The sequence below is a fragment of the Peromyscus californicus genome, unplaced genomic scaffold (genome assembly GCF_007827085.1).
Source record: "Peromyscus californicus insignis strain IS unplaced genomic scaffold, ASM782708v3 Scaffold_17__1_contigs__length_78620276, whole genome shotgun sequence".
Classification (NCBI taxonomy): Eukaryota; Metazoa; Chordata; class Mammalia; order Rodentia; family Cricetidae; genus Peromyscus; species Peromyscus californicus.
This window is the reverse complement of record NW_026294469.1, coordinates 68519646-68655163: the sequence shown is the minus strand read 5'-3', so window position 1 is coordinate 68655163 and position 135518 is coordinate 68519646. Positions and strand designations below refer to the sequence as shown.

The 135518-nt window shown below is 45.9% G+C and overlaps 2 protein-coding genes and 1 pseudogene across 4 annotated transcripts; 2 read left to right on the top strand and 1 right to left on the bottom strand.

Moving 5' to 3' along the window:
* Positions 1-14575: 14575 nt before the first annotated feature.
* Positions 14576-46093, top strand: Adnp2 (ADNP homeobox 2). 3 transcript variants are annotated; one of them, XM_052742639.1, is made up of 4 exons: positions 14576-14686; positions 24172-24292; positions 32174-32263; positions 42240-46093. In XM_052742639.1, the coding sequence occupies exons 2-4, from the start codon at positions 24185-24187 to the stop codon at positions 45543-45545; spliced, it is 3504 nt and encodes a 1167-aa protein (XP_052598599.1). In that variant the 5' UTR covers positions 14576-14686; positions 24172-24184; the 3' UTR covers positions 45546-46093. The 3 variants fall into 3 exon arrangements, with proteins under 3 accessions (XP_052598599.1, XP_052598602.1, XP_052598601.1); XM_052742642.1 differs by having other exon boundaries at positions 14670-14690; XM_052742641.1 differs by lacking the exon at positions 14576-14686 and adding an exon at positions 23350-23560.
* LOC128113150 (uncharacterized) lies at positions 34809-34909 on the top strand (annotated as a pseudogene).
* Positions 46094-52751: 6658 nt separating the features above from the next.
* On the bottom strand, positions 52752-121262 carry Pard6g (par-6 family cell polarity regulator gamma). The gene is made up of 3 exons (XM_052742638.1): positions 121032-121262; positions 91625-91847; positions 52752-55481 (listed from the first exon to the last, which is right to left on the bottom strand). The coding sequence occupies exons 1-3, from the start codon at positions 121101-121103 to the stop codon at positions 54625-54627; spliced, it is 1152 nt and encodes a 383-aa protein (XP_052598598.1). The 5' UTR covers positions 121104-121262; the 3' UTR covers positions 52752-54624.
* Between the last annotated feature and the right edge of the window lie 14256 nt (positions 121263-135518).

The window sequence follows — 135518 nt, the reverse complement described above, 5'->3', positions numbered from 1 at the left end:
TCAAAGTATACCTAAATGTATTATTAATAATAAATTTTATCAACATTCATGCACACAGACTCTAATAGTGGTGTTCACAGCCTACAGAAATGCAATAAATGTAAGGATTCACTATTAATCACAACTACATATGCAGAGTGTAGTGGTGCACACCTTTAACCCCAGCACTCAGGAGGCAGAGCCAGTCGGATATCTATGAATTTCAGGCCAGCCTGGTCTATAGAGTGAGTTCCAGGACAGCTGAGGCTACACAGAGAAACCCTGTCTTGAAAAACAAAAATAAACAAATAATAACAACAAAAACCAACAATAAAAAGCAAAGCAAAACAAAACACAGACAACTACATAAAGTTAATTGTAGTAACAATGTGCTACTCTAATAATTTTGTAGTCCCCGTTGCCATTGTGATGAGTTCATGCTTTGAAAATGTGCCCCCATCATTATTTGTCTTCCAAGTAGTTGCACACCTTGTAAAATATTTCAAGGCTCATTGTATATAACACATATAAGGTATAAAATATATGTTTGTCAGATGTTTGTTATCTCCAAAGTCTCCGGTCGATATTGGATGGTTAGTATTAAGTTTGGGGAAGTTCAAAGTGATACAGAGTTTGATGTGGACTAGGAGCAGAGAGTAGACCACAAGAAATTCTTAGCTCCAACCTTGGTATCTCCATCTATCACCACAGCAGCACCATTTTCTTCATTGCACCCTACTCATCACCACCACATCCCAGGCAGTCACCACCATACACATACACCATCACATTCTGACCATAGTCATCATATATATATATATATATATATATATATATATATATACACACACACACACACACACATATATATTTATATACATACACACATCACACCTTCCATATCATCACACCATTGCATGCCATAGGCTCACCATCATAGACCCCATCACCTTTGTACTCCATTACCATTGAGTGCCTTGGTACTCATCATTGTAACCTGTGTATCACTAGATACTGAGCTCCCATAACCCTTGGTGCTCAGTGCTACCCATTCCTGGACATACAATAGACTATAATACAGGCATTGTGGCCAGGTGGCTTAATATTAGCAGCACCTGCTTCAGAGACAAGATCATAACATGTAATTTTTCTATCTCTGGAGTGAAACAAGCCTGGTCATGGAGAATGATCTTAATGTGTTCTTGAATTTGATTTATAAGTTTTTTTTCCTCTACCATCATCTTCTCCTTCTCCTCCTCTTTCCTTTTTCCTTCCTTCTTTTCTTCTTTCCTTGTCCTTTCTCCTTCTCTTCTTTCTTTCTTCTCTTCTTTTTGAGACTTGGTCTCATACATAGCCTTGGGTGTCCTGGAACTCATTACATAGACCAGGATGGCCTTGAACTCACAGATATGCCTACCTCTGCCTCCCGCGTGCAGGGATTAGAGGTGTGGTAATGTTGCATACCTATGCTTGCATTTTAAAAATAGGTCTTGGTTCAACTTTGGTAGACCAGATGTAACTTGAAATTCATCCACATCTAGATGTTCCAATTAACTGGAATATAGGTTTTAAAAAGTATTTTCCAATGAGCCTATGTATTTTGATGTTTTCTATTATATACTTTTCCCTTTGACTCTAAAATTACTAATTTGAGTCTTCTATTTCTATTTGATTAATTTGGCTAAGGGCTTATCAATCTTGTTTATCTTTAAAGAACCAACTTTTTTGCCTTATTGATCCTTTGTATTATTTCTTCTTTTGTCTCTATGTCATTAATTTGTGCCTTGGTCTTTATTATTTATATCTAATAATTTTGAATTTGGCTACTTTTCCTTTTATTAAACCTTGAGATACATCATCAGGTTTTTTTTTTTTTTTTTGTTTTTTGGTTTTTTTTTTTTTTTGGTTTTTCAAGACAGGGTTTCTCTGTGTAGCTTTGCGCCTTTCCTGGAACTCGCTTTGGAGACCAGGCTGGCCTCGAACTCACAGAGATCCGCCTGGCTCTGCCTCCCGAGTGCTGGGATTAAAGGCGTGCGCCACCACCGCCCGGCATCATCAGGTTTTTTATTTGAGATTTTTCTCATTTTTTTTCTTGGTTGAGACAAGGGTTTCTCTGTGTAGTTTTGGGGCCTGTCTTGGAGCTTGCTCTGTGGATCAGGCTGGCCTCGAACTCAGAAATCCACCTGGCTTTGCCTCGTGAGTGCTGGGATTAAAGGCGTGTGCCACCACCGCCCGGCGATTTTTCTCATTTTTTAATGTAGGTACTCACAGTTGTGAACTTCCTTCTTAGATCTGTCTTCAGTGCATCCCAAAGGTTCTTGTAGATTGTTTTCATTTGTATTTCAGCTTATGAATTAAAATGACCCACTGATCCTTTAGCATACATTAGCCTGGCTAGGGATGTAGCTCAGTGATACAGCACTCGTATAACAAAGACTTGGGTTCAATCCTTAGAACCACACACACAAAATGTATTGTTCAATCCCCATGTATGTGTTTGCTAGTTTTTTGCTTTTTTTTAAGATAAAGATTAAAATTTTTTATTTATGTCTATGTGCATATCTCGCTGTGTTTGTCAGTTGTGTGCAGGTGCCCGCAGAGGTCAAAAAAGGTGTCAGATCCCTTGGAGCTAGCTAGAGTTACAGCCATCTGGTGTAGGTTCTGGGACTTCAAATCTTCTGGAAGAACACAAATGGTGTTCTTAACCATTGATCCATCTTTGTAGCTCCTCTTGATTTTGACTTTTGGTTTAATTGCATAGTGATCAGATAAGACATAACAATTCATTTGAACTTTTTAATTAGTATTTGATAATAATTGCCTTATGGCTATTATGTGATCTATTTTGGAGAAAGTTCTATGGGATAATAAAAAGAATTTGTATTTCACAGCTGGTGGATCAATATTCTGTAGACACGTTTAGTTCTATTTGATCTATTATGTAGCTTAACTGTGAAGTTTCTTAATTTTTTCATTTTTTGTTTTTGTTTAAATGATGTCTCTGTTTATGAGACTAGATAGACCACTGAAGTCAATACTTTGTATTTGGACCCATCTGTCTCTCTTTATCAAGTAATGCTTGTTTTCATACATCAAGTTGATGTATGAAGTTGCACATATGTACAATCATTCTATCTTCTTAGTGGCTTATTCCTTTTAATAATATGTCATGACCTTTATTTTTACTGATTAATTTTGAAAATCTGCTTTGTCAGATAAGCATTTAGTCACCTCTTCTTGCTTTCTGGTTCCTTTGCTTGAACTATCAGTTTTCATTCTGTCAGCCTGTGCATGCCTTTGTCAGTGAGTTGAGTCTCTTGTATTGGATATGATTATAGCTACTGTTCATTGCTTTCTGATTCCTTTGGCTTGGAATGCCATTTTTACATTTTATCATTCTGTATGTATTTTTGTTATTGGGGCCAGTTTCTCTCATACAGCAATTTTTTTTTTTTTTGTATTCTGCCATCCTTTAACTGGAGAGTTAAGGCCATTTAAAATAGAGTTCTTTTTGAAAGATATCTATTCATTTTTCCTTATTCATCTTAGATATTTGCTGGTTTACTGTGTTAATAATGTTTGAAACTTTCCTAATTCTCAATTTTGTATCTATTCTTCCAGGGAGATTTATTCTTTCCTAAGCTCTCACAGTTGTATATCTCTTCCTTTTCTGTTTATAGTATTCATCTAAGTATCTTCAGCAATGCTGAGTTAGTGGTCATGGATTGCTTTAGCTTATTCTTGTCATGGATAATCTTTATTTCTCCTTCAATTTTCTTTTGTTTTTGTTTTTGTTTTTGTTTTTGTTTTTCGAGACAGGGTTTCTCTGTGTAGCTTTGCGCCTTTCCTGGAACTCACTTGGTAGCCCAGACTGGCCTCGAACTCACAGAGATCCGCCTGTCTCTGCCTCCCAAGTGCTGGGATTAAAGGCGTGCACCACCACCGTCCGGCTTCTCCTTCAATTTTAAATGATATCTTTGCTAGGTATAGTAATTCTGCTTGGAAGGTTCTTTTTCAGGCATGAAACCCATCCAACCTTGCTTTCTTGACTGTTGAGATTTCTGTTGAGAGTTCTGTTGTTACCATGTAGGAATCATCTTTTAAGCAACTCGACTCTTCTCTTTTTCAGCTCTTAGTATTCTTTTCTTATTATATAGTGTTGTCATTATGAGTATAACATGAAGTAGACAGGTTCCTTTCTGGACTTATCTATTTGTGGCTATAAATATCTCATATATCTGGATGCTTATTTCTTTTCCTAGATTCGGGAAACTTTCTGCTATAGTATTATTATGTAAGTTTTCTATAACTTTAGTTTATCTCTTTTTATTAGAGTTTATTAGTTTATTTTAGTTATTTAGTTTTATTAGTCTTCCACTGCTAAATTTTTCACCCAGTTACTCATTCTTTCATCCAAGTCTCAATTGACTTTCCCCGCCCCCATTCATCTGTTTATTTGAGTCCTCCCTGGAGCACTTCACAATTTTCTTCTTCTTCCTCTCCTTTCCCCTCTCCTCCTCCTCCTCTTCTTCTTCTCCTTGTCTTCTTTCTCCTCCATATCCTCTAGTGCCTTCTCCTCCTCCACCACCTCTTCCTCCAGTGCCAGAGATTCATTTGAGGGTTTTGTACACGCTAGGCTTGTATCCACAATCCAACCATTGGTGGTTTTTAAAGCTAAACTTTTGACTTCTTCTTTGAATTTGCATTGCAAACATTTCAATCTTCAAGTCATTTAAGAGTTATTAAATTTTGTGAAGAATCATGTTGCTTTGTTTTTTCAAATTTGTTTTTATGTTATAATTTGTGTATCTCTTGGGATGGAAATCTCTTCTGGTTCTATATGTAGGTCTCCTTAGTGAGTAGACATCTCTTCAAGGTCTAATCCATGTATCACTCAGAGAGAAGAAAGAATTCACTGTAAGAGCAACAGCACCAAAGTTAGACAGAGACTAAAAAACTATTTAAGAAACTATTATTCCATCTCTCTCTCTCTCTCTATATATATACATTTAATATATATTATATTATTATATTATATATAATGTATGAGTGCTCTACTGACTTTATGCTAGAAAAGGGCATCAGATCCCATTAGAGATGGTTGTGAGCCACCATATGGTTTCTGAGACTTGAACTCAGGACCTCTAGAAGAGCAGCCATCACTGCTCTTAACCACTGAGCCATCTCTCCAGCCCCCATCAATAACTTACAAAAGAAAGAAATGGGGCTGGGATACAGTTCAAATGGTAGAGTGCTTGTGTAACATGCTCAAAGCACTGGGTAAAAACCCCAGAATCAGATATAGTGGCATGTGCCTATAATTAATTCCAGTGATTGGGAAAGCAGGAGGATTGGAGGCTCAAGGCCGCCATTGGCTACATTGTGAGTTCAAGGCCAGACTGCATGGGATACATGGGATACATGCCTGAAAAAAGACACAAAAATATAGAATAAGCTGTGAAAAAATTAGTAAGGGTAAAAGTATCAATAATGAAATAATTAAATACAGGAGAGGACAGGGATAGAGATTGGTTCCCAGTACTCACATTAGGTGGCCCACTTCTGTCTGTAACTCCAGCTCCAGGGGATCTGATGACTTATTCTGGCCTCTGCAGACACCTTCCCACAAGTGGAAAACATTCGCATGTACACACATGCACATACACACACACACACACACACACACACACACACACACACACACTTTTGAAAAAATGACAAGACTCTCATGGGGTGGTCTACTGCTGGTCTAAACGGACTGAGATTGGCAGACAAAGTGCTTGGTTCTCTCCTCTGTCCTTCTCTAGTATATAAGTCAGTGTGGTTGTTGCCTCCTCCACGCTCAGATACCCTCAGGGAACACCCCTGGGTTTGGACTTGGGGGATGTACACTGTAGCTGCAGTCTGTTGCCATCTCCTGGGTGTTCCCATGGTATCAGTTCATGTTGTCTTATGGGAGCTGAGCACTGGACCAGTGAAGGGCATGTTGTCAGGGACAGGGCTTCATTTACAAGCATCTCTTCTTGAGTTTCAGGAGATGTTGCTGGCTCCAACTAGCTTTGTGGTCTGTGGACTGAAGAGGTTCCCATTTACTCCAGACATAATACAGATTTTAGAAGTAACTGTCAGACTAAACTCTACATTGGTGAGAAGTTAGGTTCTCCTGCATCTGGGGCTGAACTTTCCAGTATTATGGTTGTAGTTTCAAGTTTCCCTGCACCAAGGGAACTAGAGCCAGAGATGTAGAATATTGGATCTTTTTTTCCCCCTGAGATATGGTTTGAATGTGAAACATACCCCATACATTCATGTGTTTGAACACTTGCTCCTCAGCTGGTGCTGACTGTGGAGGTTGTAGAACTTTTAGATGGAGACTTCACTGAAGAAAGTGGGTCACGAGGGGCAGGATACAATGTCTACACTCACTGCTTCCTCTCCAGTCTGTTTTCTGATCTGTCTAGATATGAGCAAGTTCCTGCCATAATTTGTTCTCTACATGACAGACTGTGTTTCCTCAGACTGTGAGTCAAAATAAGCCCTTCTTCCCTTATGTTGCTTTTTAAAAGGTATTTTATCACAGTGACAAGAAAGCAATTAAAACAGAAAACTGGTATCAAAACTGGGGGAATTGCTGCAGTAACGTGACTACGTGGTTATAGGTCTTTGGAATTGGTTTGCTGGAGGAATGTGGAAGAGTTTGGAAATGGGGGCAAAACTTAATGGTCTGTTCTGGTGAGACTGTGGAAAACCAGAACACCAAAAAAAAATTCAGACAATGGAAGTTTCAAAGAAGAATGAAGATTCTACTAGGAATTGATCTAAGGATTCTATTGGGAATTGATCTAGAGGACATTTGTGTTACATCATGGAAATAATCTGGCTGAGTTCTGTGAAAGTCGTGCAAATTTTCAATGAGGCCCAGTCAACAAATAACAGACTAAGTTGTCTGGTGGAGGAAATTTCAACATAGGGTAGTATTGAGGATGTGACATAGTTACTACTCACATCTCTTAGCCAGGTTTATAATGAACAAAATCAGCAAGTGGAGCAGGAATATAAGAAAACTGTGCATTTAGAGAGGAAAAAGGAATGAATAAGCCCGAAGCTGCAGACACAGTGTATGTGGACAGTGCATCTGTAATTGTTAAAGCAATTAGCCCATCAAAGCAAATGACATACCTGGCACTGGGACTCTAGGAAAGGTACCCTGAGTACAACGGGGGTGAGCCTTGAGCCTAGAGCCTGGGTCTGCTTCTTGCTTCATCTCTGGTTCTTGGTATGCTCAGACGTGAGCAAGGCCCTGCCATCGTGCCTTCTACCATACTGGAATGTGTGCTTTACAGTTGCCAGTCAAATTAATCATTGATCACTGTTCTGGTGGAAGGGTGACCTCAGCCCCTGGCACCCTGGCATGCATATACCCAAAGAGTCTGGAATGTTCTGGTGGAAGGTCCACCTCAACTCTCCTCCCCTATATCTTTCCCCAAACCCACCCCCTCAAAGACTGCCAAACACAGCTCCTCCCCCAGAGATGTTCAAGACCACTCCCATAGGGTATTTAAACTGTATTTCAGAAAACAGACAAGTGGTTTTCCGGTCTCTCATCCCTATCTCCTCTCTTGAGGGGCTGGAGGATCACCCAGGAACACTTTACCCATTAAACCGGAGCTTTTTCTAATTCAGTCTGATTTGGATTGCTGCGTTGGGGGAGAGGCTTATCAGGATGTAAAAACCTTTCAATCACCTTAGTAGCTTCTTTCAGATGTTTTATCACAGTAGTGAGGAAAGTACCCTGATGCATTTAACTAATTATTCTTTATCAATAAAAAACTGGGAGTCAGATAAATGGCAGAGAAGCCACCAGTGACCTCCTATCTCTTTCATTCTTCCATCTAAAAAGGCCAAGATACTCTCTAAGCTCTGCCTTACTACTTCCTGTCTCTCTATCTGTCCTCAGTCTTCCAAAACCTCTATGATTAATTTTGGTCAGCTAGTGGTTACCTCTGTCCTCTAGCTCAAATCAAACTTTATTGTCAGAATGCAATAAAAAATATTACACAACAGTACCCACTGTACTCCAAATGACCTTCCTGTTTTCCCTTCTTTTTCTATTTTTCTTTAAATGAAAGTAGTTTTTCATACAATACATTCTGATTGCTGTTTCCCCTTCCCCAATTCCTCCCAAATCCTCCCACCTCCCTCCCTTCTGAATCCACACCATTTCTGTCTCTCATTAGAATCTAACAAACTGACATCTAAAGAACAATAATAAAATCAATTAAGATAAAGCAAAAACAAATGAATGGGAATAGGATAAAACAAACAGAAAAATAAACAGAAGAAAAACAGCCAAAGTGAAAGCATATGTAGATGCTGAGACTTGAAAGAAAGACAGAAAAACAAAACAAAAATCACTACACCTTTCTCCATCCCGGATCCTCGCCCTACTTCTATTCAGAATATAGTCTCCCTTTTCTTATCCAGACTCTTCACATTTTTCAGAACCACAGAGTAACATTCTAACCCTCCACAATACCAATATTCCTGTTCACTTTTTAAAGTGCATTCAGATTTCTTACAGCAGTGGGGCCAGTGCCCTGCCTTTGCTGCCTGAGTGTCAACTGTACATATTTACATGAAGTCTATAACCAGAGCCCCCCTAGAGTCCCCCTCCTCTTCCTCTGAAAGCCTTCCTATCCTAGGATGCCTTGAATGCTCTCCCAAATGCAGGTGACCATGGCTAACTTCCTTGATACATCAAGCTTGAGACAATGTGTGGGAGCAATCCTTAGCCTTTATGGGACATCTGGATCTGGACCCTGCCTCTTCTAAGAAAATTCTTACTCCTTAGACACCCTAATAACAATCTTAATTCTGTGTCCATCTTTCTAAGTGGCGTAACTTGATCAAGGATGATGTATTAGTCAGACTTTTATTGACAAAAACCTGAAACGATTTAAAACAGAAAGATTTGTATTGGCTCGTGTTTTCAAAGGTTTCTGTCTAGAGTATAGGCTGGCTGGATTGTTTCTGGGTAAAGGCAAGTCAGAGGATCATGGCAGAAAATATATAAATACTACCTGCTGAGGCCATTTCCTGTTGCTTGTATGTACATATTTTTAGAGCTGACCATTGGCTCATCCCTGGCAAAGACAGTCTTCCTCTTGCGGCAGTCATTATTTGCCAGCAGCTCTTCCTCATCTACGTTGGTGCCCTTTGAGATTCCCCCATCCACACTGTCATGTCAACTGGTGCTGTCACTGTTTAGGTCTTGTTTAGGTGGCCATATTGCTGAGATCTCAAGAGTACAGATTTCCCACCATATAGAAAACACTATCTTGAAGCAGAAGTTCTGGTTCCCATGTAAGCAAGCCTGTAGGGCATTTTCTTAGAGATTAATATGGGAAGGCCTGGCCCATTGTGGGTAGTGCCATACCTGGCCAGGTGGTCTTGGATGATATAAGAAAGCACACTAAGCAAGCCAGTAAGTGGCACTCCTTCATGGTCTGTGCACCAGTTGCTGCCTCCAAGTCCTGCCCTGGCCTCTCCCAGTTATGAACTTACAAGTTATAAGGTAAAAAAACCCTCTCCTCTTCAAGTTGCTTTTGGTCATGGAGTTTTATCATAGCAACAGAAACCCTAAGACACACTCCTATGTGAGCATACTCAGGAATGTGCTTGCCCTTACTTTTCTATATGAGTATGTTTAGACTCCCCAAATGAAATCCCTGTGCCTCCTTTGTTTGGAGAGGACAATGCTTGCAACATATCTCATTACCTGCTGCAGGTGATATGTCTTCCTCTACTTCTTATGTCTAGGCTGTGCTGGTTTCAGCTTTATACTCAAAAGATGCAAACCATCAGTCTGTTACAAGATCATCTTATCTTAAAGGAAACTACAAGTTTGCTCCCATAAAGGAGGTTCTCATCTTTCTGCTGTACTCTACTCAAGGCAGATTCACTAAATTAACATTACCCAAGGTTACGGTCTGTAGGTGGATGTTTCTGTCCCACCAGCAGCTCCCAAATAAACACACAGAGGCTTAATATTAATTACACTTGTTTGAGGATTGATAGGGAAATATGTGGGGGCACTTGCTCTAGAAGTGTTAGGTATTGTATTTTCACTGGGGACATAGTTGGGGAAAGTGGCAGTGTTTAATACAGGAATAGATGGGGTTGGGCATCATCTTGGGTGATATTGTAAGGCTACTTATTTCTGAATTCTATTTCAGTATGAATCTGCTATGCCTCATTTAAGGTTTGCTAGGATGCATCTCTGCAGACTCAATGCACTCACCAAAGCTGCTCCACTAGTCAGAGCAGAGAGGAATAAGTTCAGGAGGCAGGTGGGCGGTAATCTATGACACTGATAGAGATTTTTCCCAGCACACAACTCCTAAAATACAAGGAATCTCCAAAGTGCCAGGTATCTTTTTGTTATGCTAATAAGTTGACTAACTCTAGAAGTCTCCAGGTAGCTTCAGGGTGGGGACTGCTATAAGTCAGGATTAGAATTGACTTTCAGCGTCAAACCCAGTCCTCAATGAGGAGATGAAGGCTGGAGGTTGAGAAGATCACCAGTGGTCACTGATTTAGTTTATCACACCTACACAATGATGCCTCCATAAGAAGGGGCTATCATCAAGTGTTGGGTCCAGGGAGCATCTTGATAGTGAAACATTTGGAGGTTCTTAGACTCTCACACTCTTCCTGAGGACATAGGGCTCTGCCCTTCCCATATTCCTGGACATCTCTTTCATCTGGTGTTCACCAGCATCCTCTGCAATATCCTTTAAATAAACCAGTAAGCATGTTCCCTAAGTTCTTAGCACCACCATTCCAAATCAACCTAGCCCAAGGAGGAAGAAGTGCAAACAATGATGGGAAGCTGGACCCTCCGAAGTGGGCATGAAGTGACGGAGGGGTATTTTAATTGGAAGTGGACCACCGCGAGACTGCATGATCACCGGGATGACAGAGTCAAAATTAAACTGGATTTGAGGACACTCAGCTGGTATCCACTGCATAACTATTTGTCTAGGGGAAGTTCCCCCACATTTCTTGGTAACCAGAGGTTATAAAACAAAACAGAACAACCATCTGTGAAGATTGCTAAATAGAGAATAGAAAAAAGAAACACTCTGGCTCCTCCTTACACCCATATTGTTAGAACATCACTTTGCAATACTCTAGAAGCAAAGAGTGTTTCTTACTTCTGCCTTTTCCCACTCTTGAGCTACACTCATCTGTCACAAAGGTTGGAGCCTGCCCAAAGAGACTCCAGATAAATTGAAGGAGATGCTCTTTAGAAGGTCATAAATCAGTTTTACAAACATTATGATAACAACTAAACTCCTGAGGCACAAATCTCCTGAGAGATCTCCAGGGGCCAGTATAGGCATCTTTAGCTACAGTTTTGAGTAGGAAGATAGGAAGAGTCTGCCTGGCTCCCACTTAGTCAATCTCTGACACTTCCAGAAGGACACTTGGTGGTTACCAGGTGGTGTCAAATACAGATCATGTAAACCACAATGAAAGTACTTGTCACAGTAAAGAAAAATTGGTTGTACATTAAGTCAGTATTGGTGGGAAAACTTTAAAAACACAGTTGAATTTACATCTAGTTCCACAATATAATCAAACAAAAGTCTACAAAGGTAAGACATGGTAGGGCTAAGCCCTAAGAGTGATTTCAATATCTCCAGGTAGATTTTGTCTAACTTGCTCCTTCCATGGGTTTGAATATGCTTTACTTACAATGCCTATTTTCAGGATGGACTGAAGCACTGACCCCAAGCCACAGCCCTTACACTTGTGAAAAACCTACTTATCTTTGTGTTTCCCCATTGAAATATGCCAATTTTCACACCAAGTGATCAAGGCACACACATGACAGGACTGTCACTGAAGAACTTCTGCTACCTCTCATCAAAAACCACCCTACCTTGACCACCTGCAAATTCTGGAAAATTTTAAGGAACCAAAGATTCCTATAAGTTAAAATTAGGAAAACTGGATGCCAGGTTCCATCCCCCAAATACATCCTACTTTTTTATGACTCAGGGCTTCACACTGTGACTTTCAGAATTCATATAAAAAACTAAGCCCCAACATGCTGGTACTAAGAGTGAGACCCAGCATTTTACTAAGCAAGTAAAACCTGGTATGGGTGTCAGCTTTTTAGGTCAGATCTGTTACCTTTCTTCCCTCTAAGACCAAAAGAGGAGTCACCTCCAATATTTACCTAAGGGTCCTTTGAGACTGTTTTCCTTCTATTGGGAGAAAAATTCCCATTCCCTTGTACTGAGGTGTGACAGAGTGCATTGACTGCACATAGAGACTGAATGTCTCATGTCCAGGGTTCCATTTCTTCTATACCCCTTACTCTCAGAAGGCAACCCTGGCCTTTCTCCTGCTCCCAGGTGGCTTCCTCTAGTCCTTTCCTTTCTTTGAAGATGGGGACAAAAAGGGCATGACACAATCTGACCCATCATACCTGCTTTTTGATATATTACAAAAATGACTGAGCGGGGAAAATCCTGTGTGTTTACCACGCACAGCAGCACTGGGGCTGCAGGTGGGGCAGCAGATGGGAGGACATTTAGGATATGGCATGGATGGAGAACTGAATGCGGAAAGAGCAAAGGAGAGAGCCGTACCCTGCCTGTGGTGAGGGTTTTTTTTTTTTTTGAGACAAGGTTTGCTTTGACTTATAATACCCCTACCTCCTCAGTCTCTCTGCTAGATTATAGGTCTGCCTGATTACACCTGGTAAGATAAGGATTTGAAGTTGAAATAATGAGGTTTATAGTTGAGCTTAACAGGGATATAATATGCCAAAAAAATGAAAGGTATGAATTTCCAATATCTCATACACTACCTGGCACAGGAGGCAGGCAGTGAATATGTATTGAATAATGTAGAAAAACAGGCAGACTCTGTGAACACTGGTATTCATCATGGAGGAAAGCTTGGGAACAGAAGTTGGGGAAGACTGAAAAGCAAGTCTTGTGAGTGTTCAAGCCTTTAGGAAGAGAATTCCCATAGTGGTTACAGATGAGAGACAGGTCCAAGAAGGTGAGACTAAAGTCTATTCTTGGATTCAACAACTATGAAACCAGTGGTGACCAGAAAGTTTCTGAAGTGTGGTGGAGGCCATGCCTGAGGTTGAGGAGTCAAGAGAATGCAAAGAGAAGGGACAGAGACTTGTTTTGAGAAATGGGAAGAAATGAGATGAGACATTTGTGAGCATCTCAGTTTGCATGAGGGAAAGTTGGAAGGCCGTAGCTAACTTTTCATTTCACCCAGTTTCTCAAGGGAGATGGACAGGAACATCCTGCTCACCTGCTGCTATAACTTCACAAATGAAGCTACAACTTATGAACAAACAGGAAGGGCCAACTCTATTTCAGTTGTGGTTCAGTATCATCAGTCCAACGTTGGACACACTTAAACATTGATGTGGTCACTTACCGAGAGCTTACTGTTCTAGTAATTGGACCAAACTGGACAGAAGGCCCCAGAGTTGAGGTGGAGGATAAAGGTTTCAGATAGGGCAGAGCAAACGTGGTGGACACCACCAGCCTGGGTAGAATGTAGGCATGTGATGGCGGTTGATGAAAGCCCAAGTCTTGGTTTGGTTTTATGGACAGATACATGACCTTCTGTGGAAAAGGATGGTGCACGGGGACAGGAGTTGCCAGACAGACATCTCTGGAATCCATAAGGGGCGGAGATAGGAGACAGGCCTGTTGAAAGGACTACAAGGCATTTTAGAAAGTGTTTCTATTAGTCTTCAACAAAACTTTCTCCTGAGCCTCCTGCTGCATCTACAGCGGACAAGGGGCTTGATCTCTCCTTGGATGGAGACTCAGAAAACTTTGAAAACTCCTTCTCCATTTACCACCCAGCTTAAAAATATTCTATTATTATGCAAATACATGCAATTAACCCTCTTATTATACAATGTGGTATGGATGCAACTTTAACATGAAAATTTTCAAAAGGTGTGACACAAATTTTTCTTAAGAAGAATGATGAGTCAGGAGATCCTATCCCGTTGGCTCACCAAAGTATGTCAATCATAGCTATGCACACTGGTCCAAGTTCCTAGAGTTTAAGTCCTATCCTCCAATGGCAAAACAGTATCCTCAGGGCTGGCTTCTGATTGGTCTGTAGGTATGGGCGGGGCCACCCACTTGGCTGCTACTGGCTCCGCCCCCACCCCATGCAAAAGAAGTCAGAGCTCTGGTGAGACCATGTGATCGGTCACGTGGTCGACGACGGACTCGCCCCACCCCTTCAGTGACGTCACCACCCACTCAAACTCTCCCGAGAGCTTGCCTAGGGCTGGGGGAGAGCTGACAGGCAGACCCCAGGACCCTCAGGGTCTAGGGGAGGGGGGCTGCGGCAGGCCCCACCCCCTCCCAGAGCCTCGAGGTCCGCGGGGTCCAGGGGCCTGGAGGGGCCCGGGAAAAGAGCCCAGGGGGTCCCCAGGCACACTCTACACCCATTGGCTGGCCTGGCCGGCATGCAAATGAGGCGACGTCACTTCCTGAGGCAGCTGAGCGCCATCTTCTCTTTCTGGCGCGCGGGAGGAGGGACGGGCGCGGGGCGGGGGTCCCGCCGCGTAGGCGGAGGAGGCGGCGGCGGCGGCGGCGGTGTTGCGACGGCGGCGGGACGCGGCGCCCCCAGCGCCCCCGCGGTAGGTACGGCCAGCCCGGCCCGCGCCGCCCCCGGCCCTCCCCGCGGCCCACCCGCCGTCCACCCCCCCGGGTCCGCCCCGACGTCCCCAGTGCTGTCCGCCGCTGCGCTGTCCGCGCTGTGGCCTGCCGCGCCGTCGCTACCTCAGTGTCTTCGGAATCCCGGACATTCGAGTGCGCGGCTCGGGTCCCCCAGGCGCCGCGCTCGCGGGGTCACGTGGGCGCGGGGCCGGTCTGGGGAGGGGGAGGGGCGGGGACAGGGGACGGGGAGGACGCGGGAGAGGATCGTGCCGGGGAGACCCCGGCCCGGGGGACCGAGGCCGGGGAGGGATGGGGAGAGGGGGCGGGGCAGGGACGGGACGCCGGGCGTGGCGAGCGAGAGTGGTGGGGAGGGGAGGGAGGGTGGGAGACGTCGCGGTGTCGGGCAGGGCGCCCCTCTACGGCGACCCGGGGAGCAGGCTGAAAGCCCGAGGATCCATCGGTTGGCGGGGATGGATGGCGGGATGCAGGGCAAGATCGTGGCCACCTCGGGAAGCGCCGTGTTTTCTTCCCGAAGGAGAGGCGGGTTTAAGGCGCTGCCGAGGGCAAATCGCTGTCTCTTCATCCACGATACGGCCGCGTTCGTGACTTGACAACGCAGATGCTGGATGGAAAATTTAACTTTGCATCTGCCATTTTAGAGTGATCGAAATTAATTTTATTCGCACAATTCCTACAAAGGTTTGGCCCAAGAACATGAAAAAAAGGAAAGTGCAGGTTGAAAGTGCATTGTAAAGCAACGCATACTTTTCATAAGTATGCTTGAATTTGAACCAAAACTCGCTAGAGTGTGCTGCTTAAAGTTCATGCGACTGGGATGGATAAATCACTCCTATACAATTAACCTACAGTGTAGATTGGGACCGATGGAACCTTTTTGCCTGAAGGGTTTTATTAGTTGGTGGTTTTTACCGGTCTAGTCTGATGTGGGAACGGGAGACAGCATGTGTAAAAAGTAGTTATGAAAAGTGCGATGTTCAGCTGTGGTTGGAAGTCCTGCATGTTGACTAGAGAGATCACAGGTGGTGGTGGTGCTGGCCATATACCAGTGTTTTGGGTAGGTGGAGGCCCTGCCTAGAAAATAGCATTGACGCAGTGGTCCTTAGGTAGAGAGAGGTCCTTAAGCACAGATCTGTGCTTAGAAAGGATAAGCAGGAAATGAAGTCATTTCAGGCTATTTTTGGCATCTGGTTGAGAAATGGGAGGAAAGAGAGGTCTGGATCATTGGCTTTAGGCGGTAACAGTGAAGGCAGTTTTTAGCTTGAAGTTGTCTTGGGATTTTGACGGTGCCGTTTTAATTTGAAACCAAGTTTGCAATGTATTGTACAAGTTTGCAGTGTACAATGTGCAGCGTTGATGGTTCGCTATGCTCTGCGAAGGTAAAGCTTACTTACCTTTTCAGCACTGTACCCAAATCCTCTGGCTGTTGCTGACCTGCTATTCAGAGAAAGCAGATTGATGAAGGTCAGGTGATTAGAAAGGCGTTTTCCTCTGTTGAGCCAGACTTTCTGAATTATAATGTTTGGAAATTACTAAAAGACCTGTGTCCTAATAGTTGGGACATTTCACTTAGTGTTTGTTTTATATTATAATAAACTCCTGATGATTTACCAATGTTGTTGTCTTGACAGCTGCTCATAAAATAAATTCCTTGCACGATTTCACAGGTGGAGACAACTGAAGCCCAGAGAGAGGAAGTGATTTGCTGAGTTTACCCAGCCATAAAGTGCTTGAGCTGATTTCCCCTAGGAAAAAGCTCCAGAGCCTGTGCTGGTGACCATTGCTGTGTTCCCACTCAAGATAAATCATTTGGAAAACTAGATTTTATAGGAGATTTTTTTTTGGTCTTAAAAGGATTATCATCTAACCATTTAAAAATATGTTTTTAAACCGTGTGTGTGCCTGTGTGTTGGTGTATGCACATGAGTGCAGGTATTTGGAGAGGGTAGAAGACAGTGTTGGGTCCCCTGGAGATAGTGGTTGTGAGTCAACCAACATGGGTGCTGGGAACCAAACTTGGGTTCTCTGCAAGAGCTGTACATGCACTTAAGCATTGAGCCATCTTTTCAGCCCCCAGAATATTTCTTTCTGACTGCCTAAACATGAGCTGAACAAGGACAGCAATAGACATAACTAAATTGGATGGGGAAAGTGAGGCCTCTACATAAAGAACTACAGGCTACTAAGGAATGCCTAGAGTGGGAGAAATAGTTTTCCTCAGAGAAGAGCATACTTACTAATTGGTTATCAAATACCAAATGGTCAGTCCCGAAAATATAAAGTAACATTATACAGACTGATTGAGTTGTATTTAGGAATACATATGCATATACATATATGTATATAACAACTGAAAAATGCTATGAATTTGGAAGATCAAGGAATGGAATATGGGAGGGTTTGGAGAGAGGAAAGGGAAGGGGGAAACGATGTAATTATATTAAAAAAACTGTTAAGTACACATTTTTCACAGTTATCCTTAAATGGGCATGATACCAAAAACAATAAGAGGATCTCCTTAGGAAATGTTATTTTATACAGGAGTTGGATATTTTGAGGTATTTCAGTTTCTGGAACAAACAGTTTTAAAAATTAAGTTCCTGAAGCTCGGTTGGCTGACCAGCTACTCTTCCCAGTGGTGAAGAAGAGGATATGCAGATGTGAAAACGGTACCATTTCTCCCTAGAAAATCCAGTAGGCATTCTCTATGGAATCTTGTATCTTAGGATGGTTGAAACGTGTGGCTAGAAGTCACCTTGCCCTCCCCAAAGTGACTCTCTACAGTAGACCAGGGGTGTTGGAAGGACTGCTTGCACATTACAAAGCTCCTGTAATCACCTGTTTCATTTCTTGTTTTCCTAAAACAGATAGTTCTAAAGAAGGGAAACTTTTAAAGAATTAGTGTGCTTATTTTTTGGAAACCATAATAACAGTGAAGGAATTGGGAGGGGGCACTTATAGTTGAGAATGAAAAGTTCTTGTTCAAAATGAAAGAAAAAAAAAAACCCTGACAGTTCTTGGCCCTGTTCCCAAGCCATGAGCAAGTATCCACAGAACCTGCTTAAAACTTGCTGGGTCACCCACAGCCTCATTCTGTGATCCCTGGGCTTAGGAGAGCCACCTAGTCTCCAGATGCTTCTGTTGCTCCTGAAAATATTCCAGGACCTGGATCCTTGTTTCTCAGATCCTGAAAGAAGACTACATCTTGCTTTGTGTTTTGACACTGTTCTTTGCAAACTGTAAATTTAGCTTTCTTGTTTGAGATGAGTGGATGGGGCAGAACCACCAGCCTTTGGAATGAAAAGCTTTGGAAGATAATGGTGGATCTTGAAAGGAAGTAGATGCTCATTTGGGAGAGCCAGTGAAGAATTGATCAAGGTTTTTTGTTCTGCCCTACTCTGGCTGATGCATAGTGATATTCTGGCCTGCATAGTGTGGTGTTTGGAAATGCATTGTTGAAATTCCTGATGGCACTTCTGATAGTGTAATTTTTGAAAGTGCATTTTATTTCGTAATTTTATTTTTACTTCATATCTTGTGGGATTTTTTTTTTTAAGGCCCTTGTTTTGCACTGCCAATGGTCCCTAAAGCTGTAAGGCAGCCTTTGCTGGGTAAATGATCTGACAAGAAACTTACTTTAAATTAGCCACTCCAAAACCAGTTTTTCCTCATTCTCTCTAAAAGTGTCCTTCCTGTTGACCCTCTGCCACCCACCCCCTGCCCTAGCTTAGTCCTCTGCCTTTCAGTTTTAGCTTAGTTGTTAAAGGTTGGGGCATTCTCTACTCTACGTCACTGGCATTTAATGTAATCTGTTTGCCTGGAACTTGTTGGACCCCAGTCTGTATCCAGCCACAGCCTTTTCCTCTTTAAAATAAAAGCCTGTGTGGTAATTTGTGTCTGTATGTGGTTCTGACCCTTCTTAAAAATGTTGTTTTTATTTTTATTTTTTTTTTAGCATTTGTGGTGTGTTGTGACACTCCTGCCTTGATGAAGTTCAGTCCATTAGGGAAATAGCCAGTAGGGGGCTGGAGCAGTGAGGGGAGCTAGTGAAGGGTCCCCTGTGGTCCTGAGTACAGGAGACCCATATGCTGTCCTTAGGGCGGCTGTGAGGATCCATGACCCAGAAACACTGGTGGGGTTTGGGAGATGGGACCAAATAGTTTATCACTCTATTATAATTATCAATCTTAAAAATAAGTGAGTAAAAAACTATTTTATATGGCCTTTCTTTAGTTGTGAAGTTAATAACCAAAATGTTTACCACTTGAATTTGACTAATACTTTTAAAATCTTTTATTGTTTATACTATTAAAAATAATCTAAAAATTATGTTTATGTGTGTGTGTGTGTGTGTGTGTGTGTGTGTGTGTGTGTGTGTGTGTGTGTGTGTGTGTGTTGCTTGCATAGTAGAGGTCAGAGGGCAACTTAGAGAAGTCAGTTTTCTCCTTACCATGTGGTTTCTGGATCTCTCTGGCTTGGCAGCAAGCACCTTTACTCACTGAGCCATTTTGCTGGCCTTAGAAATACTTTTTGAAATTGTTACAGATTTACAGAAGAGTCACAAATACAATACAAAGAAGTCCCCCTCACCCAATCATTTGAGATCAGGTTGTCAAGATAGATAATTATCCCCAAAACTGTTCTTACAAACAAGAACATTCTGTATACTTATAACAAAGTTATCAAAACACAGAAATCTCAGACTCTTGAAGATTTGTGAGTCACTTGAGTAATGTCATTTGTAGAAAAAGATTCAGGTTAGAGTTGCATTGTTTAGTTATCTTGAGGTTCCTTTATTCTGGAATAGTTCCTTAGTTTTTTTTTTTTTTTTTTTTTTTGGTTTTTCGAGACAGGGTTTCTCTGTGTAGCTTTGCGCCTTTCCTGGGACTCACTTGGTAGCCCAGGCTGGCCTCGAACTCACAGAGATCCGCCTGCCTCTGCCTCCCCAGTGCTGGGATTAAAGGCGTGCGCCACCACCGCCCGGCAAGTTCCTTAGTTTTTTTCCTTTCATGAAACTAAAATATTTTTAGCTGTAATGATTTTGTGTTTGTGGGTTTTTATATTTACACAAGTATGTGAGTGTGTGTAAAAGTTAGAGGACAATTTTCAGGAGTTGGTTTTCTTCTTCAGGGATTGAAGTCAGGTTGCCTTGTTTGGTGTCAGGTACCTCACTAGCCTTCATGATTATATTTTTATACACACACACACACACACACACACACACACACACACACACACACATATATACACACACACACACACACACAAAGGTCAAATAATAAGCTGCTTTATGTTTGAACAGTACACTTCATATTTCAACCAAAAGACAAAAATTACAGTTTCACTCAAAAGTGCAACCATTAATACAGACAGTGATGACATTTCTCAGGACCTTATTTCTAAGCAGAAATAAAAGAACATACAAGTGGTCACTTTGGCCATATTGTAAGACCTGTGCTACCCTCTCCCCACAAGCCCAAGTTTCAACCTCCTCTCCAGTGCAAGCCAGCCCTACAACACCAGCCAGCCACAGGCTTCTCATGCTCTCGAGTCTCTGGTGGTAATGGTAGACTTACCTCATGATATTTCTTTCTGTCTTTTTTTTTAAAACTTTTATGGATTCTTTGTGGATTTCACATCATGCGTTCTGATCCACTTCTCTCCCTGTCTCCACATCTGTCCTCTGCCCTTGTAACTTCCCCCCAAATCAAAACTGAATTTAAAAGAAAAACCCAAAACCAAACAAACCAAAGAAACAAAAACAAAACAAATGAAGAATCATCATCATCATTATCATCTTGTCCTGGAAGCTGTAGTGTTGCCCATTGAGACACAAGGTTTGTCCTTTAGTCCATTCATCTACTTCAAGTCAGTCTTCATTGCTACGAGTCATTGGTCTGGCCCAAGGCCTCTGGTTTCTGCTCTACTACCGGTAATGGGCCCTCACCAGGGTTCGTCTTGGATATCGTGTTGTCCTGTCGTGGAGATCCTGTAAAATTCATTGATCTTTGAAGAAATTTACACGTGCATCTATCACCACAGTTGAATGCTAGAATATGTCCAGCTCCCTACAAGTCTGTTTACTTACTGACCTCGAACATCCATCTACTGATCTGCTGCACCTCTGGAGACGTGTTTTTCTGGGCATTTCATGCAACTGGAGTCAGATGACAGAAGGACTCTTCCATCCAACAGATGTTTTTGCATCAGCTCCCTTTTATTGTCAAACAGCCTTACTTTCCCTGGACATAGCATATTTGCTTATCCTTGTACCATTTGATGGACACTGACTTGTGTCCATGTTTCCAAAATTAGCTGCTACTCTTGCTTTCTTGCCTCAACCCCAGCTGTCCTGTTCTGTCTTTATTTATTTTTTTGGAGACAGGACCTCACTATATAGTCCAAGTTAGACTTTGAACTATGATCTTCCTGCTTTAGCATCCTGAGTGGTGGGATTGTCCCTGTGCTCTTATTATGCTTATTAACAGACTTATTGTGAAGAGGTATTATGTCCCAGTCTTCATCATGCTTTTAGTTTATATCAGTACGGATGTGACTTTATATTCTGTGGGGCTGCATTCTGTTATTACGGACTACCTCAAGAGCACTTTGTAGAGTGAACATTTTAACAGTTCACTAGTCTGTGAACTAGAAATTTATATGGCATGGGGAGATGGTTCACTGTGATGGTATTGTGTCCCCCTCCCCCCCCAAAAAAAAGCAAAACAAAGGAGATTAGATACAGGGTTCTTGTTTAAAAGAAAAAGAAAAAGAAAAAAGACATAGAAAAGGGCAGATCATTGAATATGCTCTAAAAAAAGGGAAGATGTAGAAATGATAAGATAAAAGGTAGATTTTTTTGGATCTACTAAAAGAATATGGATGTGATAAGATAAAAAGGGAGATTATTGAATCTACTTTTAAAAAGGAACTACTTGTTTTAAATAAGATAAGTAATGAAATTTTTTTGTCTGAATTTATCAAATGTTACTGGACTGGACATTGTTAATATATATAATGGAGTTTTTTTTGTCTGAATCTGTCAAATGTTAATGGACTAGACATTGTTAATGTAGTTCTTGACTGTATATATTGTATATACTTATTGGATATAACTTTTCTTGTATTATAAGCTTTTTTAAATTTTAGACAAAAAAGGGGAAATGTGGTGATATTGTGTTTCCCAAAATATTGTGCACCCTAATAAACTTATCTAGGGTCAGAGAACAGAACAGCCACTAAATACAGAGGCTAGAAAATGGTAGCACTCACACCTTTAATCATAGCATTTCAGAGGCAGAAATCCGTCTGGATCTCTGTGAGTTCAAGGCCACACTGGAAACAGCCAGGCTTGGTGACACACATCTTTAATCCCAGGAAGTGATGGCAGGAAGCAGAAAGGTATATAAGGCATTACAAACCAGGAACTAGGCTGGTTAAGCTTTTAGGCTTTTGAGCAGCAGTTCAGCTGAGGTAAATTCGGATGAAGACACAGAGGCTTCCAGTTTGAGGAAACAGGATCAGCTGAAGAATTGGCGAGGTGAGGTGGCTGTGGCCTGTTCTGTCTCTCTGATCTTTCAGCGTTCACCCTAATACCTGACTCTGGGTTTGTTTTTATTAATAAGCCCTGTTAAGATTCGTGCTACAGTTCACCGTCTGTTGTGTTAGGAGATTGAGAACCTGTGGTGATTTGGTAGTTGGGACCAAAACTTTGCAGCGGTGTCTTCTCTTGGGTTTGTGTGTGCAAATGGGGCTAGATTCCACAAGTGTCCTTAGGAGTGAAATGGGCTGTTCCTACCATCCGGTCTTGGAGTTCATTTGTATAGCATTGTTCTGTCATACTTGATTGGTTTGGGCAAGTGCTAGGATTAAAGGCATGCATCACCACTGCCCGTCTTTTCTTCATTTTTTAAGGCAGTTTTGTTTAGTTTAAATTAGCCTCCCACTTGTGATCCTCCTGCCTCAGCCTCCCAAGTTTTATGGTTACAGGCATGCAACATTACCCTATTCACAGATGATGTTTGAAAGTTGTCACTGCTGCTTCACCAAAACAAAACCCAAATGCTCTTCCCTTAACTGTCACTTAGCAGTTCTCTCTGGCGGAGGGCAGCCATGCTATCTTTCCATAGGTCTGTTCTGTCACGTTATGTATAAATGGAATCCTAACTATGTATATGCTTGGTCCTTTGTGTCTGACTTCTCAGCAGAATGTTTCCAAGGTTACAGCATGTATTGGTACTTCTCTTTATGGTCCAAAATACAAGTGTACACAGCTGTCTTTTTTTCGAGACGGGTTTCTCTGTGTAGCTTTCCTGGAACTCACTTTGTAGACCAGGCTGGCCTCAAACTCACAGAGATCCTCCTGCCTCTGCCTCCTGAGTGCTGGGATTAAAGGCGTGTGCCACCACTGCCCGGCGTTGGAATTGTTTTTGAATAATTCTTTGAATATTCTTGCCCAACTTTTTCTCTTGGGTGGAGCTGTTAGTGCAGGGGGCATCTACATACTTTTCCCTTGAGGAATTTAGATTGCCTTCTGAATTGGCTGTCTGTGTACCTTACCATTGGCAATGCATTTGAATTTTAGTTTCCCTATCCCCTGCCGGTACTTTTGCTTCTTTTTTTTTTTTTTTGGTTTTTTCAAGACAGGGTTTCTCTGTGTAGCTTTTGTGCCTTTCCTGGTACTCACTTTGGAGACCAGGCTGGCCTCAAACTCACAGAGATCCACCTGCCTCTGCCTCCCGAGTGCTGGGATTAAAGGCGTGCACCACCACCGCCCGGCTACTTTTGCTTCTTAACATGGTGAAGATATGCTGCATCCTTTCCTGAACTTTGGAAAAGTATGTTTAGATCCTTTGCTTATTTAAATTGAATTGTTTGTTTGTTTTTAAAGATATATTTACTTTAATGTGTGTGAGTGTCTGAGCACTACATATGTGCAGAATAGACAGCTGCCAGTGAGTTCAGAGAACTGAACCAGGGTCCTCTGCAAGAGTGACAAGTGCTCTTAACCACCGAACCACCTCTTCAACTCTGTTCTGAGTTTTTTATTCTGGATACGCCAGAAATGTAAAATTCCCCTCATTTTTATGGGATTTTTGCTTTTTTGATGGTGCCCTTGGGGACATTAAATTTGTTAAAGTCTGCCTAATATATTTCTTCTTTTGTTGTGGGTGCTTTTTGGTGCTGTATGTGAGACTATGTTGCCAAATCCAAAGCCATCAAAATTTATGTCTGGGTTTTTAATCTAAGAGTCGGTAGTTTAGCTTCTGTTTTTGTGCTAGGGTTATGAGGCTGTAAGGAAGGGTCAGGTGTCATTCTTTTGCATGGTGGTTGTATAGTTTCCTCAGCACCCCTTGCTGCAGATAGTATTGCTGGTGTTTTATTAGCCCTGTTAAAACTGTAGTGTGTGTATACATGTTAGTTACAGTTCTTTCTTTTTCTTTTTAAGGAAAACATCAAAAATGTTTCAGATTCCTGTGCAGAATCTTGACAGCATCAGGAAGGTGCGGAAGAGGGTGAAAGGCATCTTGGTGGATATTGGACTTGAGAGCTGCAAGGAGCTGCTGAAGGTGAGTGCGCACAAGTACCAGATGCCGTCAGTGATGTCCGAGCCGACAGGGCTGGCCTTTGGAGGTGAGATTGGAGAGTTGAGAATGGATACGATTCCTCAAAAATCAGGATTTTTCTAATGCTTCAGATGCCTTCATGAAAGCGTCCTTAGAACTTACCTATCTTTTTAAGTGAGCTATGTAAGCTCTTCAAGCTGTCCTCTGGCTTAGCCTCCTGAGTGCTGGAGTCCAGGAGTGTGCTATCATGCCCGCTTAAGAAAAGGACTTTTAGACTGTTAAAAACATTAAAAGCATTAGTTTTGATGTTTGGGATAATGTGCTGAATTACTTGTTTGAGCAAAAGAAGATGAATTTAATTTCTCCGTATTAGTTATATCAAGTGGATTGCAAACATGTTCCGAGTTTCTTTTGCTTTGATTTTATACAGCTATATGGACTAAGTATGTGTAGTCTTCCAAAAGTTTCAAAATTAAAGTCATAGTCACAAACTTATTGGTCAGTTTGCTTCTCAATGGTTCATTGTCATAACACTGAGACTATGTGGATGGCATAGATAGTTCAGAAATATTAAATAGGAATTGCTGTCTCTTCATAGCCATTGATTATTCTGTGCTTGCTTCATTTTTGACTGGAAATAGAGTGTCTGCTTTACATTTTATAGAAAATATGGTTCAGGGAAACTCTGCATATTAGATAAGTATTTAACCATTGAGCTATATCTTCAGGCCAGTTTCTTAATATTTGAATTTGAGGCTTTGAATCAGGTTTTACTTATAATTGGTAGTCTAGTAGTTGCCAGGATTCCTAACAATAACAGTCTGTTTTGCTGTAAAGTAGGTGAGGAATTATTGAAGAGACCCAGGTAGTTCCTGTTCCTTTGTCAGATTTGTGGGATGGGTGATCCTTTATTCCAGTGTTTTCTTGCTTATCTTACATCTCTCTACTCAGGTTCCATGCTGTTTTTGTTCTCTGTCAAAGAGAGACACTGCATTTCACCCTTGACCTGTTGGCGTGCTTTGTTGGTTTTGACATACATGTGCGTGCTGTGTAAGTCCCTGTCACATCATACAGCAGTCCAGTCATGCCATAAAGTCCCTGTATGCCTTTTTCAATGAATCCCTGCCCTTGCACCACTGGTTACCTCTTCTCAAAGTATTTCACTGCAAATTACATGTGCCTCTTGTATAGTTTTATGAAAAAGAAAGTGGTATGCTGTTCATCTCTATGGAAGATTTTGTTTGTTACATATGTGTTGGGTCCTACCTACTGCTAATATTCCATTATACAAATAAATTGTCTTGGTGGTTAGATACCTAGGCTGCTTCTGCTCTTTTGGCTACTGTGAATGCACTTTTTGTGAGTGTTTTTTGTTTGTTTTGGGAGGGGTTCTGGAGATTGAACAGGGCAGATAAGCAAGGTCTCTACCATCCCCTGCCCTAACTTTTTTTTTTTTTTTTTTTGAGACAGCGTCTTACAATGTAGCCATGGCTGGCCTGAAACTTGCCCTGTAGACTAGAGTGGCCTGGAACTCACAGAGCTCTGCCTGGCTCAGCCTCCATAACACTGGGATTAAGTCATGCACCCACTGTGCCTCACTCAGTCCTAACCACTCTTATAAAACTCTGTGGGTATCTGCTTTGACTTCTTTAAAAAGAAAACTCAGATGTGAAATTATGAGGTTGTTGTATGTTTACTATTACAGAAATGGCTGGATATTTGTTCAAAGTAGTGGTCTGATTCTATATTTGTACATTGCTCCAGTTCTTAGGAACATGTGGTATGGTTTGTAACTATTTGGGGCTCCTTTTTTGATATTGGGGTTCAGCCCAGGGCTTTTTGCATGGACAAGTGTTCTATCCTGGACTATATTGATTCTGTTTTGGAGGGTAGAAGTCAATGTTTAGCCCATTCTGATCTCAGACTAAATCCTCCTGCCTTTGCCTCTCAAGTGGAGTGCTGAGATTATAGTCACGTGTCACAAGCACAGCTTTTGCTGGTCCCTTGTGTAAGGCTTGCTTCTTAGTTTTGTAGATCCTTGTTGTTGGAACAATAGAGCTAGTAACCTGCTCCTATGTAGAAAACGTGTGCTGACCCCTGTTGCTTAATATGATCATTGATTTGATTGGGTTGAAATCTCATTTTAAAGCTCGTTTTTAATTACTTCATCTTTTCACTTTTTTGTGCCGCGCCCCCCCCCCCCCCCCCCCCCCCCCCCCCCCCCCCGCCTTTGGGTGAAGACAGGGTTGCCTACAAGCTCTTCTCAGCCATGTCTAGGAGACTGCCTTGCAGCAGATTTCCTGGTCCTCTTAGCCAGAATTTCTTTGTGAAGCAGCATTTTTATGTCTCCAGCGTTGTGTTGTTAGGCTTACAATGCATAATTATTATTTTTATTTTAAGGAAGGAAAAAGAATTACTTTCTTCTTTTTAAACACATTTGCTGCTTCTACTACTCTCCATTCCTTTAAGTGGATGTAATTACCCTCTTGAGTAATGTCCTTCATGCTGTGGTGTTGGTTGGCTACCTTGGCGAAGTAAGGTTTATCTATGGTAGGGAGACTTTGCGATGGTTTCACTGTGTATCCTGGCTGGTGTGGAACATATTATGTACATGAGGCTGGCCCCCAACTCACAGAAATCTGCCTGTTTCTGCCTCTGGAGTACCAGGATTAAAGGCCTGCACCACCAGTGCCTGGCCTAGGTAGCCTTTCTTGTTATAAAATTCTAGTGTCTGCCGGGCGGTGGTGGCGCACGCCTTTAATCCCAGCATTCGGGAGGCAGAGCCAGGCGGATCTCTGTGAGTTCGAGGCCAGCCTGGTCTACAGCGCAAGATCCAGGAAAGGCGCAAAGCTACACAGAGAAACCCTGTCTCGAAAAACCAAAAAAAAAAAAAAAATTCTAGTGTCCTTTTTCTTAAGATTTTGCTCTGTTCTTTTTCCTAACTGGTGTCTTAGTGTTACCAGCACTGAAATTCTGATGTTTGCTGGTGTGGTCTCACTGTCTGGCTGGGTCTGCTAAGCTTCTTGAACTGGAGCATCTAATGCAGTGTTTTCAATGCTCCTAATGCTGCGACCCTTTAATAAAGCTCCTTGTGTGGTGGCAACCCCAACCATAAAACTATTTTCAATGCTACTTCATAATTGTGATTTTGTTACTGTTATGAATTGTAATGTAAATATCTGAGATGCAGATGGCTTTAGATGACCCCTATGAAAGAATTGTTCAACCCCAAAGGGGTTGGGACCCACAGGTTGAGAACCCCTGCTCTATCTAGTTCACTGGTTTGGAGATATAGTGACCTCATTTCTCTGGTGTTTATTGTTCTCTCCTGTCTGTTCCTGAGACTCCAGTTTTCAGAGTTCTTTGGGTTTCTGCAGTTTCTGTCTTGTTGCATCAAGGTTCCCAGGCCAACCTCAGTGTTATGGCTCATGCCTGTAACCCTAGCACTTGGACTTGGGAGGCTGAGGCATGAGGATTGTTTGTGGCCATCCCAGGCTGCCTAATGAGAGCCAGTCTGTAAATAAATACATCTCCCAGGCATTTCTTCTGCAGTTTCAAATCTGTTCTTAATTCCATACAGTTTATTTTCATGAAGTGTGGTCCATCTTTAATATGTCTTTCATTTCTTTCCTCTATTCGTGTTCTTGGTAGTTCTGGTAATTAATCTCAGGGCCTCACACATGCTAGACAAGCACACTGCCATAGGGCTACAGTCTCAACCCCTGCAGTTCATGTTTTCTGTTTTAAATAAAAATGTTTTAAGAATTATCTGTAACTCCTTATTTTACCTTTTATTTATTAAAAGTTAAAATGATCAGCCTGGTGGTAGTGGTGCACATCTTTAATCCCAGCACTTGAGAGGCAGAGGCAGGCGAATCTCTCGAGTTCGAGGCCAACTTCGTCTACAGATGGAGTTCCAGGACAGCCAGGACTGCACAGAGAAAACTCTGTTTTGAAAAACCAAAAAACCCCAAACCAAACCAAAATAAAACACACACCCCCAGCAAAAAACAGGTTAAAAAGATCATAGATATGAACGTTTTGCCTGCATCTGTATCTGCGTTGCTTGCATGCCTGTAACTGAGGAGGCCAGATAGGCTATCAGAGCCTTTGGAACTGGACTTGGAGGCAGCTGTGAGTCATGTGCATGCTGGGAATTGAACTGGGTCTTCTGGAAGAGCAGCAGTGCTGTTAATCTCTGAGTCGTTTCTCCAGCCCGGTTTTCTTTTTAAAAATTTTATTTTTATTAGTGTATGTATATATGTGGAGATCAGAGAACTTTGTGGAGACAGTTTTCTCCTTCTACTTTTCTCCCTTTTTATTATCCATTTTTTAGACTTTTAAATTATACTGCATGTGTTTGAATCTTTTGCCTATATGTATGTGTGTGTACTGTGTGTGCCTTGGTGCCTGCAGAGCTCAGAAGAGGGCATTGGATCCCCTGGAGCTGAAGCCACTAATGAGTGCTGGGAATTGAACTCTGGCCCTTTGTAAGAGCAACAACTTACCTTAACTGCCCCCCTTTCTCTCTCTCTCTCTCTCTCTCTCTCTCTCTCTCTCTCTCTCTCTCTCACTCACTCACTCAATATTTATTTTTATTATCTGTGTATGACTATTTTGCTTGTATGTCTGTGTCCCATTTGGGTGCCTGGTGTTCATGGAGGCCAGAAGAGTGTGTCAGATTTGCCGGTATTGGTGTAACAGGCAGTTGTAAGCTGCCTTGTGTTGAGAACTGAACCCCGGTCTTCTGGAAGAACAGCAAGTACTTTTCTTCCACCGTTACCTGCTGAGCCATCTCTGGCACATACATCTGTTTCCTAGCATTGCTGTGCTCCTCGTTGGGGCTAATAGTTTGCTGCTGTTTGGAGAGCTGAAAGGTTCTGACTAGATACCGAACATGATGAGTTTTATGATTGCTGGATTCTCTGGTCTCCTTTTATGCTGACTAGTTTTATGTCTACTTGACACAAGCTAGATCATTTGAAAGGTGGGAACCTCAATTGAGAGAATGCCTCCATAACATCCAGCTTTAGGGCATTTTCTTAGTGATTGATGGGGAAGGGCCCAGCCCATTGTGGGTGGTCCCATCCCTGGCCTGGTGGTCCTGGGTTCTATAAGAAAGCAGGCTGAGCAAGCCATGAGGCAAGGGACTAGCACTGGTGTAGGTGAAGGCCGTTGTATTAATTACCATCGGTCTGACTCAGCTAATTCCTTCTTGATTTTTTTTTTTTTTTTTTTTTTTTTTTACTCACTTGGTAGCCCAGGCTGGCCTCGAACTCAAAGAGATCCGCCTGGCTCTGCCTCCCGAGTGCTGGGATTAAAGGTGTGCGCCACCACCGCCCGGCCCTTCTTGATTATTAAAGTAATATCTTTGATAAGTACTGTAAGCTGAAACGTTATGAACTACAGTTGTGTAGGAAGTGAAATTTAAATACCACATTCAGAGAGTTTGGCTTACAGTACTCTGTTGAGACCCTTGTTTCTGTGCATGTGGGCTTGTGTACAGACAGGGTTGGTTCCTCATGTTTGCACTGAGTGGGAACCTTACTGGCTTTGGTTATCTTTGTCTTGCTATGATGTACATGGCCCACACTAAGGGCTTGGGAGTGTTGCTGATGACAGGCTCATCTGGTCCTGTCATTTTCCTAGCCAGTAGCAGGCATTCTTTAGTGACCACAGAGGTCTGCATCCTTTTGAAGTAGCCAGTAACCTTCCAGAGTTCCCAGAAACCTTTCCAGATGGTGAGTCGTGACATGGCTGACTTTGGCCTTCCATTTCTTCCTCTGTGTTTTGATACCAAAAGGTTACAGCATGCAGGTGGTTCTGTTGCTGGGTCCAGGTGTTGTTCTGTGATGATGGCCTGTCCTTGAGCATGTTTCATTTGTGTCCTTAGTGGGCCCTTGTTCTGGGTTCCGTTGGTTGACTTTGAGGGCAGGGCATACCTTGAAGTTCTACCTGCTTCTTGATACACTTTGAAGTTTTTTTTTTTAAATGAGTTATGCTGTCAAGGTAGAAAAGAGTGTCACTTTGCATACACTTTAGGGCATGCCAAGGGCAAAGCAAGAATAGGTTTTTACCTTCTACTTAGAGATGAAAGAGTCATGGGGCCATGTGAACTTTAGAGAGACGTGAAATGCTCTGGTGAATTTCCCTCCGTGACTGCTATTCATTCTGTAACACAGTTCCATTCTGAGTCCTCTGTCACCTGCAGCACTCCGCACAGTTCACCTGCAGCACTCCGCACAGTTCACCTGCAGCACTCCGCACAGTTCACCTGCAGCACTCCGCACAGTTCACCTGCAGCACTCCGCACAGTTCACCTGCAGCACTCCGCACAGTTCACCTGCAGCACTCCGCACAGTTCACCTGCAGCACTCTGCACAGTTCACCTGCAGCACTCTGCTCGGACCCTGCTTGCTTATCCCTTCTTGGCCATGTTAGCTACATGTCTCTCCTGGTGGACTCAGGCCAAGCCAGCTGGATCTGGGCTCCCTGGTTTATGCTCCTCTATGTCCTGAGAGAGCTCATCACAGCACTTGTCAACAGTGTTTGCTCTGAAGAGTTTGCCATTACCTGTCTTTCTCAACTGTGAAGCTGAGCTTAGAGTCTTCTTACCCTGATTGGTCCCAGAGTCTAACAGTGACTGTCTGAGACTGGAATTAGTGTTGATGGCAGGAGTTCTGTCTGCTCACCCATTTTTACCCTGTCAATTGCAAATGGATGCATCCTGCTGTTTCCTTGGTGTGTTGGACCTGGAGCCGCCATTCTTTGCTCTGTCTAGGACTGGCTCTTCACCCGAGTTCAATTCTCAGCATCCATATAGTGACTTAAAATCATCTGTAACTCCAGTTTCAGGGGACCTGATGTCCTCTTCTGGCCTCTGGGCATCAGACATGCATGTGGTATACAGATATGCAGGCAAAACACCTACGTATAAAATAAAATTAAAGAAAAAAGAAAAGAAAAATGATGTCTATCTTAGAAAAAGAAAACACTGGGTATGTACTAGATCCTGGCTAAAAGGTCTGCCCTGAAAGGTGATCTAAGGGAAAGATAAAAACACACTCTTTTTTATGTTCCACAGCCAGATTGAACAGTGCTAATGTGCTACTGGGAAAGGACTGTTGAGGGTAGACGTTGTGCTACTGGGAAAGGACTGTTGAGGGTAGACGTTGGTTTTTCCCTTTGACTTACAGTATATTTATGTGTGTTCACAAAGCTACATTAGTTTTAGAATCTTTATGAACACTTAGGCCTTGCTTACATGTGCAAAATATAGGTAACATTTTTTTTTTTGGGACATCTCCGTTTATTTTTTGAAAAACTGCCGTTTTAATGTGGATCATTTAAACCTTTTTCTTGACACTCATACTTTAAATGTAAAAATTTGTTAATGACTGTACTTCCATTTTTCTTAGCCCATAAAAATTTTCAAAATTATTTTTATTTTATGTACATTGTTGTTTTGCCTGCATGTATGTCTGTATGATCCGGTGTCAGATTCCCTGGAACAGTTGTGAGCTGCCGTGTGGGTGCTGGTAATTGAACCCGTGTCCTCTGGAAGAGCAGCAGTGCTCTTAACCACTGAGCCATCTTTCCAGCCCTATCCCATGAAGATTTTTTAGGCGCCAGATTACTTGCTCATGGATTTAGTTTTGGTAGGAGGGATTTATACTCAGGGCCTTACACACGTGAGGCAAATGCTCTACCACTGAGCTTCTCGGTCCAACGTTTGTACCTTTTTAGTTTGGTGAGTTGCCCAGGCTAGCTTTAAACCTTGGGATCCTTCTGAGTAGCTGGGATTATAGGCATGCACCATCAATTCTAACTGTAAATATTTCTCTAACTCACAAATTGTCACATAATGTTTTCTTTTTTCTTAAGGATCTTAAAGGTTTTGATCCAGGAGAGAAGTACTTTTATAATACATCATGGGGAGATGTTTCTCTTTGGGAACCTTCTGGAAAGAAAGCGGTACGTATTTTTGTAATTCGTTTTCATTAGGGGCAAGTGAATTAAGGCTGAGGCACACTCTGGCTGTTGAGGTTGCAGGCTAATTGGGAGGATCTGTTCGTGAGGTGGGAGAGCTCAAAGGTTGTTCGCTGCAGGACTGTTGATGACGACAGTTTTCCACATGCACAGTGTGGTGACATAGCCGAGCTTTGTGATTAGAAGTGAATGTATAAGAAGATCCCTTGATTTAGTAGTTCTGAATAAATGCTGTAGCATCAAGTACTTTCTCATTAAGGACATTCCAGTTAGTGGGAGACTGGATGTACAAAGGTGAGTATTTGAGATTGTAATGGAACTGAAAATACCTGTTGTTTAGGTCATAGTGTGATGTATTGCATTTTTGTGGTAATGCTGATCTTAACAAGCCTGTGTAGCTGACCATAGGAAAGTCTATACTGCAAAGCCAGGCAGTGGTGGCACATGCCTTTAATCCCAGGCAGAGATAGGCGGATCTCTGAGTTCAAGGCCCACCTGGTCTACAGAATGAGTTTGAGGACAGCTAGGATTGCTATACAGAGAAACCCTGTTTCAGTAATCCAAAAAGAAAAAGAAAAAGTGTACTGCATAGAGTTAAATATAGTAAATAGTACTTGATAATACCATTACTGGTTTAAGGAGGCATGCATTGCTACAGGATGGGGACATACTCTTAGAATTGTGTCCTCAGCTGGTTTCATTGTTGTTGGAATAAGCCACATTCATATAACAAAGTGTGCTTACCCAGATGGACACAGGACCGTGGACACATACCCCAGCTATAGACACGTACAGCAGCATGCTACTGTACTGAACATTGTGACAGATGGTAACACAGTGATGCATTTCTCAATACATTACTCAGAGAAGGGGTACTGTGGAAGCACTAGATAGAATTTTTTATTTATTTTTTTAACTTGCTATCTGTGTAGGAATTGAGCTTGTAGCCCCCCTGGAAGTTGTTTTGGGTGAGGCAGTGGGTGTAGCTGATGACTGCTGCTAGATTTGTGAATGTTGCATATTTAGGCTGCATTACATTTATATTAAAAAAATTCCTTGCTGGGCGGTGGTGGTGCATGCCTTTAATCTTAGCACTAGGGAAGCAGAGGCAGGCGGATCTCTGTGAGTTCGAGGCCAGCCTGGTCTACAGAGTGAGTTCTAGAACAGCCAGGGCTGTTAATCCAGAGAAACCATGTCTCAGAAAACAAAAGCAACAACAAAAATCCTTAATAAATAACCTTAGTTTATAAATTTAACCTTTTAACTTTTTGCCTTTTGTAAAAAAAAAAAAAGATTAAAATACAAGTATTGTACATCTGCATGAAATTATTCTCTCCTTATACTTTTATTTCATATGCTTTACCTACTTTTAATTTTGTGTTTATTTCCAAGTTGTTTTGTTAAAAGCTAAGTTGTTCATGCGCTCTTGGGCTCTCTCTCTCTCTCTCTCTCTCTCTCACACACACACACACACACACACACACACACACACACACACACACACACACACACTTAGACCTGTTCAATTGGAGGTCAGGATTGACACCTCCTACTGTACATTTCATCCCAGTGGCGGGGCTGTGGGGCAGTAGTGTCAGGAGCTGACCCTCCTGATACTCTGTGTCCTCCTCCAGGTCACCCGAGTCACCATCTGGAGTATAGGAAAGCTGCTGCTCTCCCTGGGAACACACTGTTGGCCTGGCCTGCTTCTCTTTCTCAGCACACATGTGCCTGTTGGGTCCTTGTTGTCAGTAGTTCTGAGGAACCTTTGGAGAGCTACAGAAGCTTCAGCTACAGAAGCTTCAACTAAACTCTTCACTGTGTTTTCATGTTTTTTTTTTTTCTCATTCAGTTTTTGTTTCTCTTACCTCTTCTAGCTGTGCTAGAAGACCACACTCTGACCTACATCACTAGACAATAGGAATTTTTAGTTCCATTATAATCTCAGATACTCACCTTTGTACATGCAGTCTCCTACTGGCTGGAATGTCATTAGTGATGCATGACTAGGCATTTGATGTCACAGCATTTACTCAGAAGAGTTCCTAAATCAAGGCTTCGTAGTCACTTCTAATCACAGACAAAGCTTGGCTATGTCACCGTACTAGAAAGAGAAACAATGTGAAAGGGGGCTCTTTAATTCTTATAATTTTATGTATTTGTGGCCCATCACTGACCTAAGCATCCCTAAGTGGCACATGACTGTATTTGGCTATATTTTCTATCCTTCTTTACCAGACTATATTCCGACTTAGAAAAGACAGGTTTACTGTAACACTGTGCTGTTAGGACAGCAGCTTCGTCTGTCTTGTCTCCGAGGGTCACTTGATGCCTTTCAGCTTTTCCCTATGCTTGTTTTGTTCACTCTAGCCCCTAAACATACATAAAGACATTGCTAATATTGCCATTAAGAGGCCTGGAAACAGAATAAAAAGTAATGACGTATTATGAAGATGGTAAATTGGTAATAGTTACAGCTAACCAGTCAGGCATGTTTCATAGCTGGATCTTGAATGAGAACAAAGTGATGGTACTGTCCTCATGAGTACATGCAGTAAAATTGGAAAGATAGAAGACTAGCATGCCTCTATGCAATGATGACACACAAAACATGAAACAGTTCGTATTTATAAGTAAATAACATGAGACTCAGAAACAAAAATCCTGAATGATTTCTTGGATGTATTGAATCTAGATTTCAAAGTATTTAAAAGGATCTGAACTGGAAGGGGGTATATTTGGGTTAAGGGGCAGCAGGTTTTACACGCAAGGTGCATTCACTAGGTTACAGGAGCAGGGAGAAGAGGGCTTAGAGACTGAAGGGGATGAATATGAAGTACATCATATACATGTATGAAGAAACTGATGAAACCAGGTGTTTTCTTTCAGTGTAGGCTAGCTTTTTAAAAGAACAGTGGAAGTTGTTAAGAGGATTGATATTGAAGACAGTGAGATTCCCAAAGATCCAAAAAGGCCTTGGTCAGAAACTTCTCTCTTGGCACCATGACAGAAACAGCTGAAACACGTTTCTTTGTGATGTTTACCAATAGGTTGGGTCAGTCTGGGTGTGATGCTGACACACACCTGTCATTCTAGCATACAGGCAGTAGAAGCAGGGACATCAGGTGGTGCTGCAGCTGGACACATGAGACCCTGTGTAGCTAGAGTTTTCCTGCCTTGCCCACAGTCAGGACAAATCTCTTGTCACTCGACAGTCCCACAGCCGCTCAGACCCAACCAAGTAAACACAGAGACTTATATTGCTTACAAACTGTATGGCCGTGGCAGGCTTCTTGCTAACTGTTCTTATAGCTTAAATTAATCCATTTCTATAAATCTATACCTTGCCACGTGGCTTGTGGCTTACCAGCGTCTTCACATACTGCTTGTCATGGTGGCAGCTGGCAATGTCTCCTCTCACCTTCCTGTTCTCTCAATTCTCCTCTCTGTTAGTCCCGCCTATACTTCCTGCCTGGCCACTGGCCAATCAGTGTTTTATTTATTGACCAATCAGAACATTTGGCATACAGACCATCCCACAGCAACCCTGCTTCAAAAGACAAAAGCAGCAAAACAACCCATCCCCAAAACAACCCATCCCCAAAACAAAGCAAAGGTTTGATTCAGTGTTGAGTTTATTGCAAGCTTTGGGTATTTTAAATGAGCCAAGAGTCTATTTATTATATAAGGTCAGAGTGATAAGTCTATGAGAACTGGTATAAAGGCGGGGGAAGATTTTTTGGGTTCTGTGGATCAGTTGTGGAGGAAAATTGTTTGCCAGAGCAAATCTTCAGCATAGGGAACCTCTCTTGATGGCACTTACGTGTCAGCTGCTGAAGCTCCATGCTGCGGCAGCACAGGGACCCTGGCACTGAGCTTGAACAGTGCCATGCTGTTATGCAGCATCCTGCACCCTGCTTCTATAGGCTGAGAGGCAGATGATGGCTTAATTCAGTTTCCAGCTGACCAGGAGCCCCAGCAGCATAGGCAAACTCAGAAAATGAACCTCTTCCAGCCAGTAAGAACTTCGATGGTTAGCTCATCAGCCAGAGGTCCCACTGTAGTTATATTTGATGAAGATGTTGGCTTTGTTGGAGTCTTGTGATACACTATTTGTTTAGAAGACAAATATGGAAAAGAAAGTGTGTTTAATACCCCATTGTGTGAACAATGAGTTGCTGCAGGTTTGGATGTGGAACTGGAATTGTAGTCACTGTTGTTACTGTATTGATGAAATCTGGTTTGCATATTATATTTTCTCTGCTTTTGATCAGGTTGAATGAAGCTTTCAAGGACCATTTCTAGGGATCTTTGAGCTGTGTGAGCCTTGCTGTCCAGACTCTGGTTCTGTGTTGGCCATGGGGCTCTCTGCCATTCTGAGTTCTGAGGCTTATTTTTTGTGCATTGCCTAGTAATTAATGCAAAACCCAGAATCTTATCCTAGGCTTAGCAATTTCTTTTCTTACACATAGAATGTAGAAATCTGTTTTTTTTTTTTTTTAAGCTAAAATACTAACTTTAGGGCAGCAGCAGAACCAGGTTTTCATAGAACTCTACAAGAGCTCATTGTTATGGACTTAAGTTGCCCAGAATGGGAGCAATGTTACTTTGGTTTTCTGAGGGGCATACAGGTTAATATGATCTGGGAGGTGGCTTCCATGAAGTAAAGCTGGGAGGGTTGTGTAGAAATCACTTATCTGAGTACTCTATTACCTTGGGGTGTGGATTCAGTTTTCCAATCTGATCCAGATGGGGCTTTTGCCGATCAAGCATGAGGCTCCCTTTTCATGGGAGATCCACAGTTCAGAAACAGTATTTGTTGAAACCAGAAAATCATATATCCAGGAGTATGTGAATGTCACACTCCATCTCTATATGTCCTGGACAAACAGAAGCACTGTGGTGTCCTCCAGACCTATTGATCACAAAAACTAGGAAGAGTTTGACTAGATCTAATTATTTAAATTTCTGAATATTTAAAAAATATTCCCTCAGACATCTCTTCCTGAGTTGTGTTCTTGTTTTTAAACTTTGCTTGTATATATGTATGTGGGCATACATGTAATGTGGAGGTCGGGACAGCTTGTGGGGATCACCTCTTTCCTTTGACCACAGGGAATGAACTTGGGTTGTCAGGTTTGGCAGCAAGTCTCTTTACCCACTGAGCCATCTTGCAGGACTAAGGATAGTCTTCATGAAATGACCTCTCTCCATACTGGTTGAAGAGCTAGCTGCAAGTTAATTATTATTATAGTAACAGAAATGGATTGGTTTTCATTGAGTATTTTAAAGTAACTTCTAAATAGTGACCCACTTGGACGTCCTATTGTGAATTGTTTGAGGTCTGTAAATACTGTGTGTGGTTACATTGCCTTAAAGGAAGACTTCTCTTACAGAAACAGATGTCTGAATGGCCTTTCGTTGATAGCTGGCCAGGTTGGTGCCAGGTTCAGAATGTTTGAGGACACGGGCTGGGGGGATGGCTTAGTGGGAAAGAGCGCCACGAAAGCAAGAGGACCCGAGTTTGGATCCTTAGTACTGACGTAGAATCTAGGTGTGCTTTGCACAAGTTTGTAACCCCACTGCTGTGGGGGGACAAGAGGATCTTTGGGCCTTGCTTCAAGTTCACTGAGACAGAGAACGGCAGGACACCCAGCAGCCTCCTGAGGCGGTCTGTGAACACACATGGGTGTATTATGTACCTGTGCGCGCGCACACACACACACACACACACACACACACACAGAGTTTGAGGACAAAGCTGTCTCGGGAGCAACAGTGCAGAGTACAGCTTGTGCACACTGGATCTGGCAGTGAGAAACCCAGGTGTGTTGTAATCACAGTACAGTAAGAAGGAAGGTCCATCCAGCTCCTTTCCTAGGATGCCTTCTTGAATCGCTGAGCCAGCAGTTCAACAGTTGGAGACTGAATATGCTTTCTCCGATTTAGCATATTAAGTGTTTGCTGCCATCCTTATTTTAATAATACTTATCCCAATATTTCTCCATCTCCCTGTCTCTCTGCCCCCGCTTCTCACACACACACACACACACACACACAAATAATGAAAATAAATCTTTTATTGTTTGTTGTTTTGAGACAGGGTTTCTCTGTGTACAAACAGCTTTGGCTGTCCTGGAACTCACTTTGTAGACCAAGCTGGCCTTGAACACACAGAGATCTTCTTGCCTCTGCCTCCTGAGTGGTAGGATTAAAGGAGTGCGTCACCACCGCCCAGCAGAAATGTTTATTTTTTTAAACATTTATTTTCGACAGGCATTGGTGGTGCACGCCTTTAATCCCAGTACTTAAGAGGCAGAGGTAGGCAGATCTCTGAGTTCGAGATATATAGAGCTAGTTCCAGGATAGCCAAGGCTACACAGAGAAACCCTGTCCCGAAAAACCAAAACAAAAAACCCCTAGTATTTCAAAAACTTGCTCTTTATATAGGCAAGACCCCTTGAGACTCTTGTGATTTATCTTGCACAGTCTAGCTTGTAGCTTCCAGTATGTCTTCTTTTTTGGAGGGGGAAGTTTTGACTTTCAGTCCTCACTGAATTTTCTCTCTCAAAAGTTTTGAATGTCCTCTTATGTAATGTGCACTGTATATATAGTTACAGGTGTAAGGGTTTTTAGTTAGATTTATTTGTGTGTGTGCATCATGATACTCTCTTGCAGTCTCTACCATATGAGTCCTGGGGAACACAGGTGATCAAGCTTAGCCATAAGTATCTACTGAGTTATCTTGCTGGCCCGAGTAGGAGGTTTTGAATTAGGAAGCATTGTTTAAATTTCTGGTGCTGAGTGGTTTATAGAGAGCCTGCTCTAGAGATAAAACACCAGATAACAGACTGAAGGGGATAACAAAAGTTAAGGTTTCTTTCGTCATGGAGTTTGTCTTTGTTGGAGTATTTAAGACCACGGCATAATATACATATAAATAACAGGGAGCCAGAGAGATGCTCAGTGATTAAAAGCACTTGTTGCTCTTGCAAAGGACCCAGGTTTGATTCCTAGCACCTGCGTGGTGGCTCACAACTGTCTTTAAATCAAGTTCCAGGAGAGTCAATGCCCCCTTTTGGCCTCTGGACACCAGACACATTATACATGGTACACATACATGCATACACTTGAAATAAGTCTAAAAAATTAACACATAACTTAATAGTAACTTGAGATAGTAGAGATTTTATGTGTTAGACAGATGCTGTGCTCTGGGGACAGAAAGTATGTACCATGTGTAATGCTGGCCTGATGGCCGCATGTTGTCTCCTTTACTCTCTGGGGAAACAGGCTCTAGGAACAGAGACAGCTTGACGTCAGGGATGTCACACAATCATGCTGGCCCATGGGACTTATACTACACAAGGTTGAGGGATCAAAGGTTATGAAGTGCCATCATCAGGTTGATGATGCCTCCCAAGTTCTGATGTCTTTGCTTTTTGTCAGCTGTGGTTTTTGCCCTGCACATGTAGGATTTATGGATAGACACCTTTCTTATCCGTGGTGTCTCTGCTCGGCATTGCCCGCTTGGGAGCAAACCCTATCCTTCCCAGGAGCTGTCTGTCCAGGCTGTTGTCCAGAGGCCGCCTCATTTTGTTCTTCGCTGGGAACATGAGTGCGATGAACAGTCTTTGATTTAATTTCCATCTTGTGGTGATGGATGATGTGAGCTTCTCCATTGTTGACTCGGGATTCAGAGACATTCTTTAATAAGCTTTTAAAATCTGTTGTCCTTTTAAAGAAGCCAGGTTAGTTATTTTTGTATTGAGATTTGAACCTGTTCCCGGTGTCCTGGACATCTGACCTCTATCAGGTGTTTATAGGGCTTGTTCAGCTTTCAACATGTCTGCTTTAGAACCGAAAGCTTTAGTGGAGTCTTCAAGGAGTTGAAGCTTCTTGCTCCCATGTTGTCTAGTTTGTTGTCTTTTCCTTTTGTTGATAATGCTTATGGGCTTTTCAGAAACTCTGTACTCTTAAAGATGTATTCAGCATAGGTTCCCATAGGTTCCCTTGGCTCCTTGCTTGACTGCCAGAAGGTATACCCTTTTATTGAAACTACACCTGTATTTCACCTTAATCAGTATTGCCTTCAGTTCTTAAAGGAAGTTTGGACTTCAGAGATGTTAAATATGAAAAGTGTATCTCTTAGAAACATTGTTAGTTCTCTTCTCTTTGCCCTTCAGTAATCTGAGGTTGTGACAGTCGCCTGAGGTTGTTGTAGGTCCTCACAAATCCTGGAGCCTAGTCTTACTGACTGTTGGAAGTCGTTAGTATCATGTTGAATGTGTGTGTCTACTTTATCTGACCCCAGTTAAAGAACTGTATCAGTAAGGAGTGGAGTGGTTGTATGTTTCCTAGAGCGATTATGAGACCACAGCTTTAGTGAGGACTGGGGCCAGCCCTGGGTTGCTGGTGCCACAGTCCACTGTGGGCCTCCATAGTGGATCTAGTCTGCTTCCATCTTGGCACAAGGGGAGGAGTTGTGTGGTTTATATGCTCTGGGTCTCTGGATTTTCATGAGACTGGAGGCACCACATACTCTCCAGCTATTCTAGAGAACAGGTGTCACCATTGTAAAAGTGACGGCTCTCCGTACTGCAAGTTGTTCTTCATATCCACTCCCTGCTCCCCCTTCCTGCTTCTCCCGGACCCTTCTACCATGTCTCCCTCTGTGCTGACTAGTTCTGTGTCAGCTTGACATAAGCTAGAGTCATCTGAAAGAAGGGAACCTCAACTGAGAAAATGCCTCCGTAAGTTCTGGTTGAAGCTAACTATTGCCACATGGCCTCTGCTTCAGTCCCTGCCTCTAGGTTCCTGCTCTAACTTCCCTCAGTGATGGACTGTTACTTGGAAGTGTAAGCTGAAATAAACGCTTTCCTTTCCAGCTTGCTTTTGGTCATGGTGTTTTTTATCCTAGTAGTAGTAACCCTAACTAGGACACCCTCCCAGATTTGTGTCCTTTCTTTTTGGGGGTGAGGGTGTCATCTGTTTGTCTGTCCTGTCTTAGGTCGCACTAAAGATCGAATTTAAGGCTTTGTATATGTTTAGTAGCCCTCCACTCCGGATCTTTAGCTCTTGTGTGTGTGTGTGTGTGTGTGTGTGTGTGTGTGTGTGTGTGTGTGTGTGTGTACACCAGACAGGGTTTACCAGGTTGCCCAGGCTGGCCTTGCACATTCTACCCCCTGGCTTCTTCTTGAGTAGTTGGAATAACAGGCCTGTCTTCCTAGTGCATCCATGTAGCCCGGCTCTTTACTGTCTTGGGAATGGGGAAATAAAGACAATTAAAAGGTCTAACAAGTTGAATTCCAAGTTTTATAATTTGGAGTGAAAAACTAAGGGGAATGTGAAAGGAAGGAGGTGGAGAATTACTACAGAAAAATGAACGGAGCTTATTTTTGTCTGTATCTTATTAAATGAAGTGCTGAGATTTGTGGTTTAGGTGATAGTTCAGAGGTCAGCAAGCCAGGAGTTTAGACTAAATCCGTAAGTTAATAATAGTTGATAGTTTTCCAAATGTTTAAGAAAAAAGTACTACCATGAGGTGGTGGGGCACACCTTAATCCCAGCATTCAGAAGCAGAGACAGGCGGGTCTCTGAGTTCGAGGCCAGCCTGGTCTACAGCGGGAATTTCAGGACAGCCAGGGCTGTCACAGAGAGAAATCCTGTTTTGAAGAACCCAAAAAAATAAAAAATAAAAATAAAGAAAAAAAGTGCCCAAAAGAATACTCTTTGGGACATGGGAAAATTATATAGAATTGCAGTAAGTGCCCATAAATCTAGTTTTCTTGGGGGCACAGCTCTGTCTAGAAACTGCTTTTTACTCAGAACCTTCTGGTGGCAGCAAAACCAAGGCTAGGGTAGAGCACGCTGCTCCTCGGAGTTACACAGACGAGGGAGAGCGTGGAAGGGGGACCGAGGCACTTGTTACCCTGCCTAAGACTCTCCTCTCTCTTGACAGAGATACCGAACAAAGCCGTACTGCTGTAGTCTGTGTAGGTACTCAACAAAGGTGCTCACTTCCCTGAAAAATCACCTGCATCGTTACCACGAAGACGAGGCCGACCAGGAGCTGATGATCCCCTGCCCCAACTGCCCGTTTGCTTCGCAGCCCAGGGTGGTGGGCAAGCACTTCAGGATGTTCCATGCGCCTGCTCGCAAAGTCCAGAGCTACACGGTGAACATTCTGGGTGAGGCGAAGACATCAAGGAGTGACGTGATAAGCTTCACATGTTTAAAATGTAACTTTTCCAACACCTTGTACTATAGCATGAAGAAGCATGTGCTGGTGGCCCATTTCCATTACTTAATTAACTCCTACTTCGGTTTGAGAACCGAGGAAGCAGAGCAGCCAAAAGCAAGTGACCCTGTTTCTGTGGATAAGATCCTGCCATTTGACAAATACTACTGTAAAAAATGCAGCGCTATTGCCAGCAGTCAGGATGCCCTGATGTATCACATTTTGACATCAGATGCACATAGGGACTTGGAGAATAAGCTGAGGTCTGTGATTTCAGAACACATCAAGAGGACCGGGTTTCTGAAACAAATGCATATCGCTCCAAAGCCAGTGACCCACTTGGCCTTACCGCCCAACAGCAGTGCTCGGAGCATTGCATCCCCTCCACCTTGCTTCCAGCTTGCTCTGCCACCGAACAGTCAGAGCCCTGGCACTGTGCAGCCAGCCACTGGGGCCCCTGGCACTTCTGGAAACCTTACAAACTCCCCGCCCACCACTGCTCAGTCTCATGTAGCTCTGGTCTCCAGCCCTTTGCCTGTGTGCCAGAGTAGCCTCACGCTGCAGCCCTCAGCTCCCCCACCCGTCTTTCTCCCTCACAGCGTTCCACTTAATCAGCCTGTGAGTACTTCTGTGCTGCCTCTGACTCAGCCAGTTGGGCCTGTGAATAAGTCTGTTGGAGCAAGCATCCTTCCCATGAATCAAGGTGTCCGCCCTGGAGTTTTACCCCTCCCTCAGCCTGTGGGGCCCATAAACAGACCTCTGGGGCCCATAAACAGACCTGTGGGACCTGGGGTCTTGCCTGTGAGTCCCTCTGTCAATTCAGGGGCTCTGCAGTCTGCCTCTCCAGGAGTAATTTCTGTAGGTCGGGCAGTTCCGTCAGGAGTCCTTCCTGTAGGCCAGGGAACCCCTGCTGGAGTGATTCCGGGGCAGACGGCCACTTCTGGTGTCCTCCCCACTGGCCAAGTGGTCCAGTCATCAGTTCTTCCTGTTGGCCAGACAGCTCCATCTCGAGTTCTCCCTCCTGGCCAGACAGTGCCCTTGAGGGTTCTCCCTACAGGCCAGGTGGTATCACCTGGGCTGCTTCCCTCAAACCAGACTGTCTCCTCAGCTGTTGTCCCTGTGAGTCAGGGTGTGAGCTCTGGTGTTCTTCAGCTCAGTCAACCAGTAACACCAGGAGTCCTTCCTGTGGGCCCGCCTGTGAGGCCTGGTGTACTGCAGCTCAGTCCGTCTGTCAGCACCAGCATCTTGCCTGTGAACCAGCCAGTGAGAGCTGGCACCTCACAAAACACTACTTTCCTTACTTCAGGCTCTATTCTCAGACAGCTCATTCCGACTGGGAAGCAGGTGAATGGAATCCCCACCTACACACTGGCCCCGGTGTCTGTCACTCTGCCTGTGTCCTCCGCTGGAGGCCTTGCAGCTGTTGCACCGCCTTCCCAGGTGCCAGTGCAGTTCTTGCCCTCAAGCTCGGGCACACAGTTGGCTAGCTCTTTGCCCAGCCTGCCCTCCCCACAGGTGCTAGTGAGCCCTGCCCCTAGTGTGTTTGTTCAGGCTACTTCGCCGGTGGCAGATGCAAGTCAGGCACTCAAACAGGCCAAGCAGTGGAAAACATGCCCAGTGTGCAATGAGCTCTTCCCTTCCAACGTCTACCAGGTTCACATGGAAGTGGCCCACAAGCAGAGTGAGTCTCAGCTCTGCCGGGTCTGCAATGAGCTCTTTCCTGCTAACGTCTACCAGGTTCACATGGAAGTGGCTCACAAGCAGGCTGAGTCCAAGTCCGGTGAGAAACTGGAACCCGAAAAGCTTGCCGCATGTGCCCCATTTCTGAAGTGGATGAGGGAGAAGACAGTGCGCTGCCTCTCTTGTAAGTGCCTGGTCTCACAGGAGGAGCTGATGCACCATTTGCTCATGCATGGCTTGGGGTGCCTGTTTTGTCCGTGCACTTTTCATGATGTCCGGGGCCTCGTGGAGCACAGCAGGACTAAGCACCTGGGCAAGAAGAGACTGTCTATGGATTATAGTAACAGAGGTTTCCAGCTGGACCTGGATGCTAATGGGAACCTGCTGTTCCCCCATCTCGATTTCATCACCATACTGCCACGAGAGAAGCTTGGAGAGCGAGAGGTGTACCTGGCTATCCTTGCTGGAATACACTCCAAGTCACTGGTACCTGTGTATGTTAAGGTGAGGCCTCAGCCCGAGGTTTCACCAAAGATGCCTAGCAAACAGAAGTTGACCTGCCCCTTTTGTTTCGGCACATTTATGACTGCTGATGCCTATGAGCTACATCTGAAGGAGAGGCACCATGTCATGCCCACAGTCCATACAATGCTCAGGTCTCCAGCCTTCAAGTGCATCCACTGCTGTGGGGTCTACACTGGAAACATGACCGTAGGAGCCATCGCTGTCCATTTGCTCCGTTGTAGAAGTGCTCCCAAGGACAGCAGCTCAGACCTGCAGGCCCAGCCAGGCTTCATTGAGAGCAGTGAACTGCTATTGGTTAATGGGGAGGTAATCCCTGACTCCACCTTTGCTGTAAAGAGAAAGCTGCCAGAAGGCCACCTGGGGGCGGAAGACCAGAGGGATGGGGACAAGCCCCAGCTCACTCTAGACACCGTTGCAGTCCCAGGTCCAGAGAGAGGGCTGAATGCTGTGCCTTTGAAGAGACAAAAGAATGAAAGCAGGACAGAGGGGTCAGGGGCCAGTGATGACTCTCTGCAGGTGTTAGCATTGGATCCCACTAAGTATGGAAGTCGCTCCTATGAGGAAAAAAAACAGTTTCTTAGAGAGTATTTCCATAAGAGACCATATCCTAGTAGAAAAGAAGTGGAACTACTGTCTTCACTCTTGTGGGTGTGGAAAATCGATGTGGCTTCATTTTTTGGGAAAAGAAGGTATATTTGCATGAAAGCAATAAAAACTCACAAGCCCTCTGTACTTCTAGGTTTTGATATGTCTGAACTAAAAAATGTCAAACATAGACTGAACTTTGAGTGTGAATCACAAAGTCTAGAAGACTCGGTCTGAAGTCTGGCTGACTTGGATGCCCCCCTGGCCTTGTTCTAAGTGTCTGAGGCCCTTCAAGGTGTTCCAGATGCTCAGAAAGCCTACTGAGGAAGCACACAGTTCCCAGAAAGTACTGTTAGCTGCAGTTCGGTTTGCAACTGTTTGCGTTTTTCCCTCTGTCATGTCAATGAAATCTTGGGTATTCCATGCACGCCTTGTTTTCCCAGGAGTGTCAGTGTCAGTAGTGACTACCTGGAATCTACAAATACTTGTTTTTTTCATTTAGCAAATTTCTGCTTGTTTAAGAGTACTTGATTAATAGAAAATAAAAGCATTGCTCAGCCTCAGTTTACAGACAGCAGCTAATGTCCATGTTTAGGGAAGTGAGTACTCTGATGTATATGGTCATACTTTTAAGCATTAACTTCTGCTGATTCTGTGAATGCTGTTTGCTAAGAGTACAAATTTGATTTCCATCCTTTAGGTTTTTCCCTGACAGCTATTTTTTAAATGTCATAACTCATAAAAAACCAAATGTTTCCATTTATTAAAAATATCCTGAGCCCGAGGTCTGGTGTGTAGTGAATAATCAAGTGTTGCTTCATAAATAAAGTCTCTGTAGGAACAAAAATGCTTTATGGTGCAAACTGTCTTTTGCTGTGATGGCAAGTCATTCTGCCATTCAAAGGTAAGACAAGTCTTTAGTGCCTTTAGAATCAGCTGATCAGACTGAGAATGCGTCCTTCCTGGAACTGCTGGTCAACTAGTGGGAAGGAAGGGCCATGGTACACATGGGGTTCCTGCTCTTGCATATAGACACAGCGTGAGGTGGAGTGCAGGGTTCAGGCCTAAGGTGATGGGCAGACAGGAGCTCTCGTCTGCTTAGAATAGCTGGGGGTAGATGTGTTAGAGTTGGAGAAACAGGCTTTCCTCTGGCCCAGGTGTTCAGATGAATGGGATGTGGACTGATGAATTTTCACAGTCCTGTGGATGCCAAATCTTGTTTTTTTTCACAATATGAAATAATGTAAAGCACCAGAACTGGTAACGAGGACCAGCCAGCTCTGGTCAAAATCATCCCTCTGAGTGATGCGCAGCAAGCAGAAGGGATGATGGCCTCTGGGAAGCACTGCAGTGTTGCTATATAGAGTTTTAAAAATATAATACTTGCATGTAATTGCTCTACTGTGCATTCTGAGGCAGTTGTCTGTGATTATTGGTGTACTCTGTTGTAAATTCAGAGCTTGTTGGACTTTATTTTTTTCTTTTTTTATTATTTCCAGAGTGTCTATTTTGAATTAAAATTTGTTAAACCACTGAAAATAGAGCTGTTTAATTCTTGTAACATTAAACATTACTCTTAAGTCAGGCAGGGTGGTGCATATTTGTAGTCCTAGCTACTCCAACAGGGACTAACTGATGTGTTCTGCACACGTGTTACCCTTTAAGCCTTACCGAATCCTTTCATGTAGATGTTACTCTGCGACTTGTCTTACAGAGGCAGAAGCTAAGGCTCATGTAAATAACCAGTGGTCCAGTCTGCTCAGGATTTGAGGTATTTCCCTGGATTTGTGCTAAAACCAGAACATCAAATGGGACAAGTTGTCATTCTCTTAAACTTGAGTTTACTTGCCCAAGGTTGGACATGATGCCATGCTGTCTCTAGGCTTCCATATAGCTCTTTAAATGTCAAGATATATAGAACATCTTGATGGGAGACATTTCTGCGGATACAAGCTATCTGGAGATAGTTCTAGTGGTGCTAGGCACTACTTTCAGTCTGGGTATCTGTAGTTAGTGGAGAATGAAAGGGATGCCTGGTTAGTTAGGATAGCAAGACAGAAAAGGCAGCCCCAGCTGAACATTGCTACTTAAAATGAAAGCTCCCACCAGTGCAATGCTGCTAGAAGGTCTCACTTTCACCCCATTTTCCCCTTTCATTACTGGTCATTGTACTTGCCATTCTCTGCCTTTTGCCGAGGACATCACTGTTGGCCCACCTCCAAGCCTCAGCTTCTCAGGAGGTATGCAAGCAGAAGCTCCAGCTCCGTTACTGTCCAACTCCCGATAACTGTCCTGATTAGTAGTCTTTAATATTACCTATTTTTAACTACAGGTTTAAACATCCACAAATGCTGAAGGATCTAGTTTGAAAGCAAAGTTTATTTTTATTTATTTATTTATTTATTTATTTATTTATTTATTTTTTTTTTTTTTTTTTGGTTTTTCGAGACAGGGTTTCTCTGTGTAGCTTTGCGCCTTTCCTGGAACTCGCTTTGGAGACCAGGCTGGCCTCGAACTCACAGAGATCCGCCTGGCTCTGCCTCCCGAGTGCTGGGATTAAAGGCGTGCGCCACCACCGCCCGGCCTTATTTATTTTTTTAAAAACAAGGTCTTATTGAGTAGCCCAGGCTGGTCTTAAACTCATGGAGATCCTGGCCCTGCAACTTGACTGCTAGAATGATGACTTGTGTGACCACAACAGCTTATAAATGATCATTTTTAAAAGAAGGCATTTTTGCCCTGAAGATAATTTTGACTTATTTTTAAGAGCTAAGTTTGTCTAGTTGTTACATGTGCGTTCAAATGACTGGAGTAAATACATTTGTCATATGACAACATACATGACCAGAACAGATGGCCAGGGTTTTCAAGTGTACTTAGGAAACATCAAGTCAGCCACTGCTGATGCCCTTACTCTAGGTCCGAGCTAGAAAAGCATGGGTGGGTAGAAAGGCAGCTGAGGCTTGCATTACAGTAATTCTAAGGCTAGTCTTCTGGCTAAGCGGAGGTTTACCTGCTAGGAAATTGACAGCTTTATCCTGAATTCCATGCTGCAGGGATGGCAATTTCTCGTGTAATCCACTTTACTGCTGATATCCTGATTCTGTTCTTAGGGATGGTGGCAAGCAGTGTGATTTGAAAAGCTATACCTTCAGAACTGAACACCTTTGTCAGCACTCAGTACTGGACATTTCCTAGCTATGTCCTTGCTGTTCATTCACGTCCATTCTTGAGAGTCTACATAATATTCCATATCCGGTTGTCCTGATCATAAAAGAAAAGTTGAGACAGATGCCATCATAGTGGTAGCATATATTTTTGGCATTATTGCCAAATATCAGATGCATGTACTTATGTTTGGGCCTTCTATTTTATTCCATTGGTGTACATGTTTGTGCCATTACCACACTGTTTTTATTAATACAGCTCTATAATATATCTTGAAGTCTGGGATGGTAGTCCTTCCAGTATGTTTTTTTGCTCAGGATTGCTTTGTTTATCTAGGGACTTTTCTGGTTCCATAAGAATTTTGGGATTCTTTTTCTATTTCTGTGAAGAACGTTGTGGGTATTTTTGATTGGGATTGCATTGAACCTGTAAATCTAACATAGACCTCAAAACAAACCTTATCAAATTCAGATAATTTAATGCATCCTATCTGACTGTCATGAAATAAAATTGATAGCAGAAAAATCTCTAGTAAGTACATAAACTCATGGAGATTAAGCAGCTCATTACTGAAAGATGAATGAGTCGAAGAAATCAAGAAAAGAATTTCTGGTACTAAATAAAAATGGAAACACAATAGAATAAATTAACATTTGGGACATAGTAAAAGATCTAAGAGGGAAAGTTGTAGCCTAGGTTAAAAGACCAGAAAGCACAAATAAATAGCTTAATGTTGCAACTAAAGGATTTGGAAAAAACAATGGGGTGTGTGTGGTGCTACGTGGCTTGAATCCCAGCACTTGAGAGGCAGAAGTAGGTGAATCTGTTAGAGACCAGCCTATTCTACATAGAGTTCCTGGAGAGACAGGGCTACATAGACCGTATCTCCAGACGGACAGACAGAACAGGGTAAAAACTAGAACAAACAAAGCCCAAATCAAGTAGATGGCAAGAAATATAAGTCAAAGTAGAGATTAATGAAATAGAAGCAAAGGAAAAAAGAATCTTTGAATGTAAGAGCTGGCTCTTTGAGAAGATAAACAAAATTGACAGACTCTTGGCCCAACTAACCAAATAAAGACATGATCCAAATGAACTGAATCAGGAAGGAACAAGGAACCATTACAACACCAACAAAGAAATTCACAATATTGTAAGATAATACTTAAAAAAGCCTCTACTTGTAGCTAGTTTTCCTGCCTGGCCCACAGTCAGGACAAATATCTGTCACCCGCCAGTCCCACAGCCACTCAGACCCAGCCAAGTAAACACAGAGACTTATATTGCTTACAAACTGGCCATTGCAGGCTTTTGCTAACTGTTCTTACATCTTAAATTAATCCATTTCTATAAATCTATACCTTGCCACAAGGCTCGTGGCTTACCAGTATCTTACATGTTGGTACTCAAGGCAGCGGCTGGCAACCTCTCCTGACTTAGCCTTCCTGTTCCCAGAATTCTCTTTTCTGCTTGTCCCACCTATACTTCCTGCTTGGCTACTGGCCAATCAGCATTTTATTCATACAGAGTAAATCTAATTGAAATGAATGAATTTCTTGATTCAAACAAATTTAAGCCTAGAAGAGAGAAAAAACCTAAACAGATCCATAACAAATGAAGATATTGACAAGAGTAATAAGCATTCCAACTAAAACAAGCTCGGGACCAGTTGGAGTTACAGCAGAATCCTACTATCCTTTCAAAGATGTATATCTAATTCTTACATCATTAAAAAGAAAAAACACTCCCAAACTCAATGTATAAAGCCAGTATTTAATATCAAAACCAGGTAAAACAACAAAAGAACAAAAACTACAGACTGATACCCTTGATGAATACAGATGCAAAAATCGTCAATAAAATGCTAGCAAACTGAAAACAGGCATATGTCAGGAAATCCACTGTGACCAAGTTGGCTTTATTATCCCAAAAATGCAGGGATTATATATATATAAAATAAATGGACTTAAAAGATAAAAAATCATATGATTATGTCAATAGCTAAAGAAAAAAAAAACCTTTGGGAAACTCCAACATGCTTTTATGATAAAAGTCCTAGAAAGAGTAGGACTGGAGGGAATGTACCTCAACATAATAAAAGCTATATAAGACAGACCCACAGCCAACACTATCCTAAGCAGAGAAAATCCTGAAGCAATCCCATTAAAGTCAGGGATAAAGTGGGCTGTCCATCATTCCCAGCCCTTTTCAATATCGTGCTCAAAAACCTAGCTAGAGCAGTAAGGCAAAGGGGTACAAATAAGAAAAGTCATTTCAGTTTACAGATGTTATGTTACACATAAGGGATCTTAAAAGTTCTTCCAGAAAAATTCTAGAAACGATTTCAGCAAAGTGGCAAGAAACAAAATCAACTTAGAAAAATGAATAGCCTTTCTATACACCAAACATTGAGGAAGATCTTGGGCGCACTCCCATTTACATAACCTTCAACCACAAAAAAATATCTTGGAATAAAACTAAGGGGGAAAAGACCTCTACAGTGAAAAATTTTAAATTTCTGAAGAGATTGAGAAAAACTAAAAATTAGAAGACATCCCATATTCTTGGAACAGTAGAATTAATATTGTGAAAATGACCATCCCACCAGATCTTAAAAAACACACACTAGTGGTTTCTCTGAATGGAGTGGAGATAATTTGTAAGTAGTCAGGAATATAATAATCTTCACTAGTGGGTACCAGTGATACATTAAACAGTTCCTACCCATGTTGATAACTGAAGTTCTAGACACTGCAGGCATCAGTCAGATCTGCAGGGCCAACCCTTCATTCCTCAGTTGTGTAGATGCCCTAGCATCGTTTACTGTAAAACTGAAAATGCTAAATAACCTACTTCATTGGGTGGAAAGTCAGCTCCCAGGGCATCGATGCTCTGGGTTAGTTACATGGATGCTGTGGTGGTTTGAATGAGAATGGCCCCTGTTGGCTTATATGTTTGAGTGCTTGGTCCACAGTTAGTAGAACTGTTTGGGAAGGGTTAGAAGGTGTGGCCTTGTTGAAGTAGTGTCAATGGGAATGAGCTTTGAGGTTTCAAAAGCCCATGCCAGGCCCAGTCTCTCTGCTTGCTGTCTGCAGATCAGGATTATTAATCTCAGCTACTGTTCCAATGCCATGCCTGTCTGCTTTCTGCCGTGATGATCATGGAGTAACCCTTTCAAACTGTCAGCAAGCTCCCAGTTAAATGCTTTCTTTTGCCTAGACCATGGTGTCTCTTCACAGCAATAGAACAGTACCTAAGGATGCTTCGATCAGTGTGTGGCCTTGGTTCCCATCCAAGCACCTGTACTTTACACTGCGTCGTGTGAGTGGTTGTGAAACTCAACAGTCTCAGAGAGTGTATGGCAGACACCTGTCCACCAACTGCATCAGACCGCTAGGTTCAGCTGTGCAGGCGCTTGAGTTTCCTCAGCTCTGAGTTGGACAGGTTGTAGTCCAGGGTCACAATGAAGACAAAAACTGAAAAACACTGGCACCATTCCCATCAGGGCATATGTGTGCTTCCTCTGGGATACAGAGTATTGAGACTTGAGTGAACCCTGAGCACAGCATTACAGTTTTAGTAGTGTTAGCATGATGATGTAAGTGGAAAAAACTCGGCAAATGGGAGTAAACATTGCGGGGAGCTGTGTAAAGACTCAAAATTTTTCCCCAAATGACTTCAAAGGAATATTTTGAATTATCTATCAATCTACCTGAGTGTGGGTCCATTTTTTTCCTCTTCTTTAAAATAGTAATAGCAACACTTAAGAGAATGTGCAAGGGTTAAGTGAAAAAAATATATGGTACACGATAAGCTCTGAAAAATGCCCATCAGTCCTTTCTGTGTGGCCAGGTCACCTTGCCACTGGCATCCAAACTCTCTCCTTATTCTAAACACAACTAAAGTATATGTGGAAGTCTGAATGTGGCCCAAAGGCTCACACATTTGAATGCCCAGTCCTGGTGGAAAGGTTTGGGAAGTACTAGAAGGTGTCACTGGAGGTGGGCTTTGAGGTTTCAAAAGCCTATATGACATTCCCAGTTAGCTCTCTCTCCGTCTTCTGCTTGCGAATCAGATGTAATTTCTCAACTACTGCTCCAGCGCCATGCCTGCCTGCCTGCCTGCTGGCGTGCTCCTTGCCATGAGGGTCATGGACTTTACCCTCTGAAACTAAGCAAGTGCCCAGTTAAATGCTTTTATAAGTTACTTTGGTCATGGTGTCTCTTTACAGAAATAGACAGTAACTGAGAGGTATATCAGTAACACACTGTAAACTCAAAAGCAAAACAGTTTTTATTTTCTGATATATAAAACCAAACAAAATTAATATATAATGATGTAGATTTTTTCAAAAGAAATAAAATGTAGGAGTAGAGTTCTATTTAGAAAAATACACTCAGGCATCCGCTAAACACATGTAATTCCTCATATGCAACAGCTCACAACCTCTTTCTTTCTTTTTTTAGTTCCCTTGAATAAACTGATTCACATTTGCCAAACAACTTAAGCATGGTAAGAAACAACTTTCCATCTTGGTAGTAAACTCAGTGTATTCAACACACTATACCAAGTGATAGCTTAGCTGAGCACAAATCTTGTAGTAACTGATCATCAGCTTTTTGGTTCTGTAATACTTGTTGTAAAACACATTCCAAACTACTGGAGCAACACACGGTATGCTCTTTTAGCACTGAGACTCAGGGAGAATCTTACCCTTGTGCTCAGAAATAAGTGGTGGGCGATCCTCAGCACACAACTGAGAAACAGGCCAAGGAAACAGTTCCTCAGCAAAAGCTACTTCTGCCCAATAAACAGAAAAGGAAAAGAACTCACTTCTTCACAATAAACCCCGGACAAAGGAGACCGCTGGGAAGCAGAACTCTTCTGACAGTCATGAAGTCAGGACAGTTCTGCCTCTGACCAGCAGGTGGGGCTCTCCACCTGGAAGGCTGGGAAGATGCTTTAAACCTGTATTTACATGTAAGATCCACTCGGGTCAGTTTGTTCTCAGTTAATAAATGAGCCATTCTCTTGCCAACACTGTATCCAAACAGAAAACACAATTCATATAAAATTTAATTGGGTCAGACAATAATACACCTCTAAGAAGGTCTAAGAAGAGTGATCTGTCAAAACTATTAAGTTCCACGTGATTTGTTGTAGTTGAGAGAATTTCTGCCACTGACCACTGCTAGGAACACGCACTGACATGCTCTGCTCGTCTCTTAGAAAAACAACCAGCTGTTTTAAAGCAAAGCTAACAAGTATGTCCACCCCACTGCTGTGGGGCTTCAGAGGTGTGGTTCTCGTCTCTCATTTCTACTGCAGACATCTTAAAACTGCCCTAGTCTGTCAACCCAAAGAAAACACTGACGGAAACATTGGCTTTTAATCCCATGTGACATCACTGGGTCTCACCTTCCAGCCAGCAGAGTTGCTGACTTCTTAAACTCAATGTAGGAGGCTGAAGGCAGTAACTGCCTGCCTGTGGAGGCTGGGGCAGATCGGCAAATGTACAGCCCCCCCTGGGACCCCAGTGGCTCCTGGGTATAGGCCAGTGGGCTTTTTGAGCTGGCTGTAAACAATGTGAAAACAGATTCTTCTGTGAGGAAAGCCGTCCGTAGACAGTTCCCGTTTTCCTGTCACAGCCACACTGGGTCGGTAGCGCGCTCAGGCAGCACACGATATTTTTACATGAACTAGTTAAAAACAGGAATTTTACTAGTTTAAAAAAGTTATCTATAAAGCTTCATTTTAAAAACAAGTATTTTAAAAAATTTAAAAAATACCCTCTGTACTTTAGTATTTTGTTTTACTCTGCAAAGGTTCTGGACATGCACTGAGGCCTGGCTCAGAATATGTGCAGGTATGTATATTTTTAAGCTCTGTGGAAAAATCCTATAAAAATAGACAGTATTCTTGTCCAAAAGCTTAAATAAAGAATAGGGTTGTAGGAATGATGAAAAAACAAAAAGATGAAGTACACAATTATTTTTCTTATTTTAAAACTGACATAAAAGTTTAAAGTATTTCCCTTTGGAGTCACTATACATCTAATAGTACTACATGCTACTCGACACTTGCCACCCATGGGTCTTGCTGCCACACAGTCTGTCTGGGACCTCAGCCTGCCCAAGTGGCTCAGTCCCTAGAGTGTGATGGCCGGTCCATGCTCCTCTACACCTCCTTGAGGGAGGACCAGGCTGTGTCGGGGGTCTGGTTTCAGGGAGCTGAGAAACCTGTGGATGCTGCCGTTGCTCTCTCGCCCAGAGCTGTGCAGGACCATGTCCCTGTGCAGCCTGTGGGCCAGGCTGGTGCCATTGGCCCTCGAGAGGCTGCCTGGGGGTCCAGCCTGTGTCTTGGGAATGTGTTGAGGTTCCAGAGCCCCCTCAATGACAATGTCGGCTTCCTCATCGCTCTCCATTTCTTCGGTGTGGAAATTCTGCAGGACATGGGCGGCTGGCAGGCTGTGGTGACTAGTGGTGCTGTCTGTGGACTGGACAGAGCTCCCGGATGTGCGGCTGCTGCGGACCACGTTGTTCCTTTGGTTGGCAGGCTTGACAGTGACAATGAGGTTGTGGCTGTTGGCAATCATCATGTCTGTGACTTGATCCAATGTCTTTCCAGCTACCTCAATCCCATTCACCTCCAAGACTTCATCATTCACAGCCAGTAGCCCAGTGCTCTCTGCAAGGCCCCCAGGCACCATCCGGGAAATGAAGATGCCCGGTACTTTCTCTAGCCCATGGGGGGTCACACGCACGCTGGTGCCATCTCGAATGTAGAAGCCCAGTGGCTTTTCACAGCCATGTCTGTAGAGCCTCACTCGGCGGTGTGTCTCAGGGAGGATGTCCACATCAATGATGGACGACACTGGGCGGAAGTCATGGGGCATGCTGATGTTGAGGTGTGTACGCCGGCGCAGACCCTCATCCCTCAGGGTCACCAGCACCTTCTTCTTCCTTGATAGGGTGCCTGTTCCAAAGCTGTAGTGGTCTGCCTCTTCTGAAACAGAGAGAGTAAAGTGAGAGGTACATCACACACAAGCAGAAAGAAAAGAGCACTAATATCTTCACAGTGTCAGGGAGCCTGTGTCTGCTGTCCTCACACTCCAGGTCTCTCTGCTACACGCCTTGCAACTACCTCCCCAAGTTCGAATCCCAGAAGTGCTCTCTCTGGGACTTGATGTGCAGAGACACTGGGGTGCCTGGGAATTACCTCACTTCCCAGTAGATATCTCCAAACTGGCCCCAGGTAATGAAACCAAAGTACTTAGAGGGGAAGAGGTGAAATGAAGAGCCTGCAATGAAGAGAATTAGCAAGAGAAAGAAGGGCTAAACATCTGGAAAGCTGGCAAAATCGAAAACGGGTCAAACCACAGCGGGAGCTGGCTGCAGGAGATTTCTGCAAACATGGGTTAAACCACAGCGGGAGCTGGCTGCAGGAGATTTCTGCAAACATGGGTTAAACCACAGTGGGGCCTGCCTACAGGGAACGTCCACAGACAGACGGCTGGACTGGGGGGCTCAGACATATCCAACCTGGATCATCCCTAGATGATCCCCTGTTGCATCGCCTTCCAGCTGTTCCCTGCCCTAAGACAGACCCTCTCCTCTCTAGAAGCACCATGGTGTCGGCAGCACTCAAGTCCCGGCAGAAGGTGTTTCTTGGGGAATTGTTTTTGCCTGTTTTTGATCAGTTGCTGCAAGATAAGACGCGTTTGGATGAATGAGTTGGCCAGGGATATGCTGAGTAGCCTGGTCTAAAGCACAGTTCGTAAAAGATGAAAAGCAGTAGACTGGTGTTTGGAAACACTGAGGAGAACATTTTCTTGGGTTAGACAAACATAGTACATTTATTTTCATATTAAGTCTTTCATATTTGACACGTGAGGCTATACAAGAAAGCACACTGGAACTCAGATCAAAGGCCCCGGTCCCCATGGCTCGCCTCCCTGGATACACAAGTGTCTGTTCTACACACTGCTCCCGTGGAGCCTGCGCCTCATGGTGGCCGCCTCTGCATGGACTTGGGGTGGCGTGGTGCCTGTCTTTGCCAACAAAAACCTGGCTAGGAAACTGTTTCTCTTCCCAGCACCCCTTTCTTCAAAGGCTGACCATTTCTCAGACCTATGCCCTTACAAGCAGGACCCTGAGAGGTGGCCCGCTCCTGCCCTGTCTCCCAACAGCCTTTCTACTATTTCTCACTACGTATCTGTAAAAGACGTAAGACTGATGGAATAAAAAGAACGGGAATGCAGGCAGGGAAGACTGGATACGAGGAAAGAAAAGAAGAGCAGAGTGGAGACAGCCTGCGGTTGACAAGACAATAACACCACCCAGGGAAATGTCTTGTCCTTCATCCTGGAAGAAGGGTAGTGGAAAAGTCCAGAAGCTTGACATGGAAAGGAAACTTGAAGCCAAGAGGGCTAGTGTCAAAGAGGACAGTATCTAGGTTACAAAGCCCAAGAAAGCAAAGCCCCACCGCAGCTGAGACCCTTCTCAGGCAGATATCCCTATCTGGTAGTGTGCTGAAGGCCACATGCAAGAGGAAGCCTGCTCAGTTCAGGGCTGGAAGAAAAGGCTCCCGCTATGGTCACATACCAGTTGGTAACAAGAATGGTGGCACCTAGCCTGGCGGTGGTGGCGCACGCCTTTAATCCCAGCACTCGGGAGGCAGAGGCAGGCGGATCTCTGTGAGTTCGAGGCCAGCCTGGGCTACAGAGTGAGTTCCAGGAAAGGTGCAAAGCTACACAGAGAAACTCTGTCTCGAAAAAACAAACAATGGTGGCACCTTCATGGCTAAGCTTCAAGAACTGCCATCACTACTTGTGGAAGGTAATGCCTGAAGCTAGAGCCATGGCCAGCCCTGCAGTCGGCACACGGGATCACTGTGAGCATGCTCCTCCAGGGAGATCCTCACACATTCACTGAGCCAGAGCTTGGAGTGGGTTTCTGGAAGCAGCCAAGCAATGGTTTGTGGTGTGTGACTCAACTCCTTCCCTCAGCTGAGCTCGTCTGCACAGTAAACCCCAGAAGCCTATCGCTGGCACCCCACAACCACCAGCATCTGTGATGTGAAGATCCTCAGATACCCTGCCGAGGCAGTATCGAGGAGGGGCAGCTACGGAAGTCCAGCAAAGCGAGACCTGAGACCTGGAAAAAGAAGCATGAGCTTACCGCACAGTGCAGGGTGAGTGGAAGGCTGCGGACTTGCAAATTTTACCAAACCTAAAGCTGCTCCTCAGCCCCGCAGCTCCACGTGGCCAGGTTTTGCTCTAACACATGGAAAGTGCTCATGAACTTGTGCTCTAAATTCCTTACCAAGAACCCAATTAAATGGATACATTTTATCTGTTTTTTTTTTTTTTAAATTATTATCTGCTTGAAGGTGGGGCTTTTGCCTCTCCTGTAAAGTGGGGGCTGGGGCACCAATGCATTGTGCCTCCTACGTTAGAGACCCTGAAATTCTAAGCAGTAAGATTCAACAAACCAGGTTCCCTAACTTTTGGCTTCTATGGTGTTGGCTAGACCCAAGTGTCCAGCCTTTGCTTCTCTGGCTTGACCCTGTATTTCTAGCTCCTGTGCTCATTTAACTACGCATCAGGAGAAGTTTCAGGAGATCTAAGGTTCTGCCAGGGCAGCTGTTCCCTTTAGAATATTCCCATCATGCTGACCAACAGAACATTCTCACTTTTCGGCATAAGATACTGGTCCGCAGAAACAGTGAAAAAGAACAAGAGGAACCTTGGGGATTTATGGGGCTGTACGCCACTGCAGGTCCTCTGTTGCAGCTCCCAAGATGGCGATGTCATGGGTGAGATGTATGTGCCGAATGCATATGAAGGGCTGGGGACAGGGCACAGCTCTGGACACAGCATCCGGCGAGGTTAGCTACATGCAGAGTGGTACGGCTGGAGGTCACACATTCCGGGGCAGCAAGCCTGGCGCTGGTGCTCCTGACAATGTCTACAGAGTGTGCAGATCCTGTGTGGAGGCCCGGGAAAGACAAGGTTGGCTGGGTAGCAGAGTGCCGCGCGGCATCTCTGATATCCAGGAGCCCTTGGAAGAGGCTCTCCCAAGGATGGAGCAGGGGCCATTACTGCTCCCTGGCTTCTCCGCACTGACTTCCCTCGGGGCAGTTCTGGAAACAAGTCCCACTGTGGATGGTGGCTTGTCTTGGATGCTCTCATGATGCTGCCTGTGTGGAATGTGACTGCAGAGGATATGTGTCCCAGCAGAGTGATCAGGGGGTCCCCGAGCAGGACTTGTGCTGGCTGACCATGTTCGTGCACCAGCTCAGCCAGTCCAGTGCAGGTCTAGTACCAATACCCCGAGGAGGGGCTATGCTCCAGGTTATAGCTTCATCCTGAGAACCATGAGTTGGAAAGTTGGAGACCATGTCTACCACTGGCAAATGGCTGTGGGAAGGAAGGGCATGCTGGCTTCCAGACAGGAAGCAAACGAGTGAAGTGTTCTAGGGGGAAACAGGCAGATGTCACATGAGATGAAATAGTGTGTGTGTGACTCTGGTACTTTCTGAACTCTTGGGGAAATGGGTCCACTGCAGACTTAACCTGGACTGTCTTTCCCAGTAACTAGGGTGGAGAGCACACATCCCTGCCTGCTCTAGGACATGCAGTGAAGGAGAGAGGTGAGCTGCAGCCCACAGACTGGCATGCAGGATTTTCAGACAGCAATGTGTTTCTATCTCTTTGAATATAAACCATCACACATGGACTTTATTTGTAAAAAATCCCAAACTCTAAAAATAAAAATGTTCTAAAGAATGCCCCATTCCTAAAATTCCGACCTTGGTCTCTGAAATAAATACCTTTTAAAAGAGCAAAATTGTCACAGCTTCTTCACCAAACAATATGCTAAACTTTCTAATTTCTACAAGTAAACAACGAAAAGAATTTCATGTTTTTGAGCTGAATATATCTTGTTTTCCCTCCTATTTTCTTTTTTTAACTTCTGTTTCAAGATGTCCTCAGTAAGAGGACATGGAAGGAAGTGGAAGTTTGACCCTGTAGAACTCTGGTGGATACAGGTCTTCACAAAGATTTTTAAGGAGGTATTTTCTTAGAGACAAGCCCTTATATCATCCATGTCTTTGGCATGGTTAAACTGTCCTTAATGCTGAGCCAAGCCTTTTCTTGGTGAGAAGGAACCTGCCTCCTTCAGGACTCTGGGGCCGTCCTCCTGGACAGCACCTGTTTACTGGACTTTGGCAAAGGACAAGGACAGGAAGATGCTCCTCCTCACGTGCTGGTCTCCTCCAGGAGTGCAAGTCGGCACAAAGACCCTCTTCATTCTCCATTAGGCAGTTTGGATGAGGATCAGAATGGGCGTCAAAGGCTACTTCAAATTACTGCTGTGTATCATGGCTGTGGACAGAAAACTCAAGAGAAGCTGACTCACTGGTACCACATCTAACAACGGATGGCGGTGAGGTCCTGGTTCTGGCAGTGAGCCACCCACAACCTGTACCGGGAAACCCAGCTAGCCAGCCTGTGGCAGCATGGCAGCCCCAGGCAGCGTGGCAGCCCCAGGCAGCGTGGTTCTTGTGTGTGTGTGCAGCTGCTGAGGATTACACAGCCTCCTGACCGCTTCAGCCTCCACTGCCCTGGGACTCTCGGCTGCATCAGACAGAGAAATGTCTGAAATCGCCAATCATCCTGTTCTAGGCCCTGGAGCACCTGCATGTTTGAACAGGCTGTTTCTAAGCAATGGGAAGCTTCGGGCCAGGACACAGGCTCTGGAGCTGCTGCTTGGCCTCACCATGGGTGAAGCAAGACCATCTGCTCCATGACCTCTGCTCTCAGCAGAGCTCCATGCTCATGGGGTCACGTACTTCTGGGATGCTTTCCAATGCTTTCTTGCTGTGGGCAATTGTTTCCCTAGTATTCTCATTGCCAGAAAAAAACAGAAATACAAGAAAGCAGTTTCTCATCATCCATCATGAGCAACAGGCAGGCCAGACAGGTACACTGTGATCTCTACACTCTTCCTGGGGACCTTCCCTCTGAACAGTGGATGACATCAGTCCTGCCCTTTGTTTATTCTGTTAAGTCTCCCAGAGAGCAGCAGCCTGAACATGTGTCTGCATGTCCCCTAGACTGGGAATACCAACAATCCACACCGAAGAACAGGCGCAGAAGGGGCTTTGTGTCCCCTGGTAATGAGCTCTGAGCCCAGATACGTGCTCAAGATGATCTTGCAGGTGGGGCAGAGCTACTGCGACGGCATGGCCTACACATGACGGGTAACTGTGAGCAGGCTGGTGGATGCACAGCTCCACGCGGACTGTGACTGAGCTTTTGTCGCATGTGGCACAGCACACGGAACGGTCTCATTGTCACTTCAACCACGAGGCACCAAGGAGCAGGTATGGGGACAGCTTGGGGAAGAGGGTGAGGAAATCTGTCTCACCTGTCCTGCCTCATGCTCCTGGCCATGCTCCTGGGCCCGGCAGACATTCAGAACAGCCCTTGCTTGGAAGAGCATGTATCTTCCCACAACTGCCTGTCCCAGTGATAGGTGTTTTAGATGACATAACTAACTTTAAATGACAAACTTCTGAGACAGGGTCTCAGCTATGTAGCCCTGGCTGACCTGGAACTCACGGAGATTCGCCCATCTCTGCCTCCAAGTGCTAAGATTAAAGGTGTGTGCCACCAAGCACGCTCACCACTGTCTTTTCTAAGTGATGCCCACGCAGAGGCGCATTACATCACCTCGTTCCTCACAATTTGGGATGAACGCACTGATCTGTATTGGTGTGTCTGTGTGTGTGGCTCACATAGTGTGATGCTTTCTCATTAAAGCTTAGATTGGGAATATCTGCTCAGTAAATACTCCACTTTGAAATACTTGTAATGACTGAGATTCCAATGCACGGGATTTCCTGAATTTCTTTAACTCGTCCCTATTGTCAGACATTGAGTTAAATTTCAGTTTTGATGACAGTTAAATTTGTTAACACAGTTAAATTTGACAGCGATGATGAAGCAGGCAGCTGGAGCTGTGTACGTCACTAAGCGTGTCCTAAAGGTGAGTCCCTGTCACAAGCTGTCTGTGAATAGTATAAAATAAATGCCTGAGCTACTTGAAAAGTTATACTGGGCCCTATATGTCCTGATCCAACCACAGCCACCAATTCAAGAAAACGCCATCCATGCTAGCGTCAGTCTGTAATTATGAGTCAACTTGGTGTGTGCTTGGAGCCCAGCGAGTGGCCTCAACATAGCTGTGGCAGTAGCCATCCCCGCTCGGGAGCAAGAGGCTGCTAGCTGGGGAGGAAACAGAAAGACAAAACATGCTTTTGGTTTCCCTAAGGACATCAGAACGATGGGCCCCTTGCAAGACTTGGCCAGCGTGCCTACACAAGTGCATCCCCCAGCCTCGACTTGTCTGTGGGCAGCCAGAGACCAGCCAGATTCTCTCCCCACATAACTCAAACGCAGACGTATGGGAAACATCCAGAAGCGCCACACCACTGCACACAAAACAAGCTGGTGCAAGATTCTACTTCTCACAACAAGAGAGACATCAATACTTTTAAAGCCTGTCAGAGAAGTTGAAAAGCAAAATGTGCCACGTGTTAAGATAGGATCCCCAGATTCTCCAGCAGCTGCGTCTCCCCACAGCTTTGTCTTGAGGGCTTAAGACTCACTTCCCTCCTCTACTTTCCCTTCAGCCTCTAGCCTCTAGGGCACCCCAAGTGCGGCCAGTGCAGAAAAGCGCATTACAGAATCCCCTTGTGTGGGGAGCTTGAACACCAGCCATGGGGCAGGGCTAGGGAGCACAGCACACAGACCCTGCAATTTCAGAGCTGCACGCAGTGTCGCGCTCAGGTCAAGGGGTGTTTAACTCACCCGCGCTCTCCAGGACGAAGAAGGAACAGTGACGGAGGTTTACTGTTGTTGGTCAGGTTTCTGCTATCTTTACTATGACCAACAACCACCTTCAGCTCTGACGGACTCTGCCATCACGCTCAGGGCTTCTGGGAAGACACGAGGGCTCCATGTCTAACAACATGTCCTATGAGCTGAGCCTTCTACCACTGTGGCTGCTTTTTCTGGGCTATTTCTAGTCAAACAGCAAGGTTTTCAAGGGGGCAGCCTGCTGTATACAGTGTTGTCCACCTGTAATCCTAGCCATGGGGAGGCTGAGACAGAGGATCAAGAATCTGAGGCCAGCATGAGCTACACAGAGGAACCCTGTCTTTAAGATAAAAACAAAACAACGCACACAAAAAAGTGACCCAAAGCCAGAGCAGAACAGAAGGTAATGGCAGCTCCTGAGCACTTTCCGATAGAATGCTGGTGAATCGAACAGCTGGAAACGCTGGACCAGCTGACCCTGCTGTACCTTAGGTGCCTGTTCATCCCGAGAACTGCTCATCTGAGGAGCCTCTGGAGTGGGGCTGTCTCTCCGGGAGTCTGGCCTGCTTTGATTAGGCACCTGGGCTGCTGGACTCTCCTGAAGCTGGTCAGTTGTTGCCCAGCACTCCTCCACGGGCTAGTGAAAACAGGAGGACATGCCCAGAGCACATGTGTTTCAATCCTCCTGTCTCCTTGGAAAGGAGCCTCAATCATGCTATACAATGTGTGCTGCCAAGTACCAGAAGACAGGCTATGGCAAGGAAGGTCTAGCCTGCCTCATGCTATGTGTCACGGCAGTATGTGTGACCCCACCGCAGGTATCAGCTCTATACCACTGATCTGCTGGAGCCAGGATTAGAACCTGCTAGTTAATGGGTGAAGTGACTGGTGCATTCCACTGAGCGAGGCTGGACAGCACCTGCCGTGAGACGGTGTGCATAGGTGTGTGAGGATCGGGTGCCCTTGTGGTATGGGTTCCTAGTCGTGGCTCTTCTGTGACATAGCTGTTTGGGCCACAACTGGCTCTCCACGAGGAGGAGGTGGTCCTCCTAAGCTGTGTTGTCCCAGAGTAAGAGGGTTTTCCTAGCATTCAGGGGCTGGATTCAGCCTCTGCTTCTCAGATGACAAGATCAGTTGTTATCACAGAGGTAACTTTTATGACACTGTCTGTGGTCACCTCTTCCTTTTTTCTGTCCCCTATAAGTACATGGGAAACCCTCAGGTGAGCAAGGAATACAAGAGACTGAGAGACACACCCACCTGCTCCCTGTTACGCAGCACAGGGAATATGGAAATAAGTGTGTGCTCCTCAGAGGCAGCCCTTAGTTGTGGGGGGAGGGGCCGTCAGCAGAGAGGGAAGAGACAAGCACACAGCACCAGGAGCCATCCTGAGAGAAAAACTCACTAACAAGGTCACCAACATGCCACTTTAACCTTTCGACAGGTAGTCCCCAAATCAGCCTGCATGAGATCTCAGGAGGCTGAGAGCAGCATGTATGTAAGGAAGGCACTTCCCTCAGCCCGGCCCCAGACTACTAGTTCCCACTGAAGTCGTGTTTTCTGTCTCTTGAAAGGATTTTTTTTCCACGGAGAGAAAGTATCTGGACGTCACTCAGTGCTCTCTCCCCTCTGGACAGCAGGTCTGTTTGTGCCAACTGCTGCCTCCTCGGGATGGAGCAAAGGCAAGAAGAGGGCTCAGCCCTGTCTGGACGCGAGAGGAGATGGGACCGGAGCCTGCTACCACAACACGAGTGTTCCTAGCAAGCACTGGCTCAGGACTTTCGTTATATCCCTCCATTAAAAATTATTCTCTTTCAGGAAGGGGAATGTGGTGGTGGTGGGCACTTGCCTAGAATATATGAGGCCCTGTGCACCCCAGTCCATGCAGGGGGCAGATCATCTATAGGAAAAAAGTGGGTGCAAACCTAATGATTAAAACACTCCAGTACTGTCTGCACCCAACCGGCTGGCGCCCTGGTGCTTCTCCTCTGACAACTCAAGAGTCCTCCATGAAGAACTTCTAGTAGCTTCTATTTCTCACACACTCTTGGCCTCTAGAAAGGCCAGCATAGCTAATATTTCTATTCTTTTTTTTTTTTTTTTTTTTTTTTTTTTTTGGTTTTTCGAGACAGGGTTTCTCTGTGTAGCTTTGCGCCTTTCCTGGAACTCACTTGGTAGCCCAGGCTGGCCTCGAACTCACAGCGATCCGCCTGGCTCTGCCTCCCGAGTGCTGGGATTAAAGGCGTGCGCCACCACCACCCGGCCTAATATTTCTATTCTTTACAGATTTAGTTTCCATGATCAAAATCAAGAGGGGACAGAAGAGCATCCATAGGGGTTGGCAAGGCATCAAGACCCTTAACCTACTGCCCGAGAGACACACCCATTTCCTCTTTGTCCATTTGGTTTAGTTTTTTTTTTTTAAGTTAAAACCACTTTTAGAGTATACAATAGTGATTTTTAGTATGTTGAACCATTGCCACTACCTAATTACAGGATGTTTTTATCATCTCACAAGAAGCTTGGATAACTAATGTCCCCGTCTTCCTGCCCCTGATAACCTCTCGTGGTTCTTTTAGGGATTTGCCTGCTTGGGACACTTCATATGAACACAATTAGGTAACACAGCTCTTTGGGTCTGGCTTCTTTTGTGCCACGTAATGTTTCTACTTCCCAGTGTTTCCTTAAGGTTCATCCACGTTGCACAAGTTATTTCCTTTGATGGTTGAATTCTGTTCTTTCTGCAGATGCCCGACACCCATGTACTCACTCAGCTAACCACAGTTACTTGCTTATTTCTGCTGTTGCCTATTGTGAACCATGCTGCTGCAAACACATGCCAACAAGCTTTACAGGCATTGGTAATCCTGGTGTGTGTGTGTGTGTGTGTGTGTGTGTGTGTGTGTGTGTGTGTGTGTGTGTAGTGATGAGGACCAAACCTAGGGTCTTTCATGCACATTAAACATGTACTCTGCCCCTGAGCTGTCGGTTAATGTTTTAAGGAACTGGTAGTGGCTGTAACATTTACATTCTACAAATGGAGGGAGGGTATGTGGTTCTTCTCTATCTTCTTGATAGCATTGGCTTTTGTCTGCTTGCTGATATCATAGTGGGTGTGGAGTGGTTCTGATTTGCATTTCTCTTGTGACCAGTGATGCTGAACATCTGTCAGGAGCTTGGCGGCAGCTGTGTATGTTCTGTGGATAGATACCTATTCAGATCTTCTGTTCACTTTCCATTGTTCGTTCTTCTTATCACTGATCTGAATAGTCTTTACATATGGTAGATACAAGTCCCTTAGAAGGTGGAGGCTTTGCAAATATTTTCTTCCATCTTTTAAGATGTCTTTTCATTTTCTCAATAATGTCCTTTTGTATAAACCATAGGTAAAACCATAGTTTAACATTTTGATGTTCAATTTATATTTCTTTTGTTTGTTTTTCGCGCGTGCGTGCGTGCGTGCGTGCGTGCGTGCGTGTGTGTGTGTGTGTGTGTGTGTGTGTGTGTGGTATTAAAGAAATAATCTCCAGTGAAATAGCATTCATCTCTCTGCTCCCTGCCTATGGATAAAACATGACCAGCCACCTCATACTCCTGCTACCACAATTAAAGCAACTGCTGCCACCATGCTTTGCCCAACAAAAGTAACTGTACCCTCAAACCATGAGCTAAAACAAAATCCTCCCTTAAAAATCCAAGGCATCATCTCCAGATCCAAAGCTACGCCCAACACAACAATTACTGCACGGGTTTACGGAAGCAGAGATGCAGGCGTCACTCTTTGCTTCCCCCTCTGCCTTAGAGGACTGATTCCACTCTGCCAAGTGCTAAGAGAAGCGGCATGATGGAAAAGTGAAGGGATCAATTTTAGAGACCAAGTGCTACCATGGGGAGCCACCAGTGCCTCCAACTCCACACAGCCACACTGCCCATCAGGAACGGTGCTGCTCTGGGCTGCCGAGGAACATCTACCAGGCAGGTAGAAAGATGGAAATCCGCAGAACTACTGGGGCAGAGAGCATGGTTATGGCTGGCACTGTAATGTGCCTGCAGGACCACGCTTCTCTGACTCTCACATGGGGGGATACGATGACAAACAGACTAGATTAAGCAAAAATCCAGGAAAGGTCCAATACCCTACCCTGTGCCGACAGTGTGGCACTAACGTTTTCCATTAGACCTTGGAGCAGGGCTCTACCCTTTGCAACTCATTTAGCCTTTAGTCCTGAAGACCCCACGGCTGGCTGGGCTGCAGCATTGGATTGGAGGGACACAGTGAGTTAAAAGCGCCGCGTGTACTTGTAACTGCTCCTGTACGCTTTGTCTTCATGGCTCCCTTGGTCAGTGCAGAGCCCTACCACCAATCCCCTCCGTGTCTGGGTGGACACTGGGTGCCTAACAAACATCCTCGTCATACTGGCTGTAGAGAACATCCATGATCACCCAGCCCACGCCTCAGGGTGACTTCTTCTTCGTGAAAGCAGCATTGCTCCATGCTAACTGACCCTGGCTGTGGGTCTCCCACATCTGTTTGTCGGGAGACCCTACAGGCAGCGTCTTTAAACCCACCGATCCCCGCTGTGTATCAGCCACAGCATCATGGGCATGACTCTCTTGATGTAATCTAATCAAAGGTTAGCAGGTCTAAGAGATGCTTTCAAAGGGGAGAAGCTCACTGGCTCCACACTGAGGATCCGCGGTTAGGAACAACCCCCAATGTGGAAGAGGAAAGAGCTGTAAGAGCCAGAGTCAAGTGGGATGGACAGATGGCACTCCACAGACTAGGAGTATCAGTAAAAGAGAGGCAGGCCAAGAGAACAGAACAGCCATGGAAGGACGGGGACCAGGAACCGGAAGCCACCTTCTCTGTTGAGAGCACATGATATTTGTTTGCCATTCAGGCTTCCTCTCTTCACCTGAACACTGAAGGAGATGTCTGGTGTCTTGTTCAAACTTAGAACAAAAGCATACTTTGTCATCTCAACTCAACTCAATTCTCAAGTGAGTAACAACCTATAATGTACCTTTCCTATTCTTTTTAAAATGAAAACTGAACAATAAATGTCCAGACAAGCACCTGATCTTGACTCTTGCCTCACCTGGTCTTGGTCTCCATGGAGAGCACAGGGGCAGCTCACTTGGCCAAAAGTAAATGGATAGGGATATCTATAGGGTTGGACAGAATAAACCACAACCGGTCCCAGAAGGGGCCTCCCCCACTGCCTGCCCAGACTCACGTTCTCACACGGACAGCAGAGAACAGCTGCTGAGGAAGGCGGGGCCTCACCTGGGACCAGCAGCTCTGCCGGGTGGACATGCCGGATGAATTGAACCCTGGGCCATGAGCGCACCATGAGTCATAGGCAAAACATTATTCACTTATATAACCCCTCACTAGCCCCGGGAAATAGGGCAAGCCCAGACAAACATGTATACGCACACACAAAATAAACAGCTGTTGATAGGAAAAAGTGGTTTTCTTTTTTGTTCAGTTTGACCAGACAGTTACGATTTGTCTCTTTAAAAAAAAAATCAACCACAGGCAAGTGAGTGAGTCTGGTCATTCTTGAAGACAGGGCTTGTCTGCTCAGTGATAATTTGGTTTGCCTTTGCAAATTTGGTGCCTTTTACCTGAATCCAATGGGCCCGTGTTCATGGGCGTCTCACATGACTGTGTGTCACTGCTACTGAGGGGAGCCCCCAGCTGCTGGCTGCTCCTGCTCAGTGCTTGCTTTCTCTGCCATGCAGGAATGGCTGACAGACAACAAGGGGTCCTCTGAAGAAAGGAAAAGTTCTCCACAACCTTCTGTCCTATGGGATCCCGAAATGCCACAAGGAAGGGGTGAGAGGTGTGTCTGGGAGAGCTGCCGTTGCAATCCCAAACACAAACAATGCCTAGCCCGACCTCGTGGTTGTCTTTACCATGGCAGTTTGTGAGGACATCCTCTCTAGCCCCGGGCCTCCCTAAATGGCCTGATGAGTCAGCTCAAGGCCTGTGGTCCTCACAGGGCCGGGAGGGTGGAGCCTCCCAGAGGTGCAGATGTTTCCCTCAGGACAGTGCTTGCAAACCTCAAGGTGTCTTTCTCTAAGACACATCAGCAGAACACAGCAGTCGGTCAGTCGGTCGGCAAAGCTGGATGGTGGGGACAGCGTAACCACCTGAGAGGCCAGGAGAGGAAGAAGGCCGGCTGGACAAGGGAAGGATGTAGCTTTGGGTCCACTTCAGTATCCTCAAATGTTTCTGCTCCTTTGTCTGGTACCCCTCATCCCTTCAGGGTTGTGCCAGAGGGCCATTGCTCACATTCTCAGGAAGGAGGAGAGCGGGTAGTAGAAAAAGCTACCTGGGAAGCAGCATCCTATGAAGCTAGTGCAAAGATAATGTGCCAGGGGCCAGAGGATGAGGAGAAACCGCCAGGATGAGGGAGAGCTGGTCACAAAGCACCATGGGAACTTGCTGTTCCTTCCCAATCCTTCAGGAGTACAGCGAGGCTCAGGTGGCATGGCCCACAACACCCTTAAAGGAAGGGCCTGAGGTAGCTATGACCAGCAGGGGCACTACTGGCACATACCTGGGAGAGGCCAGGAGCACGGATAAGCTACTAATGTGCACAAACAAAAAAAGCTTTGTGCCGGGCGGTGGTGGCGCACACCTTTAATCCCAGCACTTGGGAGGCAGAGGCAGATGGATCTCTGTGAGTTCGAGGCCAGCCTGGTCTATAGAGTGAGTTCCAGGACAGGCTCCAAAGCTATACAGAGAAACCCTGTCTCGAAAAAAAAACAAAACAAGAACAAAACAAAACAAAACAAAACAAAACAAAAAAAACCCCAAACCAAAAAACTAGGCTAGTCAATGCCTGACAGCACAGTCATCTAGCCAAAATACCACAGAGAGGGAGACCCTTGGTTCACACCCACACCTCCAGCAAAGAGGTTCTTCAAATGCCTGGGATCTTACAGGTTTAGTCTGAGAATTAGTTTAGCAGGTAGGAAGAGAAGGCAAACAGCCCAGAGACTCAATCCTCAGCCAGAATTCTGCTGGGGGTACTGTTCACACAGGGCGCCATCAGAACTGACTCTTCCTTACCCATACTCTCCAGCGGCCAAACTCCTCTCCTGTTCCCTCCTGTCAGAAGGCCCGAAGGCACTGGGAGGGGTCTGCTTGAGCGGCCCTGTTTTCACAGCTGGGAAAGTACAAGGTCTGCATCTACGTGAGGTCCAGCTGTCGTGCAGGCTGGAAGAGCTGCCCCACAGACCTACATTTCTCCTGGGCCCACACTCCATGCTGCTTCCACAGCCCGCTCTGCAGCTCCATGGCAGGTGAAAAGCCGAGGTTGCAACAAGCCAGCTCCAAAGGGCAGAGGCGGCAGAGCACGCATCCCTGGCTGTGGGCTGTTCCCGGCCCCTCTCACGGCACAGAACCATCTGCCTTTGCCCCTCTGTCCCTGTCCTACTCAGCACTTCCATGGCCACTGACAACAGTCTCAACCCACAGGTACGGGGAGGAGGCGATATCCGAATCCTGGAATCATGTTTGGAAGTGGGTGACTCTTAGATACAAAAGTAAACAAACAAAAACAGTTTTTAAGGAAGTCTTTGCTAGCTGATGTCCGAGGAGCCCATCTTCCCATGTGCTGACAGCCTGAACGCTGACGTTACTGCAGATGAGAGCTGAAAACATACACTAAAAGTCACTTCTTATGGTAGGAGAGTGTTCAGGCTAACGTGTTTGAAACAAATTTGAAACAAATATGAAATAGCTTTCCTGGTATATAGGAAGCTAATTCAACACTTTCAACTTTTTTTTTTTTTGAGGCAGGGTTTCTCTGTGTAGCTTTGTGCCTTTTCTGGAACTCGCTTTGTAGCCCAGGCTGGCCTCGAACTCACAGAGATCCTCCTGCCTCTGCCTCCTGAGTGCTGGGGTTAAAGGCGGGTGCCACCACCGCCCGGCCACTTTCAACTTTCTAGGGGTCATTTGGAAGTTGGGAAGAGCCCCTCACCTCAGTTCCCATGAAGCGAATTCACAGGGCTTCCAGACTTCTGACTGACTGAAAAATGATGACCTGTTCTTTGTGTTTCTGGAGGCTTTTTAATGGGTACTTGTGTTTTATTTTTCAGTTCTGAGCACAGGGCTGCCCATCTGACTGAAGCTGCAGATGCTTTAACAAGGCTGTAAGCAAGAGCCCAGCTGGTCAGAAACCATTCCTGCAGCCCTCCTCCTCACCCCGCAGCCCACAAGGAAGGAGCTGGCTCGGGCCTCCCTCAGGGCCTGTTGGCAGACCGTCTGCTCTCCACCACCGTGGTGGGCCTATGAGGCATGGTAGGAGCATAGTCTACAAGGAGGCTGTGAGCAGGGAGCCTGCTTCTGCAGGGACATTAAAGGGGGAAGGAGGGGTCGAGCAAAGCGAGAGAGCGCGGAGAACAAGACAAGAGCCAGAGTTGTGCACGTGAGCACAGGGCAGGAAATGCCACACAGGCAGGGCAGGGACATGTCTGTCTTTCCAGCTGCTCTAAAACTGAACATCGGTCCCCTGGAGCCAGACAATTCCCACTGGCAGGGGAGGGAGAGGAGGAGAGTGCACACCAGTCCCAGCTCAGGGGAAGCCAGGGCAGCTCTCCCCTAGTGCCACTGAGCAAGACTGGGAGCTGCTTTGTCGTTAGTCAGGTTCGCTGCATGGGAGAGCGCCATTTGCTTCGGCAGAGGCTTTCATTCCTTTGGCTTCAGCGCTCACCGCCTTCCAGACCACAATCGTCTCGATTCAGCAAAACCAGTCACAATGATCCCTCTGTTTCAAAGTGGCTGTAACAGTTTCTATGAAATTTTAATTAGTAGAGAAGGGAAAAATAAAATAAGTGAAACCTGCAAGGACAGCTTACAGTCTGTTAGCTGGAGAGTGGACGTGGACGCCCACAGAGCACGGCAGGCAGGGCAAAGTGTGCGCACGTGTGGATGCTGCCGAAGTCAGGGCTTCAGTGACCACACGGGGTGGTGGGGCAGCGCTGAAAAGTTCCCAACTTGTGTTTCTGGTGGACTCTGTTTATAAATATGTTAGTGGTCAAGAAACTTCATTTTCCTTGGCCTTTCCTGTTCTCCAAACAAAGTGAGGTCAGTCTACGTGAGGGGAGTCCTCCTGACATGGATAAGGGGTGCCAGGCCTCTCATGAGAGATGGGCATTCACGAGAACCCACAAGGTCAGGAACAGCATGAGAGCGTCCCTCCTCACTCTTCTAGCCTTAACAACTAAGCAAGCATGGGAAAGAAAGTGGGCCCAGGTGAGCAGTAAAACTCTCTCTGGAGTGGGGTTGCCGGGCTACACCAGGGCTGATTATCACCAAGTGTACCTGAGCACACAAGGCCGCACGAACGTTTGTCATGAATGCTCACAGTTGCGACAGCCAGAAGGTGTCCACAGACCAAATGCCTGCCTACTGAAAAGGCAAAGAGCAGACAGCTCCACCCACAATGATCGTATTCCATCACAAGAAGTAACGAAACACTGTTCCTGCTGTAACAAGGACCAACCTTGAAAATGACATGCCGAGTAAAGGAAGACCACCAACGGTAGGGTTCTGTTTACACAGAATGGCCAGAATGGGAAGACCTAGAGTCTGGAGGTAGATGAGTGGTTTTCAGGGCATGCAAAGAATTCGGGTGACTGCTAATGGGGGCAGTCTTCTTCTGCAGGGAGGGTGATGAAAATGATCTAAATTTTACCGTGGCAATGGTTGTGTGGCTCTGGGACGGCACTGACAACCAGCCAATGGGACACTCTGGACAGGCCAGTGACATGGTGCATATGAACTGTCCCCACAAAGCTCTTGCTTGGTGTGTTCTGACCTGTTGCAACGTCAGATGCCTTTGAGAGATTTGGGGGGCGCGGTCCAAGCTTTGCTTTTAGTCTACACTCCTTCCTTTAAACATGAACACCTTGAAACCTGAAAGCATCAGCTCCACTTCTACCTGTGAGCAGGAGCTGCACATATGCCCCTTGTCCTAAGATAGCCTGTCTTCCTTCTTTAAGCAGGTCTATGTCTGTTATCTCCCAAGATAAGGGAGTTATGCCAACGGCTTGAGGGCTGGCCTGAGTCCCAAAGGGGACTACTGCCCAGGGTCTGGGTGCAGACATGGCAGGTCTGTGAATTCCAGTCAAACTGACAATGGGTGTACCTTCATGCTGAGGGTTCTTTATTCTGTCAACTTTCAATTGCTTCTATTTTGGTTACAATGGCCTTTTAGCAATTTGAGACTGCTGGGCCCTGCTGTACACAGTGAGGCACAGCCATGAGGGTTGACCCCAGGCCCTTGCCGGCCTGTTCAGTCAGAGCACGTGATTAAGAGAAACAAAAGGAGCTGCTAACCACTGTCCTTTCAGTGACACGGTGTGCACATGGGGCTGGCTTCTCTGAGGCTCTCAGGAATCTGCTAACACTGTTTCACTACCAGTGCCGATCACACCCTTGTCGGATGATGGTGCATAAAATCATCTCATTTTTGGGATACAAGACAAATAAGCTATAGTAAAGCAACATGGAACAAGTTGGAATTCAAATATACATTTACCATGGAAGAGATATTTCTTCACTAATTCCGGACCCAACATTTTAGTGAAGTCCTGCCACCTTGGGAATCCCTAGAGGGGGAGGTGAGTCAGGACACCAAGAGTGGTGTCCACTCACCCTGCTGCCTACAAGACTCTTCCCCACCGCGGAGTCCTGCACACGGCCCCCTCTCTCCCATGCAGGAGATGTGTGAGACCGCGACACTGCTGCAAAGACTCTTGGCCCCCAGTCAGCCTTAGGCTTAGATCTAATCAGGGGACATGGCACGGAGGGGCTCAAGCTAATGGGGTGAATTCTGGCAGCTAGAAAGCTAACCCCAGATGGCCGCTAGGCATGTTTCCTCAGCCATTCTCTCGGGTTGTCCAGCTGGAATTGGTAGCAAGAGGCTTCCAGTGGAAGCTAGATATACACCAAGAACACGGACAGGCCAGGTCAGCGCTGCACACAGACATGTGTGTGCAAAGTTCACACCTGCCTTCAGCTTCCTGCTCCAAGTTCACACGTGCATTCTTTCTAGCACATTATTAGAAGTGTTGAGTTTGTAGCTCACCAAGACACTTTGCAGTGCTTAGGTTCATAGCTCGGGCATTTTCCAGCTAAACACTGAGTGCTGCACCCTGACTAATGAGAACTGGGTGAGGAGGCTGTGTGAGGTGAAGTCACAAGCACAAAGGTGTGGCCTTGCTCTTAAAAGATTCACTCTCAACAGCCAACTGGGTCCTCAGAAAGTAGCGAATTTTAATATATTGCAAGGTGATTAAAATTCATTTTAATGAAAGTACATTAGCTTCTATTGGCTTTCTTATCCAAACTTGGAGTCAAAATGTCCTGAATGTCATAGCACCCTGAGGTGCAGTTATTGTAGGTGTATAACCAAACACCCAGGGTATACACACTGAGACAAGCATGTGCGCACACCCTCATTCTCACACACCCTCACATGTACTTCCAATTTGCACGTGCACACAAACCTTTACATATGTGTGTAAATAGGCACACATATGCTCTTGCAGTATACATGCATGAACCGCATCCTTGCACGCTCAGTCAGTGTGCATGCATGCAGACTAACTCTGGCCGCTGCTCTCAGTTCTGTCTCCAGTCAAGGGCTGAGGGTCCCGGCTGGCTGCAGCTTCTCTTCCTCCTGTCGTTTCCAAGGGAGCACACAGCACCCAGGAGGGGTGGCTCATGTCTGTGAGCCCAGCACTCAGGAAATGGAGGCAGGAGGATGGCTAACTGGAGGCCAGCCTCCCCTGCAGAGCGAGAGCCTATCTCGAAACAACAGAAGCAACACATCAAGGCTTACTCTTGATCCTTGACCCTCCTCGACCAGCATTTTCATCTTCCCTGGCTGTGCTGGTTAGGTGTTTTTTTTTTTTTTTTAATCAGCGTGACACAAATTATAGTCACCCGGATGCTCAACTGAGGAAATGGCTCCATCAGACTGGCCTACAGGCAAGTCTGTGGGGCACTTTGTTGTTGGATGACTGGCGTGGGAGGGCCCAGCTCACTATGGGCAGTGCTACCCCTGGGCAAGTGGTCCTGGGTTGAAGGACTAAGCCAGCCAGGTGAGCCAGTAAGCAGTGCTCCTCTGTAGACCCCGCTGCAGCTCCTGCCTCCAGGCTCATGCTTGAGGCCCTGCCCTGACTTCCCGTCATCATGGACTGGGACTGGGATGGGTAAGCCACAGAAACCCTTTCACCTCCAAGTTGCTTTTGGTCATGGTCTTTATCACAGCAACAGAAAACAAATGAAAACATTGATCTTAGATGCAATTTAAGACATCAAAGAGACTTCTATACAGAATGTCTCTATTGTCCTTGAGGCCAGTGGGCTTCTCCTCAAATACATAAGCCGGGCCACTCCAAGCTGTCTGTGGCCCTGCAGGGCCTCTGCCTGTCCTCACTTTAGTACGGTGATGGCAGTACCATCAGGCTCTTTCTTGTGAGGATCAGTCTCGAGGACAAGAGGTGTTAGTGGCTTTTAGATATTTGCTTCAAAATGGACAGAACTTTACGCTTTTCATGATAGAAAGTGTGAGAATACTACACGCTGTGAGTGAGCGTGAACAAGATATACAAATTGCTTCAAAGCAGCCTTAAGACAGCTCTCCACCCTGGCAGGTTGGTTGGTCAGTCACCTACCAATTCTGGTGTTATGGGCGTGGTGGAGAGCAGTAGAGGTTACCTCAGCCCCTTCCAGCTGGTGCACAAGGAGCAGACATGTACACCCAGCTTCCCGGTGCCTAGAAAGTGGCTTCCTGTACCTACACACGCACTGTGTGAGTATAGCCTTCTCCCTGTACTCAGTTCAGCCCAGGGTGACAGTCGATGACATTCACAACACTCCTGAGAGACTGAGTCAGTCCTCCCAGACCTGTAGCTAACAGCCGAGGAGACTGAGGCACAAGGGAGCTGAAATGACCTGTCTAGGTTCTCACGGCTATGAAGGAGGACCTGCAGTCAGTCACCAGGCTCCGTGCCTGCCAGGACCTCTGTGGCTCTGAGGGCATGAATCTGGAAAACTCAAGTTTTAGTGCCCTTCTCAGACAATGTGCTTAACTAAAAACATGCAGCAGCCATGCCCACCCCTCCCCAGTCTCCTCTGCAATTTAATTAGATGTCTAATCAGATGAGAGGATTATCTGTGGCACTGTGGAGGGCATGGCACACACACCCTTGTGTCTCAGCCCTGCTGCTTGGCACCCAGGGGTCCTTCCTGAGTGCTCAGGTCTGCATACTGCACCCATGTGATATCTGGGGAACGGGGACTTGGATTCCAGAGTTTGTGCTTCTTCCAACCAGAACGCTCCCCGCGCTCCTCTTCATTTGTAACTCATAACTGAGAGGTCAGGAGAAGCAGTTTTTTGAGAGCCAGGTGACTCCTCATGCCAACCTGCCCCCACCCCCCACATTCCTGTCCTTGGCTTTGAGCTACACCAGCCCATCCTCCAACTTGCCTTTCCCATGCATAGGCAGCACCTGAGACCTTCCGCCTCTTCTGACTCTCGCTTTGCCCGGGAATGGTTGCCTCCCACTGTTCCTTGAACGTTCCCCAATTAGGAAAAATAAAGGAAACATGGGTTTCTCATTTCTGGTAGAGATTCAAGTCAGAGGCAGGCAGGGCCTTGGCTAGTGGGCACAACAGAGCAGGTAATAGTCCCAGGAGGGTCAAAATAGAATGCACCCCTGTAATCTGCCATGGTAGGCTCACCATGGCCCCCTGCAACTTCAGGTGAGGCGAGGAAGAGCATGAGAAATAACACCCTGGCTGGTATATGGCTGCTGGGGATGACCTGGTCCTAGCCTGCTCAGTGGGCTGCCTGACTTGACACTCACTCCCAGGCTGTGGGCAGAAGACAGTCTCCAGGCCATCCACATGTTGTCTCCACCCCAGGGTTGGCCCCGCAGCTGGGCTGTGATTCAGTCTGTATTTATGAGATACTGCAGTGGTTACCAGAGAGCACAGCCATAATCGAAAACACTGAAAATAACCGTTGGCAGAAAAGCCCATATTTAAGGCAAACCTCTTTCAGTAATTCCCAGGGCTTTGTGAAGTCACCAGTCCAGACAGATTGCAGAAGTCCCACAAAGGAATGAGGAGTGTCAACAAGGTCTCAGAGGATAGATAGGCCACCAGGCCCCGCCCATCCTCAGCTGTGGGCCTGGATCTGCTCTGATAAGGTGAGACCAAACAAACACACCAGCAGACTGTCCAGGCCCTGCCACACCAGGACACCAGCAGACTGTCCAGGCCCTGCCACACCGGGGACACCAGCAGACTGTCCAGGCCCTGCCACACCGGGGACACCAGCAGACTGTCCAGGCCCTGCCACACCAGGACACCAGCAGACTGTCCAGGCCCTGCCACACCAGGACACCAGCAGACTGTTCATGGTTTTTAATGAAGTCAACAGGACAGACATGTTGGAGGGAAGAAAGTCCCTTTTCTTTCATTCCTTCAAGAGAACTGCTCACTTTGAAACCAATGCCACATCAGGAGCTCACTATGGGGCATTCGGGCCACTCCTGGCTCCACAGCACTCAAGGGGGAGCTGGCAACCACCCTCTGCTGCCTCACAGATGCCCCATCCCATGAGACGACAAGTGTGTCCTCTAGCAGGCCCTTCACTCCCAGGCTCTCCTCTCATCTCGAATACACCACACCTCTCCTAGGATGAAGACAGTAAAGGAACCTCAGTGGCCGAAAACTCAGAAATCCTGCTGACCAAGGCATCTGGAATCGCTGGACTGTGATATCATATAGTTAGAGTACATGATTTGTCTACCAACTTCTCTTGTTTAAGTCACACAATTCTGTGGCTTCGGCAATTCAGAGTTGCACACCGCAGTATAATTCCAGAGTGTTTTCATCACCCCTAAAAGAAACCCAGAACTAAGGGTACCCCTCCCTATCCCCAGCTAGCCACCCCAGGCTGGGATTTTTTCTGGTCGATGGGCTGTTGCAGAGTTTATTTACACAAGTAAGAGACAGTGTGGATGTGGACCCAGGTTCCTCCTTCTGTTATTAGGGTAGGGTGCCTTGGGTTTTCCACTTAATATCATAAAGACTCCAGGTTTTAATATCTGAGGGAGCCATCTTCCTGCTGTTCAAGAAAGTCTTCAGTACCAGATTGACAATTCAAATGTACAAATCCATGGGGATAAGGGTCCTGAGAGGCAGCCTCCAGGGATGGGCATAGCTAAATGTCTGTCTCTTGTGCAGACCGTCACCAAAGGGCATTGGACAACCAATGGACATCTGGTCCAGGGAAATTCTAGCCACCAGGCCTCATTCGCACACAGGTCTAGTCTTCTACAATTTGTAAGTCCAGCATAGGGAGGATGTGGAGGGAATGAAGACCTTGGAGGCAGGCTCAGCACAATCCTGGCTCATCACCTGATGCTGCATGGCTCTAGAACATCTCATGTCCTCTTGGGACTTGGTTTTGTCCTCTGTAAAAGGAGCAATTCCACTTCGTAGAGAGACTGTAAGTGGGGAGCCTTTGTTCCCAGAGAGAATGTAGGGGAAGGCAGCATTGTGGGGAGCCTTTGTTCCCAGAGAGAATGTAGGGGAAGGCAGCATTGTGGGGAGTGTGTTTGAAGCCTGCAGGGAAGGGGTCCTGGCACCTCTTTGAGTCAAGGAGCCCTTGGTACTCTCCTAGGCCCTGGCTGTACAACAAAACTCATCCGTGTATGAGAAGCAGAGCTCATTACCATCCTCTACTCCCTTGTGCCTACAAACATAGAAGTAACCGCATGCCCATTTCCATGAGGTAGGAGTTCTGATGCACCTCCACCTATGTATCCTGAGGTTTTTTTTAAACCCTCCTGCCCCCATCTTATGCTGCAAAATAACGTGAGTGTGGGGATGAGAAATGGGTGTGAAGCATTGCCTGCGTAGATACCAACTAAGTGGAATAAAGTCCATGTGGTTTTAATATGAGACATGCCTCGCTGCAGGAATGGTCTGTGGAAGCTTAGTCCAAGGATTTCTTTTGCAAGCCCAAAGGATCGAGAGTAGTAATAAATCTATTAACTTCTCCCTAAGAGGTGCATAGAAGCTGCTGGTCACGTGACCCTGGCTGGGGCCTGTCAGAGGGAAGACCATCCTCCTGGAAGGCTGGGGAGCAGCACCAGCAAAGCCTCCTCCTGTGCCACTGGCCTGGATGACAGAAGAGCTCTCTTGCCTAATGCCGGTGCTGCCCACACCCATGCAAGTGGGCTATGGACTGAGATCCCCATCCATGCCGTCTCTGTCCTTGACTTAGCATAGTTCAAGTGGCCCTGTTGAGCACTGGAGACCTGATCTTCCTTCCCATGATGGTGCTCCCGTCTGCTCTCCCTCCCTTGTACACGGTTCTTCAAGCTTCCCTGACAGAGGAAAACCAGCCGAGAAGAGATGAGAACAAACTGTTACTGAAAACAGCCAATTCCATACTGCAGGTCATGGACAGCAGCCTCCGTGTGAGTTCCTGAAGTGATGTGAACGTGAACTCCTGCCACAGGATGAGAGTGTAGGAGCTCAGGCACAAGAGTCCTGGTGGTTCTTTGGGCTGTGCTCAAGTCACATGCTTTAAAGACACTTAAGGCATTTAGACTTTGGTCTATGAGAAAGCCGAGGCTACAGATGCCAGTGTACAGTAGCAGGCAGCACATTTGCCAGAGGACAAGGCTGTTTGTTGCACAGCCCGACCAGGTCTCAGCTCCCCCCTGGAAACAAGAAAGCTGGCTTAGGTAACCCGTAACCTCTTAGAAATCTCACAGTTTTATGGTTCTGACTAGCAGGAGGCTCAGCGCTAATGCGAAGTCTTGCGTACAGGTGCACATAGGTATAAACACCTGACATCAAGGGTAGAAGAGCCGAGTGCTGTGGAAGCTCACCCCAGGAAGACTTGCTTCAAGTTTAGGTTTGTTCCTAGCTGTCTAAGCTATGAGTCTAAACATTGTCATCTGTGTCTAAATGTGCACCAGTGGTTATCCTGAACACCAAAAACATGCGCCTTCACATCTTAGTATGCAAAGTCAGTGTAACCACACTAATGTTTCCATTTGATCTTGAAGGGATCATTAACAACCCTGACAGCCGGGATTTGGCTCAGTGGTGGAGCACTGCCTTGCACGCACAACTTGAGTTTTATCCCTAGTACTGGAGAAAGAATCTTGGCAGATGTAGAGGTCACAACACTTGATGCAGTGCCTTTTAAAAAGAAGCCACATGACACCAGGGGTTCCTCTGGCCATTCCCACAACTAAGGGTAGTCTCTGTACCTGCCTTCCCCCACTGAAATCACCTGGGAGGGTCCAAGCCCAAAACACCTGAGCCTGCAAGCCTGTACACAGGACCCATCCTGGGCACTTGACCTGTGGTCTGGCTCTGGTCTTCCCTCACTGCCATCTGTGAGGGAGGAGAAGGATATAGAGATGGATTCCACAGATCTTTCTGGAGCAGGAATGACAGGGCTGTCAGTTCTGGGACCTGCTCCTAGCAGACTGAATGTGGAATACTGGAATCTCCAGAACTCATTTCCTAACAGAGAGGATGTTTTTCTGGTTCAGAAAGGCCCAGGGAGACGATGGGCACTCTGCATGTCCTGACATGAACTGGGAAGCGCCCTCCTGGTCTCAGTGTGTACACTGTGAACCCTAGTCAAATCACAGAGGTGCTAGCTCCATATTTCCCACCCTGGTCCCATGTGGTGACTGTGCACGGGAGCCAGGGATGAGACCCAGTGGGTAAGGTGGTCACTGTCAGTGGGCAAGGGCCCGGGGTCTTGAGGAACTCAGTGACTTTTTAGCATGAGCCAAGTATTTCTCAAGTGATTTGCTTTTTGAAAAAAAATCTAGCTCCTTGCCTTTGATCTGGAATATTGGATGAGGCCACAGACAGGTAGCAATTTCAAAAGTGCTCACTGACATTTTATAGGAATCTGTACCTTGAGGTACCAAAGACTGTAAAGTTCTGAGGTGAGCGGTGGTATGTTTACAATGTGGACAAGCTGAATGCCCCTGAAACACATATGGCTGAGATGATGAATTTATAATACGTATTTTATGAAAAGCAAATCAACATGTGCTAGTATTACTACTATCTTTTCTGGTTTCATAAAGTCGACCTTCAGCCTTTACTCACTTACACCCCCATAGCCAGCTCCACGGCTGAAATGTGGCTGGACACAGCCAGGACGAGCACGCCCCAGACCACTGCTCCACAAAAACAACACTGAGGTAAACAGTTCCGAGTTTAATGGGAGTCCTCACCCAACCCTCCGCACGTGTTCGTTAACGGCGATAGGAGGATGAGCACTGGCCCACAGGTGGTGACCCCAGCGCTGAACCACTTTCCCACAGGGGAGGTGGGAAGCACAGCGATGGGGCAAAACAGGAAGAGAAAAGTGCCGTGCAAGAGGAAACCCAACTCTCCCCTATGTTTCTGGAAAAAAAGAGTTCATGATGGAAATTTTTATAGCTCTGGACTCTAAACCAGAAGTAAATCATGTCTGCAACGAACTTCTTCACGTAGTACATAGAAATAAGGGTTCTGTATGCTTCCAGGTGGCAGTCTGGGGGCCTCAATGTGCTGAGTCATGCAGAAGTTGGCCCAAGGTTCCTGGGGCTGAGGGCTGAGGTGAACCCAGATTACATAAAGCCACACATGGGGAATGAGGTCTGAGGGTTCCTGAAGTTAGAATTCACACACAGGAAGAATCTGGAAGGTGGTAGCTTTTTGGGAGAATGAGTTGAGGACGACATGGAGGGGACAGAGAAATGGAGGTAAGGTATTCTGAGGGCCCTCTCTCTGGAGGCTCAGCACGGCACTTTAATTGGGATGTGCTCAGTGAACTCTCTTGGAGGAGACCACCGAGGCTGTGACACTACTCTTGGGTGTGAGCTGTGTGACAGCAGGGAAAGAAGTGACAGTGGGGACCAGTCCAGCTTAGCTGGGGTCCAGGACTCTCCTGGGAGACCTAAGGAGTGACAGGTGGAGTGTGGGAGTTGTCCACGATGCTGGAAGGCAGGCTGGAGTCTGAGAACGGATGCAAGAAAAAAGGGGGGAAAGGCAAGCAGACAGCTGGGCGCTTCAAGCCCAACATCAGAAGGGGTGAAGGTACCACTTAGGTGGTTTCAAGCAGGGATCTGGAAACCGTGGTCTGAGGCAGCATCTCCCTGCTCCCGGTGGCTACGTACGATCTCCTGCCTTCTCTCTGTTGAGTCCTGAGCAGGGCAGACTGCAGGAAGACCTGGGCATGGGCCTGGCTGAGCCTCCGCTGACTTGCAGCTCCATGGCCATCATCTGACCAAGGTGTCTTTGACATCGTAAGCCCTTTGGATGGAGTGGGATACAACTTGGGGACCGTGTCCATCTCTGCCCATAGGCACTGGCTGTGGGGCCAGTACCTACCCAGTTCTCCCCAGCACTTTGGGCTTTATATTCAGAACCACCAGCAACTTAGTATGTAAATGGCTCCTGAGTTTGGTAGCCCGTCCGCCAGACACAGGTATGTAGTAAAAGGGGGCCTCTGGCAGAGAGTAAGAACTTTGCCATCATGGGTATCCAAAGACCCGCTGTTCTGACAAAGATGCCAAATATTTAACAGAACACCATAAGATCAACGCCTACCCATAATTTCTATGACTGTGCCACTGATGTCCCAATTCAAGGCAATGCAGATGCAGGTTTCCCTGGGACCTGGCCTGAGTTCCTACTGACCTGTTGTGGGAACTCACATTCTGCTTTCTCTGAAGCCTCCTGTGACCATGAGCTTTTCCCCAGGGCTCCCTAACCCATACTCGTTGGTGAGCACCTTCTGTTTGTAAGCCTTAGTGAGCACCTACTCTTTGCAGGCACTCATGGAGACGGCAGCTCCCAGCAATCCTACCCTGTCTTCCCAGTGCACACTTCTGTTGGCACCTGGGAGTTGACCTTCACCTTGCTGCTTTCCTTGACATTCTACATGACCATGTGCCTGCCCCAGATGCCTCTGTTCTCACTCCACAGTCCAGTCTCCAATGACACTGGCCCTGCCTCCTCACAAAGCCTTCTGAGCTGGTCCTGATGCTGTAAGCTTCTTTCCCATGCTTCCTTCACAGCATGCCCTGCTCATCCTAAGCACAGCACCTGTCACCTGGAGAAAGTGCACTCCTGGGGCTGCAGGACACTCAAGGGCAGGAGCCTTGACCTTTTATCCCTAGGAGGCAGCAGAGTTCCGAGCACACAGTAGGTACCTAATAAGAAAGGAAGCTCTGTGACCGAGTCTCTAACTGGACCACTCCTCAAAAGTTCTCGGTATTAATGGGGAGTGCATGACAAGCCCAGCAGAGTGCTGCTGGAGGTGGATAAACATGAGGGGAAGAAGGGTTAGCTCTGTAATGGTGGTGATGATGGCCTATACACTGGGATTTTTGTGGGGGGCTCTAGATTTTGTGGTATAAAGGTTGTTGACCTAGCAGTCATCCAGATCAAAGGGGACAAAACAAGACTTTGACTTTTGAGAGATAATGTTTCTAAAATCTCTGTGTTGAAGCAAATGACCCCAGGCAACACCTGTGGTCAGTGACCCAGTAAAGACCTAGAAATCTCTGTCACTATGCTGAGCAAAAGCCTGCTGAGGGTGGAGGGAGGCATGCTGAAATTTCACCTATCCCTGTCAGCACAAGACGTTTCTACCAAACCTCACCAACTGGAGTTCATGCACTGACCTTCTGGATGTGAGTGGGGTCCTCGGCTGGTCTACCTGGGGGACCCCTGCACTATCAGACCCTGTGGTTAGCTCTGTAGCCTCCCACTGGAAACCTCTGCTGGATAGCATGGTTTGCATGCCTTGTAGGGAGGTCCACTAACCAGCATGCAGGCCTGCTCCTGCCTACTGCCTCTGCTGGCCTTCTCTGTCTGCATAAGCAGCCTCTGCTGGTCTCTCAGGAGGCCTTACTCTAGCATCCATTCTGCAAGTGGTTCCCAGAGATGCATGACAGTATGCCCGGTTTTCTCCCCAACCCCCACAATTACTGAAATCACACTGCTCAGTTTTCTTTTAGCACACGGCCCCCAGTGGTAGAGACCGGTGCTTCGAGAACTGATGCCGTTCTTGATCTGCTTACCACAGTACTCATGAGAGCCACCAAGCTTATGGGGAAATGGATAAACACTCTAGTTTGCACATCTGAGATAGTTCACCATCAGACAAGACCCCATTGGTAGCATTACAGTCACTGAGCAGCATCCGAGTGGTGTAGGCAGGGTACAGGTCTACACAGCAGCCACTGTAGCAGGCTGAAGAATTCCTCACATCTGAAATAGCCAGAAGCCCACATGACATGACCCTTACTTACTCTGGGAGCAGAGGAACATACCCCTCTTAGATAACCGATTACATTATTTTTGTTCAATAAATATTTATTTCAAAGACAACATGTCTTTGAAGTAAGTCTGAAAATCCAATCATTTTGGCTCCAGGCTATCATCAGCCTAAATTTATATATAAACCTATGTTCTGCCACCCAGTGAGCGACTCTGATGTCACAGAGAGAAGAAACAAGATGACAGTTTTGTCCAATACATTGGTCAAAGAGACAGCAAATCAATGATCCCATCATAGGAATTGCTCATATGAGACGTATCCACAGATGACATGTGACAGAAGTCAGACTCTACACTCACAAAGGTGAGGCCAACAGGAACACCAATACACAGCAGCTGCCAGGGGAGGCAGGATCCCAGGGTTCACAGAAGCTCAGGGATGGCCACCATTTGTGTAGTCCCAGTCGTTCTGGCGGGAGGGTTGGCCTTTGCCATTGTGTCTCAGAAGACAAATTCAAAGACCACAAGTTTCCATAGGACATGACCATGTTCAAAGATGCTTCAAATGTCACACTGAGATTCTCCTGAGGGCAGGAACACTGGAATTATACACCTTTGCTCAAACCTACCATCTAATCTGGCAAGAATATTTTTATTCATTTATCCCAAGAGAGAAACTGACAGCTCTATAGGACTGCACAACATAGCTCAGAATGAAGAAAAACTGGAGGTGAGTTGCAAAGGTATCGGTGGCATTTATGTTCATCATGACAGGGTGATGCTCACCCACACAGAGCTGCAAAAGGACAATGCCAGGCCAAGGCAATCTCCATGGCATGGATTCGACGACTTGTTTATGGGATACCACATCTAACTAAAGCCTGGAACAATTCTGTCAAATGCTAAATCTTGTCTTGAGGCAGGGAATTATTTCCACATCACCTGAATTTCTTTACACAATTATGTCACAAACAGTAAAGTCTTAAACATTTTATAAAGCATTCCACAATCAGGTCTATTTATGACATAGGACACTCAGAAAGCAAGAAACCAAATTATAAACACACCAGGCTGACTGTGTAAAAGCAGCTACAACTAGAGAGGAAAAAAGCACCAGCTCATCAGTGTGAAATCTCACCATTTGCACATCAGGCCCCCGCTGTGGTCCTCTAGAGAATATGCTAATCATAGACAAGCTGAGCGAGAAGGACACAAGGACTCTAACAGACAACAAGCTGAGGCTTACGGGCTGGCTGTGCGTGGGTCCCCAGACAGCCACGTTCCTCTGGGTGCTGGGTACCTCTGGTGTGTGGCTTTCCACCAGCTGCCTCAGCACATTCCCCCCACGCCTACTCTAGGACAGGGCGGCAGGCAGGCCTGTTGTCTCCTCCATGCTCCCACGCTGCTGTAGTCAGAGGCCCTCTTGGCCTTTTTAAAAAGCAAAAGAAAACAAAACAAAAACATAGAAAATGATAGGGAAAGGAAATGTCCCAAACATGAGAGCTTCCGGGAGTCCATGGCAGTACTGAAGCTCACAAGCTGAGTGGCGGGGCCCCTCCACCAGAGAGGTGTGAGCCAGCTCCACGCCTGTCCCTGCGAGCACAGGGACATAATGATATAATGGCCCAATGCAGCAAAATGTCCCGTAGAGCAGTACTAGGCAGCCTCAGAGGAGAGTAACTCGGAGAGTTCTGACCGCTCACCGATGTTTCCTGCTAAGTAACCCTCCTACCAAGAGCCAGCTCTTAAGAATCCAAGAAAAACAGTGAGCAGAGTTCTTGTGCCTGATACTTTCAAACTCTGTGAGGGTCTGTAACCAAAGTCACAACTGTTCTACTTACTTTGAAGAACATTCCTTCTTATGTTTCACAGCAACTCAATGAAATGAAATACAAGCAAATGTAACCTCGCACAATTTCTGATCAACCTAAGCATTTGCAAATGAGTTTTGCTTATTCTAAGAATCCCAAATGCCCAGAACAGCTAAGAGCCACATGCGCAGGGGCAACATGTATGTTTATTTTTAGGAACCCTCACCCCACCACTGCCCTAGCCTAACTTGCCCTGGGTATGACCTGGAGGTAGACAAGATAATGGGCACCGCTGGTGTTTGAAGGACTTAATGAATTAGTGGTAACAATGTTAGTGTCTATTCTGGCCTCAGTCCTCTGTCCACTCACTACCAGCAGCTTCCCGATTGTTTCTGCACCCACTAGGGAGGGTGAGAGGGAGAGGCAGGCAAGCAGAAGAATGAGTCATTGAAACTCACCAGGGCTGCAACCCAGACATGCAAACCCAGGCATGCAAAACCATGCATCCTGAACCCTTTGTTCTGGGCCTGCTGCCGTCCTTACTCACATGGACAGAGCATTAATGTGAAGAGCAGAATGGAAGCGGTTATTTACCAAAGAGAAAGGCCCTGGAAAGATGATGGCAGAAGCCAACATATGTAGAAGAAAAGAAGTCTGAAAGAAGTCGGTGGGGCTGAAGCCAAGGGCCTGCCATACACCCTTCCCAAGCCTCCACGGTCAGAAAGCTATGTATTAGTCTTCAAGAAAACATCCCCTGACCAGGACCCAGTAGGACAAAAGGCAGGTGGTTCCTGGCTGATTATCTGGGCCCCAAAGCAGCCTTTTCTATAAGTGGGGACCTTGGACCTGTATGTCCCATAAGCCCTGCCATAAGAGTGCTTGAGAACACTTTATCAGAAGAATGTCAAATATTCTACCTGGATGACGCTCATACTTGGGACCCATTCCTATCTGGGCCTAGATCACAGCACAGTACTGCTGACACTGGGGCATGGCATATACCTGAAGCATGGCTCTTACCCAGACACAGCTCATATCTGGAGCATGGGTCACAGCTGGGCTTAGCACACATTTGGGGTATGGCTCATACCTGGGCATGGCTCACACCTGAGGGTTAGAAGAAACACCCAGGAAGTTTCTGACTATCAGGGAAAGAGATGATTTTTAAAAACTTTGAAACAAATATGTTAACTAAAAAGTCAAAGTATTCGGGACAGGATGAGCCACATTTATAGACTAGAGTTTCTGATGTCTCCATGATGCCATCCCTTGAAAAAACAAACAAACAAAAACTCAAAGTAGCCACATATAGTAAGGATGGCTGAATTCTGGAAGTAAACGCTGGAGACAACCCTGAGGTCCTGCTAAAGAGCGTATCTTAGACCAGAAGAGCACCGTGCCTGCTGTCAGCAGCTAACCCTGGCACCAGCTTTGCTGTGACACAGCGCACGAAACTGACGGATTCAAGTGCACAATTTCATATTCACAGAGATCTCTGACCCTGAAACATTTTTACCGCCTGTGATGTGCATGTGTGGCTATGTACTTATTAGCAGGTGCACATGCATGTACTTATTAGCAGGTGCACATGCTCAGGCCAGAGGCTGGCGTCGTGTGTCTTTCCATGATCACTCTCTACCTTTATTTTTTTGAGAAAAAGTCTCTCACTGAACCCAAAGTGCATCACTTCAGCTAGGCTGGCTGCCTTCAGGGATCCACCTTGTGCTGGCTGTGGGTTTGTTTGTTTTTGGTTTTGTCTTCAAATTGACAACCAGGAGTCATTTGGGAAGAGGAAACCTCAATGAGACTGGCCTGTAGACAAGCCTATGGTTCATTTTCTTAACTAGTGATTGATGGGGGAGGGCCCAGCCCATGGTGAATGGTGTCATCCCTGGGCGGCTGGTCCTGGGGGTCTATAATAAAGCAAACTGAGCATGCCATGAGGAGCAAGCCAGTAAGCAGCACTCTTCCATAGACTACGCATCAGTTCCTGCCTCCCAGTTCCTGCCTTGTTCGGGTTCCTGCCCCGAATTCCCTCAGTGGTGGACAGTGGAACTGTAAGCTGAGAGGCCCACCCCAGGTTGCTTTTGGTCACAGTGTTTTACCTCAGCAATAGAAACCTAAGGCACACCTGACTGCCTGACCCCAGCAGTGGGGTTAGAGACACATTGCCATCCCTGGTTTTTTGCATGGGTGTTCGGCGTCCAAACTCAAGGCCTCACGCTTGTGTGGCAGGGACTTCACTGCCTAGGGCATCTTCCTAGCCTGAATCAACGGTTTGTCTCCATGAATCTGCTCATCCTGGACTTTTCACATACAGCAAACTCATTATTAAGGGTTCTTTCTTTCTGTAAAGTCACTAAGAACAGTGAGTTAGTAAATCCAGAGCCATGATCCCTGGAGAGAGATATGCTCAGGTTATCACAAGACTTCAATCATAACACTGTCAACAACCAGTCGCTATATCACCTGACTTCTGTCTAAAGACACTGTGTTTAGTATTTACTGAGCTCATGGCCAGAGGGCCTGAATGCAGCTTCTCTAACATGACATCTCCATGAGGTACACCACACAACCTCCTGAGCTGAGAACATTAGATACCACGTCAGCCCTCGGCCATTTGGCCATTTGAAAGAGTGAAATCACCAACAAAAGGGAAAACAAAACAAAAGTGACAATGTTGGCAGTGGATAGAGTGTGTGAGCAATGGATGCTGGGAGGAGCCAGGACAGCATAAGTGCTTTGCCATGTTACCTTCGTATCGAGTGGCTCAGTATTTCTCCACTCTGTGTGCATGTTCTCCAATGACCACAGAACCACTGTTAGTGTTGACTTAGGGTCACAAGTACATACTAGAAGCAGGTCAGTATTTAACTACAGATCATTTGAATAATGGGATCACGGTAAGTGGCCCTGGGTCCTGGCTTAGTTCCCTGAGCATACTGTTTGTGATGGTCACTGCTGTGAAGTAGTACTTAGCTCTCTCTTATGGCAGGATAACATTTGCTTGCACGGATATGTACACTTGGTCATCTGCTCACTGGCAGGTAGATTCTTGGGTTTGGTTAGCTCTTAGGCTGTTGTGAATGGTACTGTGTGCAAGTCTTTATGTGGATATGCACCCACACACTTGGGTTCTCCTGGGAGTTTTAGTTGAAAGGGACACTTGTCTGTCGTTTTACCGTTATGTCCTTGCGTGGCTTATTGTAAGAGGAGATTAAATGTTTTAAGCATGGTTGAGGGTTTATTTAAACACGTATGAAGAATGCTTACTTTTCACTGACTGGTGATGATAATAGTTTCTTTTTAAAATTTCTATATCAGTCAGGGCTGGAAAGTTGGTTCCCATTTAGAAGCATGTACTGCCCTTGTAGAAGATCTGAGTTTGATTCCCAGCACCCATCAGGCTGCTCACAGCCACCTGTAACTCCAACTCCAGAGGACCTGAGACCGTCTTCTGTCCTCCATGGACACTGTACTCACATGAACCAACCATAAGTGTGTGTGTGTGCACACACACTTAAAAAAAGTCTTTGTCAAATGGGAAGCTACCTGGGACTCACTGGCCTCTCCAGACCAATGCCATGAAAAGACAATGGACTATGACTGTTGACCCCTGGTCAACCACATGGACATTTGATCTTCATGGTATGGACCAGCAAGTCCATCCTACAGACAAAGGTGTCCAGCTGTCCACAGATGTACAGATGTATAGACTCTCCCCCCATGCACAGTTACCCCAGTCCGAACCCCATGAGGAGGGTGAAGAGAAGGTTCTGAGCTATCCAGAGGTATGAAGAGGAGCCAGGATCATACACAGTCAAAAGTTTATAGATATGGGAATCCAACAAAAATCTAAGAACTTTCCTGCCTCAGAAAGGATGATGGAGCCCATGAGAAGGATCTGAGCCTATATAATATGAAAAAAGCCAGCTTTGAAATGCCATGTAGCTACTCAGGGCAGAGGAAAAATAATAATAAGAAGGAAAAATAAATAATACTGAAAGGATCCTGGGCCTCAGCCTACATATTGAAGGAGGGAAAGCCACCTGAACTGTGGGGAAGGCTGATGCAGTCCCACCTGCAACATGCAGACCTGAGCTCCCAGCCTGACTCCACGTTCAGCAGCTCCATGGTGAGGGGCATACCTCACTCAAGCCAGCCTCTGCTGGAACTTCAAAGCCCCCACTCCACAGCCCAGAAGGATCAAAACACTAGCTTCTTTCATGATGGGTAACAAGGCCTGTGTGCATGGATGCCAACTCCCAGAGCCTTCACCCCTTTACCTGCCCCTCGTGAGTGAGGCCATGAGCTGGGGTCACTGTGGCACAGCCAAGAACCGGCCCAGGGACCTGGTAGTCTGGTGGAGATGGATCATGAGCCACTCTAGGAACCTGTAATCGGTAACATCCAGAGAAAAGAAGAAGAGGACAGACAGGCAGAGGAAAACATAGCAGATTGAACTGGCCTTTCTGAGAAGGCAGAGTGTCAATAGATGGATTTTCCAGCGGTGTGATGGGCAGAGTTCCAGGATGGGGTAGTAGGATGCAGATGTGTACACCAGGACTAGCTATGGCTACCACAGAGGATCGAGAAGGGACAAGAGGGACACTGTAGGCTACAGAGAGCCGCAGGGAGCACAAGAGTCCTGATTCCCAACGTCTCCTAATTGCTCTGAGGAAGGGACAGCTCGACCAGTCACTCAGCATCATCAGCAGCATGCAGATTCTACTATCACACAGATGCCAATGTGTTCTGATTTTGTGCCAGGAAACTGAACTAAAGTGAGGTTGGGAGTCCCCTGCCGTACCCCATCAGCACAAGTGAGAATACTAAAAGTCTGTATTTCCGGGGCCGCCGACTGTCAGACGGCGTGCAATGTGTCACCTCACAGTAACCTGGTGAGCAGGCCACTGTCACTCCCAGTTTGCAAACGAAGACAACAGGGTGCTGGACACAGAAGGCCTGGCTAACAATTCTGAGCCCCACAGCCAGCTCCACACTTTGGCTCTTCCATTTCCTCACTCAGCACACAACAGTGGCTTGATCTGGTTCTTTCCACCAAGCTCAGAAAGGATGGTGGAACCCACGAGAAGGATTTGAGCTCAGAAGACAGATGTGCTCACACTGAAAAAGCCAGCTTTGGCAATGCCATGCTGCTCCTTGGGGAAGAGGGAGAAGGAAGCATAAAGAACACTGAAAGGGTACTGGGAGAAGACACCGAAGGTGCGGCCCTGAGCAGCAGACATGGTTTGCTGCTGCACGGCTTTACAGCGGTCTCCACTGGCTCCTCAGTCTGAGGCACACCGCACACAGCGGTCCGCTCCAGGCCAGTGCTTGCAATGTTCAAAGTAGGTCTGCCCCAGGAAGAAGGATGCTAATGAACAAATTGATTATGAAATGTCCTTTTTCTACTTCAAAGCTTCCCCTGCAGCTGGCTCTTTCCTTTAACATAGTATTTTTCGTTGACGAGGCTCTGCCAAGCTTAGATTAAGAAAACGAAACCTGAAATGCACTTCTGAGAGGTAAGCAGGATGAGTTCACAGCACCGTCCCCTGTCGTCCCTCCCCTCTCCCCGCCCCAATCACCAACCTGCCTATGTCAGTAATTTATTTCAATACAAAATAGTGTTTGCTTACAACAAGGCCAGGATTTTAGAGGTTAGAGTTAACCACGGTTACAATTTCAAGCTAGTCTTCCAGGGATGTGAAAAACAAATACTAAGTATGGCCCTCAAGTTTAACCTTAAGATACTGACAAATGCCCCTTTGTTACTGAATTCACTTGCTTCTAGCTAAAATGCTAAAACTATCAGCATTATTTATTCTTCATAAAAGTCTGAAAAGTATTTGTATTATTTTTTTCTTACATTTTTAAAAGGCAGAAGCCAATGCTATGTAAGTTGGAAAAGGCAATTTAGCTACTTTTAAGACCTTTAAACAAATTAGTATTGATCTGAAAATTAATTTTAAAGTCCGATACTACAGGCCAGAAACTAGACCTTAGAGTCCTATACCAACAGAGAGAGAGTTAGAAGCTCTGTTTGTCTCTTAAGTGATTGCCGAGTAAACAGAGCGGTGCCGCTTCCTCGTACCTCGCTTCTGGATGAAGACCCTGAGCAAGGGGTTGGCACTTGAGACCGCCTTGCAGAAGTTGTCATCATTGTTGATGGGCAGCAGGTCGCCATGTACATCAGCGTAGCCGATGGTCACTTCGGTGTTGGAGATGTGGTGGGTGTGCACAACCAGCTGGTAGAAATCTTCAAACTTCCCAGGCTTATGACGGTCCAAGGAGAACCTTCGGAATTCGGCCCCAAACTACAAGGCAAGAAGAGATGAGGTAAGTAAATACTGGGAAGAGTCAGAGAGAAGGAGGTACTTGGAACAATGTGGTAACTAAGTCCCCTTGAGGTCACTAGCAGCCCTGTGCTATGGTCTTGTGACTGAGCAAGTCAAATTCTATTTAACATATATAAAGTATATTTTTAATTTTGGTTTGAAAGTAGTAGCTTTGTGGATAGTTTTTTTGTTTTTTTTTAATATCCCCTTTGTTTGGATTAGTCCTCCCCATGTTTCCTACCCCTCCCTGCTTAAACCTTTCCACTCACAGAATCTACTTTCAAATTACCTATGTTCTAGTGTCGTCCTTCCTTTAAGACTCCCCACCCTCAATGGCCTCTTACTAGTTTCCTGGGTTCTACAGGAACTCCAAGTACACACAACAAATCAGAGATCTGAAGCTAGGCTCCACACCCACGGGGCAAAAATGAAGACGCTATGCAAGCTGCTGGGGGAAAGGGCATGAGCTGGGAATCTTACAAGTTCTGACATCGACCCGCCAGGTAAAATGTGAGCACCTGTGCAATGGCGGCTCTAATGGTTGGAGTGGCCAACCGCTTTCTGATTGGAGTTAATGCCCACACCATGGGAGGGACTCCATGCTGGGTACTGAGCCTGGTGAAAACCCATGACAGGGGAAACCAAAGGCCACAGGGGAACTGAACATTGCTGTTTAGCTAAACTGACAATGCACTGAACTGCCTACTAAATATTTATGTTTATGCTCATTAACACTACTGGAAGCCGTAATCGGAGACAGTTCTCTTTCTAGTGAGTGGTGGAGAGTGAGGAGGCTCATGGCTGCACAGGGTGCTAAGAATAAGTGACCCATGAGTGCTCAGCCCTAAACGCGATGCTCAGACCATTCTCTCTAAAGCTTGGGCAACACCGTGGAAGAGGGGACAGAAGGAATGTCAGAGCTGAAGGCAGAGAGAAGGGCTGTGAAATGCTATCTCTAGGAAAGACACAGCCATGGCAGTCATGAACTCACAGTGGTTGCAGATGCTCTGGGTCTGCGCAGGAATGGGCCCTTCGACAGTCAGATGATGAGGTGGGGGAGGGGCTTACCCGGCACTACTTAACTATTTGGTACTGACAGATTCAGGGAGAGGGGGAGTCATTGCCTTCAGTTGTATTCCCAATGGTGCCACCACCAGGCTTCAATGGACAGTTGTAATCTAATGGCCACACAGATGGCCCTGGTTTAAACTAAATGGGTTACAAAGCAAACCCAAAAGCCATGGATCTTGGAACGGGACTGTCAGGGAGGAGGGCGGAGGCATGAAAGGGGTGGGAGAGCTAAGAGAGGCATGGGTGAGGAGGGATTGTCAGAACGCACTGTATACACGTGTGAAGCTGTAAAGACAACAAGAACTCTTTTTTAAAAGTTAAACAGAAAGAAAGGAATAATGGGGAGAAAAGGAACCAGCTTCCTTTCAAAAGAGCATTAACCCTCCACCTGGGCAGTAACTGGCGGCGCCACAAACGCAAAGGCCCAGCGCCAACTTCTTTTCTGCAGACCCCGGCCCTGACCTAGGTGCCCACGGAGCTGTGCACAGAGCTTATGCTCACAGCAGAGGACCCCAGCCCACAGCATATGGTCACCTCTTGAGAGCTGCAAGGAAATCAACATGGTCAGTCTGGCCTGAGGGTCTTGGCTCAGAATAGTCTTCACTATAATTAAGAGGTAAATAAATGGGTTCTAATGGACACAAAGATTAATGTTTAATGTTACACATGAATAGCCATTATATCATCTGGGCATTATACTGGACAAACCATCCCAAATCACTGAGGTCTGTGTCAAAAATCATCTACAAAGCTCTCAGATTTGGGGATGTAGCCCAGGAATTTGTGATTTCAATAACTTCTCAGAAGTAACTAATGTGTTACTTGTGTCTGGGGCTCACATACAGAGACCAGTGGCTTAAGGGAACCAGCATCCACAGATCCGTGTGAAGACCGACTTGCCTGGGAAGCAATTGCTGGTCCCACTTCTTGCAGGTCACCCAAAGCAAAGCCAACCTCTGACCTACCTGCACTGCCCAGGATACCCAACAAAGGAACAATTCAAAATGCTGGCCTGGGAAAAGCTACATTCAGTGGCTAGTCAGAAGTCTACCGTCTCCTCCCACACACACAGTAGGGGAGAAGAATGGCCCTCCCACACTCTCACTAGGGGAAGAAGTATGGCCCCAGCATTAGTGTTGCTAGTCACATTTATGAACGCCTGATGCCCCGGAAAGAGCAGAGAAAAGGGCTCTGTTCTGTCCCCACTGGTGTCAGAGGTGCAGAGTAAACTCGTTCACCCCAGCTCCAGACAAACTCAGACAAACATGTCATTTCTTCTCAGCACTTTACAAAGGATGCCCCAGCAACAGGTGGCCTGGGAAGAGCATGTGTAGTGGGTAGCCATTCCAGCTTTGATCTGGAAGTTCCAACCCCCATTGAGGCTCCGGTAACTGTCACGCCTACAAGGCGGGGCCAAGAGAGGACCCCGAGGACCCGAGATCCTGATGCGCCGGCTCTCTTGGTTCCTGGACCCTGGACGATGAAGGTAGACCGAGCAGAGTTCTCCAGAGAACACCACCGGACTGCGCTACACCTTTCCCAGACCCTGTAAACTATCCCTTCACTTGTAAGTTACCCCACAAAATAAACCTCCCTTTTAACTACGTGGGGTGGCCTTAATAATTTCACCAATAAGCATGCTGGTCTTCACCTGTAGGGGTTGAAAAACTGTAAGATGATAAAGCCTACAACCCACGTTCTGTATGACTTCTTCCTGATTTAGTTATCCAGTCAAGTCATAATGTATTTATCTGGGCAGGCCTCATGTTTCCCACCTGTGTGGCTGACTTCTGCGGAGTCTATGAGCACACCCCTTCCTTCCCAGTGAAGACACAGAAGACTGCAACGGTGAGTAATGTAACCCCAGGAGCATTTCTCTCACAGCCAGTCCTTGTTTGGGTATCCTCAGCAGGAAGCATGACTGTACACCACCTGAGGAACACCGCCTCTGTATGCAGAGTCAGCACCCACATTATGTGTGAGATAAAGCTCACACATTAAATACCCAACTTCTCCAACAATGTTTCCATCTCAGGTTCACTTGGCAACTAATCTACGGGCAGCTCAAAGTATTTTTCATCATTTAAACCATTTCCCTAAAATGTGTACCTTCCTATAGTAATTTGGAAAGGCAAAACAATTCAGACTTTTCTTGAGGTGAAGAAAGTCTGGTTTGTGTCTGACCATGTGACGGGTTTGCCATGCAATCAGAGAGCCTGTTATGTACGTTTAATGAGGTCCAGAGTTCTGACAGAGGTGGGTAAAGGTGATGTAATCAATCCATTTTATCTAAAAATTAAAATTTTTTATTTTCCACTTAACATCAGATTGAACAAGGGGCCTCCGAATGAAGGAATTAGTAGGTGCCCCTCAATGCCATAGAAGTTATGGTAAAGCCAAGAATTTTTCTACCTTCCAGAAACTGCAAAGCTGCATGGCTCAGCTGACCAGGTGGTAAGTCTTGCTTTACTACCGTCTACGTCCATCAAACTCAGAAACTGTTCACACTGAACTCCCAGCAAAGAGGTCATCTGAATGATGCTAATGGTTGACTTATTCTTGGCATGTGACCCAGGGAGGGTCCAAGAGCCCTTTCCTCACCTGCTCACCAGGAGCCTTCACTCTCCCTGGCTGTACTTTCACTTACACAGCATTTGATTTGTTTATGTAACAAAGCTCACGCTGGTGTGGACATCTATAGCAGTTAAAAAAAAAAACAAAAAACTACAAGACGACACTTCTGGTCACTGAGCAATAATACTTTTCATTAAATGCAGGATTTGATAAACATTGTAATAACTCAATCTAGAACTTTTAAGAGGTAAATTCTCTAATTTACATTTGCCATTTGGGTTTTTATTTAAAAATTTTAATTCTTTTGTAATTTCATCCTTATATATAATTTTTATTTGTATAATATATCTTGATCACATCCAGCCTAAATCTTCACTCCCAATCCTCCAGCCACACTCCCAACACCACCCTTGATTTTCTTGCCTCAGCTTGGTGAGAGGTAATTACAGAAGTATGACACCACAGGTGCCTCATTTTCGTCATTTATACAATTCAGGGGTGATCACTACAGTGCATCTAAATTATGCCTGTGTATGTCCCCCCCCTCACAAGTTGTGTGTGTGTGTGTGTGTGAGTGTGTGTGTGAGAGTGTGTGTGTGTGAGTATGTATGTGTGTGTGTGTGTGTGTCTATGTTGCCTAAGCTGGTCTTGAACTCATGGACTTAAAGTTTTCCTATCTCTGCCTCCTGAGTGACGGGATTACAAGTGTGTCCCAGGGTTCCTATCTCTGAAGCTCTTCCCACTTTGCAAATTGAAAATACCGTTGGGCAACAATTTAGGAGCAATTTTAACAGAGATTGATAGCCATGTGGAGACTATTTCAACTTTAACTTATCTAAACTTTTTATTACATAGAAATTAATAGGATAGAAGAGAAATCTCTGGATAGTAACAGATAAAAGAAATCAAAGAGAAAAGGAATTATATCAATTTTCCAATTATTAAAAAAGATTGTGTTTATTCTATTTAAAAATGGCTAATGGAAATACCAAACCACCCCATTCAGATTTCACCGGCTAGATTTAGCTGGGTGTGGCGACATGCACACAGGCAGGCACGCACATGCGCACACACACACACACACACACACACACACACACACACACCATACCACACCCAGTGGCCTTGCTGGGCCTAGCTAGGCCAGCAGGCACGTTAGTATACCACATATCACAGGCCCCCTTTTGCATCAGCACTCAGCTCAGGCAGTATGCTTTTCCCTGGGGTGGTTAAGTCTAGACATATGGGAAGACATGCACAAAAGCTGGTGAAGGGACCTTTCCAGAAGCATACTTAACCAAGAAAGGAGCACCTAGCCAGAGTAATCTCCCAGCAGCCACAGGTCATTTGTGCCTTGGATGGGACCTCTTCTAATATGTGCAAACCCAAGTGCTTATAATAACACAAAATGCTACCTTCTGGAGAATGCTAAGGAATCTATTTATTATTATGAGAACAAATAAAGAGCAAGAATCAAGTACTTTTTAAAGGAAGAATATTTCTCACTGGGAAATTCACAGGTGTGGAACTCCTTAGTTTCCAGAACTTTCAACAAAATAAACTGTCATTCCATTATTTTGACAATACTAACTTACTTATAGGTGATCTTCAGTCTTAATTTCTGCAACAGGATAGTAAACACTGAGGGAAGCTTTGCCTTTTAAAGCTCAAAAGAAAATTAATCTCAATACAAAATTCTTAGACCAGTAGACAAAAGTACATTATTCTCAGCTGGGCATGGTGGCTCATGCCTGTGACCCTAGTACACAAGAGATTGAGGCAGGAGGATCACCACAAATTCCAGGACACCCTGGGCTACATAATAAGACCCTGTCTCAAAAAAAAGTGTATTTACCTAAAAGTGAAATTTATTTTGATTCTCTTTAGTGTATATTCAACAATAACAACAACAGCTTTATGATTATACAGTTAGGAAAAAGATATGCATACATATATATCACCTCAACTAATACATCATCTATCTTTATCTCACTCATCTTACATCTCCTCCCTTCCCCCACCTCTTGAAATGGAGAGCTTCCATGCCAGTAAGAAGTCCTGCCTCAAGGCAATAAGCCAGAGAGTGATAAAGGAAGACATCCTCCTGCCCCAGCCTCCAGATGCACGCTCCCCTCAACCATGCATACATACTAACATACCACACATATAAAAAAAGAATTACAAGAGAAATTCAAACACACATAGAGATTAATGAAAATATATCAAACATACCTAGAGATGAATGAAAATAGATCATACCAAAACATACAGACTGTAGCTAAAGCAGCACACACAGGGAAACTTACGGGTATAAAAACCTAAAAAGAAACCCATTAACTAGAAACTTAAAAAAGTACAAACCTAATCTAAATTAGCAGAAATAAATGGACTGGAGATTAGGAAAAAATAGGGAAAGAAACAAAACAAAAAGTTGAGTCTTTGAAAAGACCAACAAAATCAGCACATCTTTAGATAGAGGAGAAAAAGAAATTCAAATCATTCAAATCACGAACGCAAGGGAGGACATTGCCGTTGATCTTTAGGAACGAGGACTCTGAGTACCCCAATAGCAATGGGCACTGTGATAAGGAGCCTGGGTCCCTGCAAGAGATATCTGATTCTAGGACATGGCTCAGGAAACATGTGAGATGAGCCTGGCCATTTCATAATAGCAGAAAGCCAGGAAGCAAAACAAACCCCACAAACATGGAACATGTTGAAGGAGACAGGAACCAACTGGGAAATGTGCCAGTGGCCAAAGCTGGAACAATCTGAGCAACAAAATAAAAGAGCACAAAATAAACATCCATGAGTCCACACAGATACAAACAAATGCCAGGATAAATAACTGGGTAGACACAGCTTCCATGCAGAAGAATACTAAATGATTTATCTGGATACATCACCCTCAAGGAAGGGCAGCACAAGTCTCCGCCTTTCAAAGACGGGCCGTGCAGAAGCAATCTGCTCCACTGTTCCAGCGTGGAAAGGGTGAACAGTGACGTCACAGTGGGGTATCTGGACACACTTCTCTGCTTGGGCTTCAAGATCATCAACAATGGCAAGTCACGGTGGCCAGCCCGGACGCTTGATATGAGGGACAGAAAGGGTACACTGCCATTGTGGTTTTCTCTCTCAGTGTCACAACCCTAGTCTCATCATGAAAGGCAGAACAGACGAATCCCCATTGAGGGACAGTCTGTAAAACATTGACCAGTAGTCCTCAAAAGCAAAATGGTCATCAAAAACAGGGACAGTTAGAGGAATAATCACAATCAAAAGAATGCAGAGACATCACAACTAAGTGGAATAGGTTTTCCTGGATGAGGTCTTGGAACGTTAGGTTAGAAAGAACACCAGGGAAAAACTAAATCTGAGTAAAGTATAGGGCTCAGTTAGTTATGATGTATCAGCATCGGCTCAATCATTACAAAAATGTACTACAGTAACATTAGATGTCTCAAACCGAGAAAACAGGCGTGGTGTGTATGGGAATCCTCTGTATCCTCACTGCAATCTTTCTGTAAACTGAAAACTGTCCTAAAATGATTTAAAACATTTTTATATTAGTCCACAAAGTAACAGGTCTCCTTGTGGCATTTTCATCTTGCCTTTGGTTTGGCTAATCCCCTCTTTTTCTTCACACCCACGTCCCCTCCCCCCCATGCTTGTACCCTTCTGTTCTCAGCGCTCACCTTTTCATCTTCATGCTATCTGTGTTTTATCACCTTCCCCACACCTCTCCTTACACCTCATCCCCACCCTGTTTCACGGTTCTGTTTCTAAGGTTGTATGGATGGAACTGAAAATATTAGATTAAGCTCAGAAGGAAAAGTCCCACATGTTTTCTCTCATGTAGACCTTAGCTGCTAATTTTTATATGTGTGAATTATGTGGGTGCAACTCACTAACCTAAAATAAATTTAAAGAAAAGATTACACATGAATCCTATGAGTGACCATATGCTGAATACTAGACACCCTAGATGGTACAGATAGATCCCAAGGAAGATACAAACTATGAGGACTTATTAAAAAAGAAAGAGAAACTCCAAGTAACTTCTAATCAGGGTATTGAATTAATTTTTTAAATGCCCACTGAGATAATTCCAGGTCTAGATGCCTTCACTCATGAATTCTACCAAATGTTCACAAATTTATAGCAATCTTTCACAAACTCTTCAAAAACGTATGAGGGAATACATCTTACCTTTTCCTATCAGGCCAATTTTGTCCTGATACCAACACCAAAAAAGGCATAGAATAAATCTACAGACCAAAATCCAGCATGAGGAGGACAAAAATCCATTAAAATGCCAGCAATATGTAATCACCAACACACAAAAAGAACTACACAACCAGAGCCAACAAAGTGAACTACAGGCGTGCAAAGTAGTGTTTACATCTGAAATAGGTTATTGTAATAAACAATATTAAAGACCAAAGGCAACACAATCATCGCATCATGACAACCTAAAAATGGAACTCCACAAACGAGGACAACCCCAGCTAATACTGTACTTAATGGCTTGAGACAGACTAGTTTGCCCCAGAATTAAGAAGAAATTAAGAAAAGTTAAGAAGAATGTTTATTTTCACCTTTGAGAACAGGTAAATAAGAGGAGAAGAAGGATGTTCGAACATTTCTATTCATAGACAGAATTTATCTAAATTCCCTAGAGCTGATGAATGAGTTCAGTACAATTTAAGGACACAGTATCATTACACAAAAAAAATTTTATTTTTATATCATAGCAATGAACAATCAGTTTGGAAATAAAGTTAAAAAACCAATTTTACTAATAACATACTGAAGGGAATAAAGTAAACAAAAGACATAAAACTACAGAATATTGTTGAAAAATTAAAGAAGATAAAATGGATGAAGGCATTCCATGTTCACGGATTACAGAACTCAATGTCCATAAATGCTCCCTAAATTGGTCCCCAGATTCAAAGGAACCACTATCAAAATCACTGCCTTTGGGACAGGAACTGCCAAGCTGGTCCTAAAAGTATTTGGAAATGTGAAAGACACAAAATATCCAAAAAAAATCAATCTTGAAAAGAAGAGGTGGAGGACTCACACTCCCTAATTTCTAAATTCTTAGTGTGGTACTGATAACTGTGACAACTAATCCTGTCAATTGTATGGGGTTGAGAAGTAACTAAAACACGCTTCTGGGCCTGTCCAGAGACATGTAACTAAGGGGGAAGACCCGCCTTAGTGTGAGTTGTACCATCCTATGACCTGGGGCTCAGATGTCATGGGAGTGAAGAACCCACTAGAACAGGCATGTACTCTCTCTGGTTTCTGGCCACCGTGAAGGGGACTGCTCTGCCCTGCCATGGCCTCTGTACTCACAGTGGACTGAAGCAGTGATGAACATAAATCTCCCCTTCTTTAGCTGCTCAGGAAGGTATTTTGTCGCAGTAACCCGAAGTCTGACTAATACATACATGATCAATGGAATAGGATCAAGGCGAATACATGGATAAAATACCTGACTTGTGACCAATTGATTTCTGCTAAAAAAAAAAAAAAAAAAAAAAAAAAAAAAAAAAAGTCAAGACAACCCTCTGCAAGAAGAAATAACCTTTTCAACAACTAGTGTTGGAACTACTGAACATCCACGTGAGAACAATGGGGTTGGACTCCTAGTTTACACCACACACAGAAACTGATTCAGGCTAGATCATGGGGTAAACACAATAGCTAAGTATTTTAAAAACTCTTAGAATACACAGGATTAAATTTTTATTACTTGGGTTAGGCACTTAACACTTAGATATGACATAAACAAGAAAAGAAAAAACAGACCAACTGGATTTCATTAATTTAAAACTTCTGTTCATCAAAAGATACTATCAAGGAAGTGGAAAGGTTATCTACAGAATGGGAAAAATATTTGCAAATTAGACACCTGGATTAGGAAATTGCATCAAGATTATATACAAAACTTTAAAAACCCAACACTAAGCTGCCAGGCATGGTGGCACCTACACGTGTGTGTGTGGGGCAGTGCATGGCTGACAGATCTCTGTGACTTTTAAAGCCAGCCTCGTCTACATAGTGAGCTCCAGGCCAGGGCTCCACAGAAAGACACTGTCTCAAACAAAACAAAACAACATAACTCAACCACATAAGACGATTCACCCCAACAAAAAAATAGTCAACAAACTGGAATAGACATTTCTTCAAAGAAGATCTACAGATGGCCAATTAACACATGAGCAGATGGTGCTCAGCATTGCTAGTCACTGGGGAAATGTGGATCAAAAGATGGGGCAGCTTTCTCAAACCCAAGAGTCCTCTGGAGTGCACACTGCGGTCCTTTCTTCAACATCTCTCTTAACTGCCTGCACTTAAATCTAAGCATGCACTCTTTCTATAAACTCCAACCTTGCAAAAGACTATAATGAGTCACTCCTACAGTTTAGATGGGTGTCTTCCAAGGTCCACATGAACTTGCAAGGAGGTGGAGTCTGGTGAGAGATCCTTAGTTCATTGGGGGCATCCCCTCAAGAGAGACTCCAGGACCCCAGATGCTTATTTTTGCTTCCTGGCTCATGAGCTAAGTGGTTTACTCTGCCATATGCTCCTCATCATCTGCTGCCTCGCTACAGGCTCAGACCATGATTTTGGATCAGAACTTCCAGAATAAAAAGCCAAAATAAACCTTTCTCTTTATAAGTGATTTGCCTCAGATATTTTATGATAGTAGTGGAAATCTAATTAAGTTACCGTTTCGAAACTACTTAGATGACTATAATAATACAAAATGTAAAACATAGTATCGAGAATGTGGAGGACTACGAAGCCGCTTGCCTCTTTGATAGGATTTCAATGGTTGGCAAACAGCTGGGCAGTTCCGTAAAGTGTTAAACAGAGTTGCTACTTGAATGACCATTTCCCTCCTAGGTATATACTCAAAGAGATGAATACATATACCCATGCAAAAAAAAATTGTATACAATGTTTGTAACAACACTGTTTTGAAAATGAAAACAACACAAGTGTCCATCAAGTGACCAACAGGGCATACAGCGTACGTTATAGGCTGGAGGACCTTGAAAACATTATACTAAGAGGGAAAAAAAGACACAAAAGGCCATTTGTTGTATATTCTACTTACACGTTATGACCACACATAGTTATAACACGTTATAATCAGTAGAGACAAAAAGTATAATATGGAAATGATTCTGTGGGCTGAAGGAAGGAAAGAATTAGAGTGTTGTCAGTGGGTATGGTCATAGGGGTTCTGTCTGGGTGAAGAGAATGTTCTAAAATTAGATAGTGGTAATGACCGTGCAACTCAGACTATTAAAAACCACTGAATTTTACAATTTATAGGTGTGAACTTCATATTAATTATAGTGTCTGCAGCTGTTATTTAGAAGAGCTGACCTTAAAGAGTATGTTTGTAAAACAGCCTATTGGAAAGGCTCATTGGAAGCTGTGATTAGAAACATGGAAATCTGTAGGGAGGCACCAGACAGGTGCTACACATGGAGGCTCTGGCTCCATTCCAGTAAGCAGGAAGCCCCACCAGACTGGGGTCTAGCACTTGTCAGCATACAATTAAGAGAACATGCACAGTTAAGAGATCAGGGAAGGCCAGGCCTTATGACTGCTGGGCCTTTGGAAGGAGGTATGGGCTGTGAGGATTGGGCCAGCTCAGCTGGCAAGGCCAGCTTTTCCTGTTTGAATGGGTCCCAGGGTGTTGAAGAGAAAGGAGGTCGGAGGACGGGTGCTCTGAACAGGGTGGAACTTGCCTTTTCCCTCACACTCCTGTCTCCACCCTGACCCCAAACTGCACAAGTTCCTCTGGTCTTCCCTAATTCAGAAACGAATGTCTAGAAATGGTGTTTCTGGAGTCACAGGGTAATTCATCATCACTGCCACTGCAATTCCTTACTTCCCAGGTTAAAAGAAATCACTGGGATTTGATTTTTCTTGATACTTCAGGAGAAAAGTAAACTTACCATAGCATAGTTAGACACATGCATTCCATGCAGAAACACATTTAACCCACAGCATGGATGGCTCTAGAGTCATCGACATGTGGGTGTCTTAGGGTCAGCAGAGTTGGACTCACTGTGGTGTGTTCTTCAGGTCTGCTCAGCTCTCTTCATGGCCTGAGTTAAATTGACAGCTTCTCACCTCTCAGAAGGCTACTTTACAAGCCCCTCCACCGATGGCTCAGAGAGCATGAGAGACTCACTCCAAGGCCACAAAGTGACTGATTCCAGGCTAGCTGGAAATGGGATCCTTAAGTCTTGACTCTTACTTTGTTCTTCCTGAAGCACCAACTGTGGCCACTGGTAGCCAACAGCCCACACATTTCTCTTATTAAAGAAAACATAGGTTTAGAAAACAATCTAAAAATGGCCCCTGAAGGTTCATGAGTTAAAGGCTGGGTCGCCATTTGATGAGGCTTTTTTAAGCTGACAGGTCACAAAGGTCCTGATATAACCAATCACGGGGCCTGCTTAGGGACTACAGATCAAGAGTGTACCTGTGTAGGGTTTTTCTTGTCCTATGTGTTCCCTTTTTCTGTGTCTCTGCTTCCTAGCTGCCATAAAGTGAGCAACTCTACCCTGTCCCATCCTTCGACCATGATGCTCCATCTTGCTATCGGTCCAGAGCTAGCCAAGCATGGACTGAGTACTCTTAAACCCTGACCCAAAATAAACAGCTTCTCTTTTTAAGTGTTCTTCAAGCATTTTAACACTGTGAAAAAAAGCAACTAATACATGGTCCGCACACTTCATATCAAACTCATGCGGATACTATTTTCACTGAAAAACATCTTGCTGAGAGGGCTGGAGAGAAGGCTCAGATCCTAAGAGCATGCATGTACTGCTCTTCCAGAGGACCTAACTTCATCTGACAGCTCGTAACCATCTGTAACTCCAGGGGGACCCAATGCCTCTGGCCTCTGTAGGCACCTGTATTCACATGCACACATTGAAAAACAATAAAATTAAAAAACACTTCTTGCCGGGTGGTGGTGGCGCACGCCTTTAATCCCAGCACTCGGGAGGCAGAGCCAGGCGGATCTCTGTGAGTTCGAGGCCAGCCTGGTCTCCAAAGCGAGTTCCAGGAAAGGCGCAAAGCTACACAGAGAAACCCTGTCTCGAAAAACCAAAAAAAAAAAAAAAAACACTTCTTGCTGAACAAAGTGCACCTTTGGCTGGACACCATTCCTGGTGAGCCACACGTCCCTGGTTTGGCATCTACGGTAAGCTGGCCGGCCACCACCCTCAAGCTGAGCCTTGCCACATTCAGAGGGATGAGATGAGAACCAGCAACAGCACTGTCCTTACATGCTGCTGTCTCCCGACGGATGGAGGCTCCGTGGGTCTGAGCCCACTGGGTCCTGTGGGGTCCCAGAAGGAAGGTCTTCTACCAAGTCTGTCATTTGGTTGTCCTGTTCTGAATAGCTATTCGGGGGCCGGAGACCCACACAGCACCTTTGCTCTCTGCCTGTTACGGGGAGATGTACCATCTCCAAACTCAAGCAGTGGAAGGACTCACCCTTGATCTCTCATTCTCTGCCAGGATCTGGCTGTCCAGATCACCTCCCTTTTCAAGTCGGTTTTCACCAAAAGGCAGAATAAAAATCGAACACCACGAATGTCTGACTGGCTTTCCGTCGTCCTATGTCTTCCGTTTCCTCAAACTGTTCCGCTTTTCTCCTTCTGCACCCACGTTAAGTTCCTGCTTGTCTCTGAGCTGGCCAGAGACGTGGACCACACGTGTGACAAGCACAGGAGTTTCAGGTAAAGCCAAAGAAGCCAGTTTCATTCAAGATACCTCCTGAAGACAGGCTGTCCCTGATGGCTCTCAAGGGTCCCACAGAGATGTGTGACTGATGGAGACATCACCAGCCGTACAGAAGTGCCCAATGGGTATGGCCAGAATGCCTCTCCCAGGCGTGTCTAACAAGCGCTCTTCTTTAAAATGAAGATCACATGGTACGTGGTTTGCGTTTCTTCATGGTTTAAGTAGGGATACAACCATATAATTCTATACTCAAAAGGGACTCAGGACCCACTGCCACCCGTGTCCTCTTCCCCAAGCAATCAATGAGTCCAGCGTTAATGTGGTCTTCAAAAGATTTTACTCAAAGAAGGGTAAATACGTGAACTGCACGTCTTCCCTTCTCTCTTCCTTCCCTTCGATAGAGTCTTGAGATGCAGCCCTGGGGGTTTTGAATTCGTGATCTTCTTGCCCCCACCTCTGGACTCCTGGGCTTAAGGCAAGTATCACCTCACCCAGTCTTCTTTTCTAAACATTAGTAGCAAACTATCTACCCACAAGGTTATACGCCACACTTTTCTCACTGACTTGCTCTATTGTGAAAATGCTTCTTTGCCTGGTGTTACGGTGCTTTGGAGGAGACGCCCCAACTGATACAAGCCCCTCAACTTGAGAAGGGTTATCTGTACTTGGTTGCTGCTTTCCTAAGGTGCACACGGGACAGGACATCATCTATGTCATACTGACCGGGGAAGGGCTGCTGACAGTCTGGGTATCAGTGAACGGTCTATACCGGCCAGAACTGGCTCTGGGACCAGTTCACCTCTCAAAACCCAAGCAGTCACAAAGTTTAAACAGTTAATCTACACTAGAAAGTAGCAGGAACTGCCCTACCTCACCATGGATGAGAAGCATACGGCAGATGCACAAATCTCGACTGAATTAATGAATTAAGCCTGCTAATGAGCTTTAAGCCAGAAAGTCTGTAAGGCTGTAAGCTGGCGGTGGCTTAGGAGATCATAAAGCAAGATGGGGTGAGAAAATTGTGAAAGATCCACGTTTCTCACAGGCAGTGGGTTCCACTAGCCCTGCCGGGTGCACATACATTTCCCAAATCCTCTACCCTTCTGAAGCCACAGGCCAGCCAATATGCTGGCAAAAACAAGGAGGCAATGTTTCAAAGAATAGCTGTAAATTCAAGAATAATAAGAAACAGAGCCAAGTGACTACAGCTGTACCTCCGAGCTGCCTGGAGGTATTAGGTACTTACCTGGAGAAAAAAAAAGAGGCTTTGTTTCCAAAAATTACCCAAGAAGGAAACAGAGTGATTGCTGTGGCATTCTCATTGGTTTTTGGCTAACCTGGGTAGTGGCCCCAGGCCACCCTGAACTGTGGACTGTATCATACACATGCTGCAGGCAGGCATCTCCTGGGAACTCTGAGGCTACCTTCCACCACAGCCCTGTCCTTCTAACTAGACACGAGGAAGAGAGCACTGAGGATGTTGCATCAGAGGGCAGAGCAGGAACCACTGAGCCATCAGGGCTGAGGAAGGGCCGGGCCACTCTCACAGAATGCCCTTTGGGTGGATGGGGGGGATACACCTTTCTTTATTTGAACCCCTTCAAACTATAAGGAGGAGCTTATTCACTGAACCAGGTTCTTCTTGTGTTGTGCTTCAGAGTCCTAAAAGAAAGACACGGTCTCCATTTTAACCACTCAAGGACTTAGCATACAGGAGCATCCAAAACCACTTGCTGGATGGGGCAAACGGGCATGTACTGCACAGCCCTACCTTCATTCACCCAGAGAATATTCTCAGGGCACCTTTGTGCCCAGATGCCATCCCACACACTTAGGATAGGAAAGGGCTCAGAGAGGAAATGCCAGCCCTCAGGAAACCCTACGGAAGGTAAGCAGCATGAAGTAGAAAACAGCCAACTGTGTGTGATTTAGGAGCCAATAAGGATCGTGGGAAAAACAGACGTGGGGGAACTCTATGGTCTTGGAGGCCATGGGCAGTAGAGCCATAGTGTCCTCCAGCCCCCAAAGCTGGTTCTGCCTGGCATGGCTCAGGCTCCTAGTTCTTCACAGTTGCTTCTCTAGGAAGGGATCCATACCCCCCACCCTGGGGCCCGCTCTTCAGCCCTGTTTCTCCAGTAGCCTCCTCGGCTTTGGCCTCAGCAGACTGTACCTGCCTGTGAACCATGGCCCCATCTGTCTCTCCCACCTGGGACAGGGTGTTGCTCACAGTGTCCAGATTGCCCAAGATTACCCGAAGTGCTGCCTGCTTGTGGATGCCCTCTCTGGCTCCCATAGCCTGAAGTGGCGCTTTCTGTTCTCTCCCTCCCACCTCAGAGGGGGGACCTCTGAGAGTCCCAGGTAGGTCTTCTCTGCCTGAAATTATTCTCCTCGTATCTGTTCCCAGCATGGAGCAGGAGGAACATCAGCCTCGCTGGAATGGCACTGGCTGACCTGGATACCCAACAGAGCCCCAGAGGAATAAGACGGCAGACGTGAGGTAGTCAAGGAGGGCGCCATAGTGGTCAAGTGTTGGAATGCACATCTGTGCCCTAGGCCTGGGAAAACTAGGAAAGGGTCTCTTTCCTCTCCGGCATTCAGTACCTAGAAACAAAACTCCACCTAGATTCAACTACCTAGATCCAAGGTCTTCAGGCACCCCACAGAGGGGCTCCCAGCAGGCTAAGACCTCTCAGAGGCACAGGAGAATGAATGAGGGAACTGAGAGGAGAGAGGGCCTGAAAGTGCCACCTAGTTAAGTCTCTTCCACCAGCTGCTCTGGACCCCGGGGGAAGCATCTGGTCTCACTGAGACATTTGCCATCAGACTCCCTCCTACTCTAGGGGGACCTATGTGGTTCTCACTCTGATCCTAGCCAAGACCAGAGCAGAGGCTTAGCTCACTCTCTTGAACTGTAAGGTTTATTGTGAATGAAAAGCTCATCCACCTTTCTACACAAGAATAACCCTATAAATTAAACACAATTGTCCTACAACTCTGGATGCTGTTCCTGCCCCAGCTCTACAAGGCCTGGTCCTGCAAGGACCCACCCTATAAGGCTGAGCTGTTCAAGGCCCTGCTCTACAACCCTCCTTCCCTCAAGCCTCTCCTGGCAAGACCCACCCTTGTAGGCTCTGCCTGGAACAGGCACTCTCCTATAGGGCTCTGCAAATGAGGACAATCTCATGTAACCAGAAGCATCTCAAAATTCCCACAAATAACTCATCAAAATATTTACAGCAATGAAAAATGGAACCAGTAAATGAACCAACTCAAATAGACTAAAACAGCCAGAGCCACTGACAGAACTACCAGATGAAGCCAAATGCAAGTGGTGTTTTCAAAGGGTTAAAAGAGAATTCAGGGACTTCTTTACAATATGCGAGAAAAAGGACTCAGTGCTGAGTGTGCCCTGTGATTCTGATTAGTTAAAATATATTCTGACACAAAACAACAAAGGAGCAAAGCCTGGCCTAAGGGTCTCTGAGAGAGAAATCCTGCTGATTCCAGGCATGGCTTTAGGATGCACTGACTCCTGCTCCTGGGAGTGATGTTGAGCAAGCAGCATCAGCATCCAGGCCTATGGGAACAATGCAGCGTTGTAAGAGATAAAACCAAGGTACATTTCCCTTTATCATTCCTTATTTGTGAGACAGAAAGTCATGTATCCCAGGTTGTCCTTGGATTTGCTATGTAGCCAAGGATGACCTTGAATATTTAATTCTCCTGCCTCCACTTACCAACCCTAGGATTGTAGGCATGTACCACCATGCCTAGATTAGGTGGTGCTGAGAATCAAACCTGAATTGTGCATCCCATGCAACCACACTGTCATCTCAGCTAGATCACTGGCCTTCAGCTGTACTTTCAAGACCGACAACCAGGGCTGTCAACAGCCAGTCACAATTATAGTCTATTTTTCAGTATTTGTTCATTCAAGAAAATTTCACATAATGTCTACTATGTTTAGCCCTGAGCTGGGGTGAGTCTATGGACCTGCCTTCATGTGGCTGAAGGTTTGCTGACCAGCAGGATGTCAATCAGTAGTCACACATGCAGCGCATAATTACACACTGAGAAATGCCAGGGGAGTGACTGAGAACCCAGGCCTTCATTTAAACTGGGTGTGTAAAGCAAGTAAATCATCAGGTAAGGAGATTGGGGAATATACATCTCATCTATGGTACAAGCTGAAGGGCAGTGCAGGCCAGACACAGGGGACCCTGCCCTCTGTTAGGTGCTGAAGGGAAAGGACAGGAAGGCAGCCATCAGTCAATACAAGCCAAGGCCCTCTGGATGTCTCTGATGTTCCCACTGTTCATGGAGATGGGTCCCAGCGTCACAAGAACCTAACTCCAGAGGAAGGAGCCAGGCAGGGCCAATGATGGCTCCACCTGGGTTATGGCAGAGACTTGACTGGGACTATTAGAGACATGGCTGGAATAGGATTTGTTAAGGAGAAAGAACCTGGATCAGAGTCATCTATTCCAACTTGAAGCAGGGTAGGATGAGATAGGTAGGTAGGTAGGTGGATGGATGGATGGATGGATGGATGGATAGATAATAGGAAGATAATAGAGACACCATAGATGATGCTCTGGATGACATACTGGGACACATCTTAAAATTGGGTCATAAGTCTGTGAGTCAGGCAGGGTGGTGCTTGGTCCTTTCCTGTGCTCTGTTCTCCCACTGCCATCCAGGGTGATGATGGCACAACTGTCACACCTGCATTACTGCCTAGACCAGCACCACAGGGTGCACGAGACTGCCCAGGGCGACGTTGGGGCCAAGAACCCTCACTAGCTTGGACTCCATCTGGGAGGCCATGCACCTTTGAGGGAAAGCCTGCACTCTGGTTCACACAGGTACTCTACACTGGGGACCCTATGCAGGCAGGACTTGGACCAAAGGCTGGAGACAAACAAACATGACAGAGATGACTAAGTCACTGCCAGGCAGCCTCTGTGTACTCTTCAATCCTGATAGCAAGTCTCCTCGGAGAGGTACCACTGCCCCATTTTACAGGCCAAGAGAGTAAGACCTAGAGTAGTGGTTTCCAACCTGTGGGTTATGACCCCCACAGGGATGCCTATCAGATATTTACATTATGATGCATAACAGTAGCAAAATTACAGTTATGAAATAGCAACAAAATAATTTTATGGTTGGGGGCCACTAAAACATGAGGAACTGTATTAAAAGGTTGCAGCATTAGGAAGGCTGAGAACCGCTGATCTAGAGGGATTCATTGACCTGCTCAGTCATAAGGCCAGTAATGAAGGAGCTGAGGCCAAATTACAGGAGGGACTGAGATCATTCTAATGGGACAGTCAGAGACAAGGGGGAGTACAGGCGGGAGGGGAGGTCTGAAGCAACGGACTGGCATGGGCAAGGGGGCTGCCAGGGAGGAAGCAGGTTGCTTGGGAGCTGGGCAAACACAGGCTCTAGGTAGGTGGAGTGTGAATGTAGCTGCTCATCTGTCTCCACCTCCACGGGACTTTCCTGAACTGTAAATCCACAGTGAGAACCCTGGTTATAGAGGAAACAGTCTGACCTGTGCTTAAGAAATGTGGAAGAGTCAGGCAGTCTGCAGGCTGGGAGCTGCACAAGGGATGCGGGCTGGTCCTGGTGACTCACAGCACAGGTTCAGACAATAGAGTCAGGTTGGAAAGCACCAGACTCAAGAGTGCACCAGCTCCCGGCTCTGCTCCCTGCCCTGGCTTCGTAACTCTGGGCAGTATACTGCATGTCTCTGGGTCTTAGACGCCTTGGTAAGCAGGAATGAAGAGCAGCTCTTTATAGGGTCTGTGAGGATCTAACTGGAAGGCTCGTTCTGTGTTCACAGTGTGGGAGGAGAGCAAGACCCCTGGAGCGGTTTGCACTCTGCAGGCCTGAGAAGGTGTACAGCATCTCAAGGCTCTGACAGAGTTGTCACTCAGCCTGCCTCATGAACCAACCTGCAAACTTCAACCTGCAGCATTTAGGACAGACCATTTGGGGAAGCTTGTGCTATGGGCTGGGCACTGTTCTTCATCAGCTGAGCTGCATCTCCTAACATCTGAGCAATAGCATAGCTTATTAGGTCTGACCCTTCCATTGCTATAAAGTGGCTATTCTTCAGTGCTATTTTTCAAAATCAAGCAACTTTTTTTTTTTTTTAAATAATACCATGAGAGACCAGAGCTTGATGCTTTGGGTAGGTAGTGGCCTTTCCTCCCAGCTGTGTTATTCAATGGGCGTCTGCTAAGTCAGGGTCTGGAGGACCCAGTAATACTCCCAGTAATCCTGCTGCAGAGAGTCTGCTGTAGTACTGCTGAAGGAAATGATGCTCCAAGTCTGTGCTGCTTGCATCCGCCAGGCACAGGGCACACAGGGCTGAAGCGTCCATGCTGTGCTAACAGGCAGGATCAAAGGCTCAGGCTGCTGAGGACAGGGGACCTCACAGGATACAGGAGGCCATTTAGGAAGCAGCCCAGCCCTGAACACATGTCCGGGAGGGCACAGGGAGGGAGCTGGGTGGATACTGACCTCAGCAGCCAGGTGTTGTCTGTTTCCCAGGAAGTGGAATCATGGACCATGGAACTGGATGGTTCAGGATGATGTTGCAACTCAAATTCTGGACTTGAACACACATGGCTTAATGGTTTTGTCATGAGTTCATGTCCTTGCTGAGCCTCGGGGTCCTCATTGCCACAGTGGAAGAACAATACTCTGTAAGGTGTTTTGAGTATCAACAGAACCCTGTATGCCAAGTGCCCAGAATGAGGCCGGACACAGTTGTTACCCAAGGCTATAACCATCAGACTCATTCAAGCTGGAGTAGGTGACACCTAGACTTTGCACATGTGTGTGTCTATGTGATCGCTTCTCCCACAGACTTGATCATGTTCCTTGAGCAGATTCTATCCACTAAGCACCAGGCGTTAATCTTGGGTCAGGCTGTGACTACTGCCTGGGCTGAGAAAGGCACCTCTATGTCCCTTCCAGCTCCATCTCACCCGCTGACAACAGGGTCACAACCCTAGGAAACAGTGGTAGGTCAGGCAATTGCTTGCTCAGACTCATTAGGGTCACCTTCCAGCAAATACTCCCGTCTGTAACCAAAGGACCACATGTGTATAGTTTTTAGACCAAACTGAGCATATGAGATGGTCCCATCCAGGCTCCAACACTCAATATCAACTTCTCAGGCTCAACCTCAGGGAGAAAACACATCGTCTCTCTCCTTTCTCATCTCTGTCAGCAACAGTGCTCACTGGCCTGGTATGATGTCAGGAGCAGGTGCACCTCCTCTTCCTTGCAAGGGACCATGCTGCAGGCAGACAGGTTTATTTGTCCCATAGCAACACCCTGCTATTTCAGAACACCGAGGGAGTGAGGCTACCCTGGCTGTCCGGGGGTGGGGGCAGCTAGTGGCTTAGGCCCTTGAGCCATGGAGAACAGGATACTAACGTTACTTTCATTGCTGAATTCCTCTACAACAGCTGACCACCCCAAAACAATAGCACGTGTGGCCCTCAAATTTCTCTTTCATAATAGCCTCTCAGAGGGTCTTTCTATAGCATCACATGTTTCCCTCAAAAAGCCACCTGAGGGGAGGTTTCTGGGCCTGGGCACCTCTGTCTCATCTAGTCTGTCTGAGAAGCAGAGGCAGAGAGGGAGAGCTATGATCATGGAAGGTCAAATCTAGCACTGACAAGCACAGTAATGTAATAAAGTGAAACAAAACAAACATGTATTTACTCAACAGCCAGGACTCTGAAGAGGAGCGAAGAAATCTCATGGTGCTCCGACGTACTCACAAGACATGAAGCCTCAACACCCACAAGTGTGTATGACTCGCGTCCAGGGAGACCCAGGCTCACCCTGTACTTAAGGTGGAGTGCAAGATCTTGGCTCTCCAGGTCCCATGGACTACCAAGCGTGAGTCTGCTATGGAGCCTTCATTTCACATATACTACTTTCATTTTCAAAGGAAGATGGTCCAATCTTCCCCATACGTGAAGAATAAATATCACAGAGGATGGCCTATGATCTGCTGTATGTGGCCCAGGCTAATCCTCATTCATTCACCTCATGTCACATTCAGCCACACCACCACAGGGGTTTCTGAATGACCTACTGCTGGAAACTAATGGAAATCCAAGTGCAGAGGCGACTTGAAGCGTAACAAGAGCCTCTTGGCTCACATATCAGCAGTGGGTACCCAAAACTCGGCAAAAAACACAGACTTTTCTTCATTTACAAATACCTAATGAGATGTAGTTAAGTTCCTCAGAACTTCAGAACTGTGGCCTATCAGACAAAAACCTGAAAAGTAGTAAAATCAGTAACACACGCACAGCATCAGCATTTTATACATCTTGGGGGGTGGGCTAGCCCTAACTCATGCCACACCACCTGGCACAGTCTGGGTTTGTTGGAAGGTCACTGGACAGGTCACAGTCGCAGACAAGCCACAAACTGGATGTAGGTGGTCCATACAGGAGGCCCTGCACTCAGATGAGATGCTGCACAGTGGGTGCTTTCAAACATTATAGGTATAGAAAGCAAGCTTCCCTGCAGCCTAGTACAACAGTTTATCCACCCTACTGGTAGCACAGTCAGGAGGAAGCAGCCTCAAGTAACTGCCAACACACCCACTGCAGGAAGAAGCAAGGCTCCCCTTATCCCCAAGGGGTGGGTCTGGTGCACTGGGTGGATCTGCTATGGACAAGTGGGTCAGGCTGAACCTCGGAGACACAGTTCCACATAAATGGGAGCCTGAAGGTATCAACAGCAGGAAGAGCAAAAGGGATGTTTAAGTTCCCGAGTTTCTCTGCTGTTTAGAGTCTGTTCTCCTTCTGTCCACTGCATCAACTATCTCCCCAGGCACAGGAGGGCTGCTCGCCACCTTCAGAAAGTACATTTTCTAAAGTAGTCCCACAAGCCATTTCTGAAGTCAGAGCTGTAAGGAAAATCCATCTGTTTCTCATCTCAATCAGTAGGCATTTCTTGGATGTGTACTATATGCACAACTTCGCAGGCTAACGCTGAATTACAATTAAGAGATGACCTGCCAGTGACTTTCGGGGCTGGTCTTCTAAAATGCTCAACTTGATGTGCATGTCCTGGGAGGAGTAAAGAACTCCAAACATGAAGACTAGCGCCCAACAGCCCAAGAGCTCTGGACTCAAGAGCGGGCACAGAGAACCCCCACAGATGCAAAGAACAGATGAGGGCATTCCCGGAGGCCAGGCACGGTGACAAGACAGCTGGGCTGCTGATCTCTGGCTTCACATTAATGTGAGGTTGGGGACAGGTGACACTTCAAATGATAGGATGAAGGACGCCGCCCCCCTCACCCCGCCCGCCACATGCCACCTCATCCAAATCTGCCCTCAGCTGATAACAGCGGACATGGTGTCTGCTGTCTTGTCTTTGTACCCCAACATGGTCTCCATCCCTGACACACAGTAGTTGCCCAGTAGGAGAGCAAAAACCTCCCCGGGTGTCTGCAGGGTCGGCATTTTATAGCTAGCCACTGGAGAGAGGTTTCCCTTGAGGATATGTATCGAGAACCTTCTTCCACAGTGCAAGGAAAAGCAAACATCTTAAGAGCAAAGGACTCACACTCCCAGCTGTTTCCATGAGCTCTAGACCTGGAGAACCAGGGACATCTCGCCCCATGTGGGAAACTAGAACACTGTGCCAGCATCCAGAGAGCTAGGTTCTCTTGTATGAAATGGGGGAACTGGGCTGTGGTGTCTGCATCCTGGTCTGGATTTCATGACTTGACAGTCCCTAAGAAGAGCTCTGAGCCGTCCCCACTAGTGGCCATAAGCTGTTATGGCATCGATTGGGTTTCAGAACCTCTGTTAGAGCCTGGGCACGACAAAGGAGCTGTCAGGAGTTCAAGGTCCCCTTGTGCATAGTGGAGGTGATAGGAGAGCCTATTTTATGGGTCATGATGGGGACTAATGAATGTCTTCTTGTAATGTCAACGTATTTGGAACCATGTCTGGCACATATTTCACACATGCGTTGGATATGTTAAATAAGTGTTAAATGCTTTAGAATGGGACCCTTTGCACAGAGGGCAGTACCTCATATGTTTTACATGCCCAGTGTGTCAGTACAGCCTTAGAGCAGGGCTTAGAAGTGTGCTGGGAAGAAGTTGAGGGGCTACAGAGGAGTATAACACTGCCACCTTTGGGTCCCAGATTTACGGCCAAGAGGAAGTGGGGAGCCAGTGAGCATGTGGCGTTGTCATGGAAACGGTCAGTTGGACAAAGCTGTCTGTGTGTCCTGCTGCTGTCATTTCATGCTTCCTTAATGTTGGAGACCCTTTAAAGCCAGGGCGCACCTCTCCTATGCCAATCTAGACACACGGCACAGATGGTAGAGCTTCTGAGACCCTGGAAGTTTCCATCTCCCAATTTCTGACACCCTTCCCTTCTCTAAACTTGGAAGAACCCCAGCCCAGTATATGGAACACCCCAGGTCCCAGGCAATGACTTGGCTCCTTAGCAAGATATAGTAGCCCCCAGCCACACACCCAGAGAAGGTGGGAAACCTTCTGGGGGCAGTGACACCATCCGTGGTCCCCAGACTAACATCCCACTTGGGTCCCTGTCAAGAGCCTCTTCTGAACGCAACTTCTCAAACCAAGTCCCAGAACCTGTTGAAACACATACGTGCAAATACAACAAACCAGAATCTCCAAAGGGTGTAGCTGACACACAGGTGAGTCAAACCGTGTCCAGGCAGTTCTCAACTGGCCCACAGGAGGCAAGGCCTCAGCCATCCAACAGGGAGGCCTGGCCCAGGTTCCATCCCACCTGCTGTCTCATGCCAGATGGAAGGGTGGGTCCCTGCAGGGCCATGGCAGCCAACAGGCTCAGCTAGAGATAAGATCTTGGGGATCAGAGGAGACATGCTGACAGAAAACACGGTGTGCCCAGCTGTCCACAGCAGAACTTTGCCAGCCAGCACATGATCATCCAGGCCATCGAGGTGCTACTCACACACACGCCCTCCCAGGGGCCCAGGTTAATGTCTGAGCTAGGCTATACTAGGGAAAGGACACCAACTCCATTGAGAACCTGGAAGATCAGACTCACCTGCTTTGGTGGGACCCTCTACAGACAGGCAGTTCCCAAAAGTCAACACAAAGAAAACGGGAAGAGGGTACTGGATAAAACCAGGCCGCTAAAACAAGATGGACAAAGAGCAAGCTAGCACACGTGAGTTTCCAGTTCACTGACATCTCAGGGAATGTACAAATTAAAACAATAAGATGCCACCTCACTTACATAGTCGGGAAGGAATGACAAAGTGTCTAGAGCTTGAAAGAGGGAGAAAAGAAGGACTGGGAGAGGACAGTGAATCAATGTCAAACAGCATATAGAAGATAGCTGAAGAGATTTCTCAGAACATTTAATTTGAAAAAGTTATTGCATGTGCGTGATATGTGTGTGTGAGAGAGAATGCATGTGGTGTGCATGCCATGGTGTGTGTGTGTGTGTGTGTGTGTGTGTGTGTGTGTGTGTGTGTGTGTGTGTAGGTCAGAGAGCAACTCTGTGGAGTTATTTCTCTGCTTCCTCCTTTATGTGAATTCTGGGGATCGAACTGGAGAGGTCAGGCTTACTCGGCAAGTGCCTTCACTACTGGGATATGTCATCTGCCTAAACATTGACTAACTATGTATTCAAAGCTGCAAAAATGTGCTCATCTTTCTCTCAAGTAACTTTGAATACACAGAGTTCTGTACTGATTTAATGCATCCAATAACTTTCATTTGCCTTATGTTGTATATTTTATATAAGCTTCATATAAATACTTCAATATGTTTCACAGCACACTTTAGTATGGGAAAGACAGGCAGACACTCAAACAAGATATTGGTTAAATTAACTATGGTTTAGACATGAGATATAACAATACTATGTAGTCATTTTTTAAAAAGTCTTCTAAAGCCGGGCGGTGGTGGCGCACGCCTTTAATCCCAGCACTAGGGAGGCAGAGCCAGGCGGATCTCTGTGAGTTCAAGGCCAGCCTGGGCTACCAAGTGAGTTCCAGGAAAGGCACAAAGCTACACAGAGAAACCCTGTCTCGAAAAACCAAAAAAAAAAAAAAAAAAAAAAAAGTCTTCTAAAAATATTAATGACATGAAGAAACATTTATAATATATTGCCAGACTGGAAGTAGACTATATAATATGTCTTTGTGATCCTAATTTTAGAAACCATAATGTGATGAGTGCACACATGCATGTGCCATCAGAAGGCCATGAGGCAACATTTAAGAGAAGGTCGTCTGCAGACAGAATCCCCAGAGGTATTTACCCCTCACCCAGCTTCAACTGTCTTTAGGGGGCACGAACAAAACGGAAAACTGAATACAGAGCGGCCATCAGATGGATGCCTTAAAACTAGGAGAGAAGGGGTCAGGGCGAGCCTGGTTTGGTGTGGTACCCTTCAGAATGGCTTCGCAGAAGGGGGACAGTCTAGGAGAAGCCTCTCAAGTGGGGGAAACCACAGACTCTTGTTTAGGGGCCCAGGCCAAGCCAGGTGTGAACTGACACCACACAGTGTAGAAAAGAACCTAGAAGCATAACTCATTTAATTCTGGAGTTGAGACGCTCCTGAGGTGGGAGGGCCTGTTATTCCTTTCAGGTTTTTCAAGCAGATGGTAGTATGGCTGATGATACCAAGGAGGCAAAAGGCTTGACTTAGGACATGATGGATGAAAACTGTACCCTCTGACACTGCCTCCGCCCAGTCCCCAATCCAACAGCAGTGGCCTTCTTGCTATTCTTCAAAGCAGCTAGGTGTTTGCCCTTCTTCCTTCAGTCTGAAACAAGCTTTCCTATGCATCTTCAGTCTCTCCCTTCTGGCTGCAGGTCTTATGAGGGGAGAGGTAAAAGCCAAAGGAGAGAGAAGGGCAGGCAGAAGCAGGAAGTCAGAAGTGCGCATGCTCTGGAGAGGCAGAGATGATGAGCTAGATTAAAGATTTCAGGGAAGGGTAGGGGGACATCAAATGGGGGACAGCCACCAGGCCAAGAACCTGTGCCCTCTGTATACACACCCAGCACGCCCAGGAACTGGCCAGCTGTGGCAGATGACGGAGGATCCCAGTTTGGGAAGGATGTGTGGCGATTTTCAGGCCAGGCATCTTACAGTGCTGCAGGACCTTGATCTGTGGTGCTGGATCCTCATGACTGTGGGTGTGCTGAGGTTTCCAACATGCCCTCACCCCCACTGCTACATTCCATCTCGGGAGGCGAGCGGCTCAGAGAGAACACCCATGCTACAGATGAGATGACTGAGATAGGGAAACTAAATGACTTGCTGCAAACCCCCGAAGGTAGAGAGGTGGCAAAACTCGGGTGCGCTTAGCTCCCAGGCTGCCATTTCGCCAAGCAAAACCACGGTAGGGTAGTTCTACAGTCAGGTTGCATGAAGTCCTCGCTGATATGAAGTCCTGCCTCCAGCAGTGTGACAAAAGCCCTTCCCTGCAGAGATGGACACCACAGTCACACATATCAACTACAAAGTGGGAGGAGTGTGGGAAGGCCTGGAGGGAAGAGCCGCACGGGACATTCTGGACAAACAATGAGTATGCCAAGTTGTGGGGTGGGGGGTGTGCCACAGCCATCCCAGTGCTGCCTCAGTCAGTGTGGGCCCTCCAATGTCCCTCAAGTTCAAACAAACTTCAGCTTCGCCATGTACTCCACTCAAGACAGCATCTGAGCTCAAAGCCAGGGGGTAGCATTTCTCTACTAAGCAGAGCTGGACAAGGCAGTTGGGCTAACACTCCAGGAAATAAAGGCAGGTGGCCTCTCCTCCCCTAACAGCCTGCATGGACCACAGCCCAGAACTGCAGGATAAGGCCTGGTGAGGGCATTTCCTCCAGATCTGTCCCACAGCCTCATTTTGAGTTTGATAATGTGCTGTGCCACGCAGAGCTGCCGAGCACCAGAATTGAGTGTTTAGTACTAATCAGTCCACACTCGGTGGTCAGGAAGGATCCTGTGTGAGGGATGGCTCTGAACCTTCGCTGTGTTGGCGGTCACACAAGTGTGCACACCTGTGTGCGCACACAAGCGAGTACACAAAAACCCTAGTAAGATCCCATCTACTCACACAAGAGGTCAATATCATAGTAGGCTGGGCAAAGTGACCTCAGATTTCAGTATTCTCTTTGGCAGCAACTTGTGAATGTACAATCATCTCAAAAAAAGTTTAAGGAAATGGAGTGGCTGCCATATTGCAGCGCTGAAGAAATGGGCAATCGTTTCAACCTCCGACTGGACTGAAGGTCCTAACTTCACAGCTCTATGAATTCGGGAGTTTGGGAGCACTCCTGGGCAACAGAAGGGATGGGTGTGGGGCAAGGGTCATGGAATTAGCATTTGGAAGCAGGGTCTCATTAAAGGAAGAGAGTCCCCAAATGAGGAGCCCCTGCAATTCATCACAGGGAGTCTGCGATGATGCCCCGCTGTTGCTGCTGAGGGACTGCTCCTTCCCTGGTCCTCTACAGACACCCTGAAAATCTAACACCAAAAGACTCATTGGGGCTGGTCAGTAGTCCAACGATGCACCACCTCCCTGGAGACCAGACGAATGGATCACAGGCCTTAGGCCCATAAGAAGCATTGGTGAGAACTCACCCTTGGTGACCTGGACCATTTTGGCAGCCCCGCCTTCTTCACCCAGAACACCACATAAACTAGGCTACTTATCTCCTAGTCAGTTAAAGCCTCGAGGGACTTCTCCCACCTGACCCGGAGCAGCAGCAGCTCCTTCTCCATCCTGCAGGGTCCACACTGTAGACCCTCCCAGACTAAAGCGTCTGCAGGGAAGGAGCCGCCTCCGCAGAGGGGAGAAGCGCCAGATCCTATCAGCCAATTATCCAGACACAAGGCGACCAGCAAGTTCGGGCACGCTCTGCCTAGGCACAAGCAGCGGGAGGGGCCTAGGCGCGCCCAGGGGGTCTGAGTCTGCGCTGGGGTCGCGCCCCGTAGCGGATTGCAGTCTGGTCCGGGGGCTGGCCCAGATGGGAATTTCTGGGTCCCAGCACCCTAGGGACCTGAAGGATCTAAGCTGGGCGAGCGTCTGGGAAAGATGTCTGGATAGGAAGGGTGTTCAGGGCTGGGTCGAGGAAGATTGGATCTGGGCCAGGTGTGTATGATTAAGGGGTGTGGGCCTGGGGGTAGAGAACGCCTAGGGCTCCGGGTCTGGTACCCAGCGCCAAACTGGGGGCTGGGCCAGGGCCCTGATCTGGGAGTGGACCGCCAGTCTGCTCCTCACAGTCAAACAGGCGGTGCAGCCATGCCCCCCCTCCTGGTTCTGGCCCCCAAAGACCCCTCCACGACCCGAAACCCAGCAGCCTCAGCTCCTAGATCGCCCCGGAAACACAGCCCTCCCCTCCAACGTGTGGCGCGCCCGGGTCGTCTCTAGTTCGTGGAACAAAAGAGCAGCTCTCGTGGAGCGGGTTCCGAGCCTGCACTGACTGTCCTTTGGCCCTCGGCCGCCGGGCTTTGTGTTCGCACAGGGAGCAGGGAGGACCGCCGGGGTCCCGGAGCACATCCCACGGACCCTGCGCAGAGGCATGCAGCGCCCAAGCTCCAAAGTTGTCGACGCCGGTCGCCTCCCACACCGCTCCAGTTTCCCTCCGCGGGGTGCCCCATTCATTTGCCAGGGGGACGAGTGCAGACCGCCACGGTGGGCCTCGGGCACTTACCTTGCTCTTGACTTCCACGGCGCTGCAGTCGTAGAAGCGTAGGGTCTGAGACTTGTGAAAACTCCGGTTCATGATTTCGGCCCCACTCAGCCTTCGCCTTCGCCCTCGCCTCTCAGGGGCCACAGAGAGAGTCTCGGCGGAGACGCCCCCGGCCGTCTGCCCGGGCCCGGCGCCGGGCCCGCGCTCGCTAGGGCGCCCGGGCTGCACGGTGTGAGGCGGGCCGGAGCTGGGCTGGCCGCGCGCCTCGGGGACTCCAGGGGCCGCGCGCGGGAGGAGCTATGGGACGCCTCCCCCGGGCCCCGCCCCCAGCGCCCCGCCCCCAGCGCCCCGCCCCCAGCGCCCCGCCCCCAGCGCCCCGCCTCTCAGGACCCTCCCACGCCACGCCCCCACCTGGTGCGCTTCCAAAGGAAGCTCTCTGGGCCATTCTCCGGGCTCATGGTTTTGCCTTCCCCACAGCGCTCCGCCCGGGAAAGGGGTGTTTGGTGGATTCCTTATAAGCACGCTAATGAGAAGCACCCCAGGCCTGATCCGATTGGGCTCCACCTGCCTGCCTTAGTTGCCAGGTTGTGGGTGGTCCCGCCCTGGAGTGGCTAACTCTGAACGCACAGCCCAGCACAGACCGGATGAAAAGCGACCAGTCCCAAACTGTGATGAAGCAGTTAACGTTAAATCTAACGGGTAGGATTGACAACAAGAACTTACACTGTGTTTGAGGCGCAGCGAGGGTTTTTCTCCGGCAGTTGGTAGAAAGTAGGATAGGTTCGGAGAGAGAGGGAACTGATTATCAGTTACACCATAGAACACTTGTTACTAGAGAGCACATAGAAAGAGGGGAGAAGAAACCCAAGACGCAACCTGTCCTTTAAGGAGTTTGTAAAAAAGTTAGGACGAGACACACAGGCTTTAAAAACAACTTTAAAATGTCTTACGCATTTTTTTTTGTAATTTGCAAGTTAAAGAATTAAAACTTTATCATAAAGTCACCGAGTGAAATTACCCACAGCGGGGCTACTCAGCAGTCAACTCTACTAACCTTTGGGTATATTTTATTTCTGTTTACTTTTTGTGTACATTGTAATATACTTTATAGAATTGTGACCGTACAGTTCATCCTGTTTTGCAACATGATTATGTCACTGCCTGGGTTACAACGGACATTTTCATCAGTTGTTTTTAGAAAATGTTCTTAAAGCTGCTTATGTGAATAAAGGTATGACTTCTAATGGTTCTATTTTATTGGCTATGTTTGCATTTTATACATACTAATACCATAAATGCTGAATTTCAGATTCCACTTATTTCTGAGGCTTTTTAAAAGAAATGTTGACTCTTAAAATGGAATTATTAGGCCATAAAATACACATATCTCTAAAGCTTTTAATACAAATTGCCAAATTTTATCCCTCAAAATGTAATTCTTATTTAATTTTGCTGTGTATTTGTTGTTACAGGCCTATGGTCACAGTGGTTTAGAGTTCGAATCCTTACCTTAGGACAAACTCCAGATTGTTCAGAGGGGCAGATACATAGAATGCCACACGGGCACAAGTGAGGCAAGCCGGCAAGCACCAGATGCCCACTGGAAAGCAGCAGGGATGAAGTGCTGGCTCCTCTCTTTCCTCCTCTTTCCCAACCCACCCCCCTCTCAGAGTCTTCTTTCCCTCTTGGTCTCTCTCTCTCAGGGGCCTTCACATAACCTCAGCCAGCCTCACACTTGCTAGGTAACTGAAGTGACCTTAAACTTTCCCTCCACCTGCCTCCACCTCCACAGTGCTGGGATTACAGGTGTGGATACTTCCACACCCAGTTTTATGCAGAGCTGGGTATGGGCCCTGACTTTATTGGAAGGGAAGATGGCTAACAGGACAGTCCTTGGGGCTTGTGGAAAGTCACAGTTCTGCTGCTTACTGTCCCTCCAAGGGGACTGTCCTGTGGGTGGGAGAGGCTCAGGAGCATGCTGAGGATTGAGTGCCCTGCCCTGAAGGCTAGTCTTGGTTGTCAACTTGACTCCACCTGGAATCAGCTAAAACGCAAGCCTCTAGGTGCTCCTGTGAGGGATATTATAAATGCTGAACTCATTCCTAAATCCACTTGTTTCTGAGGCTTTTAAAAACTATTGACTCTTGATTATCTGAAGCAGAAAGACCCACCCTAAATGTGGACAGCAGCTTCTGGTGGGAGCTCAGATAAAGGACAATGGAAAAAGAAAAATACTCTTTGCCTGCTTGCCCTCACTCTCACTGGCACGTTATCTAGCCTGTTGCTGCAGCATACTTTGCCAATACTAGAGCCAACTTCTTTGGGCTTCTAATATAGACTGAAGACCAGCAGCTCTCTAGGGATCCCCAGGCCTTCAAAAGAAAATAGAGAGACAGGCCTAATCCTCCTCAAAGACTCCATCAGTTGGTAACCCTAACTCAGTATGATGGTTTGTGCTTTATAGTCCCAGTTACTCAGGGTCAAGCTAGGAGAATTGAGAGTTCAAAGCCCGTCTGAGCAATATAGTGAGACTGTCTCAAAACAACCAACAACTTACCCACCCCTGGTAAATGAATGTAGATCCCAAAATATAGCCTCTAGGTCAGTGGTTCTCAACCTGTGGGTTACAACCCTTAAGGGGGTTGAACTATTCTTTCACAGGGTCGCCTACGATCATCAGAAAGCACAGATATTTACATTATGATTCATAACAGTAGCAAAATTACAGCCATGAAGTAGCAACAAAAATAATTTTTGTGGTTGGGGGTCACTACAACACGAGGAACTGTGTTAAAGGGTCTCAGCATTAGGAAGGTTGAGAACCACTGTTTTAGGTTGTCAGTCCTTGAAAGGGAAATAGCACAGAGCTTCAAAATCTCAGATTTCTAGATAGGTGGCAGCCGAGACAATTTTATCAGAAAGAAAGGAGATTGGCAACCTCCTTGCTTTTTCAGATTTTGGAATAACAAAAACACCCCTAGAGGAGCTGTTTTTAGGATCACTGATAATAGGGAAAAGCAGCCTTGAGAATTACTAGATCATCCAGGCAGAGGAGCTCCGGCTGCTGCTGTCTACACTGAAGATGTCGGTACCAGCCAGAGCGGCCTGGATAGGAGATAAGTAGGCCCTGCACACCCATGGAGCAGCCCACCAGAGATCTCAGGAGTGGCGATGCCTGGGAATGCTCAGTGGTTCTTAAGCAAACCACCTAGCCCTCCCCTCCCCCGTGGGAAACTTGGCAATGTCTAGAAGCATCCACTGTGAGGAAGACAGGGTGTGCTACTGAGTGTAGGGGCTAGTAATGCTAAGAGGGGCCCCTCTGATTATACACAGGGATCGAACCCAGCCAAAACGCCAGCTGTGCCACGGGCTGTTGTTTCCCACCTCGGTCTCCCGGCCGCTCACTCCTCATCTTTACCGTGGATCCCTGTAGGAGCGTCGTTTGAAGAGCTCTGCACATTTTGAAGTGTGCAGACCTGCGCTGCCCTTGTTTCTGGTCTCTGGGTCTGGTGATAAAGACTGGGAAAAGTTAGCCTGCTGTGAAACCAATAAAAATAAATATCAGGCTCTGCTCTGCACTGGCCTCCTCGGCACTTCAAAGAAAAGCAAACCAAGCAAGTCACATCTGGATACAAAAGACCAAACACTGAAAATCTCATTATGGAGCCTTTCTTCTCTAAAGGGTACTTTGGCGTAAAAGTTCTTAAGAGAATGTGTTGAAATAAAATGAAATTATAAATGCAAAGCATCCACTTAGTGGGTCAAGTCCCATTTCTTCTTAAGGCAAAGGCCCCAGGGTGCTCCACTCAGACTCCTGCTGCATATCATCAGGCATGTGTATGGAGTGTATGGAGGAGGAACCCTGGAGGTCACAGTGCAGAGGATGCTGGACACCCTGGGTACTCTGTGAACAAGGCCTGAGATCAGTCAGAACCCCGGGGGTGGGGTATGGCACCTGGGTGGATGCCAAGCATGCCCTGCCCACGCTTTTGCCCAGAGCCTATTTCAGTGTTATTACAGGGCGAACGTCAAACGGGAGTGCCCTGGACCAGTGGGTGCTGCTGAGCCTCCCGTTGTATCTCATCATCCGGTCACTGTCCCTCCGGTTGTTCTCTGAGCTCATCTCCTGCCTGAGATGCTTCCTGTCCCCCACCCTAGTCTTGATTGTCTGTTTTATCTTACTCCATGTCTGTTTTATTTCTGTGTATTTTCACTTTTACTTCATAGACTAAAGTTTTCAAAGAGATGATCCCTTACTTCTTTCTTTTTAAAAAAGAAAACACTAGGAACAGCATTTTGGAGACCCCCCCCCCCCCCATGCCTTAGCTCTAGCTACAGTGTTTCCCTGGCATCTCTAATACCCGGCAACACTTGTCAACACTTGTCACACTGTATCCATTTCCTATGTCTGGTGTACTTCACTAGGCTGATATCCTCAGGACAGCAACACTTGTCACACTGTATCCATTTCCTATGTCTGGTGTACTTCACTAGACTGATAGCCTCAGGACCGCCCAATGGACTGGGAATAGCTAAACAGTTTCTGGGTCCTGTTGAAGAATAGGCTCAGGACTCTCTGATACCATGAACGGTCCTCAATGAAGTACAGGAGACAAAGGGGATCTAGGACTTGGAGCTCCTTCCTCATGGAGGGTGTTCTGTGCAAGTGGGCACTGTCTGATCTCATCACCTAACAGGTCATGTTAGGCATCAGAGTAAGTAGTTATGAATCCAGTGAAGATTCATTTTTTTTTCTTTTTCTTTTTAGCCATAAGAGTTTCTAATGGAGGTTGTATAATGTTAAAGGTCAAAGAGAAGATGCAGCAGGATCGCCCCAAAAGAAGCAGTGCAGAACACAGACCTACAGATCATACTTTTGCAGCCCCTCCACCTAAAGAGGTGGCAGAGAGAAGCAGTGAGGACCGCCACTCAGGAGTAGACCTCTCTCCGACTCCTGCAGCAGGCCTGGGGGTGAGGAGAAGGCCTTCCGAAGCCACTGTAGAAAACATGTAGGTGGGCACCCAGCTCTCTTTGATCTCTCCCAAAATGTGAAGTGTTTGTGTAGGCTGCATATGTATATATATTGTTTGGGTTTTTTTTTTTTTCGAGACAGGGTTTCTCTGTGTAGTTTTGCACCTTTCCTGGAACTCACTTTGTAGACCAGGCTGGCCTCGAACTCACAGAGATCCGCCTGGTTCTGCCTCCCGAGTGCTGGGATTAAAGGCATGTGCCACCACCGCCCGGCGGTTGCTTATATTTTAAGCAATATAATTGGTTAACGGCTCCAGCTCTACTAATCACTTTCAGGATCTGTTGTCATTGACAACGAACAAAGGGGGGTATGGTGATATTTTATTTGTATTAAAATGTTATTTGTATGTTAATAAATAAAGTTGCCCGGGGGTCAGAGCTATTAGCAAGCCATAGGAAAGCAGGGCAGTGGTAGCTTACGCTTGTAATTCCAGCACTTGGTAGGCAGAGCTGGGTAAGTCTCTGTGTGTTCAGTGATACAGCCATTATTGGATACACATGCCTTTAATCTTAATACCAATCATGGAAAACCTGGAGGCCTATACAGACAGGCCGTGAGGAGGCGGTCATGTGGTTGGGTTTACAACCAATGAGAAGGCAGGACAGGAACTCTATATAAAGACTTTAACACAGGGGTAGCTCTGGTTCGGAGAGGTAGGACCACCGCAGGAGGAAGGGTAAGGTTTTAGCTCTTAGCTCTGACCTCTTGGCTTTCTTCTTTGCATTGGTTCTGTGTTTATTATTTAATAAGAAGGTTGGATACATCTACATTGGGGTTGTTGAGATACAATTTCCCAGGAAAACATTCAGGTACGGTTTTGTGATGCTTGGAAAGCATTCCACGACACTTGAATCATGTGCTGTTGTGCATTTCAGGCATGGTGTACGGTCCTGGGATGAGACAAGAAGATAGAAGGCAACTATTATAGTTGAATTAAGCAAGTGTCACAGTAAGGCTTGGCCATCATTTGGTCCTCATCTAAAGATGCACATCTTCCCAGGTATTGCTCTTCATCTGCTCACCGAGGACATGTCTGCCTTTGTGGTAAAAGATGATTTGGCCTGTGTGGAAGATCTATAGCAAAGACCCAGTAGCCGCTCCTTCTCCAGACAGCGCTCTCAGCCACAAAAGAATAAATTCCCCACATTCCAGAGCCATGTGGAAATTGTTGTTCACATCTGTTCATATCCTCCAAAGTGACTCTGCTGGAAACCCCTGAACCAGTGAACGCCCCCCCACCTCAGCCTGGAGCTTGCTTACTGGTCCATGTGAGGCTGTATGTATGTGTTAGAAGTGAAAGGCGGGGGAGAGGGGGTGTCACCCTGCTTGCTGTGGCTTTGCACTAAGCTCTGAGGCAAGTGTTCAAAACACAAACTAAAGTACCTGGGACATGAAATGAAGTCCTCATTCCAAGGATCACACTAGCCATGGATCAAACTCTCAAGTTTTGTGTGTGTGTGTGTGTGTGTGTGTGTGTGTGTGTGTGTGTGTGTGTATGTGTGTGTGGTGGGGGTGCTAGGGGGTGGTGATTCATAAAGCTTTATTCTGCTGAGTTGGCAAATCCAACTGAGTATGATATTCTGGCAGAGAGATGTGGCCAATTCAATGGTGGAGCGCCTGTCCAGTAGTACAGTCACTCCTACCAGGTACCCTGGAGGCTTGAACTCCTTACAGGCCTTGTAGAGATAAAGATGGGGTGCTTGCTCTCTTGTCTACTTCAACACAGCTTTGGGGTGGGTCAACTTCTGGCACTCTCTGAGACAATGTTTGATTTGTCAGATTTTGCCATGGTGCTGTCTGCTGGTTACACAAACACCATGGAATCCTTCATGCCTTCTGGCTGTGGGCTGAATAATAACCCTGTAGCCAGGCATGCAGAGTTCATTCGCTCTAGCACCAACATGTCAGCTCATCGCTTTCAGATTGGGAGAAATCTCCTGGAAGTTACCAAAATCACTTGGCTCTGTGTCTAATATCTCTCACCCAGAAGATATGAACAAGAACATTTATGTAACCACTTCTGTTTCGCTGTGTAGCCCTGGCTGACCTGGAAGTAGCGCTGTAGACCAGGCTGGCTTTGAACTCAGGGATCTGCCTGCCTCTGCCTCCCTAACCCTAACCCTAACCCTGAGTGTTGGGATTGAAGGTGTGTGCCACCAGGCCTGACATTCTGGAGCCATTCTTAATCTGAGGGAAGAGAGGTAATTACTAGTTTTCAACCCAGTCCTCTAGCTAGGAGGCCTTTCAGCCCTCATTATGTGTGCATCAGAATCTGTATACACAGAATCCACTTGGTTATCTGCCAGTCCACTGGGCAGGGCTGGGAATATTGGTCTAATATGAAGTAAAACAGACACAGGAAACGAACACAATGGGACAGGTATTGTGACAGGGGACAGTGAAGGGCAAGGGAAACACGGATACAGCAAAGCCAACAGGACAAGGAGGAGTTGGTGTGGTGATACATTGTGTTCCCCAATATATTGTGTACCCTAATAAAACCTATCTGGGGTCAGATAACAGAACAGCCACTAGATTAGACACAGAGGTCAGAAAATGGTGGCACACACACCTTTAATCCTATTACTTGGAAGGCAGAGGTCCATCTGGATCTCTGTGAGTTCAAGGCCACACTGGAAACAGCCAGGCATGATGATACACGCCTTTAATCCCAGGAAGTGGTAGCAGGACACAGACAGGTATATAAGGTGTGAGGACCAGGAACTAGGGCTTTTAAGCTTTTAGGCTTTTTAGCAGCAGTTTAGCAGAGACACTTTTGGGTGAAGACTCAGAGGCTTTCAGTCTGAGGAAAAAAGATCAGCTGAGGAGTTGGTGAGGTGAGGTTGGCTGTGGCTTGTTCTGTTTCTCTGATCTTTCAGTGTTCACCCCAATATCTGGCTCCAGGTTTTTTATTACTAAGACCATTTAAGATTTGTGTTACAAGCTGGTCTCAAACATCCCACTGTGAACCTCCATGTTCAGTCCCAGGGCAAATTGGGAAACTTTCCATGCCCTGACTCATCTTCCTAATATGATTTCTGTCTCTTGGTTCCCTTTCCAGTCTCCACATTTTGCTTCCTCTTCTGGTGTCTTTGAATTATTTAACTGCAAAGAGTATCTGCAAAATCAAGTGTTAAGAAAGGCCCAGAAACTCAGGTCTCCTCGCTTTTCTGCCCATACATATGTAACAGATCTTAAGTTATATTCATAGGCGATCTTTCTGGACACTCAACAGCTGAGGCTGCTACTAGGTGGTGACCTCATCATTTCTGCTCTTGTTGCTCTTTGCCAATAGGTTGTTAGTGTCAGCATGCCACCCTGGACTCTCTCCACGTGGAGGTCTGTCACTTGCCCCTATCTGGACGCAGGTTCCTCCAGCATGCATTAGAACCCACTGCTGTCTGTTCCCCGGGAAGCTGCCTCCACCTTCTCAGTACTACCGGTCCTTTCTGCATTTGTTGCTCTGAAAGGCTGTATTGATTCAAGCAGCCTTTGGTAGCACATGGTTCCTTTCCCCTGTCCAGTTTACCCTTCCTCCTGCATGCCCAAGCTGCTTGCTTCCAGGCTTTTTGCTTCATTTCCACTCTACAGAGATGATGACTTTCCTCAGCCAAGCAGTGGGGGAACCCAAGCCACCCTCATGAAAGTGACTCACACAGATTCTGCCCAAACTTTTAAGTATCTGAGTTTAGAAACAATTTTGGAAAATGAAAATTCTTGTTTTAATTTTAATTTTTAATGTATTCCTTGAAAATACAAGTATACAGTGTGTCTAGATCATATCCACCTCTTACCCACCAACTCCCCAAAGACCCAATATCACATCTCCTCCCAACTTCAGGTCTTATTTGTTTTTAGTGGCAAGTATATGAAAGGCTGAATTCCATTCAAACTTTTTAGGTTATAATTAATGTTGCTCACCATTGAAAAAATTAGACAATACAGTAAGCAAAGACACTAGAGACTCATCCTTCCGAAAACTGGAGTCAACACAATTACTGTTCTGATGTGTCTTACACACACAAACACACACACATATGCATGCACACATACACACACATGCATACACACATGCACAAACAGCCTACTGAGTCCATTCATTGTTGGCCATACATACATGTTCTCTGGGCTGAGCACTGGGACTGGGCAACCTATGTGGGAGCTCATCCCTGGGAAAAAAATGTTTCTCCCACTTTCAGCCACCATTGACTACTTGTAGTTCTTCATCAAGGTGTAGGACTTTGTGGGATTGACCCCATCCACACTGGTTTGTCAACTGATATTGAGATTGTATTTATCTTATTCAGGCAAACATATTGCTGAGGGTTCATATGTTCATTTTTCCTGCTGTGCCTAGGGTACACTGTCTAGCACCCTGGGCCTCTGGCTCTTACAGTCTTTCCATCTCTGTGATGGTCCCTGAGTCTTAGTGTAGAGATTGCATTGCAGATGTATCAGCTGGTGTCGGGCACCCCGTGGACACTAGTTATCTATATTTTGACCAGTTGTGGATCTCTGTAAAAGTCTCCATCTGTTGCAAAAGGATGCTTCTTTGATGATAGGTAAGAGCTACAGTTATCTGTGGGTATAAACATAAGTGTTAAGAATATAGTTAGAAACTATACTAGTTTAGAAAATAATGGCAGTAGTGGATTCTCCTTTGGTCTACGACCTCTCCAGCTGTTGGTAGTTGGCTAGATTTATAGCATCAGGCATGAATTACCTTCTTTTGAGCGAGCCTCAAGTCTAATGAGACAGCCATTGATTATCCAGAACATAAAAGTGCAGTTAGGGTCAGGAAAATCTCAGGTCAAGCTTCTGGTAGACCTGGTGTCTGGCGAGGTCAAACTCTGATTGGATGGTGCCTTCTAGCTGTGTCCTTGTGGCAGAATGGGTAAGCAGGCTCTCATCACTCCTTATAAGGGCTCTTTCTCATTCACATCATTTCCAAGTGACTTAAGTCTGCACTGTTTGCCCACTACTTGCTATGGGTTAAGATTAGAGTTAGGGGTTAGGAGCTGGTCTTACCGTTTGGGATTGGGGTTATGAGTCATGGATAAGGTCATGAGATCAGTGAGTGAGTCAAAGTTCAGGAATCAACAGTTAAGGGTCAGGGTAGCATTAGCATTCAGGCATTACACTGGCCTGCCCTCAGGGTCCTCAACTGCAACCACTAAGAGCACTCCCTGTGCACATGCACTTGTTAGTACTCAGGCATTTACGCTGGCCTGCTTAGGGTCCTGACAGAATACATCATCATCCACAGCCACTCCTGTGTGCGTGCACTAAATCTCCTTGTAAAAGGCAAGCTCCTCCAGTTTTCCACTCTTTTTCACCTTCTCCCCCAGAGGCTGCTGTCTGTACCCCTTCCTTCCCTTCCCCCAATAAACCTCCCACATGAGTTCTGTTGTATGGTGTGACTGGTAGGTCTACAGAAAGAAAAGGAAGGTTAAAGCGGCTGCGGCAGATTCCAAGAGATTCAGTAGTGAGATAGATAGTAGAAATCTATTCAGAGTCTGCATTGATAAGATACTCAACCCAAACCAGCTTCGAGGAAGGAACTCTTCCAAGAATCTACACTTTTCTTAAGATCTGGGTTGCTGTGCACCTGCTGGATGAATTATTAAATTTTGGAGGATGAACCAAGCCAGAGTCGCTGATCAGTGAGATGGGCTGTGACTTCCTAGAAGCGCTGCATTGCTGAGAAGTCTGGAAAACAGCAACATCACCCTAGCAAACAGGCCTCTGCTGTGGAAATATTACCAGACTGCATACATTTGAAAGCCTGGAGGCCAGAGATCCAGGCGAAAGGTTGTTTTATGAACCGTGTGAAACTTTTACATGAAACTGGGCCAGTCGTTTCTCAAAATAATAACATCAGATGTTAGAACTCCAGAATTACCGTCAAGATGTTAAGTCATTTCTCATGGATACTTATCTTAGGTTGAAATAGAACTCAAACTTTCTCAAATTGTGTATTGAAGTAGTTTTCATTTGCCATTTAAGAAAAAGAAATTAATTCCCAATTTTAATTTCAGTTAAATTTAAGTTTTTCGACATTGTTATTCTGAGCCCGTGTGAATTATTGTTGAGGTTTTCTACTTGTTGTCAGTGACGACACAGTCTAGTAGGACAGAGGAACCAAAACGTAAATCTAACGGACAAGTGCTTCTGCAGCAAATGGGCTTTCCAGGGGTCTAGCGAGCCAGAGCAAACACATCATTCACGAAATCCTGAGCAATAACTCAGTGTGTAAGAAGATTGATGTCTTCTGTGGGGGCGGGCAAAGTCGGGTTTAGTGTTGAAAATTAACAAATGTATTTTTGTCTAGATTATAAGAGCAATTTTTACAAATTTGTAAAAATTTGTCATTAATGACAAAGCTGAAACAGTAAGATATAATTTTGGACACTTTGTTTACTTTACAATGCAGGGGGTTGGATCCAGGCCTTTGTGTGTGCTAGGTCACCACTCTACCACTAAACTACATCTATAGCCCCCAAGATGCTATTTTTAAAGATTATTTTTTAAGTTTTAGAAAATTACATAATTACATCATTCTCCTTTTTCTTCCTTCCAGCCTCTCCAATGTCCCCTCCTCTGCCTGCTCACTTCCAATTTCATTGCCTCTTACTCTTTAATTATTATTGTCTGTCTCTCTCTCTCTCTCTCTCTCTCTCTCTCTCTCTCTCTCTCTCACACACACACACACACACACAAATAAATATATAAATGCAACCTGCTAATTCTGTTTAATGCTGCTTGTGTGTTTGTATTTTTTCAGGACTGACCATTTGTAGTCACCCTATAAGAGTGCTAATCTCTGGAGAAGATGAATTCTCCCTCTCTCGGCAGTCATTAGCTGCCTGGAGCTTTTCATCTAGGGGTGGGGCCCTGTGAGATTTCCCCCATCCACACTGGAATGCCAATTGGTGGTGCCATTTCAGGCCTTGTTGAAGCAGCCATATTGTTGAGATTTTCATGGGTCTAGTTTTCCTGTCCTATCTAGAAGACTCAATCATGCAGCGACCTCCTGGTCATCTGATTCTTACAAATAAATGTTCTGCCCCTTCTTCCGAGATGTTCCCTGAGCCTCACATGTAAGGGGTGTGTTGTATCGGCTGGTCCTGGGCATCACACGGTGGTTCTCCACAGCTTGCCTACTCATGTCTTTATGGAATGGTCTCCATTTGCTGTGAAAAGGAGTTCCTTTGATGAGGGATGAGAGATTCACTTATCTGTGGGTACAAGGATAAGGTTTAGAATGTAGTTAGGAGTTATGCTGGTTCAAGGAAATAGCAATAGTAGGCTCTCGTTTGAGATCGGTGACCTCACTGACCACAGCTGGTTGACTAGGGTTACAGTATCGGGCATGCTTTTCCTCCTGTGAGAAGCCCTTAAATCCAATTACACAGCTCTTGGTTACCACCAAGATATGAGTGCCACTATTGCACCATAGGGATGCCTTATTTGTGGTTATGGTTCATAGGTACCACAGCTGGGCAGGCTTATTGAATTATTTTCTCCAGTGGCAGGTTGCATAGCACCAGGTTGCATAGCACCGTCTGGTGTTATGAAAGTTAGTCCTCAGGGAGGAGGTTTTGGAGTCAGATCCAGTTTGATTATTGAGTCCTGTGTCCAAAGTACATGTTATTTTCAGCAATAGGGACCTACCTTCCATTTCTGGGAGACAGCTAAGGGCACCAACAATAGCCTATGTTGTTTTGATGTCTTATTTAAACACCAACTGTTATCAATAGTTCTCTAAACTGCACCACATACATTGTCAACGTAAGTTATACTGAAATAGATGAAAACTCTGAGGATAAGAGAACTTTGAAGTGACAATAATAGAGTTTCTCACTTGAGCTCTATCTGCAAGGTATCATTGAGTATTCAATGTGCCTGTGTTCCTCCTGCATATTTGTTTGTCATAGCATGTCTCAAATGAGAGCACTCAGAAGACATGCCTCTTCTGTGGATTTCAGTCACCCAGCTCTTTAACTCTGCACACACACACACACACACAAAGAGAGCGAGATCAACAACAACAACAACAACAAAAAACCCAACTCACTAAAGAGCATCTCTATTGAGTTAATTGGGTGCTAAGATGTTGTTGGGTCCTAACAGCTCCCTCGGGGGAGGGGTGAGAAGGCTTGGTGACAACAACACAGACACCAGGAGTCAATTGAAAGGCAAACAATAGACTCCAAAAAGATTCAAAAATTCTACCCATCCAGTCCATTGCGAAGACCTTGATGGAAACAAAGGGGCTATCCACCCTGTTGTCTCCTCTGTGCTGAGGAATCTTTGGGGCAGAGATATTTTGGAAGATATGGGTGTTGTTTTGACTACGGATGATAGAGCCTTCTTTGATGACATTGAGGTCCACGAAAAGACAAGCTGGTGAACCATGATTCTGATGTGAGTCACACCCCCAATTCTAAGGGTCACTGTCCCCCAGGGGTCCAGCCCCATTAAGCCTCCTGATCCCATCTCGCTAACATGGCTCTCAGATCAGGAGATGTGGGTGGAACAGTGGCCTAGAATTGAACCCAAGCTGTGTATCCTAAAAAAGACTGGTTGCAGAACAGCTAGAGATGGGGCACACAGAGCCAACCAAGTAAACATAGTACCCCCATATTTGTCATTCCCAAAAGATCAGGACACTACCGACTCCTGCAGGATCTTCATGTAGTTAATGATCAAATGGAAAAAAATGGGGTCCACACAACTAGGCCTCCCCGACTCTAGTGCTATTCCTCCATCTCATTTTAGTTTTAGATATTAATGATTGCTTTTTTTAAATTCACACTGGGAGTCAGGTGAAAGGCAAACAGCAGACTCCCCACGTCTGTGTCGTTGATGGCACATCTTTTCACCCCTTACCCTGAGGGAGCCGTTAGGACCCAGCAACACTACTTTAACTAGGGGAATGACTCCTAAGTGTGTGAATAGGGACTCTTCTTAACTCTCAAGCCATGTCTGTTGTGAATTTATTATTAAAGAGGAGTGGTGGCTTGCGATGGTCATTTCTTCAAGAATTTCAGTAATGAATACTTTTTGTTTGTTTGTAAGTGAGGTGAAACCCCCACAGCTCACAATGGGCATCACAATGGAAAAATTCTGACAGTGAGATCATCTTTAAGATTATAAATTATGCACTCACTCATGAAATCTGCCTTCCTTGACAAAGCAGTGATGGGAGGAAAGATGTACAACCCTATCAAAGAGGAAGCACAGTTTTACTTCCAGACCATGCTATCTGAACATGGATTTCAATCTAGGCAGAACTAATATCAACTAGATTGAAGTTTTTCATATAATAAAATCCCTACAGAACCTGAGTCTGACAGCGTATACCTACTATCCCAGCATTCATGAGGCTGAGGCAGGCAGCAGTACAGTGGATTCAAGTCCAGCCTGAGATAAGAATCCAGATTCTGTCTGAAATATATAAGCAGAACAGAACC

Excerpts from the sequence above, each read along its gene's own strand:
- Adnp2 (XM_052742639.1), top strand. The coding sequence starts at position 24,185 with ATGTTTCAGATTCCTGTGCAGAATCTTGACAGCATCAGGAAGGTGCGG. Across the intron at positions 24,293-32,173 it reads GCTGCAAGGAGCTGCTGAAG|GATCTTAAAGGTTTTGATCC; the intron begins GTGAGTGCGCAC and ends TTTTTTCTTAAG. Across the intron at positions 32,264-42,239 it reads AACCTTCTGGAAAGAAAGCG|AGATACCGAACAAAGCCGTA; the intron begins GTACGTATTTTT and ends CTCTCTTGACAG.
- Pard6g (XM_052742638.1), bottom strand. The coding sequence starts at position 121,103 with ATGAACCGGAGTTTTCACAAGTCTCAGACCCTACGCTTCTACGACTGC. Across the intron at positions 91,848-121,031 it reads CCGTGGAAGTCAAGAGCAAG|TTTGGGGCCGAATTCCGAAG; the intron begins GTAAGTGCCCGA and ends CTTGCCTTGTAG. Across the intron at positions 55,482-91,624 it reads GGTCTTCATCCAGAAGCGAG|AAGAGGCAGACCACTACAGC; the intron begins GTACGAGGAAGC and ends TCTCTGTTTCAG.